The sequence below is a fragment of the Miscanthus floridulus genome, chromosome 1 (assembly GCF_019320115.1).
Source record: "Miscanthus floridulus cultivar M001 chromosome 1, ASM1932011v1, whole genome shotgun sequence".
NCBI classification, from domain to species: domain Eukaryota; kingdom Viridiplantae; phylum Streptophyta; class Magnoliopsida; order Poales; family Poaceae; genus Miscanthus; species Miscanthus floridulus.
Window position 1 is genome coordinate 194,821,651 of NC_089580.1, and position 143,761 is coordinate 194,965,411.

Below are 143,761 nucleotides of genomic sequence, written 5' to 3' on the forward strand. Positions count from 1 at the left end.
GCATGAGATTTTTTAATCTGTGATGACAGGAGGTTAGCAGAGGGAGCGGATAGAAACAAATAGGATAGATAGCCTTCTGGACGTTGGGTTCACCAACAGAGGCATCGTGCGTAGAGCCACGGATGGACTTCTAACTTCTACCATTATAGTATTTTTTTCTATATAAGTAGGAGTATATATATTTATATATTCCTACATGAGCAATTCCAAACGGAAAAAACAAGATTTGAAAAAGAAAAATACATGATTGTGTCCTAACCCTAAACCCAAATCCTTGAGCTCTTCCTTCAATACCCCAAAACCCGGCCAAAATCGTGATGGTGTCTAGATCGATTGGATCGAGCGACGCCAGCAATGTCTCCCCTTTGCCGGTGTCGATTCTCCTCACCGATGAGGTGCACGTCGCCTTCAGCAGGAACCACACCACGGCTAGAGCCAAAAGATTGTGGGGCAACTCTACCGTGGAGGTCACCTTCTGGATCGCTGATCCACCGGATGTGTCCTTTTACACCCTCCACTGCAAGCCCCCTAGGGCAATCCCTGACTTTGGGGACACCGACCTAGAAGTCCAGTCACACGTTGCCCCCATCTCTATCATCCCGGGCTAGGCGATGTGTGTGTTCACCCATGCGTGGTAGGTGCAGAGGGTAGATTTGTTCTTCTCAGCACCCTTTTCCACAGCGATCACCGATATGAATACTTCATGTACAAGGGCGACCCCAAGTCCCTGTCCCTCGAAAGCCTCTCGCTTCCAGATGATGATTGTAGCCTGCGTGGAGTGGAGTTCGCAATCGTGCCCCGTGGTGACGATGGCCATTATCTCCTAATTGCACTATGTCGCACGCTGAAGATGAATAATTACTGGCTTCACATCTAATCGTCTAAGGATGCAACATGGACAACTAAGGAACTGCCCAATCCATGTCCTAGGATCCTTATTATACCAAACAAGGTGTTCGTGATCCGAGATGGTTTGCTGTTATGGGTTGATTTGCTGCGAGGCATTCTAGTATGTGACGTCCTTCAAGAACCCCATCATGCTGAGTACATCTCGTTGCTCGAGCCCTTGCTTGGAAATAGAGAATGAGTGAAGACATTCCAACTAGGAGTTAGGCACTTTCGAGATCTCACTGGCATCGATGGTCTGATCAAGTTTATTGAGATGGAACACCGTGAGATCGAAATAGAGATCCCAGACGATGTTCCTCCTGAGAAGCCGATTGACCCCAGGACCAACGATGTACTCTACGATCCAGATTTGATCGCGCTGATCAATGGCAAACCTGTGAAACCCAAGACTAGGATAGAGGTCTCAGTGAATGGTTGGAGTACCATGACATGGACTAGGAACATAGGGTCCAACTGTTGGCGCAAGGGACGCATTATTGATGTTGATGACATTTTGGTCGATGACTCGGTGTTTTTAGCGTTGCTGTCCAGCGAGAAGAGTGAATCTGCTAGGAGCCTGACATTCAAGAACCTGTCATCGGCTTGGCCCACCCTGAGCACAGATGCGAGTGACCGCCCTGTTCGTTTGGGCTTGTTTGGCTGATAAGCCATGGCTGAAAGTACTGTTGGATGATTTGGTGTGAGAGAAAAATTCTATTCATTGGCTAAAAAAGTACGGCTTATAAGCCAAATAAGCCCAAACGAACAGGGCGGACATCCTTTACCTCAAGTTAGCCAGTACATCGGGTGGAGGGGCGCTGGTTGCTATCGACCTTGTGGAGAAGAAGGCACTGAAAGTGGAAGCACCTGGAGCACGTCCTTTTGGAAAATATTTTTATGCGTCTCCGTGGCAGATATTGCGTCCCTGTGCATTGGCAAACCATCTGAAAAAGACTCCAGGTAGTTGTTGACCTTCTCTCTATTTATCAATATGCTTGTGACTTGTGAGCACCTATGTTCTGTGAAGCTGTTGGCGAATTATCTTGTTTGCTGCTTAGACCCTTTTATGATCCACATCATACATATCTTTGTTATTTTACATTTCTTTGTTATTAGGGTGTGGGTGTTTAGAGCTACGTACGGTACTCAGTTGGCACAAAAATTCATCTCATGCTAGGCACACGAGCAAGCCGGAAGGGTCTGCTCAATGGAGCTGGAGATCCGTCTGGCTTCAACGCACGGATTATGGATCCTACGTACTCCTCCCGAGACATGCCAGTCAATTTAACCATGCAATTGACAAGGAGAGAAAGCTAATCAGTAATTTGAGGTGGAACATACCGGTGTTGCCAGACAGTCCCGAATATGCGGCTCTGAGAGCCGATGTGGAAGGAGATCGACTAAATAGCCGATTCCAGCATACTCATAAGAATAAATCAGTTAAAGCTCATGGGATTATAGAAGAGAAGTCGGTTATCATTTAGGATGAATATAGTTATTTAGACAAAAATTAGTCAATGGCGATAGGATGTCAACACTAATCAGCTTATGCTAAGCCAATGACTGCAAGTAACTGAATCCCTTTTTATATAAAAGAAACAACTCATCATCATTTAACTATTTAATAGAGATAAATCTAATGAACATAATAGATCTCATCTATCGCTATGACCAGTGGGGCATGAGGCAGAATTATGCAGGCCGTAGAAACAATAATAAATTCGACGACCCTAACTTATTACTAATATCAGTGGGGTAAGAGGCAGAATCATGCAGGCCATAATACAATAATAAGATCATGGGGCTAACATATCTTTCAACCTACCCCTACTTCAACGGTCTCGTGGCATGAACTGTATATGTGAAAACACTCGATATCGGGTAAAATAGCTGATTCAAGCATAACGCATAATTAAGGTCACGCTCTATCAGAAATAGATCTACCAAACAACGATCCCCGCTCCACGGTGCTAACAGTGGGGTGTGAGGTAGAATTACACAGGCCATAATAACGGGCCATAGAACGATTTTCGTTAGCCGACAGATCTATTCAGGACCAGACATGCCTTAACCGCACACTATGCACGATCAAGATTGACATAAAACAGTCGATAAAACGTAACTCATTGTTTAAGGTACAGATTAGATCAGTTTAGATTAATAAATGATGGGTTAAACATGATATAAAGCCGATCTAGATCAATCTAAATCGGGCAAAGTGATATTGTTGTAATTAAATAAATAATGAAAGCAATAAGTAATATCGGTAACTTAATGAATCTACCTGAAGAACGCCACCCTTAGATAGAGCCGATAACTTGACCCTAATCTAGTTCGAGCAGTGGAGGTCGACTGGATCGATGAAGCCGTACTTGAACTAGACAAGAGTCGATAACTAGCTTATACCAGAGTCGTAGTGGAGGTCGACCGGATCGATGCAGCCATACAAACGGAACTATAAGTCATGACGGTACTTATAGACAAACCAGAGGTCGGCCAGACCGATGCAGCCCTGCTCGCTGAAGAACTCGCCAAGATCTACTCTACTCCTACTCGTAAGGTGTGTCCGGAGCCGAAAAAAGTAAGTAACTTGTATTTGATTGATTGTGTGTTTTACAATAGCCGGGGTCCAATATTTATACCCAGAGACTAAACATGAATCATATTCAAGTACGACTCATTACAATCTTTGGTATAAAAGAGAACATTCCTAATCTTAAGATAACTTGGACCCTAATCTTTCCCTTTTTATAGAGTCCGATATGCATCTCCCGACGCCAACCATAGCCCATTATCGTTACTTGCTGACATCATTCAAAGAGATCCGATTCCAGTGTCTCCTCTGAACCATCTTATATCAATCTTCATGCAATCGAGTCCATGATCGACACAATTTTGGAAGCTTTGAGTTCCCGCGTTCTTCTCTCCAAATTTTGGTGTAAACAAATGCCCCCCAATTTTGGGATAAAAATGATTTTATTCCAAAATTTCTATTTATCTGTTTATCATGCCACAATCGTTTTGCTCCGAGATATATGCGTGACTCATGACTTCCTAGGCCGAGTCTTATATAATGTCCCAATAGTATCTTTTCTGACTCACTCGGCCTGTTTGTTTTCCCCTTCTTTCTCGAGCAAAGCTTCAACCCTAGCAAATCTTTCGCCCCATCAAGCTTTTATTCAAGCGGTCTTCCTTAGATTCAACTCTGTCTCAGCTATAATGGTGACCAGCGACCACGTCCCTGAGGTATGCTTTCCATTTGCCATTCTCAAAGTGTCGGTTGCTACCCTGTATTTCCTTTGTCCTTAAATTTATTTTATCCGATTTCTAGAAAATGAGGAACGAAATCTTAATTCCATCAGATGCTACTTCCAATGTTTATTTTCTTGGGCCTATGGGTGATCCTGATCCATCTGATTTCATTCATCAAGAAACCAACCAAATCCCCTTCAAACAGTCTATAGTGGATTTGTCCTTCTAGAGTATCAAAACTCCCTTCAGAAAGTGACCTAAAATGCCCAAGGGGTTGAGATATTGGTTTCGTAGGGTATCTAAGAAAAAGGCCAGAGATTGGGAGGTGTATGATTTGAATTAATGTTTGACACTCTCGTTGTCTAGGATGGAGAGGAATGATTCACTCTTGATTTTCGCATCTTATTTCTAGTCCAATGCCCTGAACGCTTTCATTTTTTATCATGGCCCAATGACCATTACCCTGGCCGATGTTTATATGTTGACCGGCCTTAGAATAACTAGACCAATGTAGCCTTATGAATACTTGAGTGACGGTTCAAAGAAATTAGCCAAAATATCATACTGCACAGGATGGGCAAGTTATATTCTGAACCATATTGGAGACGAATCAACTGTTAGTGAGAGGGAATATGTGGCCTTTCTAAATATGTGGTTGGAGAGATTCATCTTCTGTGGGTCATCTTGTGGTCTGACTTACAATCATAAGCTTATGGCAAAGCATCTGGCAGTAGGCAAAGATATCCCTCTTGAAAAGTATCTGGTCGGGGCTGCTTATCATCTGATGTACCAGGTAGCTGCCCAATTACTAAAGAACAAACTAGTGCATACTATCAGTGGCCCTTGGTGGTTGATACAACTGTGGCTCAACCTGTACATGCACAAGATTGTAAGGCCTAATCTTGGAAGTCTAAGTTTTCCTTCTTCCAACTTTGATAAGAAATATAGAGGCGAGGAAGGAAGAACCCGTCAGTGCATGAGCTATGGGGAGGCTGCATCGGCCATAACAATTGATATCGACATTGGCCATCTCTTCAAAAAGTTTTACAGAGAGTTTGATGCAGACACCCTAACTTGGCTACCTTATGATGAAGATGAGAATGATGAGCTGATCTTTCCATTCAAATTTCGATTTGAACCAGGCTGTTCGGACAAGACGGCGACTGCAATCTTTAACTCCTTCATCAAGCCCTGTGTTCGTCCAGCCGAATTTCGTCATGGTCATGGCAAAATGGCTACAGGCTCCTTCCTTCTAGGCAACCTTTCAACTTATGAGTTCTACAACCCATCCTTCGTAGCTCACCAGTTTGGTTTTGGTCAACTCCCCCCTCAATTGTTCTCCAAAAATACACTGAAGCGGAGAGAAGATATCAATGAGGTGATGGAAGCCTCCAGAGTCTTTCAATTAGGATCAGATCTTCCTTCACTTTACATGCACGACTGGATCAGAGTCATCTTCTCTTCCACTCCCTTTGACTCCTAGTGGCAAGAATGGCACTCCCATCTTTTCTGTGGATTGGTCCACCCTTTGTGCATAGCTCTGGATGGGGAATTTGCTTCCGACAGAGAGGTAACTTACCATCTCTTTCTTAGGAAATTATTCGATGAATTTTCTTGCTAACTGTTCCAGCTGATCCTTTTAGGACACTGAATTCAATCCTCCAAGCTTGGATAGGAAAGGATATCCTATAGATTATCAGCCACCATGCCTAGTTTTGAGAATAGGATTAACTGCACCTTCATTGAAGAAATTGATGAAAACTCATGCTGCACCTATCATCATAACATATCAATCTTTAAAGCGCAAGGCGGCTCAAGGGATGACCTAGAAAACCACTACTAGAAAAAGACTCCGTAGGACGAGACCATTAGCTGCTCAGGTAAACAATCCATATTCTTCTCGAACCGATATTCAACTTCTAATCTCGTTCCTTCACAGTTATCGAATATTGCGTCCCAATCTGCTCTGGGTGCGGCACTGCTATCCCAAGCGTTTGATTCAGCACCAGCTGAACCCTTATCGGCTGATCCTCAAAAGGAGCCGATTTCGGTTGAAATAATCAATGCTTCCACAATAGCAGAAAACGTGAGTTTTATCCTTGACGCTTGTCGGAGTATTTTCTTTAACTTCTTGATTTACTTAGTTTTTTCATCCTTCATCTGACTTCTTACCATGCCAGATACTTCCTGAGGAAACACCTATGCAAGAGCAGGAGCCTAACAACCCACTTAATGATCCTATTGGCATTGAGGGTGATCCTGTTGCCGTTGACACTCAGACTATTGATTCCCCAGTTTGGCATACAACTGATGGTAAGGAAATTATATGTTCCTTTTATTCTTCTACAATAATCATGAACTAAAACTTTTCCTTGATATTGCAGATACCAATGCTAAAAGCTCAGAGCTGATTCAACCAGATGTTATTGGTGCATCATCAACTGTTCCTTCTCTTCAGATAGAGGCTGCTGCAGAGAAGGTACTGTATCCTCTTCACCATCCATTATGAACTAATTTAAACCTCCTAATTAAGATTTTTTACACACAAGCACTCAATCTTCCAGCACTGAGCTACTCTCTTGATCTTGAGGAGTATCTTGATGAAGATGAAATCAGATCATCGACCACCTCCTCTAAGGAAGCTTTGTCAGAAGAGACCAGAAATCAGCTAAGAGATATATTATCAATGTTTAAGAAGAATATAGCCGATTTAGTCCAAGGCACTGATTCAATGCGGAGAGTCTTCTTGGCTATTAAGGGTAACTCATCCCTAGTTCTTTCCAGAGTCTTGCCATCTTTATCTATTTTCGAAGATTGGGCCCTGAAGATGAAAAAGGCTTAGAGCAATCTATCCGACCATGAAACTTTATTGGCTTAGGGGAACTCCAATAGGCAAGAGGCCAAAGAGCTGACACAGTTGATTGATCATCTAAAGAACTCCTCCCTCAGTATCAACCTAGAATTGTCTCAACTGGAAGCCAGGCGTGCAGAACTTGAGAAGGAGCTAGAAAATGTGAAGGCTGCCATTGATCATCATAAGTCCATCCTGGTTCAAATACCTGACGCCATCAAACAAAAGAAACAGGAACTATTGGCCAAAGTCAGAGAAGATAGGGCCATTTGGAGTAGCCTCGAGAACATTCCTAGATCAGCCGAAGAAGATAAACAACAGATCGCAGAAGTTGATGGTATTCAGCTAGAAGTGTTGAAAGCAATCCAGGATGTTCTAGACTTATAATTCGTGTATCAACATATGTCCTGTGTAGAACCAATGACAACCATACTTTTCATTGCCTCATTGTATTTCTCATTTCGGCTAAAGAGCCGATTTGAAAATAGTCGATTCCAGAATTCTAACCTTAATCCAATTAAGTCTAGAAACACGACCTTTATTATTAAGAGAACCCCTCGATCTTCTATCCTTAGTCGCCCGGCGCCGTATTCTCTTCGGTATTAGTGAGGTGGCACTTTACCTTCTATTAATTGTGGTTGCCTTTTGCACGTCCCAAGGCGTCCACCTCCTTGCTTCATGGCTTCAAATACCAGCCGAGGGCTCCGGCCTCGAACACATCTACACTTGCAACCACTCTTGTTCCTTTGTACCTCTCCTCCCTCGCAAACTCTGTAGCAGTTTTATCCCCTCTTCTTGTAGACCCGAACAAACCCTACGGCCAGCGAGGACAACCGCGATAAACGTGCGGCGAAGGAGATTCTAGAGGAAGCCATGCCGATGAACCAGCACCTACGACGCATGAGGTGAGATTGATATCTTATGTTGGTGACGATGAACTGTTCTAATTTGTCCATATATTCATTTTGAATGACAGTCTTCGTCCTCTCCCAAGGGCCAGCGAGCCCTCCGATGCTATATCTTTTGCGCCGACCTCATCGTCGGATTCTTCCGACTCCTACAATGGCGACGACGCTTAGCGTTTTCTCTGAGAGTGGAGTGCGACTCAGAACTGCTATTCCGAGGTGACTTAGAAAAATGGCTAGCTCAAGATTCGCCTTAGGGCCTCTCTGGCTGCCCTTCATGCGGCCAAAGAGGAGGCCAGTGCCATTCAAGGGCGGCTGGACGAGTTTGACGCCGCGATGGCGGGTAAAACGAACTTCAGGAACACCTCTATTTTGATTTCCACTATCTTTATCTTGATAGTTCTTCTATTTTCTATGATCGTCAGCCCTAATAGTGCAGTTGGAGTCCCTCTAACTGGCGGTGAATGTGGTTGTGGATGCCGTTAACGCTAGGGGCCCCCTCATCAATGCTCGCCTCCATGACATTCTAGCCCATGTTCAGGAGATCACCCTCCATGGTGTTCATCATGGCGCGTTGGTGGTGCTGACCATGGTGCAAGTCCAGACCAGGTACAAGCTCCATGCCATGGAGACTGGTTTCCCGATGGACGATGGACCCGAGGAGCATGAGGATCTGCTTGAAGAGTTTGTCGTTGTGGCTGAGGCCATTGTGGACATCATATTTGCTCAGGATGTGGTGAACAAGGTCTTTGATGAGTTTGTACTTAGGGCGAATTAATGAACAAAGTTTCTTGCTCTTCCATGAATGTGTCTCAGTGCAATGCCTTTGTATATGTCATGACTGTCTTTGTTTTTGTTTTTGCTCTATAGGCGATACATATCATATCGACTTTCACATCTTCAGGCTTATTTTTTGAACTAGAGGTGATACCCTTTTGGTACCGGCTATTAGAGCCGATGACTAAATGAGTCGGCTACTAGGGTAATACCCCTTCACATATTTTTCCATCAATCGCTATTGATAGGTTGCATCAGAACATTTCAGACCAAAGGTTGCACGATCGATCGATCCAGGTTAAGCATCTTATTAAGTGAAACAAAACTTCCTTTACTAGATCTATCAACTATGAATTGCACTTATGATTTGACTTAGCATTCACATACTTCGGCCTAAGCCTATCTTCAGAACCAATGCTTATTCTTCCTTAATCCAATGGCTGATGTGAAGCCATGACTGTTTACTAAAACAAACTCTCAAAGCCGATTGCTTGGATCAGCTATTGGCTTTCATTGTTGATTTTAATGAAGCCTCCTTCCTATAACTTACCAGAAAAACACTCAATGTCTTCTAGCTCTCAAAAGACTAGATCGGTTATTGCGATACTCATAGACTTATCAGTGCAAACCAGCTCGACATCATCTCCATGCCATTAAATCACACACTGATGCATGGTCAATGACACACAACAGTTCGCATGAATCCAATCACGACCAAGGAGTAAACTGTATGACCCTTTTCCATCTTTGATGAAGAACATGGTGAGCAGAGTCTTACTCACGATTGTCAGTTCGACGTTCATTGCGCCCCGGGTCTTAGACGCATTACCCCAAAGTCCTTAAGCATCATATCGATCTCAATCAGATCCCCTAGTCCCTTACCAAGTTTATGAAAAGTGGTGTAAGGCATAAGATTGACAGAAGCACCTCCATCCACCAACATCTTATTCATCGGCTTCCCATCAACAAAACCTTTTACATATAAAGCCTTTAAGTGCCGATGCTTGACTGATTTATCAAATATAGCCTGCTGTATAACTATCAACTTGGCAACTATCTCCTCATACTCTGATTCATCAAAATCTGAGTAAACTTCTTGATCTGCTGGAGCTCTAAACTCTGATGGCAACAGAAAAGCCATTTAAATATTAGCTGATGGTTGCCTTCTATCGGCTGTTTGCTTAGCACGCCATACTTGAGGTTTACCGGATGTCTGAGCCTGTTCCAACTCTCTATTCCTTAGGCGTTGCACCCTTCTCTTCTGGCTTCTTGTCAAGCCTCCTAGACACCATTGGCCTTCTTGCCAAACACATCCCTCTTCATTACTTTCTTCTTTATAATCAGCCCAATTTTGATCAACAACTCGTTTTCCAAGCCAATCATGAACATTTCTATTTTTAAGCATTGATCCATGTTATTATGATGATACGTATCTTGAGCATGGATAGACCGGCGGTTGGCTTGAGAACGCCTAAACTCCCAATATTGTTCACTACACTCTGGACAGTTATTTCTCGTAGGCAATTTCAAGCCTTTGTTCCAGCAATGTCTAAAGAAAGGACAATTCCAATATGATTCAACTTGCTTTCTTTTATACCTCTCTTTCTCCTATTGACGCTGGTATTCTTGCTCTTCTAACCAACGTTGATAATCCTTTTCCTTCTGTCGCTGCCATTTATTTAACAGAATTTGAGATGTAACGCGCGGCTTTATCGCCCCATCTTTTGACGTTTCTCCTTGCTCATATCTGCTCTTTTGCTTGTCACGACGTCTCTTAATCTTTTTGTATTTATTAGCTGATATTCGCATCTTGGGATCAACTATTTTAGTTTCTCTTGATTTGGTTGATGTCAGGACCTTAGTCTTTCCTTTGAGCAGCCTAGCATCGACCATGTTTTGATCTCCTAGGAAAGGATTATCATCAATTTTCATTTTCCGAGGCGTATCGAATTTGAGCCTCCCTTGCTGAATAGCCCTCTGTATATGCTGCTGGAAAACTCTGCATTCATTAGTAGAATGAGATATAGCGTTGTGAAACTTGTAGAAGTTCTTATTTTTCAATTGATTAGGGAGCAACATAACATGATTATCGGGCAACTTGATCTGTCCCTTCTCGAGCAAGAAATTAAAGAGCTTGTCTGATTTTGTGACGTCAAAGTCATAGCTCTCCTCGACCCCTCTTCACCAAGGATTCAGCACAATTACTGCCTTTTTGCCCCCAATTTCATTTAGCCGCGGCAACCTCTTCTTCCTCATCTTCATAGCTGTCATCGACTGAATATGGATTATAAGCTTCGGCCATTGTGGTACTTTTGTAGAATTAGGTATCTCTGCGCACACTCTAGAATTGGCTATTGAGCGCTATCACTCGTTGAGCCAATTGACCCAAGTTATCAAACTCTTGTCCCAGCAGCTTCTCTCTCCATGTCGGTAACATCCCTTGAACGGCCAAAGCAGCTAGCTGATCATCAACCAAGTTTAATGAGAAGTACAAATTTCTAGTCTCTCGAAACCTCTGAAGAAACTTAGCGCCTGATTCATTAGTTTTCTGCCTTATAGTTGTTAAATTGGTAATCTTCTTTTCTCCTATCTCAGTATAAAAATATATGTGAAACTTCTCTAGGTCAGCCTAATTGGCAATAGAGTTGACTGGTAGTGATGAAAACCAAGTGAAGGCTGGCCCTAACAGGGACAAGGAGAAGAAACGAACTCGATGGGCCTCTTCAAAGGATGATTCACCCAACTGTGTAAGATACCGACTGACATGTTCTATTGTGCTTGTGCTGTCTTGGCCAGTAAACTTAGCAAACTCTAGGAGCCTATAATTTGTAGGAAAAGCGACCAAATTATACCATTCTGGATATGGGCGTTTGTACAAAAAGATCGGCCCTTTTGGCTTTAGACAGAACTGATTCTTCATCATCTCGGTCACTCTTAGCAACAACTCATCAATATTTGAATTTGGATTTCTCTACACCTGCTGACCCATCTGTGGATTGAAATCCTATGTACCTTGATATCCTGGATTCGAAATCATGTGAAGGGTGTTATAATCTGTGCCATAATGAGACCCCTGTGGAATCTCTATCTACTGGGTTCTCTGCTAGTTTGTTGCTTGAAGTCTCTGGTTATAGATATTAGGATCTATATCTCTACGGATCATTTGAATTGATGGTGCTATTTTTTGAGCCGATGACGGTATGTGGCCTGATGTGCCAAAATTAATCATCTGGTTTTTATCTTGCCCTGCCGGCTGTTACACATGCCACACTGACGATCCAGGATTATACTTTATCTAATTTGTAGTAGCACCTTGAGCTTGCTCAGATGAACTCTGAACTGTCTGGACATCATCATTACCAGCTGGTGCTACTTCTTGATGGTTGGTACCGGTTTGATTAGTCTCTTGAGTCGACGGGTGTGGAATGTTGTAATAAGCCGGTCCAACCTGATCAACTGGAAACCCATGAAACACCTCTTTCATGGTGTAGTGAATATGTTCCAGAAAACTTCATTATGGTTTGATATGGCATCATGAACAGATTTATTTATAGCTTCCATGAAGAAACGCCTATTTTCAGTGAGTCTCATCTGCATCTATCTGCCCATGCAACAGAACTCTTGGTAGTGGATATTTATGAACAATTGTATTGTCACGTGTTTTGGTGTAGGACAACAAACACTTGTTCTAAAATTCTTCTATAGCTTTGTTGATGACATCTTTATCTCCATCAGGTAGGTCTTCATAAGGTACCATAATGGTATCGTTGTTGTTGTGAGCCGCTATGACGATTGTGGGGTCCCACCGGGAGTGCCAGAACGTGTGTCGGCATAAAAATTCGTCTCGTGCCGAGCACACGAGTAAGCCGAAAGGGTCTGCTCGATGGAGCTGGAGATCCGCCTGGCTTTAACGCAGGGATTATCGATCCTGCGTACTCCTCCCAAGATGTACTAGTCAATTTGATCCTGCAATTGATAAGAAAAGAAAGCTAATCAATAATTTAAGGTGGAACATACCGGTGTTGCTAGACAGTCCCGAATATGCGGCTTTGAGAGCCGATGTGGAAGGAGATCGACTAAATAGCCGATTCCAACATACTCATAAGAATAAATCAGTTAAAGCTCATGGGATTATAGAAGAGAAATCAGTTATCATTCAGGATGAATATCGTTATTTAGATAAAAATTAGTCAATGGCAATAGGATGTCAACACTAATTAGTTTATGCTAAGCCAATGACTGCAAGTAACCGAATCCTTTTTATATAAAAGAAACAGCTCACCATCATTTAACCATTTAATAGAGATAAATCTAATGAACATATTAGATCTCATCTATCGCTATGACCAGTGGGGCATGAGGCAGAATCATGCAGGCCGTAGAAACAACAATAAATTCGATGACCCTAACTTATTACTAATATCAGTGGGGCATGAGGCAGAATCATGCTGACCGTAATACAATAATAAGATCATGGGGCAAACATATCTTTCAACCTACCCCTACTTCAACGGTCTCGTGACGTGAACCGCCGATTCAGGCATAGCACATAATTAAGGTAATACCCTATCAGGAACAGATCTACCAAACAACGATCCCCGCTCCACGGTGCTAATAGTGGGGTGTGAGGCAGAATCACACAGGCCGTGATAACGGACCATGGAACGATTTTCGTTAGCCGATGGATCTATTCAAGACCAAATATGACTTAACCGCACACTATGCACGATCAAGTTTGACATAAAATAGCCGATAAAACATAACTCATCGTTTAAGGTGCAGATTAGATCAGTTTAAATTAATAAACGATGGGTTAAACAGGATATAAAGCCGATCTAGATCAATCTCAATCGGGCAAAGTGATATTGTTGTAATTAAATAAATAATGAAAGCAATAAGCAATATCGGTAACTTAATGAATCTACCCGAAGGACGCCACCCTTAGATAGAGCCGATAACTTGACCCTAATCTGGTTCGAGCAGTGGAGGTCGACCGGATCGATACAGCCGTACTTGAACTAGACAAGAGTTGATAACTAGCTTATACCAGAGTCGCAGTGAAGGTCGACCGGATCGATGTAGCCGTACGAACAGAAGTATAAGTCATTACGGTACTTACAGACAAACCGGAGGTCGGTCGGACCGATGCAGCCCTGCTTGCTGAAGAACTCGCCGAGATCTACTCTACTCCTACTCCTAAGGGGTGGCCGGAGCCGAAAAAAGTAAATAACTTGTATTTGATTGATTGTGTATTTTACAATAGTCGGGGTCCAATATTTATACCCGGAGCCTAAACATGAATCATATTCGAGTACGACTCATTACAATCTTTAGTATAAAAGAGAACATTCCTAATCTTAAGATAACTTGGACCATAATCTTTCTCTTTTTGTATAGTCCGATATGCATCTCCCGATGCCAACTATAGCCCATTATCGTTACTTGCTGACGTCATTCAAAGAGAGCCGATTCCAGTGTCTTCTCTTTTGAATCAGCCGATATCAATCTTCATGCAATCGAGTCCTTGATCGACACAATTTTAGAAGCTTCGAGTTTCCGCGTTCTTCTCTCCAAATTTTGGTGTAAACATACTCATTATGGTTTCTGCTGTGAGAAATAGGGATATCTAGTTTTTGTACCTTGCCTTTATGGCCATATCTTAATCTCGTGTAAACTGTTTTCTTTTAACGACAGATACAAGGAGTGTAAGAGTATATTCTCTGCTGATTCATATTTACACTGTGTAGAATCTAATCTTAATGTTTCGTAAACAAAGAAAAATCCAATCTTAATCTGTGCAGGGCAGCCAGATTTTTCAGCGCAGATAAAAATTAATACTGCATTAATGCTTATCAAAGAATTCAAATGATTCTATGCTTGGGTGAGAGCAGTGGCGGATCTACAGGGTATGCCGTATATGCCACGGCATACCCTGCGATTGAGCCATGCGTGGCATGCGTATTGCACCTCACGCGCTTGGAACGGGCCGTCGCTTGCACGAGTAGATTCACCTGCCTGCCTCACGGTCACACCTACGACTCGATAGAAGAGACACATCGGGTAAGCCCACAAACGAATACTCCCTATTGGAAGGACTCGTGGAGTACAGACTACAGTTACGGCGGTGTTATATTTGTATATATTGTAGCAAGATTGATCAACATCAATATCACGTGAGTGCGAGTTATATTCGTATTGTACTTCATGTAATTTTTCAACTTTGTACTCCTACATCAACGGCGTAGTTTCGCATGACACGGTCTCCTAAATTATATTGTAACCATTTATTTATTTTATATTATATTATTGATATTTATGAACTTATGATAATTGAATAGTACATTTAATTACAAATTTAACAGTATCAGAATTTTCCAATTTGCACTATAATAATTCAAATTTGTTAGTCAAATATTGGTCAAAGATATTAAAGTTCGATTCTTGATATACGTGTACGCCTTATAAAAAATAGAGGAACTAATCTATAAATTGAAGACTTATCATATTTTTTCTTGCTTATATGCCGAATTGAGTAGCAAATTTTTATCTGTTTACCGAGTTGGTAAATAGATTTTATCGAAATACATGTGAAATTTTGGTATGGCATACTCTTTAACAAAATCTTAGATCCGCCACTGGGTGAGAGGATATTTACAAACTACGTGCTATTTTCCACTCCATATGAGTCTGCACAAGTAAAATAACTTAAAGACTACTGAATCTCTGTTTATGACTATGGCATTGCTTATGAGTTTACCCGTATTTGTAGGCATTGAAGTCTCTGCAAGCCAGATCGCACGGACAGGCAGCTCTGCTTGTACTAAGAACGAAGAGAGTTTTACAAACAAGGAAACAGAGAAAGCCGGTCACCCGGCCGCTACAGGCAGCTCTGCCAATGAGCCAAACAATACAGCTGTAAGTATTTTCTATCATGTGCCTCCGCTCTTCATATTCCAAAGAATTCCCAGTTCACACCAGCTAAAGTTTCCTCCCTTGTGCCTGTAGGTCCGTGTGGGTAAGCCTGATTCCTACGAATCTGATAACAAACGTCCAAGGCAGGTTTCTTACTATGTTTTCTGAAGATCTGTGCAGTAATGATATGTATTAAATTATCAAACCATTGGATATTCTGAAAGCTATCGCTCATTAGTTTTTATCTGACATCGAAGTTTTTGTATATAATCTGATTTGTTATTCCTCAGGCTCTCGGCTGAGAAAGTCAACCATGCACAAGCTCCGAGTACTGTACAGAATGTTTTTTTTCACAGGGCCATCCTACTCAAATCAATATACAGAATGTTCCTATCTCACAGGGCCATCCTACTCAAATCAGCCCTTGTTTAGTTCGCGAAATTTGGATTTTGGGGCTAGTGTCGTTTTTATTTGGCAAATAGTGTCCAAACATTGACTAATTAGGCTTAAAACGTTCGTCTCGCAATTTCCCACCAAACTGTGCAATTAGTTTTTCTTTTCGTCTACATTTAATGCTCCATGCACGGGCCGAAAACATTCGATGTGACACTGTAGCAACTTTTTGGATTTTGGGGTCCAACTAAACAAGCTTAGTGATGCCTCCATGTGAGAGTCTGCCAGATAGGAAGGATATAGCATGACAGCTCACCCAGTGCTGCATGCCTCGCTTAGCATGCTTATAGAGTCTGCTGTTATGATGAAAGCATCAGCCCATGCAAGATGGCCCAAGTGTGGGTTAGGATCTGCAGTGACAAAAATCTGCTCAGCATAAACTTTTCACCTGCAGTGCTCGGTTCCAATGACATATACAGGCTTCCTGTAAGAAGTGAAATTGGAAAGCTTAGTGATGCCTCCATGTGAGAGTCTGCCAGATAGGAAGGATATAGCATGACAGGTCACCCAGTGCTGCATGCCTCGCTTAGCATGCTTATAGAGTCTGCTGTTATGATGAAAGCATCAGCCCATGCAAGATGGCCCAAGTGTGGGTTAGGATCTGCAGTGACAAAAATCTGCTCAGCATAAACTTTTCATATCACATAAAGCTAAAGATGTCTCACAAATCTCATGTGAATCGATGAATGTACCTTCACCGTCCCAAATATAAATCTTAGGATGTGTACTGAACTCTTTCAATACTACATCAGACATCTGCCAATATGTAGTTTAGAAATTAAGTAGAAACAGTTCATACAAAAAAAAATGAATGATCAGAGGCCCTGGTAGTCCTACCTGTGGAGGTGTTCTTCTAGAAAATGAGATTCTGACACTTCCGCAGGTCTTCAGAACATTGTGCAGTGAGTTCACCAGCTGCTTAGCAAGGTCTACATCATATTTACAGTTTCCTGAGTATTGAAAACACTATGGTATTCTGAATTCAGTATGTCCTGTTTCCTATGTGTCATACAACAAAATTAATTAGAATGTGCCAATTCCAGCCTCCGCAGGTACGGTTTAACAGGTGGGAGCAGCCCGGCTACATTGGGTACTCATCATGGCCCCATCAAAATAATCCGGTATGATGTATTTCATATGCATTGTTAACCATGTGTCTATTTTGAATAATCATCCTACAACAATATTCATTAGAATGTGCCACTCCAGCCACCACCGCTATGCTTCAACAAGTGGGCTGGACCCCGTAGCCCTGTGTAGACACCGATGCCCCCTGCCTCTAACATACATAGCTATGGAAATTATCAATCGCTGTGGCAGCAGCCACTACTGCTGGAGCAGCAGGCGGCACCTAGCAGGACATTTGGACCTCATGAGGTAAAAGAAAAATTGTGAAGCTTATGATTCGATCCCATGTCCTCATTTGACCTGCAGCTTTAGAAAAAAAAAGACAATCTCCTCTTATTAAAGTTTATATTAGAAAGTTCTTACCAATAATTGTTTAATGTGCTATAATGTCCTTGTGTTGTACGAATAGAAAGTTCAAGAAATAATGGGCACCATGCTTATAAATGTGCAAGAATTCCCAAAAGGAACTAATAAAACATTCAAATAGGTTCGATTTTAGTTCACTGTCATATATAATAGGCTGCAAAGATGGAATTATTATGTCTGCTATATTTTGTACCGCTTTTGCCCTACAAGTTAACTTAATTAGAACTTAGAAGTTACTTTTTTCAGGCACCCCACCAATTCTTCGAGATACTGGGGGGGGGGGGGGGGGGGGGGGGGGGGGGGGGGGCACACCCATGCAGCTTGAATGCTTGATAGGATGTCTAAGTTCTGATAAACTCTTCCGCTTAGTGAAGCAGTGTCTACTAGTAGGTGACATGCTCCTCAAATCATGATTATGCGCCTCTCCTTGCAGCTTATTCAGGTTCTTTTGCAGTAGTATGTCTATTTCCTCCTAACCAAACAAAATGAGAGGTGCTAAATACCATACTTATATGATGCACTAGGTGATTTTCTTTTCTTTTTGTCGTTAGAATTAAGGAGATTCAATACTTTAGTGCTATCATGTGACGAACATTTTATTCCATATAATCTATATCACAATTTTTCTGAACCTGCTACCTGATGTTTTCTTACCTCTCACAAGTTGAAACCGTGTTTCTCATATGTTTTCTTACCAATCACAAGTTGAAACCGTGTTTCTCTTATGATTTTTCGTTATGAATACTAACTATATATGTTAAAACATTGAAAAAAATTGGTAAGACATACACTTATGTATATATTTATTACACCTAGAGATGTCATCATATTTGTTCGGCCTCCCTTAATCAGAATTGTTGGTTCCCCCACTGCGTGCTGCCACCACGTTTTCAACATAGTACTCGACTAAGTAGAATGTTTCTATCTTTGACCATTGTTTTATAATATATATATATATATATATATATATATATAGATTAACGGCATAAGAATATGTTTTTAGTTTTATTATAAGAAATACTTTCATAATACTATATAAATGACCGTGCGTTGCACGGGGGTCAATTTTTTTTTTGAGTGAACCTTAGTAATTGCATGTGAACGTATGAGCTACGAGGACTTTGTGTTGGATGCGGACACGTAGATTTTGCCTTTTTATTTGAATCGGTTAGGACACGAACGTGTGAGCTTTGAAGACTTATATCAGACGCGGATACATAGATTTGGTCTTCGTATCATCAACGAGTAGAACACGAACGCATGTAGTACGAAGGATGAATACTGATCTTTACATGATCACTTGAAATCAATTAAATCCATTTTATAGTGCAACACATGTGGACACCACATCTATCTAAGGCGAATTTGAGGGAATTGTTATTTGCATATATGTTTACTTTAGATAAACTTCTTATATCTTATTAAAACTATTTTTATGATTTTTAGGATTTTTTTATATTTTTTGCACAGAGAGAGTTTATTGCATATATTTTTTCGGAAATGTTTTTTAGCCGTATTTGTTTTTTTCGGAAACGGGACGGTGGTTTTTTATGATGATTTTTTTGCCGTATATGTTTTTATCTCGGATTTTTTTTCCTGGGATGGTGGTTTTGTTTGGTTTTTGCGTATATAGGGCCGGGGGGTTTATCTTGGTTTTTTTTTGCGTACTAGATATATGCCCGTGTGTTGCATGCGGTAACGAATTTGTTTCCATGTATACAACGATGCACATGTCTTATGGTTTAGACAAACATATTAACAAATTTTTATCCATGTCTATGACGATGCACATGGCTTGCGATTTAGACGAACATATTAAGAAATATATAAATTTGATTACATAAAACATATTTATGATCTTTATGACCTATATTGTGTGGATTTGGTTTTTAGAAACCTAATACAATTGGTTTCATTTTTTAATTATATTGGTGTGTTTTATTATTTTATATTTTCAAAAATTAATAAAAATCTAATAAATACTTTTGCATTTGGAACCCTAAACTAAATTGTACAGGTTTTCCTTCTTACGTGGTAGACTAATGGGCCACATTGTTACGTGCGGGCACGAAACAAATCACCACGCAAGAGACTCGGTTGTTACGTGCGGCCAGGAGGTCTGTCCGTTCGTCCCATGGCACGTCGTTCCTTCATTCCTGATCTTGCAGGAGGGTGAGCGGGGTGCAGATGGCGGCCACACGCGCACGAGGCGAGCGGGGGCGCAAACGCGTGGGCACACGCGCACGGGCTTGCGCTAACGGGCGAGCGTTTGCAATTCCGCCGGCGGCGGCACATGCTGGAGCTAGAGCGCGCGTGCGGGCGAGCGATGCGAAGCACAAGGCCAGCACGCCGCAGAGCGTGGCGAGCACCACGGCCGCCGCCAGAACGTGCTGGCATCGCATCGCCCGAGTCCATGGCGAGACGCGTGCTCCCGCGTACTCTGGGACTACGCACGGCAGTTGCCCGCCGCTGACGGCGCAGGCTGGAGCTAGGGCGTGCGCGGATAGAATGATTGATGTTTTCTTTGTCGTATATATTTTTCTTTGGAAATGGTTTTTTACCGTATTTGTTTTTTTCGGAAACGTGAATATGGAAGAGTTTGTTTCTGAAACGGTTTTTTTTGCCACGTAAGAGACTCGTCTGTTACGTGCGGCCAGGGGTCCGTCCATCCGTCCCACGGCACATCATTCCTTCGTTCCTTCTCTTGTAGGAGGGCAAGCGGAATGCAGACGCGCGGGCACATGCGCACGGGCATGCGCTGACGCGGGGCGAGCGTTTACAGGTGCCCGCCGCTGCCGGCATAGGCTGGAGCTAGGGCGCGCGTGGGCAGGCGAAGCGGAGCACACGGCCAGCACGTTGCAGAGCGTGGCGAGCAACGCGGCGGTCTCCAGCACGTACTGGCTTCGCATCGCCCGCGTCCATGGCGAGACGCGCGCTCCCACGTACACCGGAACTACGCAGGGCAGCAGGTAGTAGTTGCCCGCCGCCGCCGGCGCATGCTGAAGCTAGGGCGCTCACAGATAGATTTGACTGATGTTTTTTTTGTCGTATATATTTTTTCAAAAACGTTTTTTTGTTGTATTTGTTTTTTCTTGAAAACAGGGATGTCAAAAAGTTTGTTTCTGAAATGATATTTTTGTTGTATATGTTTTTTTCAGAAAGTTTTTTTTGCCGTATTTAAACTTTTTAAGGAAACGGGGACGTTGGTTATTTTTCAGAAAGGTTTTTGTTTACGGTATTTTTTTTTGCCATGGGGTGGAGCGGAGGCGGGGGACGTTGGCTTTTTTGGGAAAAAAATTTTAACGGTATTTTTTTTTTGTTGTGGGGCGGAGCGATTTTTTTTTAATTTTAATATTTTTTGAAAACTAATTCTAAATCTAATACTATCGATTTTTTTTTAAACTAACACTTTTGACCACGCCTATTTCTCTGGAGCGGCCAAATACATGTACCGCGCCATGTATAGTGGCGCGGCAATGGGCTGATGTGGCAGCGACCGGAATCGCTGACCGCTGACGTGGCAGGACCTGCCGCGCCATCGATCTTGGCGCGGTAGTACCGCGCCCTGATCCGTGGCGCGGCAGAGCCCACGACGCCCACTATAAGACTGCAGGGCACCGTGCGGGCGATGGAGTGGGCACGCCTACTGCAGGAGCTGACACCTTTCCGCGGCGTACACAGTGCCGCCTCAGAGAGCATCGCGTCCAACGCCAGAGTGTGAGCAGTAGTGTATGGGCTGAGCCAGGGCATCGTCGGCACGTGTCTCCTACACCGCGTACGACGCGCTGACGCCTGCAAGACTGCAGAAAGGGTCACGTCGCATCACCGACGACCCCCGATTGTGTCTGTACATGCATCAGCAGTCACCATGTTCCCCAGTCAAAACAAACAGTGCATGTGACCGTCAGTTCCGCCTTCAGGTTTTGTTTTTAGAGTATATTTGTTTCAATTTCATTGATCGGCGTGCATGCACCGCCTGTCTCGAGTGCAAGCAACGCTAGCTAGCGAGTTAGTACAAACTAGGTCCCTTTAGCTAAAATTGGGTTGTTCGGCTAAGTTTTAGCTTGTTTCAGCTTATTCTCTCTCACGAAACACTATTGAATCAGCCAAAATCAGTCATAACTGGATCAGCCGAACATGGTTGCATGCTATTAGCCTCACCTATTTTGATAGCTAATGACTAATTTAAGCAAAAAAAAAACGAAAAAGAGCATACTACTAGTGTAATATATTGGACCATAAATTCATAACATAATGACCATAACAAGAATACAATGCAAAAAAACTTATTGCAGTGATTTACACTAGATTTCATTAATGAAGATATCAATTTGTTTTAAATTAAAGAAAACAAAATTCGAACCTAGAAGCCTAGAGTCTTGACCGGAGAATGGACATTGGAGAGGGAGACGCCGAGTTAGGGGGTGTTTTGTTGCCCCTCCTAAATTTTAGTCGCTGTCCCATAGAATATTTGGACACATGAATGAAGTCTTAAATATAGACTAATTACAAAACTAATTGCATAATTTGCGACTAATTTGTGAGACGAATCTTTTAAGCCTAATTAATCCATGTTTTGACAATGTGGTGCTACAGTAAACATGTGCTAATGATGGATTAGTTAGACTTAAAAAAATCGTCTCGTGGAATACTGACGGATTATGTAATTTGTTTTTTATTAGTATCCGAACATCTCATACAAAACTCTCTCGACACACCTCCTAAATTTTAGTCACTAAATCAAACACCCCCTAGTATAGCTAGGAGGGGAGGGGGTGAGCCATCGAGGGAGAAGACTACGCTTCAACGCCATCCGCTCCACCGCTGGACGTTGGTTGCCAACTACAGGAGCGAGAGGGAGTGAGGCCGAGGAGGGGTGCTTGCTGCGCCGTGGCCACCGGCTGCTGCTTCTGACTTCCGAGTTAGAAGTTAATAAAGAAACCTAAAAATCCGATTTTTCCGTTTAATTAAATGGAGCAAATTGGAATCACATAGTGTAACAGTTAAGGACGGTCACCTTTTTCTTGGGGGTTCAGAGTGCCTGTCCATGGCAGTCGGACACCTTTGGGCTTTGCGTGACGGAGGCCTGCCCTGCTCTGACTCGGGGCTTTCGGCTGCCTTCTGACGTGACCTTTTCTAGAGTCCTGTAGGCGTCAGCGTGCCGCACGCGGTGTAGGAGACACGTGCCGACGATGCCCTGACTCAGCCCATACGTTACTGCTCATCCTCTAGCGTTGGACCCGATGCTCTCTGAGGCTGCACTGTGCACACCGCGGAAAGGTATCAGCTCCTGCAGTAGGCGTGCCCACTCCATCGCCCGTGCGGTGCCCTGCAGTCTCACAGTGGGCGTCGTGGGCTCTGCCGCGCCAATATCGGTGGCGGGGCAAGCCTTGATACGTCAGCGGTCAGCGATTCCGGTCGCCGCCACGTCAGCCCGTTGTCGCGCCATCAGACATGGCGCGGCACAGGCATTTGGTCGCGCCAGGGCAATAGGCGCGGCAAAAAATGTTAGTTTTAAAAAAACCGACAGTGTTAGATTTAGAATTTGTTTTCAAAAAAATATTAAAATTAAAAAAAAAATCGGCGGAGCGGAGGCGGGGGCGCAGCGTAGTGATTTTTTAGGCGTAGAAGATACAGGGGCGGGGGAGCTTTTTTCAGGATGGTGTTTTTTTACGGTGTTTTTTTTTTTTGCTGTACATGTTTTTATCTCTGATTTTTTCCCGTATAAGGTGGGGGCGGGGCGACGCAGACCATAGTTGTAGAAATTTTTTAGGTTGGTTGTAGATATAATTCACGTTCTGTGGAACTATATATATGTTGGATTTAGGCCCATATTTGGTCTAATCTGAAAAATTTCAAAGCATGCATAACCTATAGTCCCATATTGTTAATTTAAGGAGAAGTTGTCTTGCTTAAATATGGGATTCTCCTCTCTATGCAAAATAGGTGAAAATGAGAGAGAAGGAGACTGTTGCTACACGCAAGCGTAGCTCGCGCGCATTTTTCGCGTGAAAAATCACGTGACTTGTTTGTGCAGTTTATGATTTGTGCAGTTTCTATTTTTTATGCTGAGCGTAATGGCGCTTCAATGTAATTGAAACTGCCGTTTTAAACAGTAATAAGGTGTGTCAGTTTCTGCTATTTGATTGCAGTATTTTCTGTCATTAAATTGGGCAGTTTTTACTGCTTGATGAGGGGAATTGATGCACTATGAAGGCCTATAAAATCAGGAGATGTCCTTGTTGAAGGGTACGGATTCACACGCCCACCTTCCCACTCGTTGTGCTGAGCTTCTCGCTGTTGCGCCTCGTCGACCTTTGAGTTCGGCGTGCACCGGACTTGAAGAGAGCGGGATCTCCGAAACCACTGCCGCGAGACTCCTGCACGGGGCGGCAATCAGGTTTTTGGGCAGCGTCTACACGCGACCGCTTGGTGATCTGCAACGTCTACTTCAACACGTTCGACTACGTTTTGCGCGAGATCATTGAGTAATTTCCTTGCGCAATCCTGTTCTAGTCAGTATATTACCTGTTTACTTGTGTTATATGCTTGCATCATTTTTTATCTATGAGTTTTTCCTCCAAACAAAATCTAGAATGTATTTTAGGCACATATTTCCAACAATATATTCTTTCAAATGTGGTCATAGTTGTAAATGTCTGACTTTCTAAATACGACAAAAAAATAGGGGAAATATTTGCTCCAATTAATTAAGCACAGGCAAGGTGTGCAGGTTTTGTAGGGTTAGTTTAATATTATTTTTATTTCGTTTCGAAAAACCTAACATGCAAGCATATATAATTTATCTGCTACAAAGATTGAATTTTTAATTAATCGAGTCCATAGCTACAAGCTACCGAGATTGTGTTTTCTATTCGATAACGATGGGGTCAGGACGTCCCGTCCATTCTGGACGCCTCCTTGCTGGCCTGCGGACGGACAGCCCAGACAACCGCAGCGGTCCATCCCACGACTCTCGTCCGGATATTTCAATGCGTGACCCTCCTATTTCGGATTATTCCGCCACCCCCACACGTCTCTCTCGTTCCCCTCCGCTCTCCAGGCCTCCACGGCTCTGCAACCACCCGGTCTCTACTCGTGATGGTGTGTCGCCTCCTCGCCACCCTCCTTGTGGCGTCGCCCTTGCTCCCGCTCTGTCGCCTGAACTCCACCTCATCACCGCCTGCCACAACCGTGTATGATGAGCTCCGTCTCCGGGGCTTCCCGCACGGCCTGTTCCCGGGCAACACGCGTGCCTACACGCTCGACGCTGGCTCCGGGGACTTCGCCGTCGATCTCCGCTCTAGTTGCCGCGTCGAGCTACCTCGCCGCCTTCAGCGACCGCCTCATGGGCTACCTCGATGACCGCCGCATCTCGGGCCACGACGGCATTCGTGTCAGGGCCTTCTTCCGCTGGTGGTCCATCATGGGCACCGGCGACCTCTTTCACTCTGTGGCATTGAGCTCCGCGTCAGCGTCGAGCTCTATTCGTCCAAGTAGTAAGGTGACATTGTGTTGAAAACAAGTGTTGCAAGCATATGTTTTAAGTGTTTCAGTTATTTCAAAGATATGTTTCAAGGGTTTTGTCTGGATGCCGCAAAAGTAGATCGGGATGTTGCATATGTTGCAATGGTTATACACTTATGTTGCAAACATTTTTCCCAATATTTCATCTGTTTTTCAGATGCAAGTGTGTTTATCTGGATGTTGCATATGTTTCACTCATATGTTGTAGGTGTTTTTATCTGGATGTTGCATATGTGTTGCAATGGTTTTCAAGTGTTTCATATGTTTTTTGCAAGTGTTTTAGACGCATGTTTTAAACGTTTCATCTTTGTTCATACGTATGTTGCAAGTGTTGAATCTAGATGTTGCATATGTTGCACTAGCTATACACATATATTATAAGTGTATATTGCAAATGTTTCGACTGTTTTAAATGTATGTTGCAAGTGTTTTTCTGGATGTTGCATATGTTGCAGTGCCATACACAAATGTTGCAAGCGTATGTTGTAAATGTTTCATCTATTTCGGACGTATATTGCAGCAAATGCTTTTTACGTTGCAAGTGTTTCATCAGCAGGTGCGGCTAGGGGCGCAGCCAGAGGTAGTCCCCTAGGGGCGTAGAGGTCCCCGCGTGCACGAAGCTAGGCGTGGAACATGAAGCTGGGCCTAGAGCACCAAGCTGCATGCATGCTCGGCTACTCTCACTCTCTCTCCTTATTCCAGCTGGATGTAGCCGGTCAGCAACAGCATCACGCGCCAGCAGCAGCATGCGAGTAGCAGGAGTGCATGGCCAGCCGTGCGCCCAACGCCGTTGCTCCTAATGGCAGCGGGTGCGATCATTTCCCCCACAAGTGGTCAAATCGGGACCTAGCGCCAGAGGCACGGGGAAGAAGCACGCGCGGGATACTACGTGGCAAAGCCGAACACAGGGTGGGCAGCAGTCGCGGGGACGTTAGACGTCCCGTTTTCTATTTCACCGAAAGGACGTGCTCCACACATCTCAACGAAGGAGGATTCCGCAACCTAGCCTATTTGATTTCCGGAATTTCACAGGAGACAAGGACGCTGACATGTATACCTGCCCACGAGAAGTTACACTGGATTCTCTGTCGACGCATGCCGTACTCACTCTACCTATTTGGAGTGGAAGGATTTTCTCTGTCGAAGCTGTATTCACTCTGCCTATTCGGACCCAGGATGATTTCAGATGCTCATGCCGCCGGATGATATTTCTGTTTCTCATTTCGCAGTCCAAGATTTCAGATGCTCATTTCTCATTTTGCCGCCCAACTTCAGGAATGCTCATTTTGCAGCCCATCTTCGCGGGATTTCGGATTCTCTCTTTTCGTAGCCTAGCTCCGGCGCTCGGCCCCTTCTGCTCTGCCGCCGCTGCGTGGGCGCGGGCGCGGGCGTACGGGCTCGCCCGTCCGCCTCTGGTCGCCTCCGCCGCTATGTTGGTTCATCAATGACATGTGGGTCCATTTTGTAAGTGACTGTTGCCATACTTTTCTGAGCTCTGGTTTGGACCTTCTGATGGAGCAATTGCAAAGTAAGAGCCAACAAAAGTACAGGGAGCGTCCAAATCAGAAATAGAGGCCCTGAATTAGATGCTCCTGCTGGAGATGCTCTTATGAGCTATAGAAATTTCCTCAACAACTAGTTGTTCGCTCGATGCAGTTGAGCGATTTGATCACGTCTTATTCCTTTATTTTTTACTTCCATGAAATTTTTTCTTCCAATCTTCATTTAGCTACAGCAGCGAAGGTCCGTATATTTGGGATAACAAGTGGTCTATCCCTCGTCCTTTTCGTTAAAAATATATACTCAGTCTGTTCCAAATTATAAGTCGTTTTAATATTTTTGTTACATCTATTTTGATATGCATCTAGATAAATAATATGTCTAGATACATAGTAAAATAAATGAACTAAAAGAAAAATCAAAGTAACTTATAATTTGAAATAAAAGGAGTATATATTTTCCATGCGATTCGAGACCAACCAACATCCGGGTCTTCAAACCTCGCACAAAACCACTGCAATAGTTGCATATGTGACATATGTGCAAACGATAAATATGCTGAATTATACTTGACGTTGATTGATTGTTTCTGGTATGTAAAGCACAGTTACCTTAGTGTTATTGTCCATCTCTGCAATCCTCTACCGAAGCCCAGGCCGGTTCCCTGTTTCCTGGTTTTTTGTTTCCACATGCTTGCTCGGCAGCTACGAGTTACTTCCTCCGTCTCAAAATAAATGACTTTTTGACTTTTAGATATCTTATTTGACCGTTTGTCTTATTCATATTTTTTTTGTATAAATATTATTTATTTTGTTATGATTTTTTTTATCATTAGAGATATTTTAATAATGATTTATTTATTTCATAATTTACACAAAAAATTTAATAAGACGAACGGTCAAACAAGATGTCTGAAAGTCAAAACGTCACTTATTTTTGGACGGAGGGAGTAGTTTTAAGCACGTATGGGCCCTGTTCGTTTCTCTTATAATTCGTCTTTTTCAGCTTGTTTTTTCAACCAGAATAATGTTTTCAGCTTGTTTTTTCAGCGAAGCGAACAGGGCCATGGTATAGTCAAAATTTTATTTTTGACTTAACTTAGATGTGTCCTTTTACTCCTTTCATAAGTTGCACGAAAAGCATACCTGTGTTCCGAAACCTGCACACCCTTTTCTGATTAATCAGACATATTTCATACTTCAGTTTTTATGTGCAGAAACTTGGCAACCTTGCGAAGGGCATTCCTGCAGGAACTTCAGGCCGCTCGTCACCTCAGCAGAGGCTCACTATTTTCATTTCAGCGCCATTTTGATCCACAAGCTTCATTATTTTGTTGATCCACTATGCGAACATCGCTAGCCATCGGCAGCAATTGGCTCTCACCTCACCCGCCATCATTTTTGGGCCCTCGGGTTCTCGAAAATCAAGGCCCGTGCAAGGGGTGTTCGGCTGGTACACTCAGCACTGTAGTACTGCTGATTTTGGATGATTTAATAATATTTTGTAAGAGCAACTCCAATAGTTTCTCATCCCTCCTCCTCATCCTTCATTTTTTGGCAAATTGAGAAAAAATAACCTCCAACAGTTTCCCATCCCTCCTCCCTATCTTTGGCAAGTTCGGAAAAACGCCTCCCCAGCGCGCATATATGCGCGCGGGATACGACTTCGCATCCGGGGCTCTTCGTTTCTTAGCGGGGCTCTTCGTTCGCTTAGCGGGGCTCTTCGTTCGCTTAGCGGGTCTCTTCGTTTTGTTAACGGGTTTTTTTTATTTTACCAAGTCAAAAATGTCAAACTCTTGGAGATGGATTATTTTTTTACTTGACATATAATTTTGGGAGTTGGCAAATCACAAGATTTGCCAAGTAAAATATGACAAACTCTTGGAGATGCTCTAAGAGAGAATAAACTTGAAGAAGCGGAAACAATCGAAAACAGATCAGCCCGAACATTTTTCAGCGAAGGCTCGCTAATGCGAAGGTAACCCTCTTTCCAATCCAGCCACTTGACATCTGGCTTTTCAAATACTCTCGTGGTGTCTACAAGCTGTTCCTTTTTTTTAATCTCACATACATTGCCCAGAATCCAGAAACCTCTTTATGATGCACCGTACCACGTACTGTCACACACAAATAAGTGGCCTGTTTTATATTAACAAATTTTTGTTGAATTTTATTTTCGTCTCAAGGGTTAGGGGCTTTCACTCAGTATGCACTTAACTTTTATTTTCATGCACCTAGCAGTCTATTGTCCAATGTCCACATTTAACTTTTTTTTCGAGCGAAATGTTAAATAATCCTAAATTTCACATGAAACAAGTCACCAAGGTGACTGAAAATACTTGCAACAAAATTAGTTGCACAGACAAAAATCACACCAAAGCAGCTCTCTCTTAGCATAAGGGGCTACTATGAAGTAATCATATCTTCCGTTCTTTATTTCTAACATGCAGGGAAACATCACTATTAGTATGTCCCACCCTCTAGCAAAATTGTTCTTCAAATGTAGGATTAATATAGGCTATCATCAGACATCGGTTTTCTCTATTGGCCTTAAGAAAATACTGGCTTTCACTGAAATGATGGATATCTTCTATTATTGGCAATCGCTACGTATTAGTCACATGCACATGGGCATTTGTAACTTATTTTCTTTCGTCAATTCATCGAATTTTATTGATTATCAACCTTCGCACTGCATCTTCCCTCTACAACACGTAAGCACAGGTATCGGCCACCACCTATACTCTCGTATTCATCGTATCTCACATCTAATTATTTTTTCCAAGATACGTATATCTCATGACTATTATCGCAGTCACCCATGACTACGACACCCCACACCGACGTTGCCTCACCACAGACACTGACGCCCCATACTGCCTAATGCCACCCCACTCGACTCCCGCGCCGCTGCCCGACGATTGTGACAGAACCGCCCAATTTATATAAGATCAAGTACGGTTGTCCCCGCTAACACGTTGACACACCCATACTTTCACTCATATAAACCCGGTAGTCCGCCGAGTGTCCCGAAAGATCTCGGTAAATCAACATCACAACCAAGATCGCGTGATTAAGCAAATACACATCACATACATCAGGTTGCAGCGGAAATAATATTACAAAGTGGTTAACAAATAATAGTACAAGTTTGGGCTTCAAAACCATTTAGTGAAAACAACATAGCTTTCAAATGAATACGTTAATATAAGTTCCAAATATATGGCTAGCATAAGTGACATCATCCGACAAAAGCATATAGATGAGAAGTAAGTATAGAATCACCGAGCCCACCGGCGGTTAGCCACCATCATCGACAGGTCGAGAACATCACCTGCAACAAGGTGGGATAAACCCTGAGTACTCGAATGTACTCAGCCAGACTTACCCGACTTAAACCAAAATAAAGCGACACCAAAGATTATGCAAGGCTTTCTTTAGTGGGCTAGCTGACTTGTTTGCGAAAAGCATAAGCTATCATGAAGAAACTATTTTAAGTACTTTGCATCATCTTTATTATGACCTATCCATCTAGGTAAGCACCTGTACTATAGCAATCACTTGATTAACCAATAACATCCAATTACCAATTTAGATTTAGCATATCCCATACCATCCAGATAACCATCATTGTTCCATAATAATTACTACGATGCCGTAACTCGAGTCAAGTGCTCACTATCCAGGAGCGATGGCGATTCAAATCGATTCCTAACCAGCTGGTGATTTATTCCTTACACAAACCTCACTCACCCGCTAAAGTGAGGTATCGGTCACCGAGTCAACTATCCAGGAATCTCGAGTTTGCCAGGAACCACATGTACCCAGGGGCCAACCGACTCCCCTTTGGTCTTATCATCACGCCCACATGTCCTACCACACCTGCTCCGGTACAGTGCGCTGCGGGCAATCTACTCGGCCCGAATAATCTCCCAGCTTCGCGGTCGAAAGGTACTTTATTCGGCCAGCTAAATGTAAGGCTTGCGTTCAACATGACTCGAGGCCCAACAACGGTCGATCCTTAATCGACACAGACGGAAACTAACAGCACCCCAGAACCCTGTCTGGTTGCCTCCAACTTTTCCGTCCAGTCTCCAATTATCCATCACACATGGTTAATTCTAGGATATCATTCTTTCCATAGCTAATTCTTCCAGTAACCACCTATAAATATAGGTGACCGGATATCACCGATCGCTACCGGTCTAAGCAAGCTAAGCAATTATTCGATACCGACCTAACAGTGTAAAAAGGTAATAAGGTAGGCAAGGATAGTAATAAATGCATCAACGGTTTCAATCAACTCCTACAACTTAATGCAACAATATATAACTCATATATAGAAAGAATTGCTTTCATAAAGTAGGAGACTTAGAATGCTCCGGGGCTTGCCTGGGATCCGTCACAAGTCAGTTCAGTTAGCTTGCACCGTCCTGGTGACGTCTCAGGTCCTAGCATTCGCTTAGTCCTTCCATCTTCGGGATAGAACCATCAAACACTGCCTTCGGGTTTGGCTCCAACATCTCATCCTTCACGTGGTGCATCTAGCGTACCTAGATGAGATGCAATATGCAAGTGCATAAATATGAAGAATAGTACCATGAGACGTATCACAAAATAGCAAGCAAGACAAGCATAGTTTACACTAACACACTTAAGTACTTTGCGATGCTTAACTTAAACATCACACAATCAATCATGCTAAGATGGCAAAGAAGACGACAACATCAAGCATGACATAAGTTTCTCAAGATCTCAGGTGCTCTAACTCAGTCATCATTCAAGGCATAAGTCACACTTAACAATATACAAGCAAACACTACTGCATAGATCTATTTTTTACAGCAAAATATTTAAACTAAACATGTAATATTATAGATGTACTGCATAGACAATTTCACAAGGATTCCAAAAAGTCCTCATTTGTTATTTTAGGATTTTTCTACTAATTAATACGAATTTTCAAAGTTCATCATTCAAATCTGTAAAAATCAAAAGAAAAGGAATGTAAACTTGCATCGGGGTCCCTACGGAAAATATAATTCAAACGTCAGCGAAGAGGTCCTCCTAAGCACTATTCACATGAGTCACAACTTCGCAGAAAGAACCTTCCCTTTTGTCGAATTGTTGCGTGAGGTCCTTGACGGGGTCTGGGAGCAGAGGAGGCACTGGACTTCGCCGAATCCGGCCGGAGAGGCGGCAGTCGATGGCGATGAGTGGCAGGGAGCAAGTACGGTCCCGTGCACACCCGATGGTGCCCTCAGCTCGGCCTGAGGAGGAGTGTGGAGGGCTGGCCACGTGTGCATGCGGCTCGGCTGCGCGTAGACTGACGGCGGCGACGCTGTGGGGCACGACGACGACGAGTGGCTTCAGGCAAGGGGTGCGGGAGTTGCGGCGCGAGGTGAGGGAGGTGGTGCTGCGGTCTATTTGGGCAGAGGGAGGCTGGAGATGAAGGCACAACGATGGCCATGGAGCTGGCACGATCGGCCATGGCGGCAGCGCCTGCACGGGAGCGAGGAGAGCGCGAGAGGGAGCGAGCAGGGAGTGGAGAGGGGGATGGAGAGTGCGTGCTGGTGCCCCTCCTCATCGGCAGCAGGGCGCAGGGCGTCCATGACGCGTGGAGCAGCGGCGGCAAGCATGGCATCCGCGTGTCCCCTATGGGACCCACCATCGAACACCTGGCGCGCGCGATGGAGCCCGAGTTCAGACGCGTTTTTCAGCATATTCTCGGTAGTTTCAGATCCGTGGGCCTGTACCAAAGTTGTTGCCCTCCTAATGGTCTACCAAACTCGTTAAGGGTGCCTAGTCATTAGGACAGAGGATCAGTGGTTAATTAAGCCCCAAACTGCTAGTGTCAGCGTATTGACAGCGACAAGCAAACGTTCAAATTGATGGTGAAAACGAGGTCAAACTGGTGCCATCTTTTTACATGCCCTTCTCCATGAACTTAGCTCCAACTTCCATTTTGGGGTCAAGTCAAGTTACTTAACGAAATTTGGAGAACGCGAGACGTCAATGCCGATGTCGATGAATTTTTGGACTTAGAATATTTCTAAGTGTTGAAATCAGCAGCAGGTTCCAACTTCAAGCCTCTGTTTGACTTATTTCCAAGTTGATCTAGCTCTTGGTCCAAAAACAAAGTTTGTTCTACATGATATGGACTACAACTTTCATTTAAGGTCCAACCTTAAAACTGGTATAGAACCTACTGTTCTACTTTGACCAAAGTAGGATCATGATGAAGCTTAAATTATCCTTTTTGATCCATTGGAGCGTTTTCTTGGCATTTGCCCAACATGAACCTTTCATGACTTTTGTTGTAGAGTTCATCTAGATTCATTTTGGCAAGGTTGCAAGGTTTGGTTGAGATCTCATGCTCTCATTCACTTAATAGTGCAATTCAAGCACTTAGTAAAATCATTCCAACAAGGATATAACTTATCATTTCATGTGACTTTTTGATTCCAAACTTCATGAAACTTTTCCATGGATCAATATAGATGGGTATTGATGTGAGACACATGAAGATATTCCAATAACACCAGCCAAGCATATATCTTGAAAAGGGCCTATATGTAAAGCAAGGGTGCAATGTCCAAGTTTAGGTTGGGGCTCATTTCTATAGGTTGGACCTTGGCATCTTCATCATCACTTAATATGCCATGTTTGAGCTCAAACCCATTGCTTAATTGGTGGCAAACACCTGGGGTGTTACAGCCCCCCCTAAAAGAATCGCGTTCCGAGATTTAGGACGAAAGACTTTTATGGAAGAGAGACATGCTACCAGTTTCCAATATCAGCGATAGCTTTAGGCTACATAGCTTCTAGCATAAGAGAGGCTAATTTGGTCAAGACACTTTCTGATACTTGTCCTTCGTAGTAAGTTTTGTCTGAAGAATTTCCTTCGTTGGCCTTCATGAAGTATTGTTACTTTGGGAGGAATCCAAGATAGCAATGTCCTACGTACTTCGTCCTCGATGTACGAAGAGCGATACAAACGTAGACTAAATACTTGTAGCATCTACTTCCCTAGTGGATACAACACATACCATATAGACTTTGCACTAGATCATAATCTTCTGAAGGATACTCGTTGCAATGGTTCCATGTGTGCAGTTCTCTTTCTCTAATAACAATATTGTATGGTCTGAGTCTGCCGAGTGAGTGGTAAACGTAATAGCTGACTCTGTTGGCTCAACATTCTCGATGATCATTCTTTAGGGAGCCTTCGTATCCAAGTTGCAACAGTGATCTAGGTTGAATCTGATGCAACCTCTTGGGTAAAAACACATATAAGGTACCAAAGGCATGTCAGCATTGGAGAACCATTGACGCAGAAGAATGTTAGCGAGGCTTGGAGGACAACACAAGTTGCAAGTAATTCACAAAACTAGGGACTAGTTCACTACCAAGCAGGTTGAGTACAATTTACCTTCGTGGTGCAGTTGCATAGCAAGTTGGGTTGACTTGCATCGTAGCAAAACCAGCTTTCTTACTACATTTGTCGTCGAGGCTTCCATTCTAAGGCCTATCAATATCTCAAAAACCATAATCCAAAAATCTGCGGTTTGACACCCTTCCAATCTATTTTTGACTTGCAACGGCACAAGTTGACTTGTAGAACATCTTGACTGCTCAACTATTATCGATACGAGAGGACAAAGGTACGGCACAAACATGGGTGCAAGGAGTCTTCTCTAGGGCATGGAGGGTTGTCTAACAGTGATACACCTACAAGTTGTAATTTCTTGGCATGAATTACAAACACAACCGTCTAACGCAAAGGATGATAGCAGTCACAGCGAAATTGCAGATTCTGTACCCTTTTGTTTTCTATTCATATCTCACAAACTACTGCTCCAATATGCACAAATTTTTGTGGACATGTAGATCCATGGGTCTTCTAACTACTCACCAAAATTCAACTCAAATGGACATCGTTTGACCATCCAAACAATTCATCTACCAAAACTGCTCTGTTCTGAAATGGCAGCAAACCGAGCCAACAAGACATCTCTCAAATCCGATGTTTTACTCAACCAATACTCAAACCAACTTAAGACATTGAAGGGTCCTAAGCGAGGAATGAGATCACCAAGTTTGGGGTCAATCCAACTTCGTTTGAGTCACTAATCACCGGCTTGAAGATAACCGGTTTAGTGCCACAAAATCTGGACATATTTCGTGTTCTCCCTTTTCTTTGCTTCACACATTGAGGTGTGTGTTTTGCACTCTCTAACCTCTCTCATAGTAGCAGCAGCCTTTTCCTAGCTGAGGATGGAGGCTATAGTCTTCCTGTCATGCTTCTTAGGTAACAATTTCCACCATTGATCTAGACACCAACTTGACGATGCACAAGCATTGGACTTGTGGACTGTTTTCACAGGGCACAAAACATTATTCCACATGTAGGGCATTTCTACATTGACAAGGAACCATTCCTATATATCCTTCGGCACTTCATCCAATAGAGTCCGGACACATGTGTTAGTGGCACTTGGGGCACAAAGATGCTGACTAAAAACTAGGGACGTGCTTTCGCTAGCTCCTACCTAGTCGATGCCACGTCTTGTACTATATACGTGATTGTCCAAGATGGAATTGACTTGATAGCACATTTGGAGAAGAAGTAGCACTTGCATTGCGGGGCCAGGTTTGTTGTTTCCTTGATCAACATTGTTCTGTGAGATCTGGCCTTCATAGTTAGCAAATAGTCGTTACCTAACTGAAGACTAACTTTCCTACTGGTAACAAATTAGTTGTCCCTCAACACTAAAAAGGTTCCAAATCTTCACTCTTGATAATAAAAATTTTGGTCGAAGCCTACAGATGGTCGCCATTGAAGTCAGCAGAAAGGGGGCACACCAAAGAAGGTCGGTTCGTCTACGTCATCCTTATGCACCTAAAGATTGAGAACTTGGACAGGAATCTCATATATACCAGGTGACCTATTACAGCACATAATCTCCTGGTCCATTTATCATCCGACTGATAACTTGTTCAACCTTAAGTGTGGTGCACCTTTCTAATCCAATGAGAATGACATAAGTTGCTCACTAGATGACTAACATCACTACAGGGACCGTTAAGTAGAGTCACTTGTCTACCATCTCTTGCAGTCTGTTAATGTTCCTGTTAGTGACCTGTTCTTCAAAGGTTAACCGTTGGATGACTCCAGAAGGAAGTCCTATTGCATCTGATTCAACATATAGATCTTCTACCATGATAAGGAGAGATAACCAAGGAAGAGCTTATGTGAAAATAACACATCGGTGCAGTTCGACAATGGATCATGACTAGGAACCTCGATACCAGCGCGTGCCGAGCAGCACAACCTTGCATGCGCGCCCACAGGAGGCTCTTGGTTTCGTCGCGGCACCATAGAATGTTAATCATAACACCATTACTGAACTGACAACCAAAGTGAAATTTCCAGTGGCACCAATTAGATTGTAAGAACAAGCATTGTGCAAAAGAGGGATAGCAAACAAGGATAGTCACAAGGTTAGGAATCAACAAGGAGGTGATCTGAAGATCAAAACACAGCGTAAGAGAACATAGCTTAATTGCCAAAGACAACTAAGTATGAGATTCTTGTTTAAATTCCACGCACGCCTCACGTCTACCAAGGTGATTACCAGAAGAAAGATTATCATAAGATCCGGTCATGTTGAGCAACAACATGAGACCAAGACTGATAGACATCCCGAGACGTGGGAAGGTTGGAGACAAAATAAACAAGATTCAAGGGATAGAGCCAAGGCACTGACTAAGGGTTCGGTTGATAAGGCAACGGCATGATCTACGAGGAAAAGGTTCCAAAGCAGGGTAGATAGCGATTAGCATTGCACCAGCTCATCAGTAGAAGAAGGAGCAATGAGATCTAACAAGGATTTTTGAGCAAGGTCCTCCCATACAAGAGTGGGACAACCACAAAACATGCGAGCAAAGAAGGGGCTAAGCTTGGGTCGAAGGTCAAGCAAAGGCAGGGATAAAGGTCTTCGTAGCGCAACGTTCAAGGGCTAGCAACCACATGTACAGGCTCAGGCTCCTAAGAGAGAACTTAATTGAAAATGACAACCAAGAGATTACCAAAACTTGGACGTGGTTCTAGGATAACGCTCTTCAACACTCGTATGCTTACCGAGGACAAAAGGGGTGATAACTATGGCACTAATTAGATAACAAGCATACATACCCACCACTTGGCTAAACTGGAGGACATTATAGGTTAAGCATGTAACCACAATTATTTCTAGCAAGGCTAAGCACACACTTTTCTCAAGCACTTCCTATTCAAACAACATGGAACAAGGCATTCTTGTTTAACTCCACACAAGGAAGATAGTGCAATACATCGACCACAAGTTACTTAGTACTTAGAACAAAGGAAGGGAAGCATATTTATGTACAAGCACAATCATGATGCATGCTCGTCCTATTCGTCCTCACGAAATTGCCAGCCTAAGGCGGCAATCATGTTCTATGTCGGTGGCATAACACGTACTCTCTCGATATATAGCTAGTCATCAGCTACATTCAATCTACGTATTCGTGGTTAGCGTACCTGCAGGTAAATTCATTGCAGCCCATTCCCATAAGAGATAAATAAGCACACAATGAAAGCAGTAAACTAAGATACTTTCCATATATACATCCCCAGATATATATACTTCGGTATCCATAGCTACCCGGTAGATATACCCACAATTAAGTACCTTCATATATACATGTGTGTAACATGTAAATATTCCAGTAACCACAACTAACTCTCTCCTAGACCGATAGTTGGACGGTCATGCTCTCACAACTCACACTTACCTGGGTGTAGAGGCAATTGATCCATACATTACCATTCAAGTGAATGACATCCATACAATAGCACGCCGTATGGACGACGAAAATAAAATTTGCAAGAAGTAAACCCCCACAGTTAGTACTTAGATAGCCACCTAATAGTCCTTAACTGGGCATAAAGGAGGATGTCACTAGCATAGTTTTGCAAATAAGTTTTGACAAATTTGCCTGTAGCTAAAGTTTTAGTCAAAATAGGAGTTTTAAAACCAAAACTTTGTTTTTAAAACTATGTACATGATAGTATTATGCTTAATCTTGCTCTGATACCAGCTGTGACAGAACCGCCTAATTTATACAAGATCAAGTACGGTTGTCCCCGCTAACACGTTGACACACCCATACTTTCACTCATATAAACCTGGTAGTTCGCCGAGTGTCCCGAAAGATCTCGGTAAATCAACATCACAACCAAGATCGCGTGATTAAGCAAATACACATCACATACACTAGGTTGCAGCGGAAATAATATTACAAAGTGGTTAACAAATAATAGTACAAGTTTAGGCTTCAAAACCATTTAGTGAAAACAACATAGCTTTCAAATGAATACGTTAATATAAGTTCCAAATATATGGCTAGCATAAGTGACATCATCCGACAAAAGCATATAGATGAGAAGTAAGTATAGAATCACCGAGCCCACCGGCGGTTAGCCACCATCATCGACAGGTCGAGAACATCACCTGCAACAAGGTGGGATAAACCCTGAGTACTCGAATGTACTCAGCCAGACTTACCCGTCTTAAACCAAAATAAAGCGACACCAAGGATTATGCAAGGCTTTCTTTAGTGGGCTAGCTGACTTGTTTGCGAAAAGCATAAGCTATCATGAAGAAACCATTTTAAGTACTTCGCATCATCTTTATTATGACCTATCCATCTAGGTAAGCACCTGTACTATAGCAATCACTTGATTAACCAATAACATCCAGTTACCAATTTAGATTTAGCATATCCCATACCATCCAGATAACCATCATTGTTCTATAATAATTACTATGATGCCGTAACTCGAGTCAAGTGCTCACTATCCAGGAGCGATGGTGATTCAAATCGATTCCTAACCAGCTGGTGATTTATTCCTTACACAAACCTCACTCACCCGCTAAAGTGAGGTATCGGTCACCGAGTCAACTATCCAGGAATCTCGAGTTTGCCAGGAACCACATGTACCCAGGGGCCGACCGACTGCCCTTTGGTCTTATCATCACGCCCACGTGTCCTACCACACCTGCTCCGGTACAGTGCGCTGCAGGCAATCTACTCGGCCCGAATAATCTCCTAGCTTCGCGGTCGAAAGGTACTTTATTCGGCCAGCTAAGTGTAAGGATTGCGTTCAACATGACTCGAGGCCCAACAATGGTCGATCCTTAATCGACACAGACGGAAACTAACAGTACCCCAGAACCCTGTCTGGTTGCCTCCAACTTTTCCGTCCGGTCTCCAATTATCCATCACACATGGTTAATTCTAGGATATCATTCTTTCTGTAGCTAATTCTTCCAGTAACCACCTATAAATGTAGGTGACCGGATATCACCGATCGCTACCGGTCTAAGCAAGCTAAGCAGTTATTCGATACCGACCTAACAGTGTAAAAAGGTAATAAGGTAGGCAATGATAGTAATAAATGCATCAACGGTTTCAATCAACTCCTACAACTTAATGCAACAATATATAACTCATATATAGAAAGAATTGCTTTCATAAAGTAGGAGACTTAGAATGCTCCGGGGCTTGCCTGGGATCCGTCACAAGTCAGTTCAGTTAGCTTGCACCGTCCTGGTGACGTCTCAGGTCCTAGCATTCGCTTAGTCCTTCCATCTTCGGGATAGATCCATCAAACACTGCCTTCGGGTTTGGCTCCAACATCTCATCCTTCACGTGGTGCATCTAGCATACCTAGATGAGATGCAATATGCAAGTGCATAAATATGAAGAATAGTACCATGAGACGCATCACAAAATAGCAAGCAAGACAAGCATAGTTTACACTAACACACTTAAGTACTTTGCAATGCTTAACTTAAACATCACACAATCAATCATGCTAAGATGGCAAAGAAGACGACAACACCAAGCATGACATAAGTTTCTCAAGATCTCAGGTGCTCTAACTCAGTCATCATTCAAGGCATAAGTCACACTTAACAATATACAAGCAAACACTATAATTGGAATCTGCCAATTTCTAGATATGCAAACAGCAGCTACAAGATTTAGCTATAACTGGAGTTACACAAATCCAAATGACATGCAAAAAGACAATCCGGAAAGATTATGGAATTTTCTACAATTCATCTTTAATCATCTTAGCATGATTCTTAAGTTAACTAAGTCAAATATACCCATTTACAGAAACTGGTCCACAATTGACAGAAAGCAGCCATTTCTGAAACCCAACTTTAAACAGGCATAACTCACAAACCACAAGGCCAAATACCACCAACTTTTAACAGAAGCTAGATACATGAATTATCTACAACTTTGTTATTCTCGTATTAAGATGATTTTACAGTTAGAAGGGTCAACTAATCCAATAATTGCATCTCTGTCCAAAACATAGACAGAAACTGACATGCCACTTTAAACAGCTATAAATGGAGTTATACATGTACTATAAATGTGATTCTAGACTTTTTAGAAATCTTAGCAAATTATGAACAACTTTGTTGTAAACACCTAAAGCTAATTATACTATTAAGAAGGCCCCACAGTAAGAACAAGGAAACCCTGTCTGGGTTTGGGCAGAAACAGCCACAGAGATTTAAGCAAGTATAACTCAAGATCTACTTAGCCAAGAATCCTGATATTTAACATTTTGGAAAGCTTAAGAAAAGTACCACAACTCATGTATTTTCACCAAGTCATGATTCATAACTTAACTGAGCCAATTAATTCAAACATGCAGAACTGTTCAGAGTAGAAGCAAAGCAATACAGGGCATTTGTTATTTTTATAACTCTTAAACTATAAATCCTAAACTCCTGAATTTTTTACCAGACAACAACAATCACCTTAGTAGCACTCCACAAAAATTTCGCATTTATTTGAGCACCACCACTTCAGTTATGAAAAAGACAAGACATAACTAGTATTAAGAACCTAACTGCATAGATCTATTTTTACAGCAAAATATTTAAACTAAACATGTAATATTATAGATGTACTACATAGACAATTTCACAAGGATTCCAAAAAGTCCTCATTTGTTATTTTAGGATTTTTCTACTAATTAATACGAATTTTCAAAGTTCATCATTCAAATCTGTAAAAATCAAAAGAAAAGGAATGTAAACTTGCATCGGGGTCCCTACGGAAAATATAATTCAAACGTCAGCGAAGAGGTCCTCTTGAGCACTATTCACATGAGTCACAACTTCGCAAAAAGAACCTTCCCTTTTGTCGAATTGTTGCGCGAGGTCCTTGACGGGGTCTGGGAGCAGAGGAGGCACTGGACTTCGCCGAATCCGGCCGGAGAGGCGGCAGTCGATGGCGACGAGTGGCGGGGAGCAAGTACGGCCCCGTGCGCACCCGATGGTGCCCTCAGCTCGGCCCGAGGAGGAGTGTGGAGGGCTGGCCACATGTGCATGCGGCTCGGCTGCGCGTAGACTGACGGCGGCGACGCTGTGGGGCGCGACGGTGACGAGTGGCTTCAGGCGAGGGGTGCGGGAGTTGCGGCGTGAGGTGAGGGAGGTGGTGCTGTGGTCTATTTGGGCAGAGGGAGGCTGGAGATGAAGGAACAACGGCGGCCATGGAGCTAGCACGACCGGCCATGGCGGCGGTGCCTGCACGGGAGCGAGGAGAGCGCGAGAGGGAGCGAGCAGGGAGTGGAGAGGGGGATGGAGAGTGCGTGTTGGTGCCCCTCCTCATCGGCAGTAGGGCGCAGGGCGTCCACGACGCATGGAGCAGCGGCGGCGAGCATGGCATCCGCGTGTCCCCTATGGGGCCCGCCATCGAACACCTGGCGCCCGCGATGGAGCCCGAGTTCAGACGCGTTTTTCAGCATATTCCCGGTAGTTTCGGATCCATGGGCCTGTACCAAAGTTGTTGCCCTCCTAATGGTCTACCAAACTCGTTAAGGGTGCCTAGTCATTAGGACAGAGGATCAGTGGTTAATTAAGCCCCAAACTGCTAGTGTCAGCGTATTGACAGCGACAAGCAAACGTTCAAATTGATGGTGAAAACGAGGTCAAACTGGTGCCATCTTTTTACATGCCCTTCTCCATGAACTTAGCTCCAACTTCCATTTTGGGGTCAAGTCAAGTTACTTAACGAAATTTGGAGAACGCGAGATGTCAATGCCGATGTCGATGAATTTCTAGACTTAGAATATTGTAAGTGCTGAAATCAGCAGCAGGTTCCAACTTCGAGCCTCTGTTTGACTTATTTCCAAGTTGATCTAGCTCTTGGTCCAAAAACAAAGTTTATTCTACATGATATGGACTACAACTTTCATTTAAGGTCCAACCTCAAAACTGGTATAGAACCTACTGTTCTACTTTGACCAAAGTAGGATCACAATGAAGCTTAAATTATCCTTTTTGATTCATTGGAGCGTTTTCTTGGCATTTGCCCAACATGAACCTTTCATAACTTTTGTTGTAGAGTTCATCTAGAGTCATTTTGGCAAGGTTGCAAGGTTTGGTTGACATCTCATGCTCTCATTCACTTAATAGTGCAATTCAAGCACTTAGTAAAATCATTCCAACAAGGATATAACTTATCATTTCATGTGACTTTTTTTATTCCAAACTTCATAAAACTTTTCCATGGATCAATATAGATGGGTATTGATGTGAGACACATGAAGATATTCCAATAACACCAGCCAAGCATATATCTTGAAAAGGGCCTATATGTAAAGCAAGGGTGCAATATCCAAGTTTAGGTTGGGGCTCATTTCTATAGGTTGGACCTTGGCATCTTCATCATCACTTAATATGCCATGTTTGAGCTCAAACCCATTGCTTAATTGGTGGCAAACACCTGGGGTGTTACAACGATAGCCCATGCCTGACGCCACCGTCAATGCACGCCAGACTCGCCGCTAGCTTAGGGCTCTTTTTGGTTCCTGTAGTGCCTCCTAAAATTTCTGTCACATTAAATGTTTGGATACATGTATGGAGTATTAAATATAGACTAATTATGAAACTAATTACACAACTTGCGACTAATTTGCGAGACGAATCTTTTAAGCCTAATTAGTCCATGATTTGACAACGTGGTGCTACAGTAAACATGTGCTAATGACAGATTAGTTAGGCTTAAAAAAAATTGTCTCGCAAATTAGCCTTCATCTATGTAATTGGTTTTGTAATTAATCTATATTTAATGCTCCTTATTAGTATTTAAACATTCGATGTGACATGAATTTTAGGAGCGACTAAAGAAACAAACACCCCCCCTATGTCGCCTCACCCGACTTTGGTACTCCAATCTGATGGCGCACATCACCGCACACTAGAATCGAGGTCCAGTGCGGCTCAGCACCACGCCCAACGCCATTGGTCCGCCTCGGCGCCCCACTCCCCCATGTTGTTTGACCGATGATGGCGCCACTGGCCTAGAGGAGAGAACGTCGATGATGGCCCGACTTGCTTCTAACTGCGTGTGTAGGGCATCCAAGCGCTGGCATTGGACGGGGAGAGATCTCGGCGTCGAAGGGGTGACTTTGGGCGAGGATGGACAATAGCATCACCCGACCTTAATCAACAAGCCGGGAGGAGAGAGATTGATGCTAGGGCTATTTTGGTCTTCTTAGATGCCTTCTAAAAGAAAAGAGGCTGGAGAAATAAAATGAAAAAGACATAAAAGAGAGAAAATCTCCTATTCAAAAGAACATGGAGGTCCAGGGTTACATTTCGAAAGGCACGTGAATTGAGTAAGGCTGGGTGCATTTAAGCTGAAGGAACAAAAATCAAGCCAAACCGAACAGAATCAAGCCAAAGTTTATTTTCTCGGTTTTCAATTTTAGTGTCATTTTTTATTTTGTGGAGGTTGGAACCGAGCAACCGAGAGACCTGGTGGATGTTATGGACACAACCGAGATCTCAGAGGCCTGAGCGGCTATTCAGCCCACCTTGTCCAAAAGAATGGGAACGCACCCCATAGACCATGCACCCACCCACCCACCCTCGCGAGTCAGAAGCCGCAGCCTCTATCCTATTCGCTCCTGTCTCTTTGGCTTCTGGGTTCCGCATCGGCAGGGGCGCCATGGCTGCGCAAGCGCGACGCGGCGGGACGATGGCAATGATGCTAGGCACCGTGATCTGCCTAAGCGAGTTGGAGGGTGGGGCTGCAACGGTTGGTGAATAGTGCTAAGTAAGGCCGTGCACGAGGCAGCGACGCACGAGCGTGAGCTAGTGATGTGGCAACGGATGACGAGGCGAGCTGACGAGGAGCGCTCCAGCGAGGCCGTGCGTTAGGCCAAGACGCAGCTGCGACGTCGAGCAACCGCAGGCGTGCACATGTGGCGAGCTCTAGCGAACTACTCGATTTCTCTGTCTCGTTTGCACTTATCGGTTCCCAATCACTACCAAACCGAAGTTTGCATGCAGTAAACGAAGGACCCTGTTTCATGCATGCAGCCAATGCCCACGGGCCACAAAGCATGAGCAGCTTAAATACTACATGCATACATGAAATCGAGTCGGCCAGTTTAATGTTGCATGCAAGCATGTATAAAATTAAGTGTATCCAGCCACGCATTCTCTCCTCTCCTTAGGGCATGTATAGCGCGTTTGTACACCCCGTCTGCGTGTTGCTTAGAGCAAGGCTAATAATACAGCCGGCTTGCTGGCTGTAAGGTTTCTTATAGTCTTCTCTCAGCCCACTCATATAGTAGTTAGTTTTTTTTACAGTTAATACATGGTCCACTTGTCTCTCTCACAGACTTTCTTGGTTCTTGTGCTCAAGCCGGCTGTAAGCTTACAGCTCGCTTCTCATCTCTCTCCTCTATCTCAGCATTTAGTTGGCTTACGGCCTGCTATTATTTTATTTTACAAAAAAAAAGAACCCTGTGAACGAGGAGACGAGCTCACCCCCCTCGTTTCGCGAGACGACGAGCGTGGCTCGTGGTCCAAGAAGGCCTCGTCTCTCTAGAGTCGCGTTGTACGGGGGAGTCGACGAGCGCGGGAAGGAAGTTGAGGGCGCGGGAGATGATTTTGCGCGCCAAATCCACAGCGGCGGCGGGGCGGAAGGGCAAGGTCCGCAGCGGGCCCTCTTCCCCAACAGCGGCGCAGCATCGGCTCCGCCCCACCAAGAGAGGACCACCAAGAGAGGTGCAACAGCGGCGCTGCTCGGGCGAGCTCTCCCGGCTACCGCGAGTTTTGGAGGTGTGCGACACATGTTCTGTGGATCTGAAATTTCAGAGTGTCAACTGCTAGACCGTTCTCCTTCAGATCTACAGTTGAGTTAGCTGTGGCATTGGGTTGGGAGTCTATCGAGCTGTTGTTGTGAAGTCTTGCAGTTCATTTGTTGGGTTCAAAAGAGTATGCAACTAAACTTTTATTTTTGTACCTACAGTTCTCTGAAACTCTGCTTTTGTGCTGCTTGTTTGCTCTGCTCTCGCTGTTCTTCTATAGAGAATCGTCTAGCAACTGCAGTCTTAATTCGGTGACGGCAGCATGTAATTCATATATTGATATTAGCAGCATGCTTTTTGTCTATGAGCCCTGTTGTCTTTCAGGTTCTATAGCTGCCTTGATGTGCCTTGTTTATTTGATCAGGTTGAGCTAATTGCCTTGATGAATATATAGCTGCCTTGTTTATTTGATCAGGTTGAGCTAATTGCCTTGATGAATATATAGCTGCCTTGTTTATTTCATCAGGTTTAGCTAATTGATTGCGGCAGCTTGCATGGAGCTTATTCTGTATAAGTTCTGAAAATCATGGGTCCAGGTTCAGGAAAAGTATGTTTTTTTTCTCTAAAGTTCTGATTTCAGTTAGTGCACAATGCGGTCATCAGGATGCTGCCTGTAAATATTCCTGAATAACGTACAATGAGCAATTGATGAACTAGTATGAGCGTTTTTTTTCTAGCGTGAGTTAAATACTGCTCTATGTGATTAGCTAGCCACAAAATGGTATATAGGAATGCTACCTGTTCGCTTATGCTGAAATTTGGCTAATGGTGATGCTTATGCTGAAATGTTGTGAGAGAAAACACTGTTTCATGACTGAAAAGTAGCTCAAGCGAATAGGGCGCATACTTATACTTGATCATAGATACATGGAAGCATTAAACAACTCGCATACAGTCAAATAGATAGCCCATTATACCATGTGTCTGCCATGTGTCTGTTTAGCTGTCTGTGTGTCGGATTCCAAGAACTTGCAGACATCCTCTGTTTGTGGGCTGTACATGCCCTTAGTAGCCGAGATTCATCTTGTCACGCCTAAGAAAGCTGTCCGGAGGGAGTATATAAATTTCTCTTAGGAAATGGTAGTGTCGGAGGGACACGCACACAGATGCCCCGCGTGTTTCGGCAATTCGGCGCCACGCCACGCCAGGACAAGCCGAAGCGCGAGCGAGGCTGCGCGGTGCTTCGCTCCGCTCCGACACCCCCACGCGCGCCATGTGGCCGTGACCCCTCGCCGCTGTCCGCCGCGCAGGCCGTCAACCGTAACCGAAAGGAGGAGTCCACCTGACGCCGCCCGCCTCCTCGCCACCCCGTTTCGCTTTCGCTTTCGCGTTTCGCTTCGCCTTCCCCCTCCCTCCTTCCTCGCTCCCTTTATTCCTATCGGCGCTCGGCCACCTTCCCGCACCAACCCACCCGCCCCCCGCATTCCCGGGTGCCTCGCTTCGCTTTGCGCGCGATTCGATCCAGGCTTTGGTCGGAGGCATGGCCTCGTCGCCCGCGAGCAGCTACGACTGCTCCTTCAAGGTCCTGCTCATCGGGGACTCGGCCGTCGGCAAGAGCAGCCTCCTCGTCAGCTTCGTCTCCGCGGCCCACATCGACGACGACATCGCGCCAACCATAGGTACGTGCGCATCCGCTCCTCCTATACCCCGGTGGATCTCGCCGCTGCGTGACTCCTGTGCGAACTGCCAAGCGTGGCGGCTTGTTTGTCTCGATTACGGAACACGACACGGCAGCAATAGATTTTTTTCTTTTTGTCCCAAGCGGAGAACTGGAGGTTACTACTGGGCCGCGTTGCTGTTACTGTTAGTAGAGTAGAGTAATAATACAGTAACGTAATTACGTTCGTTGTCAAATGCTCTTGCAATTTTTGGGACGGGGTGAAGGGATCACCACAACGTTCGTTTGTGGAAGTTGATTTTCTGTGCCCAGGCGTTGCCCATTAGCAGAAACTAAGGCTAAGATACTTCTCTGGTTGCATCTGCGTATGTGTTTCCAATGCTATCGTTGGAGGCAACTCTATCTGTCATAACCTGAAGCTCAAGGAACAAGCGCCGGAAGATGAATTGGACTGGAAGTATGGTCCGGGTGGAATCAGCGACCATGCACACAGCCTGCTCTTTTATTGGAGGCTTGCAATCAGGAAATTCGGGATAATTCTAAAATTGAAGTTTAGGGACGCAGGGGATTGTGCCATCTTCTCAATTTAGTGATTTGTGGTAGACAGGTGCTACCAATTTTTTCTGTGCACTCGCTATTGATCAAAGCCTGAAATGAGGCACTAAGCACTCACGTTACCGGCGGGCAGCAGACGAGAAAAATAAATCTGACTGTTTCTAAGTTTCCAAAAGCAAGCATTGTGGGCAGCACGAGAGTGCATGTTTGATGTCTTTTTTTTTTAACTATGGTAAAAACTTCGAAATGCTTTTGTAGTTGATAATGTGTAAACCTCCTATATCTTCACTCTGCATAGAGGTTTATCACTTGAGGTTTATGAATCTTATTTCTACCTTTGATTCTAACAGCTTTTAACCTTCCCCAAAAAAGATTATAAACTTTTAATCTACCTTTGATTGGTTGGCTTTCTTCTGTCCTAACTTTTTTTATCCTGCCAATACAAGTTGTGGCTGCACCTTAATTATCTAGTAAATAATGATAATTCTACATAGTTCAATAAATGCTCTTTATAATGTATAGCTCAAACAACCATGTTAGAAAAACCCCTTCGATTTGATATAACAGTACAATTTTAGCCATTAAGGGCATCCAGTCATAGCAGCCCTTGATCCTTTTCTTCTCGAAGAGGCATTTGAATTCTGACATTATTATTGTTATTGTATAAGTTGCTTATCAACCAAATACCTGCTTTTTTTAACTTAACTTTTTTTCTACTCCTTTTTGTAGGGGTGGATTTTAAAATCAAATTTCTCAGTGTGGGTGGGAAGAAACTGAAACTGACAATATGGGACACTGGTAAGGTTCTTTTTCCTGTTTCTGATAATGGCCTTAACACTTTTGTTAGTTGGGGCAACTGTTTCACTGTTCAAGTGCTCTATAAATTCTTTTTGCACTATTTTGCAGCCGGCCAGGAAAGGTTCAGAACAATTACCAGCTCTTATTACAGGGGTGCTCATGGGATTATTCTAGGTAACTTGATCTCTTTCAAGATACATATATGACAGTTCACTATGGATTAAGAAGCTTCAACCGTTTATCATTTTCTTACCTTAGAGTTTAAAGTATTTTTATGCCCATTTTCCAGCCAATGGTACTGTCTGTTGAGCTCAGGTCATGCCATAAAATGCTAGTCAGGTTTACCTTTTGAATTGTGTTCATGCTTCAATCCGGTGGAATTTTTATGGTCATTTGAGCTGTTTTTTTTATATATACATGTAACTGACGAGGCTATCAAATTTCAAGATGATCCCTCAAAGCATGTTGCTATCTAGGATCTTGCTGTGCCACATCTTAGTGGCTTTGTACCATAATTTTATTTGTTTTAAACACCTCAATTTACTTGATCCCTGTTGTCTCAACTTCTCAAGGTTACCCACCGTATGGGTGCATCCTTTCCAGTATAGTGATCTTTCCTATGTCTTCGCCAGATCATTAAATAATCTCACATCTTGCGTGGTGCCTCACTTCGATAATGTATCAGCTAAGCATTTTGTACGTTTTGTCACAAGTGGTAGTCTGGGGTTTACCATCGGTATCTGCAGGTCATCGCCTCTCACTTGAACCAAATAGATTAGCCTTGGCATATCTGGTCAAATTTATTACATATCTTCTGTCTGCCCCCTCACTTTATTTCTCTAGTGCTTGGTAAACTAAACTCATGTATTTCCATTATTAAGGATAATGGAGATGGGGTTGAGCTTCGTCTCAGGGAAAAAAACTAATCATTTGTGGTTGTATTTGGGAACTGAATATGTGGTTAACTTTTGAGATTAATGCTGAAGCACAATGTTATGAATAGTATCAACAAAATTTCAACGAAGCATTTTAGTGTGTATGATCCTTGTAATCATCATTCATTTCTGTGATTCAGAAAATGTTGCAGGGTGACTTAAAAGAATATTAACTTGGTAATGTCTTGTTCTGGTAGTTTATGACGTTACAAAAAGGGAGAGTTTCACAAATTTGGCTGATGTGTGGACCAAGGAAATAGAGTTACACTCAACAAATAAGGAATGCGTCAAAATGCTTGTTGGAAATAAAGTGGACAAGGTATATTATTTCTTTCCTAAGTCAAATTATTTTTTCACTTGAACATTGTTCCATTTCTGTATTTAATGCTTCCTTACCAAAGTGAAAGTAGTTCATTATTCTACTGATCGCATGTTTGATCTTTTTATGATCCGCTGCATGAATCACCTGAGCGTGATAGGTAATATTTGTTGACTGTTGTAACATATTGTTGGTATCTGTAGATTGGTTTTCAAGAATAAATATACCAGATGAAACAACTGCACATAGCTCTGTGGGTTTGATGATTTTTATCTTGTATAGGATGAGGACAGAATGGTGACAAAAGAAGAAGGTCTTGCATTTGCACAAGAATGTGGATGTCTCTTTGTCGAGAGTAGTGCTAAAACAAGAGAAAACGTGGAGAAATGTTTTGAAGAGCTTGCGTTAAAGGTATATCTGCACAAACCGCAACGATACTTAATATCAAAAGCTTATCTCTTTACCCTTCATACCATTCAAATCCCCCTTCCAATAGCTCTAGAAAATTAGATTGTAAAGTTATGAATCAATTATGTGCAATAGCACTGGTGAAGTTAAAGCTTACTATTTCTATGTTTTCAGTTAGCAGCCTTCTGGCTTAGTATGTTTTGAGTAGCAGCCTTCTGGCTTATCAGATACTGACATGTTACCTATTGATCCTATTGTTAAGTCAGGAAAATAAGCAAATACTCCTGTATTGAGTAGCACCTTCTGGCTTATCAGATACTCATGCTACCTACTGATCCTATTGTTAAGTCAGGAAAATAAACAAATACTCCTGTCGTGATTTAGCTGCATACGTTTCAGTTGTCAAATATTCTTCCCAAAGTTGTGCGATTTCTAAATTTTCCGTTGCTTGTTACATTTGTCGTATATGCTCATTGCATAATCACCGTATTTGCGGAGACTGGTTATCCATTCCTATGTTATTTTAAAAGCAGGGTGACCTTAGGTGCCCCAAGCTTGCACAGGATGTACAACCTCCATCCCAAAATAGCTGCACATCTCGCTTCTTGAGAAGTTAATTTTTTCTAAGTTTGACTATTTTTATAGAAAACAGTATCAGCATTCTTATCCCTAAATAAGTTTATTAAGAAAATATGTCATGAATAATCTATTGATACTTACTACACATAATACATATTAGTAGTTTAGTACTTTTGCTATATATTTGATCAAACTATAAAAAAAACTTGACTCCTCAAAGCAATGTGCAGTTATTTTGGGACGAAGGGAGTACGTCTGTTTTGAGTATTAAAGTCTTAACTCCTATGCATGATGAACTGTAACTTGATATCTCCAAGTCTGCATAATTAATGTAGGTCCATTTTAAATTAACAGTAAGTCCAGTCATCTGTATTGATCTATACAAATCAATATGTTTAAAACTTTTCCTTTTTCTTCTCCACCTTGTTTTTTAGGAAAATTTCCATTTCTCAGAATTTTAAAAAAATATCTCAGAGCTTGCTCATTTATTTATTAGTTATGTATCAAATGTTTCTCACCTGCTGAGGTTCTAGCAGTCAATTAATTGTGCATTACTTATGTCGGCACTGGGCAGCACTGTTGCACCAACAAGGACCATACTTAAGGAACCTGCCAGATGGTTTGACTAGATGTGCTATAATTGTTTCTTGTGGGTGCTAGTGCCAGTGTGCATACCTTCCACATGATTGCTGGTGCTTTGCTTATGTCTTCAGCTACACAGAGTACCATTTGCATATTAAAAATGTGGGTTATGCTGCATAGACACATGGGTGCATGAGCTATAGCTTTGAAGCATGGAGATGCACTGCTTTCTGCCCACAGCATTGTTTGAGAGAACCCACAGATTTGTTGCATTGGTCAACAAGGTTCTTCTGCAGACATACACACAGGAAAACAGCTCCAATACGTGAAAAGAGTTATGCTAGGAAACTCATTTAGCTCCTCAACATATCGTCTTCTCATCAGAAGCCATTAGTTTTATTCAATTTTATTTACAATTTTATTAGCAGCTTAAATGTCAGACTAGCATTTTCTCAAAACATATTTGCACATCATTTGCCTGGTGGTGGAAATAGTCTCTGTTACGTTTTCTTGTTATACAACAAATTTTCTTCCCTACTTTAGGCAAAATGTAAATTTCTTGTGCTGGTGTACAGATCCTTGAAGTTCCCAGTCTCTTGGAGGAAGGTTCTTCGGTTGTTAAGAGGAACACTCTGAAACAGAAGCAGGAGAATGCAAGCCAAAGTGGAGGATGCTGTCAGTAGATCGGCCAGTTCTTGTTGCGAGCCACTCGAGGTATCATAGGTTTAGGTGTCCATGTAAGTTGTATTGGGATGTAGATGAGTTGTATCTAAATGCTTAGCGTCACAGCCAATGCAGTGATGGGAGACCTAACCACTTGAGGTTTTGGTGTGAATTGGTCTGTACAGAAGAAAGGCCTTTTCTTTTTTTCTGTTTCCTGACGTGGCAGTTTGGTTTGCTGCTTGTAACGAGATACAGTCAGCTGATCACTTCATTGATTGTATGTGTGGAAGTGTATAGCTGGTAGATGAGTTGTATCTAAATGCTCAGAGGCACAGCCAATGCGAGTGCAGGGAGAATTAACCACTTGAGGTTTTGGTGTGAATTGATCTGTACAGAAGTCTTTTCTTTTTCTTTTTCTGCTTCCTGACGTGGCAATTTGGTTTGCTGCTTGTAACGAGATCCAGTCAGCTGATCACTTCATTGGTTGTATCATGTATGTGTGGAAGTGTATAGCTGTTACATAATTCAGGGCTTGTAGTTAGCTCTGGAAGCCCCAGTCATGTGAAGTAATGTCAATCTGGCTGATCCACATTCTGAATGTACAGTCGTTTCTTGTCTCAGCTAGACTGAGCTTGAGTTTAACATGTCCAATTCGTGCTAGCTGTACCATTGTCTCTGGTGATTGAAACTGGAGCATTGGTTTGAACAGTATGCCAGTATTTTTTTTAAAAAAAAACGTGCCTTAGCACGTAGACATTATAATTCGTACTTTTCAACTTGTTTTTTCAGCAAAGCGAACGGCCCTATATTTTTCTTTGAGAGGATTATCTTTAGGTTTGAATAGTATCTACTGTACGACGCGGTGGTGTGACAGAGCAGGCGAGCAGCATCACATGCTTTCTCAGGCTCTCCCTCCACTGGAAGATGATTCCTTTCCAGGATCACTTGGCTCCATGATTCAGGATAGAGATCCTCGACTCGAAGGTACAGCAGCTTTGTCTCTGCTATCGATCATTTGGATTTCATTTTCACGTCATTTCAACTGTGCGTATGCTCACAGCTAACATATGTTTCTGGCTTTCCGTCCACTACGTGCGTTGCTTGTTCTCGTAAGCAACCAACATGACAGGGCATGATGGGCACCCAAGGAAATGCACGTGACGCAACGATGCATGCATCGGCCATTGCTACTTCAATTTTTTCCTTTGCACGGACGCGCCCTGAAAAAGGACGGCCCGGTACCCTTCACCGGATCAAATTGATTCTCATCACCATCACAACAGTTATGAATGCACCAGTGGATGCGTGTGTGCGCCTTCGCTTCGCCTGAAAAAAATTCAACACCCTGAGATCATTCACTTATTTTTCAGGGTTCAGGCATGGAACCCATGGGGCGCGAAGTCACTGGCCACTGTGCAGGAAAAAGAAGACTCCGTGGCCTTCTTTCGTTCTGTGAAGAAGCAACTGGACCGTGCAAACATGGAAAAGTAACGACCCAATGAGTCAAGAGGAGTGATGCCGTGATGCGTGACCTGTTCTTGTTCATGTTGCTGAAATCACTTCAAGGCAAAAGGGACGTCGCCGCAAAACCGCTTTCTGTTCGCAAATGCGCTAGTCTGCACTTTAGCAAAAACTGAAGACACAGGAAAGCTCCAAGCAGAGATGCGCCCAAACAGCCGCCCCGTCCCGGCGTCCCCGTGCTGGCGCCCAAGTTGCCGCGCACACGAAAAAAGGTCGATAAGGAGTCATCCGCACACAGGCGGACAGGCCAGAACAACAGTGAGCTGGACGACGCATCAGCGCGCTGTCGCGTCCCCGTTCCACGAGACCACGACGAAGAGGTTCAGGTTCACCGAGGGGCGAGGGGAATGGCTGGCCCCGATCCGGCCTAATGGGCGCGCCACGCGCGGGTGTACCCGGATTAGTCGAGGCAGAGTTTATGGCGACGCTTGCTTCTGACACCGATCTGAAGCGTCGCGGCAGGGAATCATGCAGTGGGTGGGCCTGTAGCCACGCTGGCCCGCCCATAATTTCCGCGGCGGATGCCCTGGTCCAGCGGCGGCACGCGACGCTAGCGAGCACGGTCGTCTCAGAGTTCGGGCTAGAGGCGTAGAGCATGAGCATGCATGCTGCTTGCTGCATCGGCCATGTGGTGAAGACAGTGTGCAGTAGAGTACGTTGGGACAAGAACTAGTCCGTGAAAGAAAATAACTATGATATACGTACCAATTAAAGTGATTCACGTTTGACCATATTTCTAATAAATAGTATTCATATTTATAACTCTAAATTAATTTATTATAAAAATATATTTCATAATTAATCTAATGATGTTTATTTGATATTATAAATATTTATATTTTTTTAACTTTAATTGGTCAAACTTGAAGTACTAAATAATGACACTGTTATAGAATTATATTTTTTTACGGACGGAGAGAGTAGTTAGTAGTAGTAGGAACTAGCAAGATGCCAGTGGACAGATTAATTTGCAACAGTGGGGCTTGTCCAACATGGGAATTGAACATGTAGTGCTCCTGTAATAAGTTGTTGGCAGTAATGGATATACTCCCTCCATATTGCAATTAGAAGTCGTTTATGACAGGATTACGCTTACCAAGGTGTGCCAGGGAGTGATTAATTAGATGGTATTTTTCCATGTTTGCCCTTATTAAATAGGTTCGCGGTTGCATTCTTTACAAAAGCGATGCGTAGCTTGAGTGGCTTGTCCTGCGCGGCCCGATGCAGGAGATCGCCGGTTCGAGTCTTCGCACCCATGATAATATTTTTGCATGCAGGGCTCGTCCGCGCGCGCTGGTCGCATGCTGGGCTCGTCCTTGCGCCCGCGTGCACGCTTGCTGGCTCGCTGCTTGCGCTCGCGTGCTGCGCGAACGGCGGCGTGCACGAACGGCGTGCGGCGTGAGGTGGAGATGGTGTGCGGTGGCGGCAGCCGCGCTTGTTCTTAGCGGCGTGCGGCTTGACGACGCGATTAAATTAAAGGGCCGTCGCGTGCGGTGCCCATTAACACGGCGTCAGAAACGAAGAGATGGATTAACCCGCGCGGCGCGCTGGAGCCGAGGCGAGAGGGGCAGCGTCGTCCAAAGTTAACGTCGAGAGCCAGAACGACTTCTATTGCTTCGGATCGGTCCTTTCCCAGAACGACTCCTAATATCGATATGGAGGGAGTACTTGCATTGGCCACTATGATCTGGATCTGGGCCGTACTATTGCTCTCAGCCTTTCACACTAATTCATGGTTTTTTTTTCCGTAAAAGATTTACGTATCATTGTATTAAGTAAAAGAGCTTAAACAAACATACAACGCGCTTCTGTCGAGCATCGAAGGAGGTCGACCTAACACAACCGTAGCTGGACCATCCTAGCAAAATACCTCTTGTTTCGATATTACATAAAGGAAACAACCAAAACCGAGTAGCGGTGCGACCTAGGAGGTGACCTTGCGTCTTTGCAGCTGCTTGGATGAGCCCTTTCCAACGGCCGGGAAGAGCACGTCCATCGCCTCGGCCTTCGACGCAGTCATGTTGCCGTCGAAGAGCTTGTCAAAGGCCTCCACCTCCGACGTTGATAGCGCTGATGGACCTTTGATGTAGTACATACGCTGCATGATCAGCACCTCATCTCGCTTGGAAGCAGTAACTCGGGACAGGCTCTGAGTCGCCAACCGCCTGCTCCACCACAGCAACACCGACTTAGCAGGCGGCTGCTTGGGAGGCTCACGAATCAGCGGACAGTCCCTCTTACACACCACTGCCTTGTGAAGTTGTCGAGGCAGCGCTTGAAGGAGTCATCGTCGTCAACTGTCTGGTGGGTGTCCCCCGGCGGCGTACTTGGGTCTGTCTGCACCGGACCGAAGCCTGGTGGGTAGCCCTCTTCGCCCATCGTGGGCGCATCAACGCCCGAGGGGTCGTCGAACACCAACCGCTTTGGCGTGACCAGTGAGTGCCCCTGCTAAGGTGACACCGAGGGCGAGGCGGGGCGCGGGGGTCATGTCAGACGTGTCGAGTCGGCATGCTAGGACAACGTCCACGTGCAAACACAGGTGACCACCGCCGGGGCCTCGTCCTCCAGCTGGGTGACCGGGGGAGGCCACGTGACAACCCGACAGCTAGCGAGCAAAGCCGCGAGCTCTACCAGCATCGGATCCTGCATGATGTCGCGATCAACTGTGGCGTCCGTGCGCGGCATCAGCGTCAGCGGGTTGAGCTCAACGAGGCCCGTCGCGCCGGACAGCTCACCATGTCCGGCCTGGGCATCAGCAGCAACAGATGTGTCGTCTGGCGCTGCTGGAGCGGCCCTAGCCGAACGACGATGGCTCCTCCGTCGCCGCCGTCGGCGTCGCCGTCCTTCGCCGCAGCGCCCATCCGTGCTTGGACGATGCTGCGAGGTATGTCATTCCTTGTAAAACTCGGCCTCCGCGGCCGCTTGCAATCACGCGCGTGGTGGCGGAAGCCCCTGCAACGCAGGTAGCGCTGAGGCAGCCTACAGGTCACCACCATGTGCGAGGTGGAGAGGCAATTGAGGCATTTCCCTTGCAGCTCTGCTGGGAAACGGAGCATGGGACGCGACGGTCGCGGCGGTGGAGCCTCATCACGACCTCCCGATGGCCCTCGTGAAAGGACCTCGCGCCAGCCGTCGGCGTCAGGAGCGGAGAAGCGTTGCCGGGCACCGCAAGCAGGCTTAGGTCCTGGCCTCCGATGAATCGGACGATGCTGCGCACGAACACGAGCATCCTGATCGGTCCTGCTGTCGTTGTCCCGGCCTCGAACAGGAAGCCCATGGGACGAGCTGTGGGTGTGGCCCCGTCTCCCGGCCCGTGACCCGACGGCGGCCCCATCCCGCGTGCCCCTAGCGATGGCGGAGCGCGTCGGCGCACGCTCCGGCAACAGCGACGACCGTAGCCGCGGCTCTCGCCGAATGACATCGAGGTCCGATGGTGGCGGCTCCTCGATGATACAGGTGTGTGGCTGGGTACTAGTCCCTGCCTCCAGGCCTGCCTATACCGAAGTGCCCCAGCGTACGGCGTCGAGGTAGAACCCCCGGGATGGCGGCGCGGACTTGGCGTCGGCGTCGGCGTCGTTGTCGTAGTCGGAGAGGTCGGACTCCTCGGACCATCTCATGGCCTTGGAGCGCCCTGGGGTCCCAGTGGGGAAGAAAGGGGTGGCGTTGGGGGAGAGGGTGGCTGGGCCCGTACCTGTGGAGGAGGTCGAGGGCGGCTGGGTGGCCGCCGGAGTCGGGGCGGTGGCTGGCGGGCTGGGGGAGTCCGGTGGCGCCGTGGCTACCTGCGGCCGGCAGGACGACGACTTCAGCATTGGGCTCGATGGGTCGCCGTCTGACGCTAATCTAGCCCCCACGCACGGTAGCAGGCTGGCCGCGGTTGGCGAAGGTGCGCCGGTGGAGGAGGTGGCCACGGCGGCGGCAGCATTGTGCTGATGGCCTCCTCCGAGGTCCTCGATGGGCGGTGGCGGCGATTGAGCCGCACGCTCCGCGTTGGCTGTCCCATGAGTCATCGTTGGCTAGGGCACCGGGGAAAGCCGCGGAGGCGCGGGCGTGCCTCGCGTAGGCTGTCCTGCGCAAGATCCCGCGAACGGCGGCTTCGTGGGCGGGGAGGGCGGCGGCCGCGCCGGAGCTCTCCAGCTGAGGCTGCGGGGAGGTCGGCACCGGCGGCGTCAGGGCGGCCATCATGGCCGGTGCCTGCACGGAGAGCCCACCATGTCCAGCAGTGGCGCTCAAATGGCGAGGTTCGGGGTTGGAACAAGGAGGGGTGGCGGAGGGGGAGCGGGAGGGGGCCACCGGCATCGGAGAGGCTGCCGCCGCCGGCGGCGCCTCGGAGAGCACTAGGTCGGTGAAATCCTAACGACTGTTGGGCCTTCCACTGATTTATAATTTAGAACCGAGAGAATATATATTATTTTCACTAATTTATGGCTTGTCTAGATTGGAGAAATGAAGTTTTTCGTTTCTATGGAAAGCCTAGCTTTTCTATATGCAATGGAGGAAATAATAAAACATCCACTTCGTGCTTTTGTAAAAAATTTCAACGCATGAACGAAGAGATGGACAGGTCTTCAGACTGCACATATATAATAATATCCTTCATGCCTTGATAAACAGATCGGGGGAAATGTACTGAATGCAGGACAAGAACACTATCGACATCCATTGCAAGTCACTGCTTGACTGGCCCAACGTTGCGTAGGCTTGTCGCCAGCTAAATAAGGATGGCGTTGTACGTTCTCATCGCTCGGTCAATGCAATATACTCCTAAGCTCGATCGAGTGCCTGTGCTTCTTGGCCACTTGGTGTTTCCAGTGACAAATCGATCCAAGGCGGCACTCACGGGTGTGTGATACAAGGATGCACTATCGTTGGGTTCTATACTTTCATCAGTGGTAAGGTTGCGGTTCGGCCGGGCCGCCATGCCCATGCACGATACTGCTGTGCAGCAGCGAGACCGATCCCTTCTTTCGCAGCGAAACAGCAACAGGATCGAGTGATCGATGGGCCAGATGACCGCGACGGGGGCGGGCGGCCGGCCGGCCGGTGCATGCGAGCAAATCAGCCAGCGCCGCCCACACGAGAGTTGTTGATGTAATCCAGAAGTCAGTGAAGCTGGAGCTGAGCCGAAGTGGGGAGCTAAAGTTTGGCGCGTTTGAATTAGAAGGGACGCGGCGGGAATAGCGGTTGTTGTGGTGACCACGTCCACAGCATGTCTGTGTGGAGTCAGTTGCATTGTGGCAACTTGTATCGCGTGTGTTTGTCAGTTTCTGTGTGAGTCTTAGACAAACTAGCTACTGGGTTAAGTAGTGGAAGCATCAAGGTGTGTGTTAGCGCCTTTGCCACATTGTATCCGTCATTGTACTTGAGACTATCCATAGTGAAAAGGGGCACTGTCTCCCTTGATGGTTACCGTGGGTTCACGGGGTTTTCATCGTTTCTACTTCGCGTTTTCGCTTTGATCTTCGATTGCTTAGGTGAGTGTAGGGGACCGTGACGTCTAAGAAGGAGGTGAATTAGACAACTTAAAATTCTAACTCTAAACTATGACGTTTGTTTAATCCTAGCAAAACCTATGCAATAGATAAACTATCTAAAAGTGCAACTACAGTTTTACTAGTGTGTTGCTATCTCTACTGTAAAAGGAATAATACAATCAATGTAAATGTGGAAGCTAAAGAGCAAGGTAGAGATATGTAAATATCCGTCGACGACTCTAGTATTTTTATTGAGGTATCAAGAAGCACACAAGCTTCCCCCTAGTTCTCGTTGGAGCCCCTCGCAAGGGCCAAACTCCTGGTCGGGTAACTCCGTAGATAGCATCGGGCCTTCCCCACGCGTAAGTGGGTCTCCGATATACCTTCCGGCAAGCCTCTCCCGGATGCTCTCCGCCGTCTTCACTATCAAGCTTCTAGCCGAAACGCCGCGAGCCTTGTTCCCTCTGGTACACGGTGGCGGCCACACCACAAACGCGGTTGGTGTGATCTCGCAAGACTACAAGCCCCTCTGATGTACAACAATGGTGCGCGCAAGCATCGAGTGGTAAGAGGTATGCAAACCTCACTAAACACTAGGCCTAAACCTAGAGCAAACGCATAAGCGGTGGTCTAATCAACCTAAGCACTTCGTAAAGCACCTACGCTAATCACCTAATGAATCACTAAGCACTATACAAGTGGAGATCACTAAAATAGTGTATCAACACCCTTGATATGTTTTATTACCTTCACACACTTCAAATGGTCGGTTGAGGTGTCTATTTATAAGTCCCACTGAGAAAGTAGCCGTTGGGAATGAAATCCCGCTTTTCTGCTACTGACCGGACGCTGATCACGTCCTGATCGGACGTGTCTGGTCGTCCTGACCGTTAGAGCCATGATCAACTGATCGGACGCTGCCAGCGTCCGGTCACAAGCCACCGGACGCGTCCAGTCATAATTTTGCTGCTCTGGAACATTTCTGTACTTGATCGGACGCTGCAGTCCTGCGTCCAGTCGATTTGTCGTTCAGCGTCCGGTCGCTGCTGTTGTCGAACCTCTTGATCGGAGCGTCCGATCACCGTGCTACCAGCGTCCGGTCCAGCGTCCGGTCACCTCTGTGAGCTCGTTTCTTTGTGATCTTGCGTTCGGCTTGGTTCCTATCTTCGTGCTTGGATTTTGTTTGATATCTTGGATCTTCTCTTATGCTTCTAAGGTCTTGCTTACGGTGTTGATCATCGGATCATCACGTCGCCTTCGTCCAAGTCATGTCTTGCACCCTATTGAACTACAAAACAAACACTTGCAAATTCTTTAGTCCAATTTGGTTGTGTTGGTCATCAAACACAAAAAATTAAAGTAAATGGACCTAGGGTTCATTTTCCTTACAATCTCCCCTTTTTGGTGATTGATGACAACACGACCAAAGCAAGCAAATAATAGAATTTTGAAATTTGAAAACTACCTACTTGCTAGGATGCAATGCAAGGGGCAAGGTTATATGATGCTAAAAGATACTACTTGTAAAACTAAAAGATACCACATAAACACTTATCTTGCCCTTGCAAAATGTCCCCATGTGGTATTATGGATTTAAGCCTTGCTTCCTATAAATTCTCTCAATTACATAGACTAATCCATAATCCACTATCCTCCCTTTCTTGGACCATTACCACTTGTAGACCATTACCACTTGTAAATTATTATGATCTAGCTTTTGATCCTACAAATTAATGCTTGCTTTTGTTCCTCTAAACTCTTCCCCTTTGGAATCAAACACCGAAAAGGAAGACATTAGTAGCACAAGAGAGGGTCAAACTTTGTGATCCTCTGTGTGTAGAGTGAAATAGGTCATAAATTTGACTCTCACATTATATAGACTAAGCTTCCCCTAAATATATACATACATATGGTAGAAGACAAAGCATATGCATAATTGGCGATTTATTGCTTAAGGGAATTTAATCTATATAATGCATGATGAACATGATGATATCGGTTTAGAAATACCACATGCGGAAGCCAATTTGATTTCTACCACTTGTAATATGTGGTGTATACTTGAAGTATGATGCTTAACTCCAGGAACTCCATTTTCCTTGCAATAAGACTACTACACACATGATAAGCTTGAAAAAGGTGTTAGTCTCAAAGCATCTAACTTGTAGAGTAACATCTCCCTAAATTTGTGCACACAAGTATGGAATTCTTGTAGAAGACATGCACATTGATTTTAGAATCAATAATACCACTTGAAAGATGACATCACATGAATGTGAGAATCATTTTCGAAAGCGATATTCGGGAGAAATTATCTATAATTTGGACTTTGGCGCATATTAGATGAACAATCGAAAGACAAGCTATGTGACGTGCTCCTAAACAATTTTAAACCATGTAGGTTTGATCCAAGGGTTAAGAATGAAATCGAGCAAGCCTACCATAAGATATATCTAGTGTATGCATGACAAAAGATATAAGCATACAAATACAAACCTAGGCATGAACAATAACTAGATGCTTAAAGATGCCACTTGTAGGAGATTAAATCTAGTACCACTTGAAGCAAATTTAATCTAGTTACCTGACATGGGAAGGGGAATTTGGGTCCATAGTATTCACTAACCCACTTGGCAATGGTTTTGTCCATCATGATGCACCCCATGAAATGCATCCATACTTTGCCAAGTCTCCAAATTCCCCGAAGTCTATTAGACTTCTCACTTCCCTTTTAGGATCCAAACCTTCTTGGTGCTCTTCATGTTGGAAATAATTTCCTTTGGCACCCAAAAGTGTTTGACCCCATTGTTGGCTTGCTTGTTCACCTTGATGGCCACCACCTTGTCATTTTTCTTCTTCTTTAATAAGTATGGTGTGGAGGTCTTCTTGTCCATCTTGTTGGTGTAGGTGTTGGAGAGCTTGCTTGTTTGCTTCTTCTCTTTCTTCTTTGCTCCTCCCCCATTCTTCACCTTGCACTCATAGCCTCATAGGACTTGTGACCTTTCTTATGGCACACATAGTAAACCATAGTTTGTCCTTCATCAAGCTTCTTCACACCCTTGACGGTGTTATCTTGATGAAGTTGAGCTTGCTTTGTCTTGCCTTTCACTTGAGTCAAGTCTTTGGTGGGGCGAGCTACTTCTTGCTTGAGTTGCTCATTCTCCTTTGCAACCCCTTGTGTGCATATATCTATAGCAACTTTCTCAACACAAACTTGGCTACACAAATATGAGTCTAAACATAAATCATTACAAGAAGTAGAGGCATCCTTTTTAGATATGTTAAAGATAGAACTTTTCTTTTTAGATGCCTTGGTGAGGGTTGTACTAACAGCTTCAAGATTAGCAACTTTATTAGTTAGCTCATCATAATGTTTGCACATGGTTTCCATTTTAGCAAGCAAACTTTTATAAACATCTTGTGAGCTATCTAACTTTTCTTTCAATTTTTTATTTTTCTTTGCAAGTTGCTCATCATTGATTGTGCATCCATTTGTTGTTGCACTAGCCTAAAGTTGCTCAATTTTAGTAGCTAGTTCAACATTAAGATTAGCAAAGTTCTCATATTGTTCAAGCAAAGTTTTGTATGCTTCTTGTGAACTATCTATCTTTTCTTTTAATTTTTGAGCTTCTTTTGTTGACTAGTGCAAACTTTAGCATAATTAAGATTTTGTTGCGCAATTTCATCATAAGAAGGCATTTTATCATCAGTATCACTATCACTAGAGGATGACCTTCCGTTATCTCATGTCATAAGGCACATATGAGAAGAGCTTGATGATGAGTGCTTGCGCCCTCGCCTCTTGTGATGGTGTTCTTCTTCACTTGAAGAATCATCCCATGACCTTATTGATGTAAGGGTTTGGTTCTTGCATGCCTTCTTCTTTGTCTTAGGTGTGGGATTGTTTGGACAAACTTCCACAAAGTGCCCCAACTCGCCGCATCCATAGCATCCTCTCTTTCTTTGCTCATTTCTTTGATTGGTGAAAATGAGATCTTAAATTTGGATAGACACACCCTTGACATTAAGCATTTGGATCATCTTCTCTACCTTGTTGATTAGTTTGATTGATTCTTCATCAAGGTCGGAGGTGGAGGAGGAAGATTGATCATCATTACCTGAATCTTCTTCATCATCATCATCGTCCTCATCTTCTTCTTTATCTTCACTTGAGGAGCTTAAGCTTGAGCTTGTCTCAACTTGCTTACCCTTCATCTTCCTTTTCTCTCTACATGCAAGAGCTTTGTCTTTGCTTGATGAAGAGGCTTCTTCTTGACCCATCTTATGTGATATTTCAAATGCCACTATCTTGCCAATGACTATGCCCGGAGTCATGGTGCTCAAGTCCTCCATGTTGTGAAGGATGGTGATGATGCTTGCATATTTCTTTTGTGGTAGCACAGAGATGATCTTCCTCATGATGTCCACATCATCTTGCTTTGTTAATCCTATTGAATGGAGCTCATTGACAATTAGATTCAAACGAGAATACATATCACGAGCATGCTCATCATCATTCATTATAAAGGAATCAAAATGTTGTTTAGCTAGACAATGTTTTTGCTCACGAACATTAGATGTGCCATCATGGAGCTCTTGAAGTTTTAACCAAATTTCATACGTCGTATTTAAAGTGAACACTTGGTTAAACACATCCATGCTAACTGATTCAAACAAGTAATTCTTAGCTCTAGCATTGAAATGCATTTCCTTTTCTTCACACTTTATGGGTTTATTAGGATTCTTAATGGGTTTTATCTCGTCACGAATGAGTCTCCAAACACCCAAATTAACCGCCTCAAGGTGACAAGCCATTCTAGCTTTATAGTAAGGGAAGTTAGTGCCGTCAAAGTGCGGAGGCCTAGAGGTATCCATCCCAATCACTCTAAATAGCATCGCCTCAACGTCGGTTAAGCCAAAGGTCCAAATTAAGCCAACCGGCTCCGATACCACTTGTTGGGGACCATGACGCCTAAGAGGGGGGTGAATTAGGCAAATTAAAATTCTAACTCTAAACTATGGCCTCTTTTTCTAACTCTAGCAAAACCTATGCAATAGATAAACTATCTAAAAGTGCAACTATGGTTTTGCTAGTGTGTTGCTATCTCTACCGCAAAAGGAGTAATACAATCAATGTAAATGAAGAAGCTAAAGAGCAAGGTAGAGATATGTAAACTCTCATCGATGACTCTGGTATTTTTACCGAGGTATCGAGAAGCACGCAAGCTTCTCTCTAGTCCTCGTTGGAGCCCCTCACAAGGAATCCCTCGCAAGGGCCAAGCTCTTGGTCGGATAACTCCGTGGATAGCCTCGGGCCTTCCCCACACACAAGTGGGTCTCTGACGTGCCTTCCGGCAAGCCCCTTCTGGATGCTCCCCGCCGTCTTCACTATCAAGCTTCTAGCCGAAACGCCGCGGGCCTTATTCCCTCCGGTATACGATGGCGGCCACACTATAAATGCGGTTGGTGTGATCTTGCAAGACTACAAGCCCCTCTGATGTGCAACAATGGTGCGCGCAAGTACCGAGTGGTAAGAGGTATGCAAACCTCACTAAACACTAGGCCTAAACCTAGAGCAAGCGCATAAGCGGTGGTCTAATCAACCTAAACACTTCGCAAAGCACCTACGCTAATCACCTAATGAATCACTAAGCACTATGCAAGTGGAGATCACTAAAATGGTGTATCAACACCCTTGATATGTTTCCTTAGCTCCACACACTTCAAATGGCGGGTTGGGGGTTCTATTTCTAAGCCCCACTGAGAAAATAGTCGTTGAAGATGAAATCCCGCTTTTCTGCTACTGACCGGACGCTGATCACGTCCTAACCGGACGTGTCTGGTCGTCTCGACCATTAGAGCCACGATCAACTGATTGGATGCTACCAGCGTCCGGTCACATGCCACCGGATACGTCCGGTCGCAATTTCGTCGCTCTAGAACCTTTCTGTACTTGATCGGACGCTGCAGTCCTGCGTCTGGTCGATTTGCCGCTCAGCGTCCGGTCGCTGCTGCTGCTGAGCCTCTTGATCGAAGCATCCGGTCACTATGCTACCAGCGTCTGGTCACCTCTATGAGCTCGTTTCTTTGTGATCTTGCGGTCGGCTTGGTTCCTATCTTCGTGCTTGAACTTTGCTTGATATTTTGGATCTTCTCTTATGCTTCTAAGGTCTTGCTTATGGTGTTAATCATCGGATCATCACGTTGCCTTTGTCCAAGTCACTTCTTGCACCCCTATTGAACTATAAAACAAACACTTGCAAATTCTTTAGTCCAATTTGGTCGTGTTGGTCATCAAACACCAAAATTCAAAGTAAATGGGCCTAGGGTCCATTTTCCTTATAGTTAGCCACTCATATGGTTGTGATTGTGATCCTATTTTGCCAACATTTGGTATCGGAGCCACAATTAACACAGCCAATCCCACTTAGTATTCATCCATGTCGACGACGGGTGGTGGTGAAGGAGGTCGGGGAGGCAGCAGCGGGGGACATCATCAGGTCTTCCCGATGCTGACGGCGATGAATTTCACCAGCTGGAGTATTCAGGTGTAGGCGATCATAGAGGAGCAAGGGTGGTAGGAGGTGGTGGAGCCATTGGAGGGGACATCGATGGACAAGCAAATGGAGGCGGCAGCCAGCAAGGACAAGAAGGTGCGGGCATACCTATTCTAGTGCTTGTCGGATGACTTATTGATGCAAGTCGTGAAGAAGTCAGGGAAGGAGGTATGGGATTCCCTAAAGGCACAGATCGTGTGAGAGATGCACGATTGCAAACACTAAAGGCGGAGTTCGATGCGTTGAAGTTGAAGGAGGAGGAGACGATCGATCAGTTTGCTAGGAAGCTGACAACGATGTTGGTGAGGAACAACAACCTCGGCGGGACATTGGAGGATTCGACGTTGGTGAAGAAGTTGTTCGACACCGTGCCCAACCGATTCCTAAATGTTGTGGCTGGGATCGAGCAGTTCTATGATCTAAAGTCAGTGGCATTCGATGATGCCGTGGGCCGGTTAAAGGCCTATGAGGAGCGGACACGGTGGGTGATGAGAACATGACACCCATGCATATGACCATGTTTGGCACATGGTATGGAGGGGTAGGAGGCCAGCAACGGTGAAACTGTTCTTGACAGATTAATCTAAGCAAAACCCAAAATCTAATGACGGCGGCGACGTATGATTATAAAGGTCTTAGGGTCGTTGCCTACCCTGGACGCGCCCCTAATGGGCCCAAACACAATACACGGTCCAACAGACCAAAAGACGGTGTCACAGCACCCTAGTAGATTCTGGACGCTGACTTGTTTCGACGATTCCCGTTGATTATGAAGTCCTTTTGACGTGAGACCACTTGGATTGGCTTCCTTATCAAAAAAGCTTTCCAACCATATATGGATCGTCAAAAATAGAGTCTGGATGCGTCCTAGGTGATCAGTTTAAGGCAGACTGGTCCTGAAAGCTGAGGCAGATTCGAACTTGAGTTGCTTTGGGCCTCCACCTCAGGGACTCGAACCGAATTAGCCTTGGGCCTCCTTCTTGACTTGGACACCCTTGCTGGCCTCCTACCCCTCCATACCATGTGCCAAACATAGTCATATGCATGGGTGTCATGTCCTCATCAGCGGGGAGCTATGAACGTCGAGAGCGACGGGCGGCCAGCTGCTGCTTACCCAAGCAGAGTGGGAGGCACAGCAGAAGAAGTCTGGCGGAGATTCCTCAGGGAGAGGGAAGACACAGGATAGTGGTGGTTGTGGCAGAGGGAGAGGCCACGGTGGCAGAGGTCGTGGATGTGGAGGGTGTGGGGATGCATCGGGCAAGGAGGGCACTGGCTATGGCAAGGACAAGAGCCACATTCAGTGCTTTAAATGCCCCAAGTACGGACACTACGCCAATGAGTGTCCGGGAGAGCAGAAGGGAGATGAGGCACACCATGCGAGGGCGGAGGACGTGGAGTGTGATAGAACCACCTAATCTAATGCCTCCCAGGAGTACTCGTCTTCCATTAGACACTAAGTACCCAAGGGAGGGCACTAAATTACGTAGTTCCATCGAGCACACCATAAGAGAGAACCCAAAAATCCATATTTTCCATCAAGATCACAAATGAGAGAATTAAGCTTACAACATTCTTAAGTCATTTCTTACTACACTTTTAATACAACATCAGAGTTATGAACACTTTAATTTAACAGCAGAATATAAACATGTGATTAGAGTTACAGCAGATATAAATATCTATTCATGACATGATGAAGCATTGATATATAAGTTATGACAACAGATTATAGAACTTCTATTTATAAAAACATTTAGTGAGAGTTATCAATAAAAACTATGATTGTAGCATAAAGGAATCCTCTCTGAGCCCACCATGAGGAATCCACACACAAGAGTCTGCTCTAGCATCCGTCTTCACCTGCAACAGGGGAAAATAAAACCCTGAGTACTCAATTGTACTCAGCAAGACTTACCCATCAGGAGGAAAGAAAAGACTCCAAGGGTATGCAAGGCTATCTGGCTTATGGGTTATTGCATCTGCAGAAGTATTACTAATCGTGTGTCCTTATATTCAATTTCATTAGCAGTCACCATTAGTTCATTAACTAACCATTCTATGTAAGCACATGTGCTACTTTTAAGCAGGTGGTAAGCAATCAGAACCAGTTTTCTATCTTTCATATTCTAGTTCTTACTACAGTGGTAGACTATAGACAAGTCATACCAGATTACCTGACGATTCATGAATCAATATGCCCAGCTGGTACCTTGAAACACATGCCCTGCTTGTACCCTAGGCCCAAGCAGGACCAACCCACCACTCTCCTGTCAAGGGTTCTAGGTCCCCGTCCAAACTTGGACTCCAAGCCCCCACACCTGAGTCCCGGACTCAGTATGGTGCTTAGACCTCTACCATCCCCGTCTCCAATCAGTCGGTCCAAAAAGAGTCAGAACCCACGACAAGAGTGCAACGAGTCTTTCCTGTTCCCATAAACAAGTATATGCTCAAGATAATAAGTCTGTGACCTACCTAGAACCCAATGCAACGGTCGGTCCTTAACCGACACAGGCGGAACAAATGCAATCCGAGCCTCGCTCGAAAGCCAAACCAAGTCCAGATCCAAAGTACCATTCCGCCCGGTCCCCAATTATTATCCACATATATTCCATGCGATAGTAATATAATAACAACAATAATATCTTTCCTATCTCTCGCGAGTGACAGGCAATCACTCGACTTCTACCGGAGTCCTGTAGTATAGCAATCTACACGATTCTGTTATACTAGTAAGACTCATAGGATAAGGATATATATATGCAAGCGGGTTTCATTCAACTCCTTAAACTTAATGCATAAGTATAAAATAAAGTGCAGAATAATAGGGGTTATGCACCGGGGCCTGCCTAGTAAGATATAACCAAGTTAGCTTTCATCTCGGTGACATGATCATCAAGTCACCATCTGCTTCCATTACTTCGGTCATCTCCATGATCCATCGTTGTTCCTATTATGATATACGTGGATGCAACGCATAGATGTAAATAATCAACGACGGCCGAAACTCTAAGAAATTCGATTACGCCTCACAAGCTAATGAGATAGCTCTAACGTGCTAGTCTACGTATCAACGTCGTCAAGTAAGGCTCATTTTTTAAAAATGTTTTCGTTCTACAAACCCCTAATTATTTTTGACATTTGATTGATTAAATATATATTTTCGTACTAGGGCTCATTTAGTTACCTTAACAAACTAATTCCTATGGAGCTGCAAAAATTACAGTGAGCACCTAATATTGTTAGAAATCTACTGTAAAAATTTCAGAGCCAACACTATCACTAATTTATCACAACAATTCCTATAAATTTATATTTTGACAATATTAAGTATCTCAAATTAATTATATAGCTTCTAAGAATATTATAAAACTATGTGAACAAAATATACTAGCAAATAGATCATGATTTTAGGATCTAACAAAATTGGTTAGGCATTTTTGGGATTTTACTACACTTTTTGGCAGATTTAGAAGTTTTCCAATAGAAACATAAAAGAAAACAGTTTTCCTGTGGAAAACAAAAGAAGGCCCGCGGCCTTGGTGGCCTGGCGCGACGGCCCAGTGGAGACCGGCGGCCCATCGGGCGCGCCCGCGGCAGCGGCCCATTAGGGGCGCCCGCGGCAGCGGCCCATTAAGGCCCAAGCGACTGGGGCGCCGGCCAATGGCCCAAGTGGCCTATCAGACCCTCGCTCCCCACGCACTTTTGTGAAACCACCCTTGAACTTTCTCGAAACTAACCCATAGTACAATAACACTATTTATGTGAGTCACGCTTTTGCATTGGGAAGCCTAGAAAAGTTTCTATTCTCACCCCGAGGTCCTTCTCTTCACCTTGAAGCAGAGCCGAGGGCAGGGGAGCATCGGGGCGTGGCCGATTTGGCACGGTAGGCCACTAGCGACGGCGAGGGCGGTGCGCGGGGGCAGCAGCAGCCCTGGTAGCAGGCGCGGGCAGCGGCAACTCAGCCTGACGCGGCCGGTGGGGGCTTGACCACATGCAGTCCTGGCAAGGCGGCCAGCATCAGCGCGGCTATGGTGGGGACAGCGGCGCGACTCGGCAAGGACCGGTCGGAGGGGCGCAGGAGGGGCGGCACGAGCAGGGGAAGGCGGTGGCGGTGGTGGCTCAGTCAAGCGTAGTCGGTGGTGGCCCGGCCACGCGTGGTCACGGTAAGGCGGCTCTGGCCCCAGCGGGCTCAGCGAGCGTGCAAGCGGCAGAGCGTGACCGGAGGCGGAGTTGGTGGCGGTGAAGGTAGGAATAGGGAGAACGAGCAGCGGCAAGGAGCTTGGTGGTGGCCAACTTGCTCTGCTCAGTCATGGCGGGCGTGCTCATGACGAGCTGCAAAGTGAGAGGGAGAACGCGAGGGGGAGGTAAAGAGGGAAGTGGGCAGCAGCGGCTCGGTCCTCTCCTCATTAACGCGCGCGTCGGATAGGGACGAGGTAGGTGAGATGAGCGGTTGAGAGCGAGCGCTGCAGTGACCGAACGGCAACAGACAAGAACACCTCCCTGCATGCACGCACGGACGGCATTACAGTCGACAGCAACTCACACCCGGCGAAGAGCGGCTATGGCCACGCTAGACTCGGTGGCAGCGGCGGCCGAGGGGAGTGCCAAGGTCATCGGCCAGCAGCAGCGTCGTAGACAGGGCTAGCCAAGGCACGGCCACACCGTGGCCAGACCGAAGTCAGCCCCCGCTAACCTGTGGCCACACGCGCGCACACCAACGCGGTGACCACGCACTCTCGGCCAAACGGTCTGACAGGGAGCTACGCACGAGTTTTAAAGCGAACGAAAAACTATCAACGATCATGTTAGAGGCTTAATCAACTCCCCTATCCCTAAGCCCGTAGTATCAACATTCCAAAGAAATGATCGGCACATGAAGAGGACAACCAGAAGGGGGATAGAAGCATGCCAATCTGGGTTCGTCGCGCTGAACGCTGGTTCATGAATGAGCACCGGATTGTAATTCGCAGCGCGTTCTTAGCTAAGTTCGAACAATTTAACGCGATTATAACCTACACTATGCTCAAGTGCTCACCTTGGGGCAACCAAAAGTGCTCCATCATATAAAAATTGCTTAATCATTTTTGTTGGAATTTAAATATCGAAATGGCATTGTCGATTATCGTTACAGACTTAGAAAGGATGGGAGTCCCGCTTGAACTAAACAACCATTAACACCTTTGATTGAATTTTTAAAAGTTCAGAACTTCGTCAATTTCAACTAGACAACAAGTCATGACCTAGTCCATACTTCGTACTAACTCGTGGGAACAAAATATTAAAGCACTATTTAAGTATTTTGCACATTATAATTCTTCAAAAATGCCACTTTCTAATTATAAGCTATGTCACATTTTCATTTACAAAAATCATTTTTCATCCCGAACATCTAAAACAACTTATTCTATTTTTTTCTTATTAGAATTTCATAAGCACGTTTACACATTAATTGAACTAACTCGCAATATTCCGTTCACTTCTCTTCTCATAAAAATGAGACCTACAATTCAATTATCCTTTCTTGGGAGTTTTAGAATTTTTAACACCCAAAAATTTGTTTTGTTAATTTCTTTTAGGCCTTAATCTAAGTACTAAGTAAGATCGTAACACCAGAGGTGTTACATAGAGTAGCCGCAAGCGCTCATGCTCGCCATCTCAGAGGAGGTGAGGTCAGGCGGTGAGCGGCATGCAGTCAGCCTGACATAAGCCAAGGTGTTCCCTGAACTCCATTTGACCAGGGGTGGCGAGCTGACCAGCAACAACCGGTACCTTGATAATGGAGCCAGCGATCACATGACTGGTGATTTGCAGAAGTTCACTGAGTTGGATGAAGGGATCACGGGGAAAGTGAGATTTGGAGACGGTTCATCAGTGAAGATCAAGGGGAAGGGGGTCGATCTTGTTCAAATGCAAGACAGGCGATCATTGGGTGCTCCCGGGTGTCTATTACATTCCACGACTCCGGAGCAACCTTGTGAGCCTGGGTCAACGGATGGAGAGCGATCATCGGATCATAATGGATGATGACGTTCTAGAGGTGTACGACAAGACAACAGCAAAGCTGATCATGAAGGTGAAGAGGTCTCTAAATAGACTGTATCGGATTGATCTGAATCCAATAGAGCCAGTGTGTTTTCTGACAAGCATCAGCGACGAGGCGTGGCTGTGGCATGGGTGGCTAGGCCATGTCAATTTTTAGTCGCTCAAGCAAATCGTCAGCAAGTCCATGGTCGGTAGTGTGCCGGCAATCACACATCCGGAGGAGGTGTGTAACGCGTGTCTGGCGGGGAAGCAGACGTGTGCATCGTTTCCGCGGTCGGCGCAGTGGCAAGCGGAGAAGCCATTGGAGTTGCTGCATGTTGATCTGTGCGGGCCTATCACTCCATCAACTACAGCAGGTAATTGGTACTTCATGTTGATCGTTAATGATTGTACACGATGGATGGCTATGTATGTACTGAAGACAAAAGATCAGGCGTGTGATACTTTTGTAAAGTTCAAAGCCGAAGCTAAAAATCAGGTTGGGCTTTAGATCAAGACTATCAGGTCTGACAGAGGGGGTGAGTTCCTGTCAATGGCATTCAGAGATGTGTGTGAAAATGCTAGGATCAAGAGACAGTTCACTGCTCCATACTCTCCACAGCAGAATGGGGTTGTAGAGAGGAGGAATAGGACAATGATGGAGATGGGCAGGTCTTTGATGAAGAGTATGGGAGTTCTTGCAAGGCTGTGGGGAGAGGCTATCAGGCATTCGGTTTATCTGTTTAATCGGTTGCCGAGCAAGGCGATGAGTGATCGCACTCCTTATGAAGCTTGGAATGGGAGGAAGCCACATCTCAGGCACCTAAAGGTGTTTGGGTGCACTGCAAATGTAAGGGCAGCAGTGCCTCATCTGAAGAAGCTAGATGATAGAAGCCACCAAATGGTGTACCTCGGTGTAGAGGAAGGAAGCAAAGCCCACAGACTCTATGACCCCCAACACAACAAGATTGTTGTGAGTAGAGATGTGGTGGAAAATGTCAAGTGAAAGTGGTCTGCACAGTATGATGGAGATGAGTTGTTGGAGTTTCAGGTGTTGAATGAGAATGTGTCAGGAGTTGAGCAAGTTGGAGGGGGAATTGCAGTGGGGACTAATTCAGTGCCAGTGGTAACAGCAGGAGATGCTTGAATTCAGTCACAGTCAACTGCAAGTAGCAATGGTGGTGTGTCGGATTTGCTACAATCTCTAGGAGCTCAGTCTGGAATTGCTGCAGGTGAGCATAGTCCAGTGACACAGTCTGTCGAAAATCCGACAACAGGAATAACTCAAGGGAGTGTATCAACACCTGTCATGCAACCATAGTTTGATCTAGACAGTCCAGAGGGAGGAGTTAGTGCATCTACTGGGGAAAGCTCTAAAAACAGGTAGAGAGGCTTAGAAGCTTATCTGATATATATCAACACACTTCAGAGATTGAGTTGATGTATGACTCTGATGGTGAAGCGTTGTTGGTGGAGATGGAGGAACCAACAAGCTATAGAGAAGCAGCCGGATACACTGAGTGGACTGAAGCTATGAACAAAGAAATTCAGTCTATTGAGAAGAACAGAACCTGGAATCTATGTTAGCTACCAGTTGGACACAAACCCATTGGATTGAAATGGGTATATAAATTGAAGAAGAATTCAGATGGTGAAGTGGTGAAACACAAGGCAAGATTGGTAGCTAAGGGTTATGTTTAGAAGAAAGGGATTGACTTTGATGAAGTCTTTGCCCCTGTTGCCAGACTTGACGCAGTTAGACTGATTCTGGCAATGGTTGCCAATAGGGGTTGGCAGGTGCATCACCTTGATGTTAAATCAGCCATTTTGCATGGAGAACTTGAGGAAGAAGTATATGTCTCACAACCAGAAGGGTATGTGGTGAAGGGGAAAGAACATCATGTTCTGAAGCTAAGTAAGGCCTTGTATGGTCTTAGGCAGGCCCCTAGAGCATGGAATGTCAGATTGGATAGAAGTATGAAGAAACTCAAGTTCAGGAGATGTGCAAGTGAACAAGCTGTCTACATTAGAGGTGAGGGAAAGAATGCTATCATTCTTGGGGTATATGTAGATGATCTAATTGTCACTGGTGAGGACCCAGCAGAAATTAGTGAATTCAAGAAGCAGATGACAAAGGAATTTGAGATGTCTGATCTTGGCCTGTTGTCCTACTACTTGGGCATAGAAGTTGGGCAGTATAGGGATTTCACTACAGTGAAGCAAACTGGATATGCAAAGAAGGTGTTAGATCAGTTTGGCATGGGTCAGTGTAATGCAACTAAATTCCCAATGGGTCCTAGATCCAATTTGCACAGTGACAAAGGAGGTCAGATAGTGAATGCTACTGAATATAGAAGAGTGATTGGGTGTTTGAGGTATTTATTGCATAAAAGACCAGATTTGGCCTACTCAGTTGGTATTCCTAGTAGGTTCATGGAAAACCCCACAATAATGCATATGAATGCAGTTAAGTAGATCCTCAGGTATCTGAAGGGTACAGTTGATCTTGGGTTGGTTTACACCCAAGGGGGATTAGAAGAAGTGTTGGTGGGGTACACTGACAGTGATGTGGGTGGTGATCTGGTTGGAAGGAGTACAACTAGTATGGCTTTCTACCTTGGTGAAAGCCTGATCACTTGGTGTTCACAGAAGCAGAAGACCGTGGCATTGTCTTCCTGTGAAGCAGAATTCATGGCAGACACATTTGCAGCCATGCAGTCTCTGTGGTTGAGGAGTCTGATGGCTGAAATCACTGCAAAATAGTCCAAAGTGGTGACATTGTTTGTTGACAATAACTCTGCAATAGCCTGATGAAGAATCCAGTGTTCCACGGCAGGAGCAAACATATAGATATTAAATATCATTTTTATCAGGGAGTGTGTAGAGCGTGGGCAGAATGCAGTGAAGAGGGTTAACACTGAACAACAGAAGGCTGATGCCTTGACCAAGCCACTGCCAGCAGGCAAGCTTGCGGTCATGAGGCATTTACTTGGAGTTCGCGATCTCGGTGGACTTTAGGATTAGGGGGGGGGGGGGGGAGACTGTTGATGTAATCCAGAAGTCAGTGAAGCTGGAGCTGAGCCGAAGTGGGGAGCTGAAGTTTGGCGCGTTTGAATTAGGAGGGACGCGGCGGGAACAGCGGTTGCTGTGGTGACCACGTCCAGAGCATGTCTGTGTGGAGTCAGTTGCATTGTGGCAACTTGTATCGCGTGTGATTGTCAGTTTCGGTGTGAGTCTTAGACAAACTAGCTCCTGGGTTAAGTAGTGGGAGCGTCAAGGTGTGTGTTAGCGCCTTTGGCACATTGTATCCATCATTGTACTTGAGACTATCCATAGTGAAAAGGGGCACTGTCTCCCTGGCGGTTACCGTGGATTCACGGGGTGTTCATCGTTTCTACTTCGCGTTTTCGCTTTGATCTTCGATTGCTTAGGTTAGCCACTCATATGATTGTGTGATTGTGATCCTGTTTTGCCAACAAGAGCGACCCGTGGCCGAGGCCGCAGCCACTCGTTTCCTCTACTGCTCTCCTGGCGGCAGCATTTCTCGTTTCCTCTACTTGCGTGATGCGTGAATGCGTGATCGCTCATCCTAATCAACCTCATTTGTCCACAATCACATCATAATTCCCTACGGAAAGCAATACATATGGCCCCTAGAACGACTAGCACAGTTAAGTCAGGAAGAATCCAGAGATTAAGCAAAAAGGATGTACTCTGGTGTCCAGGTTTAAAGCTAGAATTGCAGGGCTTTTTTCTGGACGGAGAGAGTACCCAACACGCCAACCGATTGATTTGAGCGCGTCTCGATCGAGTGGTAAGGTAGCCCAGGCAAGGACGGCTTGAGACGAAGAGAGAGTGGCTAGGCTAAGCAGACAGCGACTTGTCTGGTCCCTGGGGTGGTCCAATCGCTTACAAAAATATCCCAAAGGGTATAGCCTCTGTTCCATCCATCAGTGGTTAGGACTCGAATAATTCGGTGACAAGCTAGAAAGGATCATTCTTCTCGAGATTCCAACAGGCACAGGCTGGCTTGATTTCGCGCGTCACAAATCTGAATTGTACAATGTGGACGCACAAGACATGCTTCGAGATAGACAAACAGCCTGTTCGGGAGGCCGTAAACGATCGTGGATTATTTACTGCTGGCTGGTTTAGTGTGAAAGAAAAATATTGTTTCTGGCTGGAAATTTACGATCATTTACGAGCAAGCGAACAGGCTGAAGAAAACAAGACAGAATTACTAGCTGTTTTTATCTACTCATCAACAGTGGTCCTTAACTATTACAGTATCTGGACATCAGCAGTTAAGAGTAGACTGTAGAATGTTTCAAGTTAAGGAAAATGAGGGTAATCTTGTCCAGGTACCACAAGAGGACGAGCAGGGTTGACTTGAATTTCTATTCACATGCTGACATGCTCATGTCATGTGCCACACGGCAGTCCTCTCTGCGTCCTTAGTTTTTTTTTCCAGGGAATAAACGCTGGTTAGGACTTCGGAGATTCGGATTATCGGATTAATAAAGGATAGAAGAAGATAAGAGAAGGTGTCCGGTCACCGATCGGCGATCGGCGACGTGCGGTGCGGTATCTGCGCTTGTCTGTCTCAGAGTTAGTGGTGGGCCTGCCCGCCGGGGAGCGTCAAGCTGGCAGAAGAGTCCGGAGTCCGGACGCATGCCCGGCGCCGCGCGCGCACAGCGCCCGTGTACCCTACGTACCTGCCTTTGTAGGAGCCCGCCCGAGAGGCATATTCCGCGGAGGACGACCCGAGACGAGAGCTGCGTCAAATCCACCGTCGTCATTCTGCTGATGGGAGTTGTTGCTTGGCTTGCTGCTGATTGAACTAGTTTCAGTAGCTTGCAACCACCAACACTGACCACAGCGTATACTCCATGTTACAGGATACACTAGGGAGTGCACGCTATTGCTACGTGTAGCATGAACATGGCTCTGTACTAGCTTGGTCATCGACCGTGAAGAGCATCTGTTACCGTTTCTTTCTGATTGATCGGATCATAGCAATGACATTGCCTTTGTCAAGTTGAAGTTGCCAACCACCCGTCCTGTAGCTTCTACTACTCGGGAGCAGATGCCATCCATGGAGGACCATCGGTGCCCACAACGCATTTATACCTACTGGCACCACCACTTGCCATCGATCGGTCGCCATTTCATGAGCACGGGGACACGGGTACGAGCGATCGAGCAGGTCCGGAGGACGTACTGCACGAGGCTCCGCATCGCGATGGATATGAATACTATGCTCTTATCTGGTTTTTCCGCCAAAATTTTACATCATGTCACATCAAATATTTAGACACATAGAGTATTAAATATAAACTAAAAAATAACTAATTATATAGATTACGACTACTTTACGAGACAAATCTTTAAACCTAATTAATCCATGATTCGATAATAAAGTGCTACTGACACGTATGCTAATGATAAATTAATTAGACTTCATAAATTCGTCTCACGTTTTAACAAATTTTATAATTTATTTTTTTATTAGTATCAAACATCTCACGCGACTTCTCGAGTGACACCCGAAACTTTCTAAACACCATGCGTGCAACACGAGCCGGTCCACGTCCAGCCGACAGCTACAGGTCAGCCTTATCGCTCTGCCACACCATTCCGACGTGGCGCGCGTACCATCCCGCTCGTCCGCACATGGCGCTGCATTATTGCGCTGCACACCCGCCCCGCGGGTCGACGACGAGACGGCGATTCCCGTCGAAATCATCGCGATCCGAGCACAAGCATCCCAGATTTTCAAGCACATGATATTATATAGAGAGCTACTACGTGGGACTCGGTGAATACTCAGGCAAATGCACAAATTTCACAGAAGCAAACGGGTCCGGAATTCACGGTTACAGACTGGTCCAAGAAAGCAAACGATGCGAGCGGCGCCGGCGCAGCATTAGCAGCTTGAGATGTTCGACGATGCATGCACGTGCACGAGAGAAACTAAACGGCGAGGGGAGAGAGAGAGAACTGATCGATGATCTGCTAGCTGCGCACGGAGACGGAGAACGGAACCCAAGCTTGGGGGGCTCGCCACCGGCCAGCTTAGTAGTCGGTGGTGGGGAGCTGCTCGTGGGTGTGGGAGATGAAGAGCAGCTCGTAGATGGCGCCAGCGATGCCGGCGCCGATGAGTGGGCCGACCCAGTACACCCACTGGTATCCCCACTCCCAGCTGACGAGCGCGGGGCCGAAGGACACGGCGGGGTTCATGGACGCGCCGGTGAAGGCGCCGCCGACCAGGATGTTGGCGCCCACGATGAAGCCGATGGCGATGGGGGCGATGGTGCCCAGGCTGCCCTTCTTGGGGTCCACGGCGGTGGCGTACACCGTGTACACCAGCCCGAACGTCATCACGATCTCCAGCACCAGCGCCTCCCACACGGAGACGCCCGTGAGGCCGAAGGTGCCCGTGGCCAGCCCGCCCGTGGAGAAGCGGAGCAGGAAGCACGCCACCGTGGAGCCCAGCAGCTGGGCCACCCAGTACAGGAGGCCGCGGAACAGGGTGATGTTGCCGCCCACGAACGCGCCGAAGGTCACGGCAGGGTTCACGTGCCCGCCGGAGATGTTCGCGCTCACGGACACCGCCACGAACAGCGCGAAGGCGTGCGCCACCGCCGCCGCGATCAGGCCCGAGGGGGTCGTCGCGCCGCCGCTGGTCAGTTTGCCTGCGCGAGGGGGAGCACCAGCAGGGAATCAGTAAAACTAACACAATCAAATCTCATCAGGTGTTTCGTCGTCCACACTCAGATACTGACAAGTACTGCTGTAGGTAAAAACATGTTCAGGATTTTTCCCCCCCGGCCTTCTGCTTTACAACTGTGATTTTTACTGCTACTGTTGAGTCTTTAACTACTCAACAGTATCTGAACATGTTTACTAGTCCTAGCCAGTAGCATTAGCATGTTGATAAAACAGATTTGTTCAACACCGCGCTACCTAATTAAAAGGAGATTCATCCAGGTATAAAGATGGGGGTTTATGCAGGTTTTTGTCAGTTAACCGGGTCAGTTTGAGCTAGTATTAAGCACTGTCTGATATTTACTGGCCTGTCTGTAATATTCTCCTTTTTCCTGATATCATTAAACAAAACTACTGCATGTTTCTTTTCCAGGATACAGGAGGCGTTCGTGTCAGTGGAGGTGGGCTGGTGGGGCATTTCGCTAGTTTTGGGGAGCTTACGCTGAAGTTTGACTTATACTAATACTGAAATGTTATGAGAGAAAAATATTATTCTATAGCTAAAAAGTAGCGCTGAATAAGTGGCATCACAGAAAGTAACTCGAATAGAAGGTACTACAGATGCTGCCAAGGATTCCTATCTTCTGCAGCTCTAAAATCATGACACGCCTAAATCTGTCATTTGCATTAGTCATTTCAGCTAAAAGACCTCGGTTTCTTCATTTTTGACTTTTTTAAAAAGACATTTCTCTGAGCTCCTAGTTAACACTGGCCTTGTATTAGAAAAATCTACCGAAAGCCTGATAGCTAGTACTTATGACGAAAAGGACTTTTCTTTTTTCCCTTCATTTCAGTGACGAACTCAAGGAGCCGACCATGACTTGTGCTAGAGCATGACAGATTAAGCTGAGCTTAATTAAGTACTCATGTACTGTACAGGCTTGCTACCTGCTCGTTTTATGTTCATCTAATAATACTCCATGTGTTTGTCAGTCAGTGGAAAGTGAAAAAAGTACAAACTACTGAAGGCCAGATGAGGGCCGATCGAGCTTGTGTTGCAAGAGTAGGAGCGGAGGACTCACTGAAGGCCATGCCGGAGCCCTGGCCGGCGAAGACGAAGATGAGGGTGGAGATGAACTCAGCGAACGCCGCCTTGAGGGCGCCCGGGTGGTACACCTCATGGTGGGTCCCCACGGCGATCCTGCTGACTGGCATTTTCACGGCCCTCTAGCTCTAACCACGACTGTGTGCTTGGAGCTGGAGTGGAGCTAAGCTAAGCTCAGGGGTGTGAGATGCGGTGGTGAGGAAGAGATGCCATGGAGGTGGTATATATACCCCCCGCGCAGGCCTGCGGCCTGCGGCCAGACCCGGCTGGGCGGGCCACCGGGAGCGGCCGGTCTCCCCGCGCCTATCGGGTTGGAACGCGAGGGCTATTTCTCTAGCGGCGAAAATGAGCTGTTTGAGTGTGACTCTGTCGTGAGTCGTGACACCTGCAGCCGGAGTTGGCGTATTTGCCGCACACCCAACTTGCTTTTCCTCGGTGAAGTTTCCAGAGAGATCAAGTCAATATTGTTTCTTTAAAATTATTGTATTAGCCCTACACAAACAGACAAACTAGAATTTTAAGCAACACAGACTTTATAAGTTGGTGTTTACTCATATCTACCACCAATAAAAATTAATCTTTGTAGTGTCTCTTTTTATCTAATTTTCACCACAATACATATATAAATATACTTTGTAATCTCTATCCGTTTATTATAAACTTATCGATGCTTTGTATGTTTTTTCATCAATATCTCTATTGTTTCTCCCTCTACATGTGTGTCTCTGGATGGCTTCACAACGACCTGTTTAGCACGACTCCGGATAATTACTACAGTATAAGAAAAAGCCAAAGCCGGTTTGTCAGAGTCAAGATACCCCGAGTATCTCAAGGCACCGAATGATTAGCCACTTGGGCGGTCCAGCTAGCCAAAGCCTAGCAACTACGACCCACTTAAACCACACAGGCCCCGGGCTGAACGCCAAGACACGTGGCCCATCACGTCCACTCCCTTCTCCTTCCGCTGCACGCTACGCAGCCACGCTCGACCTCTCCCCCGTCTTAACCCCTAGGAAAGGACGGGAAGAGGTCGGACTCCACCAAGTACACCTGCCCTAACAGAGACAGGCACGCTCCGTTTACTTCATCGGGACAGAGAGGACGGCTATCTCTTGAGACACGGGATCTCAGGGCAGATGCTATCCCTGAGCACCCCTGCGCAGACAAGACCACACCGCGGGGCGGTGATAGCTGGTACGGCACTGCACCGTCGAAATTCAGCCTGACAAGACGGGCGTACAACCCACCCGCTATGGTATGGGTCGCACGATTCCGCCCTTGACTTCACGAGACTAACCAAGCCACCGAGAGCCTCGACATTGCAACCCAGGGTCAAGGTCTACGGCGCCATGACTCGGAAGGGCGATCAGCAATCCGAGAGTAGCCACCTGCTCCCTCGCTGTCGCCACGATACCACCATGAGAACAGGAGACGATGACGAGGGGCACGGCAAGACCACGTCGCACAGGACAGTTGGTGAACCACCGCCATGCCAATAGTGATGTCACGACTGGCATTGTGGCACCACGCCATGCCACGCCATGGCATGGGGAGCAGGATCACGATGACCACGACGATGACCATGCCTGAACGTGCGATGACGCCAGGACAAGACAGGATGGATTGCTGGCCAAGTTTACTCGCTTCTTCCTCCCTCAGGCTCTCGACCACTCGGGTCGGGAGAACCCATCCCTCCACTGTAACCTAGCCCCCGAACTCTATATAAGGGCGGCCAGTCCTCCCTTCAAGGGGGACGAAATCTCGGAGACTCCATTCTGGCTTTCGTTCACCTGACTCCTCGTACCTCGAATCCCTTAGCTTACACACCCCCATTGTAAGACCTCAGAGCACTTGAACCGAGGAACACGAACTCGCTACCCTCTCTGAAACTGGACATAGGGCTCCGGCCTGAATCGGTATAATTTCTTTGTATCTTGAGTGCTACCATCTCTTCCTAGAGCAACACGACACACATAAATTCACTCGTTGGTTTACAAGACACGGTTAAACAAAAAAAATGTATTCACCGACTCTTGTACATTTGACAAAACCGATAAAAACATGTCCTTGCTACGGTCCACTAAGGAGCCGGAGCCGGCCGACGCTCCACCAAATAGGGTCTACACGCATTAGTTGAATACTTAGCTTAGCCCATGTCTCGTGACATTGTCAATCATATTTTAGTTTTGAAAATTTAATTTTATTATTTTGCTATATTTTTTATTCTTGAGTTAACTTGAAACTCTTTACAAATTGCACCCTTTATTCAAAACTCCACTTTGTATTCTATTAAAAAAAAGGGTTTTAGGCTGTAGAGTGCACTCTTGATTACTAAGATGACATAAACAGACACTTAATCATGTATCATGTTGTTCTAAATCAACAATAAAACTTGAGGTAAGATTGAAGATGGACAATGGTGCTGACATTGTATATGTTAATAGAATTTGTTTTTTTTTTAGAATTTTAGGGTCGAGCCCCCATCTATTAACCAAAGTCAACAGACAATGTACCTTATTACAGCGCAGCAGATGGTACTGCCATCTGAAAACAGTTTTAAGAGCTAGTTCCAACATCCAATGATAACAACACTACCTAAACTCCCAGAAAAGGAAACCTCTAAAAAAAAGCTACTTTGGCAGAACAGAAACTTGACGCCACATCAACAAACTTGACGTCTCAACTTTCTTCTGCTTAGACCTTCCGCCGGGATACTGAACATGTCAGGCCCGGACACCGTTGTCTCCCCACCATCGCCAATTAGCAGAATTTACTTAATAGAATTTGTTGGTAATTTAGATGTAGTTCTGAGGGGTTGTTTTGGTTTAGTTTGTATAATAACGTAAGTGGTAAGTTAGATGCAATTTTGTAGGAGATTATGTTTTTAAAATAGCATATGTCGGTAAATAGATGTAAATTTAGGGATGACTTTATATTGTTTTTTCGTAACGAGTCTGGTAATTCTTCTAGGAAATAAATATATCATCTAGCTAATTCTATCAACCATTCAATCGTCATTAGACCGTATTGGATCGATGGTTAGATCTTTAAAATGTTTTTTTATGAATTATATGATTTATCCCTTTTTAAATGCGTCTTGGGACAATAACATGACCTGCTTTGAGACAACGACCGGGAGCGGGTCGCTTGCGGCGCCAGCTCAGGCAAAGCGCCGGACGGGGAGCTGTCCGCGAGCCACGCGTGCACAGAGGCGGGTACTCGTGGCTCGTGTGGATTAGGAGGCGCCGGCGACGTGACCCCTCGCCGCTAATTGGGCCGCCGGGATTAGCTGACGGGCCCCCCGCTCCCGCCTGTGCGTGAGCGTGGCTGGACGCTGGAGTCGTCGTCGTCGTCGATCGCTGCTGGCCCTGTCCTTGGGTCCCGGTTACCATCACAACATGTGCTCCACGCCGCTGCAGTGCTGTTGCTGATCTTTTCTACGGTCGTCCAGAAAACCATCTATTATGATGAAGTTGTGTGACGGCTAACGTAGAACCATTTCGAGAGCTGAATTACACATACCCCTCAAAGTCTTTCTTTGGCAATTTTGCTATAGTAGCTATCTGTAAGGACGTTTCTTTGTATGATCTGTCATGTTCAGTCTCGTTAGCTGTCTCACTCAAAAATGAAAACCCACAGTGTCCAACGCCGATATATCTTCTGGCCTATAGATCAGTCAATCAATCTCCTTGGAACAAGAAACGCATTTGACCCTTCGAGATTCTTCCGATGGATGGATAACAACATGCACGGCACCACCACCAGTCCACCACGCATCATCAATCAATGAACCAAACGAAACCAGACCTCCTTCCTATCGACAATTCCTCAAAGGACGGCGACGCGAGATGGTTCGGCGCGCCACTCCGGCACCGGCCCTGGACAAAAACAGCCATCCCCTCCATGTTTTCCCGCTGCCCACCCCCGGCTCGTACGACGGGGACGGGGACGGGGACACGGCATCCGCCGACAACTGCTCCTATGCTCGTTTCGGCGCGCGACGGGTGACATCCGCTCATAATTGGCTGGAGCGCCGTGGCAAATTACCACCCCACCCTCGGGTTCTCGATGCCTCCGTGCTCCTCCATGCGCCGGCCGGGCGGGCGCACAGCACAAGTGCTGCACAACCACTAGCCCACTGATGTCTCATCAGCCATTACTGACCCGGTCTGCTACTGCTAGGAGGACTACTATATGCGAGCTCCATGATTAGGAGAAACTGATTTGTTTTTTTTTTGGGGGAGGATTAGGAGAACCTCTAGTTACATTACGATTATCACGAGGAGTATACAATATGCGGGAGATAACCACATCCACAATGTTTCTTTAATCTTCGGCTGCCGCTGGCTTGCTGCTCCACTATTCTTCGCCTTGCACTTTTGTTCCTTTCCTTCCTCCTGTTGCTGCCGTACGCTGCCCCTCGTCACATGCATAGCCACGGTGCAGAACCTTTCAGATCTGCACCGCACGCAATACAAGTGTCACCACAACTGACGGGAATGCAGGACGTTGTATGTACCTCATCCATGGCTTTCTACGATTAGAGCAGCCACATGTTTAAAATAAGGTAACACTTTGTTGCTAACCTGCTGGTTAACATGGCCTGCTCTGTCTTGCTTGTGGATCAGCGGACCAGGCAGTTTAGAGCCAAGACGATGCTTTTAAATTATCACCTGATCCAATCTCAAGCCCGATTGTAATAACATGCTTGAGCAGTAGCAATCGATCTCATTCTCATCCGATCGTCGCTTTGCCTTGCTGGAAGTGGAACCCATTTTGCCACCGCGAGAATAATCGATCTCGCTCTCTGTCAAGCCTGATCCGGTAGGGAATGATAACTGTATTTAATTTGATGAAAAAATGCGTGGATCGAGCTCCAAAACTCGCCAATTTCCACGGAACCATGAGCTGGCGATGTTGGTCAACAGCGTGTTCGTTTGACTGTGGCTTATCGTAAATGATCATAAATTTTTAGTGAGAATAATATTTTTCTCTCACACAAACCAGCCAGCAGTACTTCTTCACGAACCAGCAATGATACGAACTTTGGATGGGATTTGTGAGCTGGAGCACTTAGCTTGTGGGGACATACATAACAAATTCATGTGGCAATTTGTCCTCCAATCCTCAATAAAAGAAATGTGGCAATTCGGGGTGGTAGGTTGCGGACCTGCAGCACCGAAGTCCACCTGTAAACTATGCTATTCTTTTTCATAATGAAACTCTGCATTAGGTCCTTTGTTGCTCTCAAAGAATCCTGCAATGGGGTTTAAAATAAGAGTCACATGAATTGGCACGCCACGCCGCCACTTCTTTAACCTTTGATTTCGATGGAAAATAAAAAAAACGTCCGTGAAGCAGTGCTGCTGGTGCTGCAAAGGGGGGAAAAAGGAAGAAATGTCATCATTTGTCTGGTTGTTTACTTCACCTCACACTTGGCTGGATTGGCTTCGTCCCATGTTTTTCTTCACTGTTTTCTGATAGAGTCGCAGTCGTAGCAGCATTCGTTCGACTTGGCACTTTGTTTGCATCATAAAATGCAAAGTTTTTGCCACTTTTTTTCCTTCAGAAATTTAATCTTTCGGTCTTTCCGATTCCATTCCTTTCTTGAAGACGACGCTGTAGAAGTGTGCAGGTCACGCACAGGAGCGACTATAAACGGGCTCGGCCCAACTGAGTGTTTGGGCCCTGGGACAGGGAAGTTGGACACCACATCAAGCGCTGGCAGGCTTCAGTCCACTAACTCTGGTGGATTTGGGCCTGGAATCCGAACTGTTTTTGTTAAACAAATTTAAGGCCTTCCTGATCGAAGCCTGACGAATGTATTAGTGGGCAAAAACCTAAATGGAAAGGGGCCCGCGGGCCGTGACGCGGTGCATGCGACAGTTGGGTTGCTTCGTGTGGAAGATACACCGGATGAGTGATACGAGCAGCAAAGAATTTCACTCCCAGTTCAAATCTCAGAAATCGAAACAAATAAATATGAGACCCGTTTCATGTGAAATCGCTACGGGCAGTTAGACTCATTTCTACTACATGGGAACAAAATGGAAGCAGTGAATAAAAAATGAATCCATATTCGTGCTCGTCGAGTATCCAACAACAACGGGCAAATCGGCTCTAGCAATATTTTACTCGCGCCAAGCCACGTTCTCAAAATTCGAAACTCCCTCCCATCCATCCACGCTCTCGCTGCCCCTAATTTGAACGCAAACCCAGCCCACCGCACCCGTCGGCCGTGATCCCGCAACCGCAACGACTACTTCCCCTATCCGCCCCTGGCCATCTCGCCCGTCCATCTCCGCACCGACGGTCGGGTCCCTCCGTTTCCTCTTAATTTAAATACGTACCCATCCATTCCCACCCCCCGTCTCCTCCAACACGCTCCCCTCGCTGCGACTCGTGTCGGCCCTCATCCGCTCCAAGGTACGCGCGTCGCCTCCCCACCCCCCAAATCCTTCGATTTCTCGTCTTCTCCGCGAAATGTTCCTCTGTGAGTCGAGGCTTTGCTCTGGTTGCCGCTCGATTCGGTAGTTGGTCTGGGGATTCCGCTAAAAACTTGGGGATTCTTCTGTAGGGAAGTTGATCGAGAAGTGTTGGTGGACATGGGTCAGATCCAGTACTCCGAGAAGTACTTCGACGACACCTACGAGTACAGGTAGATGCGAAACCCTCGCCGTCATGATCTCCACCCTTCCCCATCTCTTTCGTCTGCGGTGGTTGGCAAAACCCTAACTGGACCCCCTTTTTCCGCGCAGGCACGTCGTCCTCCCGCCCGAGGTCGCCAAGCTCCTCCCCAAGAACCGCCTCCTCTCCGAGGTAAGACGCCTGCAGTTTCACCGACATTCCTGCAGATTGTGTGCTCGTCCTGTCGCTTTGGTTGTCTGATGTCTGGGTTTTTGTGGGTGGGTTTTCCCTTTTCTTCTGTGCAGAACGAGTGGCGCGCGATTGGCGTGCAGCAGAGCCGCGGGTGGGTGCACTACGCGATCCACCGGCCGGAGCCGCACATCATGCTCTTCCGCCGCCCGATCAACTACCAGCAGCAGCAGGAGGCGGCTGCCGCGCAGATGCTGCCCAAGTGAGCCCCTGCTGGCAAGGGTGGCGACCAGAAATGTTTAAAACCCTAGTCCCCTTTTCATCTCTTTGATTAATTCCTGTGTCTGTTGGTTGGAAACTTGGGATCTAGTTGGGTCGACTTGGTGGTGTCTGCCTTGTGTTCGTGGAAATGTCTGTGAAGGAACTGCTATGTGTTAGGCTGTGTTATCATGACCATTTTCTTGTGATCAGGATGACACTCTTGTTGCGATGTGATCTTTGCGATGGTTTGATTCTGTGACCAGGATGACCCCTCCTTTGCGATGTTATCTTTTGTGATGGCGTGATTCTGGTTAGTAGCGATGATATCATGTATAAATCTGTTGTATTCGACGATCAGGTTATTTATGGTTATTTTGGGTGCTTGTGATAACACATGACGAATAGATGATTCCTTGTGATTGTCGAGGTTAAAATTGTCACCTAATGAATGCAATTCAAACATGCCAAGGAAGAAATCAGCTAGTGAAATTAGTCTGGAATCTTGGCTGTCATTGTGGGCGCGAGAGGAGGCAAAATTAGCCATAGCCTTGATATGATACACTTGCATATGTGATGATGATGTGTAGTTTTTGTTAGCGCCTAGCCTGCTATATGGAAGGTCTTTTTTTTTTTGAGGAGGAACTTTTTTAAAAACTTGACCAAAGGAAAATTCTAATATCTATGATACATAATAAGTTTAATAAGATATACAAATGCTGATATTTCTTTTTAGGGTGGATGGAGTAGTATAGTTTTCGTGCAATTATGTGGCTAGTAGATTGTTTCATTTCATTAGAGGTGGATGTTTGGTTAGACATTTGAGAAACTATGGGGCTGTTTGGTTCTTGCAGCAACTCCTAAAATTCTTGTCACATCTAATGTTTGGACACATGCATGGAGTATTAAATATAGACTAATTATGAAACTAATTGCATAACTTGCGACTAATTTGCGAGATGAATCTTTTAAGCCTAATTAGTCCATAATTTGACAACGTGGTGCTACAGTAAACATACGCTAATGATAGATTAATTAGGCTTAAAAAAACCCGCCTCGGAAATTAGCCTCCATCTATGTAATTGATTTTGTAATTAATCTATATTTAATGCTCCTTATTAGTATCTAAATATTCGATGTGACATGAATTTTAGGAGCGACTAAAAAACCAAACACCCCCTATATTTGGTTGGACATTAAAGTTGCAACCGCTGAACTCAACTCTTGTCACCGTGCCATTTCACCTTCTGATTTACAACTACCCGGACAATTGTGTAAGTGTCCTGTGTCCCCGCCATCCCTGGATGCACATTTTAGCTCCACTGTGATGTACTCGTTCCGTCCCATTGAAAGTGTTGTTTTTTTACTTTTAGACTTTTATTCGACCGTTCGTCTTATTCAAAAAATTTATACAAATAATAAAATAAATATATCATTATTAAAGTATTTCTAATGATAAAATAAGTCATAAAAATAAACAATATTAATACAAAAATTTTGAATAAGACGAACAGTGAAATAAGAAGTCTAAAAGTCAAAAACAACACTTTCAATTGGACAGAGGGAGTATAAGGCAACAACGGGACGTCAGAACCAAAAGGCCGCTAGACAAGAAGCCAATCACAACTTCTTCGTTTTGGTTTGGTCTCGGTACTTGGTCTCCATGACATATTGCAAGACTACTTTTCAAGGGCTTTGGATTTTGCACGTCTGTGTCAGATGAGCGCTAGTCTCCTAGTGGACAGCACAGAGCAAGCTCTTCAGTCTGCACAATTAGTTTCTTAGTTAGTCGCAACAAAGTGCATTCCACTACCTTGCGGTGCTTTTTATTCATGTTCTACCCCATCACTAATGGCACATCACCGTGATGTGATGACGGGGGTGTATGTTTCCTAACTTCTTAATGAAATACATGTTAAGCATGTTCTCAAAAAAATATTTTGCACGTCTACCCACCAAAGCGTGTGTTTTAGCTCATGACCAAACATTGCCCCTTTGCAGATTAGATGCGTCCGTTTCTTACTTCGGCTGTCATTTGACTTTCTACCACAACTACCGAACTAAGTTTGTCACACTTATAGCCCACCAGTGATTGCTCCATTTCTTTGCCAAATCATGCCTAAGGACCTAAGGTGGAGCAAAAAAAATGGTAACAACACATTTAGTAAAGATTGGCAAAAATGTGGCAACACGTAGTCATTATCCAAACACACAAGTCACGATGCCACACCGAAGTCTACTTGGATTTTGCACGTCTGCGAAAATTAGGACCAAAAACATCACATAAACAGACAAGTGAGAAAAGGTAAAAGAAACTACCAACCATTGAATCAGTGCTAACAAGGCCCAGTGCAAAGATAAATCAAATGGATAGGATTAACCATTGGCAACCTAGTTCAACAAACCAATCGCAAGTACTTATAGTCTGCACCCGTAAAATATATAGGCATAACAACAACAATAGTTATTATTCATTGTATTATTCTGCTTGTATGATCTATTGATAGCCCCTTTATACAATCAAATCAGCATCCATATTCCTTTTTTCCCTTTATTTCTATGCTTAACATAGACATAATAGTCATATTTTCAAACCCAACTTTTAGAAAACAAATATTAAAATATTTGTGCAATAGAAAAGAACAAAATTAACACGGTTAGAAATTCAAGAAGAACAGTTCTAGCCTTCTAGGCATATGCCAGTTGGAATAGTATATTCATCTGGTTAGTACTTAGTATACTGGCTGCTCTGATCCAACAAGAAGCAGCTTCCACAGTCACAGTGCAAACATGTTTAGAATACAAATTTATCTCAATCAATAAACTGAAGCAAAGGAGTAAAAAACTATGCCCTTCAAATAGAGAAGGAAACATGGGGAAATTCATAGTATGGCATGATTTCTAGGCGAAAATCAGGATTAATCCAGAGAATCAGCCCCCTTATGAAAGATTGTTTACGGTTTGCAAGCGACAAGAGAAAAATACAAATGATTTGCATATGGATAATTAGTACTACTCTTTTCTCATGTATTATAGCGAGAATCAATATCTATGCATGCCGGCGCCGCTTTGCTTATAAATGTACATACACAGCATCGCATCAGATTAAGTTAAAAAGTCATCCCGGAAAATGCGTGTTCTCGTAGCCGCGTTGATAGTTTTCAGCATGGCAGCGTCTGGGCTGGCTCGCGCGTTGATAGTTTTCGCCCCCTGCTGCTCCATTGCCAGGGGTGGCGGCGTCTCTGCCTCCCCCACCTTATAACCCCGCCACCAAGGGGGCACCTGGTCGCGCCACATGTCCTGGAGCCTGGCGACACCCCCCGGCACTACAAAACTGAGTACACTGGACGTCTGCCTCCTTTGCACGGGTGGCTTCGTCGATACTTCGACAGTAATCGGGGCAGCCCTCAAGTTGGGCGCTATGGCCTTGCGATGGAGACCGCATTGATGCGCCAAAGGCGAAGAATACGCCATCGCTCGACGTCTAGTGTCATGCTCAAGGCGGGCACAACACTTGGCCGAGCCCGGGTGTGACCGGCGAGGGCGCGAAATGGGAGCGGAGAGGCGGGCGTCTTGATCTACTATTTTTTTTCTTTTCTGTGTAAGGCGTCTTGATCTACTATTTTTTTTCTTTTCTTTTATTCTTTTTGCTCTATGTAAGGCGTCTTGCTCTATGTAATTATATTATACATTTAAGGTCGGTAATGTCCCAAGAAAGATTAAATGGTTTGGCAACCTGAAGAGGAGACACCTTACACACAAAAAAAAAGAAAAAAAAGAAAATAGTAGATCAAGACGCCCGCCTTTCACACCCTTGCCGGTCACACCTAGCCCCGGTTGAGTGGTGTGCTCGCCTCGAGCACAACGCCAGACGCCCCCCCCCCCCCCCCCCCCCCCCCCCCCCCTGATTCGTCCCTGGGCGGAGCCACCCTTGGCAGTGGAGCAGGAGGGGACGGCGGAGATGCCGCCGAGGGTGCCGGCCAAGCCACACCAGACGCTGTCATGCTAAAAAACTATACGCGGATGTGAGAAAATGCATTTTCAGGGATGACTTTTTAACTTAATGTGATGTGATGCTGTGTATCTACATTTATAAGCAAGGAAGCGCCGGTCTGCATCCTGAGTTTGGCGCGGGCCCATCACGGCTCATGTGCAACCCGTGCGCCAGCATAGGGCCCCTCAAGATTAGTCTATATAATATTAATCAGCATTATTAATGTTAGTCTATAGTCCAGGAGAAAAGAGTAGTGCTAATTATCCATATGCAAATCATTTGTATTTTTTCTCTTGCCGCTTGCAAATCGTAAACTATCTTCCATAAGGGGATTGATTCTCTGAATCTCTGAATTAATCCAGATTTTCGTCTAAAAATCATGCTATACTATGAATTTCCCCAACGTTTCTTTCTCTCTTTGAAGGGCATAATTCCTTACTCCTATTGTGCTTCGATTGCGATAAATTTGTATTCTAAACATGTTTGCACTGTGACTGTGGAAGCTCCTTCTTGTTGGATCGGAGCAGCCAGTATAGTACTGGCCAGATAATATACTATTTCAACTGGCATATGCCTAGAAGGCTAGAACTGTCCTTCTTGAATTTCTAACCGTGTTAATTTTGTTCTTTTCTATTGCACAATATTTTAAGATTTGTTTTCTAAAAGTTGGGTTTGAAAATATGACTATGTCTATGTAAAGCATAGAAATAAAGGGGAAAAAGGATGCTGATTTGATTGTAGAAAGGGGCTATCAATAGATCATACAAGCAAAATAATACAATGAATAACAACTATTGTTGTTATTTATTTATTTAGTATTTGATATTTGGGGCCTAAACGAGAATTTTCACGGGGCCTATATATTTTACGGGACAACCTTGACTGGTCGGCACACTGCAGTGTGCCCAGTAGTTGAGGCGAAAGTACAATGGATTGCAACTTTGATTCTACTTTATTTATATAAACTAAAATTCAATCGGTTAGCCAATATAAAGAACTATGTTTTGATTGTGGCATGGGTTGGTGATAGAAAATAGATATAAGAGTATATCTTGGTCATTTTTTTTTTGTATAATAGCAGTGATGAGTAATTTAATTTATTCTATGATTAATGTGGTAATTTAATGTGGATACCTTTGTTCTGCTGGACAAATACTAAAATAATAGATAGAATTGCTCAACAAATTTGAATTTGATTTCTTCAGTTTTGTAGCAACCCTGCAAAGTGGAAGTGCAAACAGTGGGCGGGTGGATTCCGCCACGGCCCGCGGGTGGGTTCGTGTCGTTCTCCCCGCCGGTCAGGTCTACCCTTGGCGGGGCGCATTCGTCCCGGTCGGGGGCGGCTGGGTGGCCCAATGCAAGCTCCACCACACAAACGCCGCAAAACGCCTTGCGTGCTCCCGCACACTTGTTCTCCGTCCCCGCCTTTCCTCCCTTCCCCGCCGTCACGCAACCACACTGCGCCGCTCCCCGTGTGTACACTGCACAGTGTACTCTCTCTAGCCGTATCAGTAGTTCTTCCCTCGCGTTCACTCCCCAGCGTGGGAAAATCCCGGAATTTTCTTGGTCTGCCCACTTGTTTTTTTCCGCCAAAAACAGGTTTCTCCCCGTTGCCGTGCCAGAACTCTGTTCTTGCCCAGTCTAGAAGCTCTCTGCACTGCTTCCAATTCCAACCACCGACTGAGGCCGCGAACGAAGCATATAATCGGCGCGGCGAAGATCTCCAGCGCGAAAGCCAAAACCTTTGCGCTTCACTTCGACACGTGCGGCGACAAAATGCGCGCGACGACCCCAGCCCTCTCGCTCCTGGTGGCGCCGCGGCTTCCCTCGCTCGCCGCGCCGGCGGCTGGAGGCCGCGTCCGCGTGGGCTGTCGTCCTCGGACCCGCCTACGCGTGGCGGCGCCGACGTCCGTCCCAGGGGAGGCGGCGGAGCAGGCGGAGCCGAGCACGTCGGCGCCCGAGTCCGGCGAGAAGTTCTCGTGGAGGGACCACTGGTACCCGGTCTCCCTCGTCGAGGACCTCGACCCCAGCCGCCCCACTCCGTTCCAGCTCCTCAACCGCGACCTCGTCATCTGGAAGGAACCCAAGTCCGGCGAGTGGGTCGCGCTCGACGACCGCTGCCCCCACCGCCTTGCCCCGCTCTCGGTACGGTGGCCCGCATCCCTTCCTCGCCCCTCAACGTGTCCTACCTACCGGATCTCTTCCTCGTTTCGGCTAATTTTGGTCTGAGCCTGTGCAGGAGGGCAGGATCGATGAGACGGGGTGCTTGCAGTGCTCGTACCACGGCTGGTCATTCGACGGCTCCGGCGCCTGCACCAGGATCCCCCAGGCCATGCCCGAGGGTCTTGAGGCCCGGGCGGTGCGTTCGCCGAAGGCGTGCGCGATCAAGTTCCCCACCCTCGTCTCCCAGGGGTTGCTGTTCGTGTGGCCCGATGAGAATGGGTGGGAGAAAGCGGCTGCCACCAAGCCTCCAATGTGCGTAGAGTTAGGGTTTGGACTGCGGCTAATTGGTTGAATTCGGTTGTGCATTCAGGTGACTGAATTCGATCTTGTTTGGTTTCAGGTTGCCGAAAGAGTTTGACGACCCGGCCTTCTCCACGGTGACAATCCAGAGGGACTTGTTCTATGGTTATGATACGTTGATGGAGAACGTCTCTGATCCGTCCCATATAGAATTTGCTCACCACAAGGTAACTACTTAGTAAAGGGAGAAAGCTTAGTTGCTTGCCACACTGGAACACCATGATAGTATTTTGCAGTTGAAAGTTTGTGATTCGAGGAAAGATGTTTTGTTGTAATCAATTTTGGTTAGTTTGCCCAAAAATCACCGCCTCAATGCTGTTTATAAGTATATATACATTGAAATTCCTCAGAAATGACTTATAATGATAAAAAGAGCAGAATGGTCTGAGTCCGGCCTCGTATCTTTCTGATTGCCAGTGTGCAAATTTAACTAACTGTTACACCTTAACTGTGGATTTACCCAATATATTTTATTGCATCATAGTTTTATTCTCGTATGCTACTTGCTTATTCTGAATGGACAATAAATAACTGGCTGACTTAATTGTGCTATCAATGTGGCTTGAACTTGTGCCAGTGGCATAGACAAACAAAATGCTTTGTTCTCTTGAGATACATGGTTTCAGCAAATCCGCTCATGTTTCAGAGCTTTACTCCTCTCGCAGGTTACTGGACGAAGAGATAGAGCCAAGCCTTTGACATTCAAGATGGAGTCAAGTGGTGCCTGGGGTTACTCAGGGGCAAATTCTGGTAATCCTCGCATTACTGCAACTTTTGAGGCCCCTTGTTATGCATTAAACAAGTAAGTTTCACAAAAGTACCTGGTCATCTTTCCTCTTGTTTTATTGTATTACTTGTCTTTCAGTGTGGTGGAGTGGTTCTTATTTATCGCTTCAGCAATTTAGTCGTTATACGGCTCTGAACTTTTGTTAACTGGTTTGTACAGAATAGAGATAGACACAAAGTTACCCATTTTTGGAGACCAGAAATGGGTCATATGGATTTGCTCTTTCAACATTCCAATGGCCCCAGGGAAGACTCGTTCTATTGTCTGTAGCGCTCGAAACTTTTTCCAGTTTACAATGCCAGGAAAAGCATGGTGGCAGGTACATGCTTGTTTAGTGATTCCTTTACTTAACCTTTGTTTTCCTATTTGTTTTGTCAATATAATCTTGTAACTGCTAAAATGAACTTGTTCTCATATTTTTGTGGGGAAACAAGGCGAAGGTCCCTAGTCCCTACTGTGTGCATATATTATTGGCGGAGTTTATTACTTGATCATATTTGAATTTATATGTGTACAGTCAAATGCTGATACCTTCTTTCTCTCTTTGTGGTGTAGCTTGTCCCTCGATGGTATGAACATTGGACTTCAAATTTGGTCTATGATGGTGATATGATTGTTCTTCAAGGCCAGGAAAAGATTTTCCTAGCTGCAACCAAGGAGTCTTCTACAGATGTTAATCAGCAGTACACAAAGATCACATTCACACCCACACAGGCTGATCGATTTGTTTTAGCATTCCGGGCATGGCTAAGGAAATTTGGCAATAGCCAGCCTGAGTGGTTTGGAAATCCTAGCCAGGAAGCATTGCCTTCCACCGTCCTTTCAAAGCGCGAGGTAAAAGCTATCTGGGTCACCAAAGAATCTCAGTATAATTTTTGCTTCAGACTTAAAATGTTTGAATATCGCAATAATTTTTTGGTGGTCAAGGATCTGTTTTGCCTACATCCTTAATGCTCTATGCATTGATAACTGATTGCAGTCATCTTTTTTACTCGTTTTCCCCCTTTCTGTGTAGAATGTATGGCACACTTTGTTTCTATGACACACAAATTTATATTGTACATTATCGGTTGTCATATGAACTAACTTATTTACAGCAACCTGCTTAAGTGCTTAGTATCACAAAGGTCCAAATTCAGTGAAACATTTGGAAAGATAGTAGCGTTGAACCACTCTTACCATTTGAGAATAGTTGCTTAACTGACAGCAAAAGTTCACCTTCTACTGACTGAATCTGGAAACAGTATAATCTACTTGAAGTAGAAACTTTCGTCAGCTGTGTTTCTGCGTTCCAGTAACTCTTATATTCTTATGATTGACTTTGTGTTATGCAGATGCTAGACAGATACGAGCAACACACATTGAAATGCTCGTCTTGCAAAGGAGCATATCATGCATTCCAGACTTTGCAGAAGGTATTCATGGGAGCGACAGTAGTGGGCTGTGCTACCGCTGGGATTCCTGCAGATGTTCAGCTCAGACTATTGATCGGTGCAGCTGCTTTGATTAGTGCCGCTGTAGCATATGCATTCCATGAGCTCCAGAAGAATTTTGTATTCGTAGATTACGTGCATGCTGACATTGATTGAAAACTTTGTGAGGATCTGTTGTGTCGACATCGCACGCTCGTGTCTGCAGTCTAGGGCGGGGAAAGTAACTTTTTTGCGGATATATAGCTCACATATGTGTATATAATAGTAGGCACTCAACTGTATCCCATGTAACGCGGAAATATAATTTTGTATGTTATTGTATTATATATTAGATTAAAAATGTCTCCAAATCCTTTAGCATGTAAAAATTACGTGGGAGCATACTTTTTTTCCTCAAACATACAACGAATTTCACATCATTGTGTTAAAGGTTAAAAAAACGTCGGGTTATATGCCGATTTCATAGCTAGGTTTAGTATCACACTACCAGCAACAGTGATAAGGATTAGCTCGTGGAATGGTACGTGGTGGTGGGTAGGATAAAACTAGAATACTCAGAGGTCACTCAACGAGATCAACTCAATTCTCACATCGTACCAATATCAACTCTCCTTCAAATAATAGATGTATCAATTCTCACATCGTACCAATATCAACTCTCATGCAAATAATAGATTACATGGTTTATTTATACTAGGAACATCCTTCTAGTTAGGTGTGAACATAAGCACAAAAAATACAAGTGGAAGATCATCTTGGTGGAGAAATTAAAGAGTTCTCGGTTTCTCCCGCAGCAATAAAACTGCATGCGTAGCTTCCACTAAAATGGTCATAACTCCTAGCTCGTAAGTCCAAAAGATGCACCGTTTGTTGCGTTGGTAACTATACTAGTGGCGGTATGCCGGTAGGTCCACTACATACCTGGGATCCGGCTGTAAGTATACGCATGTTTACGGGGAAAAAAAAAACTTACCTATCCAATCCCGCGAGTGACCTGCCGCCGAGAATGTTTCACCTGGACACATATACACACAGTTGATAGCAGGCCACAAGGGCAGACCAATAGGGCAAGTCGAGGCCTGGATCTACACCATGCTCGCTAATCATAGATTCCCACGGCAATCCCAGTCAAAGCAGTCACCGGTTCGAGTACTCGACTCGCCGTATCGCTATAGGGCGCAGCAGGCCGAGTCATGGGCGAGTGGCGGCGGCTTGACGCCTAAGACACCGATCTCGCAAGACTGAGGAGGAGAGGCCAGACGTCAAGTACGGTTGCGCGATGCCCGATGGTCGCTGGAGCCAAGCGCCATGGAGGCCGAAAACTGGCAAGCGGCAAGAGGTTTGCACTTTGGCACAATCCTCTATTGCTTATTTCTTCCTTTTGCTACACTGAAAGGTTGGAGAATTTATCCCAACTCACCTATCCGGTGATCCGTTTCTTCATGTGCTCCTTATTGATCGCTTTTGTTACAATGAAAATATATATTTGGTCCTTTTTAGTTAGTTACCTGCAAGCTACCACATGGATGTGAGACTTAAAAATTGGATCTGCAAGCTAACGCATGGAGTGCTAAAACTATTTCTATTAGAATATTGATCACCGGTGAAACATGGAGACAAGAGTTTGAGGCTCAGAGGCTCTGCTCATCACATATAATCAGCCTGTTCGGGAGGCCGTATCGTATCGTGGATTATTTACTGCTGGCTGGTTTGGTGTGAGAGAAAAACACTGTTCCCGGCTGGAAATTTACGATCGTTTACGAGCAAGCGAACAGGCTGATTAGTTCCTCGTCGTTTGTTGGGGGTAGGGGTGGTTGTGCCTACCCCCTCCATATAAAAAGGTCTGGTGCCTATAGTAGATCTGAGGACTTTCATGTAAATTTGTGACCTATAAGGGATGAGGAGAAATATACATCTCCCACGTCCCCTATAAATAGAACCCAAAGGCAAGGGAAAAGGCTCTCTCTTCCTGTTCTGAGACTAGCACCCTAGCTACCCCTTCAACCTGGTGAAGGCAACCCAACAACGTTCAAAATTTTTTGTTTGAGAATGCGGAAGTCTGCTGGATGATTGGATATTTATTTGGCACACACTAGCAAATTCATTTGAAGTTCCGCTTAAAAATATATTAGATGCCGCAAATATTATTAGAATGTTAACTAAATTATAATATGGATTATACCAAATTGTATGAAAAAATTATAGTGACATACCCTCAGCAAAAATCCTAAGTCTACCACTGACAGCAACTGACCTAACCATGACGGCTTTTCGCATGCTATGGAAGATGCTTGGATAGAGGGGAGAGAACAAAACCACACTATGGAAGATGCTTGGATAGAGGGGAGAGAACAAAACCACATACACTCGCCTATCCACACTATGAGAAAAAGAAAACCCTAAAATCCAACGGCAGCGGTGATGCAACCCCGAGCGCAAGAGCAACTAACCTCGAACTCACCTCGATCTCAACGGCAAGGACCTTGCCGTGACCTGCCCCGACCCTCCGGCTGGCGAGCAAGACCGCACCGTGGCTAGGGAGAGCTGCTAGAGACAGCCTCTCCGAGCTGAGGCCCAGGGAGAGCCGCCAGAGTCAGTGTCTCCGAGCCGAGGAAGCGAGCACGCCCGGATGGGAAGGCAGCGGAACCCCCACGCGATAATTTTTTTTAACACACCCCCTACTTTCTGGACATGTACATGGCTAATTTCTGAAAACAACATCCTTTTGTACTTGTGTTATACGTACTGGGCAGCGAGCAGCAGAACCCCTGCGCGAAGTCCTGCCAGCCTCGTCAGTGGAGACGGACGCACCCGCCCAATTCCTCGCGGGCTGCGCGTGCGGGCCCTCGCCGACCGCCCGCAGGGTGGTCTAGAGGAGCTCGCCGGCGCATCCAAGCCATGGCAAGGTAGTTGAGCGGCGCGACCGAGCTCCATCCGCGAGCTCCTCGCTAGACAGAGCTCAAGTTCCTCAACGTGGGACTCATGGCGTCGCGTCCATACGGCGGTGGTGGCCGCGGCTCACAAGCGCTCAGGGAGCAGGGGCAGGGAGAGGGTGCGGGGGACTGAGAGGGACCCTGACGCCGCACGGCCAACCGGGAGGTGAGGGGCGTCGAGGAGGTGAGGGGAACGAGCTCAGGGCTGGCTCGGGCCTGGCTCCGGAAGAACAACCGATTTGGTGCTCGATCTTGGCCAGGCTAAAGGGGTTGCTCGATCTTGGCCAGGCTAAAGGGGTACGTACCAGTCCTAGCTAGGCCCCAATCCATTTCCAGGCAACCAAATACGCCAAAATTGCCTCCAGGGAGTCCGGCTAGGAGCTAGCCACCCAACCAAACACATCCTATATTAATAGTTGGCTTTGTATTCGTAGTATTTTAATTTATAAGCACATTGATTTGATTATCTTAGTAGCAAGATGAGAAGGAAGCATCACTGCAAAAGATGTTAGGTTATTTGTTCATTCATTGGTCTCTGTCCACGTAAAGTATGTAAAACAACACGGTGAAAGTTGAAAACTCTACAGAAATCACAATGTTGGCAAGGAGAGGTTCAGCTGCTGTTTCTTTTCTCCCTTATCCAGCGTTGGGTACGTGCACAAAGCACAGCCAACCGGGCACGACGTCACGACTGATTCGTGAGCCTGCATGCAGCAGGGATCACTGGATCAGGCCAGCTGCTGCCTCCCTCTGCGGATTGCTTTTTGACCGACCGGGCCGGAAACTAGAGCACGTTGATGAGCCGTTGCGCGCGGCTGCCGTCGTGCGCACCAAATCGCGTTTGGCTGTTTCCGTCCGTGAAGCGGCCACAATGCTCATGTGGGTCAGGTCAGGTGCAAGACAAATATGGGGTTGGCAGGTGGCTAATTCCGCCCTTTTTTTAGGGCACACAACCAACTCGATCAATTCATTCAGGCTACCACAAGTCCACAACCGTACGCACTCCAGAGTCAACAGTGGATTTTTAATTCTCATATTGCAAATGTCATTCAAATGTATGTTCTGATAGCATTTTTAATTTGCAACTTTACTCTTGTCCCTTTCAATTTTTGCAAAAAATGCCATTCAAATGTACTTGCTGGATGGTGACTGCGCGGTTAGCGCACTTCAGGTCGAAATCAGAACAACAGCATGCAGCCATGTAGGATCCCTTCATTTCTGGGTTCCACCGTTTCAGGTGCACGTTTCATCCTCCCCGTGGGTTCCAGGTGCACGCCTGCCTTGGCGCTTGGCGGGTTGCTGGTGCATCATGGGGATTAAGGATGAAAACGGTCGGAAACGGTCGAAAAACTCTTTAACCGTTTTCTACTTTTACATTTGAATACGAAAACGAGAAAACGGTCAAGCTGGACACGAAAACGAACGCGAACTTACGAAATATCGAAAACGAACCAAATCGAGCGGAATTATGTCGAACACGGTCGGTATACGAAAAATCAATACGGAATACTGATCCGTAGGACCAAGTGCATAACAAATATAGGATACTCGATAAAAATTAGATAATGCCCCGCCTTGCTATAGGGATTTTTTAGTATTGCACATGTGATTAGACGGAGGGAGAAATATTCCTTTGTATATTCAAGATTTTTTGCTCGAAATAAATTAGTGGCAAAAGCGAAAGCTTTTTTTTGTGAAACGAGAAAAGAGGAAACCAATACTTCCAACGAGCAGCCAAACTAGCAACCCAGGCCGAGAGCAGTAGGAGCAGCACGAGAGCCCACTGCAGGCATGCAGCCCAACGAGCAGTGGCCCACTGCATAGCGCCAGCCCAACCAGCAGCGCAGCAGCAAGAGAGCCAGCTAGCAAGCTGCAGCCAGGCACACTTCTTTAGTCCCACCTCGATAACACAGCTGGGAGTCAGGGAGGCAATGATCTATATAATGAGATGCACTATAGACATTCCATTGTGTTCCATGCCTGAATGGGGATTGCCGCGTGGCCCCCCATCGAATCAGCCTCGGGCAAATGAGTTGCACCCTGAACCCGAGAGGCTTGCATGATTGCGGCCATCAATGTTTTGTCATCTCCTCGTGCATGGGGTCTTCGGGCCTGTTTAGTTGTTATTGCCCGTCTCGTGGATTTTGTTATTTTTTATTTATATTTAATACTTCATACGTTAAAGATTTGATGTGAAAGTGCAAAGGACGACCACCCACTGACCCTGGACGCGCCTCCCCTTTGGGCCGACAACGTGCAGTCTTGTCAGTACCATAAAACGGGGTACCCCGGGCGGGGCACTTAAATCCCATCAGAGGGTAAGCCATGGACTCATCACCAGCCCCGTCCGAGCCTACCCGACTCTCCGCATCGCCTCAGGCCTCTCGTGGGAGGACTCGGCGTCCTGACGCAATTTCCGCCTCGCGCGAGGCCTCTCAGGGAAGGCCTCGGCAAGGAGCCCAATCTCCGTCTCGCGCGGGGTCTTATTCTCCGTATCGCTCGAGCCGGCTTGTCCATAGCCCGTTGCCCCCGCCTCGACCGGTCTTTCCGACAGCACGTCATGTCCCATTAATACGTCAACCACTCCCGCAATCTCAGCCGGACGACGGCTCGACACCGCGGAATGGCCGACGGGACATGAGGTCGCATCAGCGCCATACCGGCTAACACAGGGCACGACGGGGATTACCGGCCACTGTATTCTGACGCTGTGCCCACGATCAGCGCCCGCACTACACTGTGCCCCGCGATCCCCGCCTCGAAAACAACACAACATGGGCAGCCTGGCCCGGGTCATCATCGCCTCCGAACCAGCACACCAGATCAACCGCTCTCTCCGGGCCTCGGCACTCTACACCAGGGTCTCAGCTATCTCGGGATTCGTGTCTGCCGAGACCCCCCGCCGCGGTGCGGCCTCGGCACCGACCGAGCCTCGGCCTCGCGCACAGTCAATCCACAGCGACCCGCACGCTGACCGCCGCACCCGCTCCGAGGCAGCCCTGGAGCTCCCATGACGCACAGGATCGGATGTGACCAGCACGTCGCCCCAGTGCTCCAATGACGGACCACTTCGACGACTACGCCGCCTCAGGAACAGGCTACAGGGCTCGGACACGCCGCCTCTGTTCGTACGACGCCGTATAGTTAGCACATGTACTGCCCTTGTCCTCCCTTCAAACTATAAAAGGAAAGGACTTGGGCTATTTCTAGAGGGGGAGAGACAGGTTCTCACGAAGAACAACACTCTGTAACACGTGCACTACCTTGCCGCTTGAGAGCAACGTCTCAAGCAGCCCGCATCACTCCCCGCCGAGACCTGGGACTAGCTCCCTCTCTCACCTAGCTTGTAACCCCCTACTACAAGCACTTTGGTGCAAGGAATACAAGATCAATCTCCCAGACTGGACGTAGGGCTCGAATTGCCCGAACCAGTATAAACCTTGTGTCTCTTTGCATCACCATCTGGGATCGGGAACACACAGGATAAATTCACTAGTTGGTTGAGGACCCCCCGGTCCAAAACACCGACAGTTGGCGCGCCAGGTAGGGGCCTCTGCGTGTCGATTTCGTCATCCCAACAAGTTTCGGATGGCAGACCCCGTACGACCGCTGCATCTCGGCACGGTGGTCTGGTTTGGGAGCCTGGAGTTCATGTCTCTAGGGCACGAGTATGACATGGTACTTCTCACACCCCGAGCCCCGCCTGCCGACGACGACGTCACGCACCAGTGGCCCAGGCGCAGGCGGCGCCCGGGCGGCCGTTCTCGCCGCGCTCACCAGGCACGACACGAGCAGGGTCACCCCGATGCCACACAAACCCAGGGTGACTCGCCGCTCTCTGCCGGCATCCCACGACCAGCTATTGGCGCAGGGTCCCTGGTTGGGGATCTGTCTAGCCTGAGCCTGGACAAGGGAAAAACGCCGGTGGCACCCGGCGACGCCCCGACATCAAGCTCCGCTCCACCACTCCCTAAGGAGCCAACTCCGGCAGAACAGAGCCCGACGACGGCACTATCTCCATACCCCTTCGGGTTGAGAAATGCCGCCGCATCTTATGCTTACGCCTACGCATCCGCTCACGAGGATCTCTCAGGGCGCCGCCAGCGCTTCGCTCTCAACTTCGATACCACCGCGTTGACCCACCCACGCCGACTCCTCGGAGGAGGACGAGGCATGGACTGGAGCGGATTTCTTTGACCTCCACGACCGCGAGACCATGCACCGCTTCCTGGCCGCTAGCGACTATTGCTTTGGCTACTCCGATTCCGACGGTGAAAGTACTTACGATCCCACTCGTGAGTGCTTCCACGTTGGACTTGGGATGCTAAGCACGGGCGACGAGGACGAGGGGGCAGACAACCGCACTCCGCTTCATCAGGGAACGGGCGATGCTACGCCTTCACGTATTGTCCCACCGGCGGCACAGAACGAGAACCTTGCCCTCGGACAATTCCGACGCCCGGACCTGGAACAACTCCGCGAGCTTTAGGCCAAGGTCGAGCAAGACCGACTCCTTCTGCAACAGCTTCGAAGCACTCTCGAGCAGGAGCAGCAAGGCCGCGGTGATGGCGGAGGAGCCCAGCGACGGGCTCGTGACATGCACCATCGCATCAACGACGACGAAGGGGACGATCGTCCCCCAATCTTCAATCGCGCTAGCCAGAATGTCGCGGCTGCGGCGATGCTAGTGCGCGCGATGCCCGAGCCCTCCACTACGGAAGGACGACGGATTTGCGGTGAGCTCCGGGATCTCCTTGAGACCGCCGCGGTGCAACAGACCGAGAGTTCCGCCTCCAGGCGGCGCGGTGCCGTCTCGGACCTCCCCTCAACACCGCATCGGTAGGATAGGGAGGCCTCGGTTCGTCCTGAGCCTGCTCGGGCGCCGACCATCAACAGGGTCCCCCGGTCCATGACCGCCTCGACAACCGACGCGAGGCCCAGGGCGACCATGAGGTGATCGGTCGGTGACGGCGCCACGACGGTGAGGGGCCTGCTCGAGGCTACCATCCGCATCGAGGCGGCCGATATGACAGTGAGGAAGACCGCAGTCCTTCTCCTGAACCACCTGGCCCTCGAGTCTTCAGCAGAGCCATCTGCAATGCTCAGTTTCTAGCCTGGTTTCGCCAGCCAGCCAACCTCACCAAGTATAGTGGCGAGACCAACCCTGAGCTCTGGCTTGCCGATTACTGCCTGGCTTGTCAGCTAGGCGGCGCAGACGATGACCAGCTCATCATCTGCAACCTCCCCTTGCTCTTATCAGACTCAGCGTGAGCCTGGCTCGAGCACCTTCCTCCCTCTCAGATCCACAACTGGCGCGACTTGGTTCGAATCTTCGTCGGGAATTTCCAGGGCACATACATGCACCCTGGAAACTCCTAGGACCTTAAGAGTTGTCGCCAGAAACCAGACGAGTCTCTCCGAGACTTCATCCGGCGCTTCTCGAAACAATGCACCGAGTTGTCCAGCGTCGACGACTCAGAGATCGTCCATGCTTTTCTCTCTGGCACCACCCGTCGAGACTTGGTCCGAGAATTAGGCTGGAACGTACCGTGCTCGGCCGCCGCGCTCCTCGACATCGCCACCAACTTCGCCTCAGGCGAGGAGGCTGTAGGGGCCATCTTCCCCACGGACGACGCCAAGGGGAAACGGAGGGATGAGGCCCCCGAGGCCTCGGTTCCCCGCCTCCCCAAAAGGAAGAAGAAGGATCGCCAGGGAAAGTGGGCCGTCCTCGAGGCCGATATGGTCACGGCCGTAGAACGCAAGAATCCCCGAGGCCCCAGGGGCCCCAGACCTTTCGACGACATGCTTAAGAAACCCTACCCTTACCACCAAGGCCCGGTCAAGCACGCCCTCGAGGATTGCTCCATGCTACGGCGTTACTACGCTAGGCTTGGGCTCCCCGACGACGACACCAAGCAGAAGGGCGCCAGCGACCGAGATGATGACAAGGACGACGGGTTCCCTGAGGTACACAACGCCTTCATGATCTTTGGCGGACCCTCGGCGTGCCTTACGGCGCGGCAGCGAAAGAGGGAACGCCGAGAGGTCTTCTCGGTCAAGGTGGCCACTCCTCGGTACCTCGACTGGTCTCGGGAGGCGATCACCTTTGATCGAGATGACCACCCCGACCATGTTTCGAATCCCGGGCAGTACCCACTTATTGTCGACCCGATCATCGGCAACACTCGACTCTCCAAGGTGTTGATGGACTAAGGCAGCGGCCTCAATATCCTATACGCCAACACCCTAGAGCTCTTGGAGATCGACTGATCGAGGCTCCGAGGTGACACCGCACCCTTCCACGGCATCGTGCCAGGGAAACACACGTGACCCCTCGGGCGCATCGACCTTCCCATCTGTTTCGGCACCCCCTCCAACTACCGCAAGGAAGTCCTTACCTTCGAGGTGGTCGGGTTTGGGGGAACCTACCACGCCATCCTGGGGCGGCCGTGCTATGCCAAGTTCATGGCAGTCCCCAACTATACCTATCTCAAGCTCAAGATGCCAGGCCCCAACGGTATCATCACAATTGAGTCCACGTACGAACATGCATACGACTGTGACGTCGAGTGCATCGAGTACGCCGAGGCTCTCGGCGAGGCCGAGACCCTCATCGCCAACCTCGACCAACTCAGTGGCGAGGCGCCTAACTCCAAGCGTCGCGCAGGGGCGTTCAAGCCCGCAGAGGCCATCAAGCTCGTCCCGGTCGACCCCGCCTGCCCCAACGACCGGGCGCTGAGGATCAGCGCCACCCTCGACATCAAATAGGAGGCCATGCTCGTCGACTTCCTCCATGCGAATGCCGACATATTCGCATGGAGTCCCTCGGACATGCCGGGCATACCGAGGGAGGTCGCCGAGCACGCCTTGGACATCCGAGTCGGCTCTAGACCGGTGAAGCAACGCCTGCGCCGCTTCGACGAGGAAAAGCGTAGGGCCATCGGTGAGGAGGTGTAGAAACTCTTGGCGGCCGGGTTCGTCAAGGAAGTGTCCCACCCAGAGTGGTTGGCTAACCCCGTGTTAGTTAGGAAGAAAAACGGGAAATGGAGGATGTGTGTAGATTACACCGGTTTGAACAAAGCCTATCTGAAAGTCCCCTTCCCATTACCCCGAATCGATCAGATTGTTGACTCCACTGCGGGGTGCGAGACCCTGTCTTTCCTTGATGCGTATTCTGGTTACCATCAAATCAAGATGAAAGAGTCCGACCAGCTTGCGACTTCTTTCATCACCCCGTTCGGCATGTACTGCTATGTGACTATGCCTTTCGGACTCAGAAATGCAGGGGCCACGTACCAGCGGTTAATGACCCAGGTCTTTGGCGACCACATTGGGCGGACCGTCGAGGCCTATGTGGACGACATTGTGGTCAAGACTAGAAAGGCCGAGGATCTCGTCGACGACTTGAGGATAGGCTTCAAATGCCTTAGGGAGAAGGGCATCAAGCTCAATCCCGAGAAGTGTGTGTTCGGGGTCCCCCGAGGCATGCTCTTGGGATTCATAGTCTCGGAACGCGGCATTGAAGCCAACCCAGAGAAGGTCTTGGCCATAACCAGCATAGGACCCATCAGAGACCTCAAGGGAGTATAGAGGGTCATGGGATGCCTTGTGGCCCTGAGCCGCTTCATCTCACGCCTCGGCGAAAAAGGCTTGCCTCTGTACCGACTCTTGAGAAAATCTGAGCGTTTTTCTTGGACCCCCGAGGCCGAAGAAGCCCTCGACAGACTCAAAGCGCTGCTCACGAATCCTCCCGTCCTGGTCCCCCCGGCCAGGGACGAGGCCCTCTTACTCTACGTCGCCGCAACGACCCAAGTGGTCAGCGCTGCCATAGTAGTAGAAAGGCAGGAAGAGGGGCATGCTCTACCCACCCAACGACCTATTTACTTCATCAGTGAGGTGCTCTCCGAGACCAAAACACGCTACCCCCACATCCAGAAGCTGGTCTACGCCGTAGTCCTAGCCCGGCGCAAGCTACGTCACTACTTCGAGTCTCACCCAGTGATTGTGGTATCGTCTTTCCCCTTGGGAGAGATAGTCCATAACCGGGAGGCCTCAGGCAGGATAGCCAAGTGGGCCATCGAGCTTATGGGGGAAACCTTGACTTTCGCGCCTCGGAAAGCAATTAAGTCTCAGGTCTTGGCCGATTTTGTGGCTGAGTGGACCGACACCCAATTACCACCTGCCCAAGTCCAGACAGAATGCTGGACCATGTACTTCGACAGGTCTCTGATGAAGACTGGGGCAGGCGCGGGACTCCTCTTCGACTCGCCCCTCAGAGTACACATGCGCTACATGGTGCGGCTCCACTTCGCCGCCTCCAACAATGTGGCCGAGTACGAGGCCCTCATCAACGGCTTGCAAGTCGCCATCGAACTTGGGGTACGGCGTCTCGATGTCTGGGGTGACTCGCAACTCGTCGTCGATCAGGTCATGAAGGAGTCAAATTGCCTCGACCCCAAAATGGAGGCTTACTGCAAGTTGGTGCGTCGCCTAGAAGACAAGTTCGACGGTCTCGAACTAAACCACATCGCGCGGAAGTACAATGAGACCGCCAACGAACTAGCAAAGATGGCCTCGGCACGGGCTCCGGTCCCCCCGAACGTCTTTGCCAGGGACCTCCACAAACCTTCCATTGACTACACCTTGGTAATAGAGGAGGGCCCACCTGTGGAATCCGCGGCGGGGCTCGACGCCCCCTCTACTGCCGAGACCCCCCCCCCGACCAAGCCCGAGGTCCTGGAAGTCAACACCGAGCCTCCGTAGACCGACCAGGACGCGGATTGGCAAATCCTGTTCCTCGATTGGCTTGATGGGGGGGAGCTTCCAAGTGATAGGACCGAAGCCCGATGGCTTGCGCGCCGAGCCAAGACTTACGTCCTCTGCAATGACGAATTGTATAGGTGAAGTCCCTTCGGTGTCCTCCAACGATGTATCACTGCTGAGGCGGGCCGAGCCCTGCTTTGGGACTTGCACACAGGGGCCTGCGGGCACCATGCGGCGCCTCAGACGCTCGTAGGAAATGCTTTCCGCCAAGGGTTTTACTGGCTGACGGCGGTCGCCGACGCCACCAAGCTAGTACGCTCCTACGAAGGATGTTAGTACTATGCTCGACAAACACATCTCCTGGCCCTGACCCTCCAAACCATCCCCATCACATGGCCGTTCGCCGTATGGGGGCTCGACATGGGCGGGCCTCTACAAAAGGCCCCCGGAGGCTACACCCATCTACTGGTATCAATCGACAAGTTCTCCAAATGGATCGAGGCTCATCCGATCAATCGAATCAAATCCGAGCAAGCAGTGCTGTTCTTCACTGACATTATCCACAGGTTTGGGGTTCCTAACACCATCATCACCGACAACGGGACACAGTTCACCGGCAAAAAGTTCTTGACGTTTTGCAACGACCACCACATCCACGTGGCCTAGTCGGCTGTAGGACACCCAAGGACCAACGGCCAAGTAGAACGTGCCAACGGCATGATCCTATAAGGCCTCAAGCCAAGAATTTACAACCGATTAAAGAAGTTTGGCAATAAATGGCTCACCGAACTCCCATCGGTCATCTAGAGCCTAAGGAACACTCCAAGCCAAGCCATGGGGTTCACGCCTTTCTTCCTGGTCTATGGGGCCGAGGCCATCCTCCCCACTGACTTAGAATATGGTTCCCCAAGGCTACAAGCCTATAGCAAACAAAGTAACCGCACCACCCGAGAGGACGCCCTCGACCAATTGGAGGAAGCCCGAGACGTCGCGCTGCTACACTCGGCTAAATACCAGCAGACCCTACGGTGCTATCAGGCCCAGCACGTCTGAGGCCAAGACTTGAAGGTAGGCGACTTGGTGTTGAGGCTAGCACAGAGCAACAAGGGCCGCCACAAGCTGACCCCGCCATGGGAAGGACCGTACATCATTGCCCAAGTACTGAAGCCCGAGACCTACAAGCTAGCCAATGAGAAGGGTGAAATCTTCACCAACGCTTGGAACATAGAACAACTACGTCGCTTTTATCCTTAAAATTCTAAGCATTGTATATACTGTTTCTCGGAATACAATTGAAACCCATTTTTAGTTGTTCTAATTTCTCGAGAAGTTCCCCGAGCCTATCGTTGGTCTCGGCAATACGATGACACTGTAAGGGAGACTCAGCTCTGCCTCCGTAGAACCAAATCTCCCTCGGGGGCTAGATGGGGGATTCCCCCTAAAGTCCCATGCACCATTTTTTAGTCGTCTTTCGAAAAAATTCCTACGCCAAACCCTCTAGCACGCTCTGACGAATCGGTTGCGGAAAACCTAAGGACCAAAAGCCCAACTCAGGGCCAGAAGGCTGGTTGAGTCGCGAGACAGCCTAAGCCTCCGGGCTACAGCGCTCCCTCACCACCTTTCGCCCAGGGGACGGCTTAGGCTCCAAAGAGGTTTTTTGCAAATAAATCAGATCATAGACAACTAGAGGGCAGAGGCTCGGAAATACAAGACAAACAATTAATGAAACACGAGTACTTTAAAAAGAAAGGCCTCGATGGCCACAAGCGTTACGATACAAATCTAATTCCTACTCTATTTACATGGCCACCTGGGCCCAGGTCAAGGCTCAGCACCTCCGACATCGGCAGATGGCGGGGGAGGGACCACCTCCTCTTCAAACAACGTTGCCAGCACGGTGCCAGGGCCTTCCGCCACCTCCAACAGCTTCGTCACCACCTCGTCGGCCTTGTTGTCATCATCGGGCAAGACGTAGCCATCGCTGATGGCTTGAAGGTCGACACCAACATAGTGCGAGGCGATGACGGCCAGTGCGCGCTTGACGCCCGTGTGCAGCGCTCCTCGGAGCCGCTCATGCACTTGACCGCTCAGTGCAGTCAGACGGCTCCCAAGGGAGCTGCCTAACTGAACCCCCTCGACCGCCAGGGCGTTGTAGGCGGCACGGGCAGCACTCTCCAGCGCCTCATGCTCCCCGATCTCGGTCTCGAGCACCGTCTCAACCGCGCTGGAAGCCTCGACTACCCGGGTAACCTCCGCCTCTGACTCTGCACCACGGAAAACGGAATGAGGTTGAGCGAGGGAAAAAATAGCCTAAATTAGGGGCGGAAGCCTACGGAACTCACCCTTGGCCTTCTGCTCCCACCGTCGAGTCTCGACCTGACAGGCCTTGGCTTTCTCCTTCCAGCGCAGGGCCTCGGCCCGGGAAGCCTCGGCCTTCTCCTTCAGGCGCTGGGCCAAGACCTGAGAAGCCTCGGCCGCCCTAGAAGCTTCACTCCCTAGCTCTGCGTCACACAAGGAAGTTAGGGAACAAACATAAGGAAAAGAAAATAAAATGAGGGAACCAGGACTCACCCTCGGCCGTCCCCCTCCAAACCATAGCCTCGGTTCATGAGGCCTCAGCTGCTGCAAGGGCCTCATCCAAAGCACCTTTTGCCAGCCGGTGCACGTTCTGTTCCGCCCCTAGCTGCCCAGCAAGAGTCGTGGCCGAGGCCGTAGCTTCTACGGCTCGAGCCCTGAAGGCGTCCCGATCATTGGCCGCGCGGGTGAGCTCCTCCTCCAATTCCTTGACCCGCGCCACCAGAGGGGCGAGCTGCTCCTGGGCCGTGGCCGCCTTGACCTTCGCGTCGGCACAACGAAGGTGGAGGTCCTCCACCTCTGCGCTCCACGCCGACAAGAGCTCGTTGGCGCCGGCAAGAAGGCCCTTCTGCTGCTGAAGCTGGTCCCAGACATCCCTCTCCTGGTGGAGGAAGACCGACTTCCCAAGAGATCGGGTCTCGAGCTCCTGGGGGAAACAGAATAGGGGTCAATCCCTACAAAGAAAGCTCGGAAAAAGACCACCGCATGGGAAAAGAAAGCACGAACCTAGGCGACTCCGGGCAAATCGTTGGCCACCACGGACAGCGCCGTCCATAGAGATCGCTCCGCCAGCTGGCGGTACTGCTCGAACGTGTCCCAGCGACCACCCTTAGCCGCGTCCTAGAGGGCAAACAGAGGCTCTACCTCAGGATCATCCCAGCTTTGCCACAGGACGCGCGGGTGGTTCCACCCGCGGGGTTCGGGTCACACCCGCGCGAGGGCTGAGCTTCCCTCGCCCGGAGTTGGAACTGGCTGTTCCACGACACCGGCCGCCTCGGCGCCGGCCATCTCTTGTGCCCGGGAAGTATCGTCGGAGGAGATCAGAAGAATCTCCACCTCCCGGGCGCTCTCTCGCAACGGCGGCAGGCCCTGAACCAAGGGTGCCACCAAGGCCTTCGCTGCCTTCATCTCCATTTCCTGGGCTGGCAGCCCCGCCATGATCGCGTCAGCATCGGTGGTCCCGGGGGCTGCGGCCTCTGCCATCGTGGCCTCGGTGGTCCCGGGGGCTCCGGCCTCCGCCATCGAGGCCTCGGCGGTCTCGGGGGCTCCGGCCTCCACCATCGTGGCCTCAGCGGTCGCGAGGGCCCCGGTGCCCGCCGCAGCGGCCTCGATGGTCCCGGGCGCCACAGTCTCCGTCGCCCCGGCCTACGAAACCCCGGGGACCTCGGTCCTGGTGGTCTCGGCGGCCAAGGGAACCTCGGCCGCATCCAACCCACGAGCCTCGCCATCGCGGGGCGGAGGCGCTACCTCCCCTTCCTGTGTTAGGGCCGCCTCAGCAGCCCCTCCTAGAGGGGCTGGCTCCTTCGGGTCGGCCCTCGCCGATGCTGCGCCGCGATGCAGGGCGGATTGCGCCTCCACCACCCAGTGGGCGGTGGACAAGGAGTTAACCTTGAGCGCTTTGAGGGGCGCCAAGGTAGGCACCTCCGCAGGCCGCTTTCGGTTAAGGACAAGACGATCACAGGGTCAGTACAAGACAAAAGAACGAACGGAAGGCACTGCGACCCCACCAAAAATACACCTACCTCGAGCAGGGTGGCAACCGCTTCGCCATGGCGACCCTTGTCCGCAAAGGTGGCGGCGGCGGCAGAGGCATCGCCTCCGTGTCCATCGGCGCTGATTGGTCCTCAACGGACCCCGGCGCCCCCTCGGTCCTCTGTGGGGGCGGTTGCGTCGCCTCCATCGCCACTTGTTCCACCGCCGCCGCTGAGCCCACCGGGCTGACAGCGCATTTGCCCAACGCCCGCGCCTCAGGCATGTCTGCCTCGGCCCCGGAGCGGGCAATTGCCGACCCTGGGTCCGCTCCTCCTCCTCCCAGGAGTGCCGGGCTGCTTGCCAACACCCCGAGCACCACCTCCACTATGTCAGGGAGATGGTCCAGGGGACCTCGCCCCACCTCACCCTCATCATCCCCGTCTGAGGCCTCCGTCGATAGCGATGGCGACGGGGATTACTCCAACGGGCGACCATCCTTCCTTTGTTGACGGCGGCGCTTGTCCAGCTCCTCACATGCGAGGATCTTCTTTGTGCGCTTCATCGCCTTGGCGTCTTTCCGTTTTTTCTGCGCGTCGGCATGTGCCCGGTTGATCGCCCACCGCCTCGCGTCCTCGGGAACAGGCGGCGGAGAGGAGCGCACGTCCCTCATCCCCTGCAGGAACAATGAACGCGCATAAGGGAACAAGGAGTAAGAAGAAGCGGAGGAGGCTCAGAGGCTACAGCGGCACACGACTTACCAGCGAGAGGAACCCCCGCGACGGTCGCATCGTGATGGGGGTCAAGTTGCCGCCCCTCAGCTTCGCCTCTACCATCTCCCCCACCCGACGAAGGATTTCCTCATCGGAAAGGGCAGAGGAGGACATCTGGATGCCCTCAATGGGCTCACCCGGCTTCATCTCGAACAGCCACCGCCGCCGAGCCATTAGCGGCAGCACCCTCCGACGGTGGAAGGCAACCACGACCACAGCCATGGTAAGGCCACGGCCCCGTAGCCTCTCCAGCCCCTCCAGAAGCGGGCTGCAGCTTGGGCTGGTCGTCCTTCGGGACGTCGTACTTCCACCTCTCCGGGCAGCTCCCCACAATCCGCCCAGTGTAGGGGGAAGTCCTCCGTCGTCGTTACGAAGGTAGAACCAGCTCGTGTACCATCGGCGATTGGATGACGTGAGCTAGGCTGGGATGTAGAGGTGCTGGCGGTCCTGGCGCACTTGGAGAGTGTAGCCACCGGCCCTCGTCGCTTTCCTTGTGCCCGACGTGCCCGTCGGCTTAGTGGTGTGCCCCGCCCGGAATAGATGGAGCCATAACTCCCAATGGGGAGCAATCCCCAAGTACCCCTCGCAGATGGCAACGAAGATGGCCGCCTGTGCGATGGAGTTGGGGTTGAAGTTGTGGAGCTCCACGCCGTAGTAGTGTGGGAGCGCCCACATGAACCGATCCGCCGGGACGCCGAGGCCGCGCTCGTGAAAGGAGACGAAGCTCACAACGTAGCCATCATGAGGCCTCGGCTCTGGCTCGCCGTACGAAGCGATCCACTCCGGCCTATTGGGGTCCATCACCGGACAAAGGAGTCCGCCGTCGACAAGCGACTAGAGTGTCTCCACGGTAACGTTGGAAGGATCCCAGGGGTCTGCCTTGACAACAACGATGTCGTCGGCCATGAGTGCGGTGGAGGGATCGGATGCGGCGGTGAGTTTTTCTCTCTCTCTCTCTCACTCTCTCGCTTTTTCTCGCTTTCTCCCTGGCTCGCTCTTCTCCCTTCTTCTTCCTAGCACCCGCTGCTCTAGCAATGACTCGATGGAGGCAGAGATAACGCAGGCAAGGTAAGGTGAGGAGGGGCGAGACTCTTCGAGTATTTATGCAGGGGGAAGGCGAAACGAACGGGCGATGAAATCGAGGAAGTTTCCCCTCGATCCGGCGCGGTTAACCACGATCCGATTTTGCCGCCCATGCGCCCACTTCTTTCTCATTAATTGCGGGAATAGTTATGTCCCATCCACCACATCACGATCAGCCACTACGGTAGCAGGCGTCATTTTGCCTCCCCAGGAAACCGCCTCAAAAGGCGCGCCACCCGTTGCCGAGCCGATGGGGAAGATATTCCCCCTGCCCTATTCCTTTCAGATGAAGGAACCAGGCTCTGAGCCTATTACGGTCCAGGGGTTCGAAGGCTGGGCCCCTAGGGGTTTCGATAGCTGCCCCAGGGCAACAGAGTCAGGGACAACCGCGGGCAAGCCTATACGGGGCTGAGGCCTAAGCAAGCGAAACGCTTGGGACACCCTAAGTCGTGTCCGAGACCGGCAGAGAGGTCTCTGAATGGGATCCCACCGTAGGGAGGCACTGAGCCACCGAGGCCCAGCGAAAGGCCTCGGCACCCACTAGAGAAGCCCTCTGGTACTCTTGGAGTGTGTTTCTAGACCGCTAGCCATCCCCTAGCGAATGGGGCACGGGCCTCCACTCGGACTTACCCGATAATAGCTCACTGGAAGTGCCAATGCTCGTGCCCACTGAGGGTAGCATGGCACATTCCACCCCTCCTTTCGAGCGAAAAGGAAGCGCGAGGGTCGTACAAAAAAGCCAGGGGAACCACCGACAGACCTCTTGCCCCATGCAGAGGCTAGGGGGCTCTTCCTGCAACCTTGCCGAGACCCCGCGACCCAGGCTCACGCCCAAAGGGGGCCTCAGCAAACAAACCCTCACGCGCAAGGGGCGTATAAAAAGCCAGGGGAGCTCCTGACGGCCCTCTCGCTCCGTGCAGAGGCTAGGGGGCTCTTACTGCAACCTTGTAGAGACCCAGCGGCTCCGGCTCGCACCCGAATGGGCTTGGCAAACAAACCCTCTGTCCGAACGAAAAGGATATGTGAGGGTCGAACAAAAAAGCCAGGGGACCCCTGACCGCCCTCTTGCTCCAGGCGGAGGCTCGAGGGCTCCTCCTACACCCAAGACGAAGACAAACGATCTAAGCCCGCGCTAGAAGCTTCGTTACAAATACGATAAAGGGCACCGAGCCTGTTACGGTCCAGGGGTTCTAAGGCTAGGCCCCCTGAGGTTTCGATAGCCACCCCAGGGCAACAGAGTCAGGACGACTATGGGCGAGCCCACGAATGGCCGAGGCCCGAGCAAGCGAAACGCTTGGGACGCCCTAAGTCATGTTCGAGACCGGCAGGGAGGTCTCCGAATGGGATCCCACTGTAGGGAGGCACCGAGCCACCGAGGCCCAGTGAACGGCCTCGGCACCCACTAGAGAAACCCTCTGGTACTCTTGGAGTGTATCTCTGGACCACTAGTCGTCCCCTAGCGAACAGGGCATGGGCCTCCACTCGGACCTACCCAATAACAGCTCACCGGAAGTGCCAACGCTCGTGCCCACCGAGGGTAGCCTGGCACATTCTACCCCTCCTTCCGAGCGAAAAGGAAGCGTGAGGGTCGTACAAAAAGCCAGGGGAACCCTTGATGGACCTCTTGCTCTGTGCAGAGGCTAGGGGGCTCTTCCTACGACATTGCCGAGACCCCCATGACCCGAACTCGCACTTGTGGGCTCAGCAAACACGATAAAAACTCCTCACTCAAACACGAAAACGAAAAAAGCCCCTAGAGGAGTAACTCCACTCCTCCAGGGCCTCGGGGGCTACACCCGGTGGGTGTGCTCGCGCGCACCCACTGAAACCTCAAGAAGCAAAACACAATCCCTTCGGGAGCGACTGCATGCCAAGTCTCGATAAACCCTCATGGAGAGTGCACTCACTCCCCCTGAGGCTCGGGGGCTACTGTCGGGTGCCATAAAACGGGGTACCCTAGGCGTACACCAAAAGGGGCACTTAAATCCCATCAACGACAAAGTTAGAGGGTAAGCCATGGGCTCATCACCAGCCCCGTCCGAGCCTACCCGGCTCTCCGCATCGCCTTAGGCCTCTCGCGGGAGGACTCGGCGTCCTGACGCAATTTCCGCCTCGCGCGAGGCCTCTCACGGAAGGCCTCGGCAAGGAGCCCAATCTCCGTTTCGTGCGATCCCTTATTCTCCGTATCGCTCGAGGCCGGCTTGTCCATAGCCCGTTGCCCCCGCCTCGACCGGTCCTCCCGACAGCACGTCGTGTCCCATTAATACGTCAACCACTCCCGCAATCTCAGCCGGACGACGGCTCGACACCGCGGAATGGCTGACGGTACATGAGGTCGCATCAGCGCCATACCAGCTGAGATAGGGCACGACGGGGATTACCGGCCACTGTATTCTGACGCTGTGCCCATGATCAGCGCCCGCACTACACTGTGCCCCACAATCCATGCCTCGAAAACAACACGACATGGGCAGCCTGGCCCGGGTCATCATTGCCTCCGAACCAACACACCAGATCAACCACTCTCTCTGGGCCTCAGCACTCTACACCAGGGTCTCGGCTATCTCAGGATTCGTGTCTATCGAGACCCCCCACCGCGGTGCGGCCTCAGCACCGACCGAGCCTCGGCCTCGCGCACAGTCAATCCACAGTGACCCGCACGCTAACCGCCGCACCCACTCCGAGGCAGCCCTAGAGCTCCCATGACACATAGGATCGGATGTGACCAGCACGCCACCCCAGTGCTCCAAGGACAGACCACTCCGATGACTACGCCGCCTCAGGAACAGGCTACAGGGCTCGGACACGCCGCCTCTGTTCACACGACGCCGTATAGTTAGCACATGTACTGCCCTTGTCCTCCCTTCAAACTATAAAAGGAAAGGACTTGGGCTATTTCTAGAGGGGGAGAGATAGGTTCTCACGAAGAACAACACTCTGTAACATGCGCACTACCTTGCCGCTTGAGAGCAACATCTCAAGCAGCCCGCATCACTCCCCGCCGAGACCTGGGACTAGCTCCCTCTCTCACCTAGCTTGTAACCCCCTACTACAAGCACTTTGGTGCAAGGAATACAAGATCAATCTCCCAGACTGGACGTAGGGCTCGAATTGCCCAAACCAGTATAAACCTTGTGTCTCTTTGCATCACCATCTGGGATCGGCAACACACAGGATAAATTCACTAGTTGGTTGAGGACCCCCGGTCCAAAACACCGACAAGTCCCAACTTTACTTTTTTCAGAAAAGGGGTCCGGGGCCATGTTTAGTTCAACCCCAAATCCAAACTTTGGCACTATGTAAAAAGAAGATTCCCCGTCACATCAAACTTGCGGTACATGCATGGAGTACTAAATGTTGACGAAATCAAAAACTAATTGCACAGTTTGGTTGTATTTTGCGAGACAAACATTTTGAGCCTAATTAGTCAACGATTGGACAATTATTACCAAATACAAATGAAATGCTACAGTGCGCTGCAGTGTCTGGGAAATCCGGCGGCGCCAATTCCGTGGGCAACTAAACATGGCCCGGCTTTCTAACGGCGAATCTTCGTCCCCCGGCGACTGTGAGCTGCACAGGCTCGGCGCCGGAGATGCGGAGACGGCCACCGCGGTGTGTCGGTGAGTCGGTCGATGTGCTAGCCGCTGTTGGTATTCAGCTCGCAGTTCTTGCCGTGCCGGTCGGCGGCGCCCAAGCGAGACGGTGCATGGCTTTACGCGCGCAACCGGATCCACAAGTGAGCGTGACGGGCACGCGGTAAGCAAAGCATGCGGACGTTAGTACCGTGCATCGCCGCGGCCGCTTGGAATAGGATGAGGCCGGCCGGGGACCAGGTCGATTAGTACAAGCAGAAGCAGTCAAGCACCGCTAGGCGTCAGCTAGCCACACCACTAGCATCCTGAGAAATCTCGCTCTCGGCTCTCTCTGGCACTGGCTGGCACATGTGCCCGCTGCGTTCTCCACTTCAGGTTGCAAGCATCTCATGGAGCAACCGGGCAACAGGGATTACATGCAGCAGTATGCATCAAGTTTCACACCCAAATCACACTACTACAATATTTTTAACCGAGGGCAAAAAGGCTTTACGGAGGCGTTTTTGGCAACCGCCTCGGATCAAAGGTCATGGTTAATGTGACCTTTTCCAGGCAGTTTGCTGCCCGCCTCGGTAAATCGAGTAAAAAATTTTTAAAAAAGGAAAATCCGCAGCCCAAACTGGGCCCGGGACGGGGCCAGGATCCACCATGTCGGGGCCGTGCTCACTGCCGTGGTGGTCGACGAAGAGCTCCTCCCTGCCACCGGAGAGGTCCTCCCCGCCGGATCCACCATCGGCTTCCTTGTCCCCGTAGGATCCGTCGCCAACGGGCTCGTGCTCGCCGGTTCCACCACTAGCTAGCTCGTCTCCGCCGGATCCGCCACCAGTGGACTCGTCCTCGCGTAGCCACCGCTAGCAGCCACCGTGTAGCACCGAGAGAGGTCGATCCCACGAGGAAGGAGCCCGCCAGCACAACCGCTTCAGCCAGGCCCGCGCCTGCTGAAAGGTCCTAATATGGCTAGAGGGGGGTGAATAGCCTATTTAAAAATCTACAAATCAACTAGAGCAATTTGATTAGTATGACAAATGGCGTAATGCAAACTTGCTCTAGCTCTACAAGGGTTGCAAGCCACCTATCCAACAATTCTAGTTGTAATGATTACTTAGGCACCCAAACTTGCTATGTAACTACTCACTAAGAGCTCTCAATCTTGCTACTCTAAAGAGCTCAACTAGATGAAAGTAAATAGTAAAGCAAGCTCTCAATTCTAATTACACTAAAGAGCTTGTATCAACTAGTTTGCAAGAATGTAAATAAGTGAGTAGGGTGATTATACCGACGTGTAGGGGATGAACCATTCACAAGATTAATATATAGCCAATCACCGGGAGAATGCCAAAGACAAGAGACAATCGATTTTCTCCCGAGGTTCACGTGCTTGCCAACACGCTACGTCCCCGTTGTGTCGACCAACACTTAGTGGTTCGGCGGCTAAGAGGTGTTTCACAAACCTCGTCCACACGATAGGACACCGCAAGAACCGACCCACAAGTGAGGTAACTCAATGACACGAGCAATTTACTAGAGTTACCTTTCGGTGCTCTGCTGGGGAAGGTACAACTCCCCTCACAAACACCGGAGATGGCCACGAACAATCACCAACTCGTGCCAATCCTCCACCGCTGCTCCAACCGTATAGGTGGTGGCAACCACCAAGAGTAACAAGCGAAATCCACAGCGCAACACGAATACCAAGTGTCTCTAGATGCAATCACTCAAGCAATGCACTTGGATTCTCTTCCAATCTCACAAAGATGATGAATCAATGATGGAGATGAGTGGGAGGACTTTGGCTAAGCTCACAAGGTTGCTATGTCAATGAAAATGTGCAAGAGAGTGAGCTTGAGCTGGCCATGGGGCTTTAAATAGAAGCCCCAACAATTAGAGCTGTTGTGCCCCTTCACTGGGCACAACACGGGCTGACCGGACGCTCCGGTCAGACTGACCGGACGCTAGCCCTCAGCGTCCGGTCACCCGATGAACGCCACGCGTCACTTGCTTCAAATGCTGTTCATCAGATTCTAATGGCTATGAAACTGACCAGATGCACCGGCAAAACTGACCGGACGCTGAAGCCCCAGCGTCCGGTCATTTCCAGTAAGCTCCCCGAGGCGTATTTCTTCGACCGGATGCGTCCGGTCCACCTTGACTGGACCCGGACCAGCGTCTGGTGCAATACCCTAGGTACTGTGCTGACCGACTAGTTCGACCAGACGCACGCTGCCAGCGTCCGGTGATTTCAGACCCAGCGTCCGGTCAGTTGACCGACGCCAGCGTCTTCGCGATCAACTCGTTTTCACTTCTAACTTCTTCACCCTTGCTCCAATGTGCCAACCACCAAGTGTATCACCTTGTGCACATGTGTTAGCATATTTTCACAAATGTTTTTAAGGGTGTTAGCACTCCACTAGATCCTAAATGCATATGCAATGAGTTAGAGCGTCTAGTGGCACTTTGATAACCGCATTCCGATATGAGTTTCACTCCTCTTAATAGTACGGCTATCTATCCTAAATGTGATCACACTCACTAAGTGTCTTGATCACTAAAATAAAATGGCTCCTACATTTTATACCTTTGCCTTGAGCCTTTTGTTTTTCTCTTTCTTCTTTTCCAAGTTCAAGCACTTTATCATCACCAATGTCATGATCTTCATCATAGCTTCATCACTTGGAGTAGTGCTACCTATCTCATGATCATCTTGATAAACTAGGTTAGCACTTAGGGTTTCATCAATTAACCAAAACCAAACTAGAGCTTTCAATCTCCCCCTTTTTGGTAATTGATGACAACCCTTATACAAAGATATGAATTAAAGTTCATTTAAATCCATGTTGCTTGCCCAAGCATATTTACCATGTGTAAAGGATATGGATAAGTTTCATGAACTCCATATGATAGTAATTGCTTCCCCTATATATGTGCTAAGAGTTTGGATTGTAGCTTGCACATATGCTTAGATAGGAAATATAGGAGACAATTTCTACCAAATGATGCTAAGGTATAAGAGATGGACCTTTGAAGCGTGATACCAATCGGAGTGCACCAATATACCATCCTTAGCACCATTAGTAACTAGACATATACAAGAACTAGAATCCCCCGTGAGATCAACATTACATGCAAGGGTCTAGTTTCCATAGAATGAATATAAGTCTAGTTACTTAGCCTATGCATGCTAGTTTTTCATTTCAACATTCAAACCTACAACTAGCATACACCACACAAGCATGGATTTTTGAAATTAAAAACTTATGCCATGCAAGCAAACATATGTAATGCTCATTCAAATGCACCATACAAGTTTATGAGCTTGCTCCCCCTATTTGTATGCTCAAAATTTGAATTAATCCCCTTCTTTTATCATATATCATCTCTCCCCCTTTGTTTCACTATCTTTGTACACTATTTCTCCCCCTTTGTCATCAATGACCACAAAGGCTTAAAGTATAGATAGGGGTGACCTCAAATTATAGATATGTTGGGGTGAAGCCATATGAAATGAGGATCATTTTCCCAATTTGGTTCAATCTAGATTACTTGCAAAAGATATTTAACTCGGGTTGATCCAAGGACAAGCATCTTCACACCTCCAAATAAGGGTTATCTTGTACCATGTTGAGTTAAACACTTATAGCTCATTTTCTAAATTAAACACTAGGTTTACAAGCCCACAAATATGTCATATGCTACCACTAGATCATTTCAAACATACAAGCAATAGTGGTACCATACAAGCATTAAATTCATTTGATTTTCATGAATGAGCCTAGAATATGATAGGAATGACTAGATGCACTAAACAAGCCCTTAGCAATGGATGGATGACATGTCAATTAACTTTACCTTGCTTTGCTCGAAGGAGAGGCATGTCATATAGTGGGGGTGCATCAACACATATTGGAGAAGTCAAGTATGTTTAATTCATTCCTTAGCTTGCAAAACCTCTTCTCATCAAGTGGCTTGGTGAATATGTCGGCAAGTTGATCTTCGGTGCCCACACTCTCTATGCGAATGTCCCCTTTTTGTTGGTGATCTCTTATGAAATGATGGCGGACATCAATATGCTTTGTTCTTGAGTGTTGAATCGGGTTGTTGGTGAGTTTTACGGCACTTTCATTGTCACATAGCAATGGCACTTGCTTGAACTTGATTCCAAAATCACTCAAAGTGGCCTTCATCCAAAGTAATTGTGCACAACAACTACCGGCCGAAATGTACTCTGCTTTGGCGGTTGAAAGTGCTACACTATTTTGCTTCTTTGATGACCAAGATACAAGTGATCTTCCTAATAGTTGACATGTGCTCGATGTGCTCTTTCTCTTAACTTTGCATCCCGCATAATCGGAATCCGAATATCCAATCAACTCAAATCTTGCTCCTTTGGGATACCATAATCCAACATGTTGTGTATGCTTCAAGTACCTCAATATTCTCTTAGTTGCCTTCAAATGACTTTCTCTTGGTGAGGCTTGAAATCTAGCACACATGCATACACTAAACATCACATCCGGCCTTGATGCGGTCACATAGAGTAGGCTTCCAATCATAGACCGATATATCTTTTAATCCACCATGTTGCCACTAGCATCACTATCCAAGCTTCCACTTGTCCCCATTGGTGTACTAATAGCTTTACTCTCATCCATTTCAAACTTTTTGAGCATGTCCTTGATATACTTGCCTTGACTCACAAATGTACCATTCTTCATTTGCTTGATTTGAAGACCAAGGAAGTAACTAAGCTCTCCAATCATAGACATCTCAAACTCACTTGCCATCATCTTGCCAAACTCCTCACAAAATTCTTGATTTGTTGACCCAAAGATGATATCATCAACATAGATTTGCATTACAAACAAGTCATTCCTAAGCTTCTTGGTGAAGAGAGTGGTGTCAACCTTTCCCATCTTGAATTCCTTAGAGAGTAGGAAATCCCTCAATCTCTCATACCATGCTCTAGGTGCTTGTTTCAATCCATACAAAGCCTTTCTCAACTTGTAAATATGGTTGGGTTTCTTTTCATCTTCAAAACCGGGAGGTTGCTCGACATATACAAGCTCATTGATGTACCCATTGAGAAATGCACTTTTCACATCCATTTGGTATAACTTGATGTTGTTGGCACAAGCATAAGCTAGCAAGATCCTAATTGCTTCCAATCTTGCAATCGGGGCATATGTTTTTCCAAAGTCAAGACCTTCAACTTGAGTGTAACCTTGAGCCACTAATCTTGCTTTGTTTCTTATTACTATCCCATCTTGATCTTGCTTGTTCCGAAAGACCCACTTGGTTCCAATCACATTATGATCCTTAGGCCTCTCAACTAAATCCTATACTTAGTTTCTTGTGAAGTTGTTTAGCTCTTCATGCATAGCATTGATCCAATCAACATCCCTCAAAGCTTCATCTATCTTCTTAGGTTCAATGGATGACACAAATGAGAAATGCTCACAAAATGAGGCCAATCTTGATCTTATTTGCACACCTCTTGAAATATCACCAATGATAGTGTCCAATGGATGATCTCTTACAACATTGGTTGGTTGAAGCACTTGCACTTGATTGCTAGCATTTGATTGATCACTTAGTTGAGATGATGAACTAGCCATTTGTTGATCTTGCACATTGCCATCACTAGTGCTTGCTTGGATTTGATCATGAGAACTACTAGATTGTATATTTGAGTTAGAGAGTACTTGATTCTTGTCATCTTCAACATCAATCACCTCTCTAGGCCTTAACTCACCAATGTCCATGTTCTTCATTGCATTGACCAATTGAGTGCCTTTTACATCATCTAGGTTCTCATCTTCCTCTTAGGAACCATTTGTTTCATCAAACTCCACATCATGAACCTCCTCAAGAGTACCACTAGCCAAATTCCAAACTCTATAAGCCTTGCTAGTAGTGGAGTAACCAAGCAAGAAACCTTCATCACATTTTCTTTTCAAACTTGCTCAATCTAGTGCCTTTCTTCAATATATAGCATTTGCAACCAAAAACCCGAAAGTATGCTATGTTGGGCTTTCTTCCATTCAATAGCTCATAAGGTGTCTTTTCCATCATAGGGTGACAATAGAGTCGGTTGCTATAGTAGCAAGCCGTGTTGATTGCTTCGGCCCAAAATGAATGACTCACATTGTACTCACTCAACATTGATCTTGCCATATCAATCAAGGTTCTATTCTTTCTTTCAACTAGCCCATTTGATTGAGGAGTATACTTGGCCGAGAATTGATATCTAATTCCAAATTCATCACACAACTCATCAACTCTAGTGTTCTTGAATTCACTACCATTGTCACTTCTAACTTTCTTGATTGTGGTTTCAAACTCATTGTGAATGCCTTTAACAAATGATTTGAATGTTGCAAGCACATCACTCTTATCAACAAGAAAGAACACCCATGTATATCTAGTGAAATCATCCACAATCACAAATCCATATTTGTTTCCACTAATGCTAGTGTATGTGGTTGGTCCAAACAAGTCCATGTGCATCAACTTAAATGCCTTAGATGTGCTCATTATGCTCTTCTTAGGATGTACATTACCAACTTGCTTTCCGACTTGACATGCACTACATAGCTTATCCTTCTCAAATGTGACATCTTTCAAGCCTCTAACTAGGTCATGCTTAATCAATTTGTTCAATTGTTTCATTCCAACATGACCAAGCCTTCTATGCCATAACCAACCCATGCTAGACTTAGTGATCAAACATGTTGACAATTGAGCTTCTCTAGCATTGAAATCAACTAAGTATAGATTCTCATATCTAAATCCTTTGAATATCAAGTTAGAGCCATCTACACTTATGATCTCTACATCATCCACACCAAATATGCACTTGAAACCAAGATCACACAATTGAGCTACCGACAATAGGTTGAAGTTCAAGCTCTCTACTAGTAGCACATTGGAAATGCTCAAATCATTGGATATTGCAATCTTACCAAGCCCTTTGACCTTGCCTTTGCCATTGTCACCAAATGTGATACTATCAATCCCATTGCTCTTGCTTTCATTGATTGAATTGAACATTCTTGAATTACCGGTCATGTGTTGTGTGCACCTACTATCAAGCACCCAATGCCTTCCTCTGGCTTTATAATTTACCTACAAAAGAAGATCAATTCCTTTTAAGTACCCAAACTTGCTTGGGTCCTTGTAGGTTAGTCACCAAGGTCTTTGGTACCCAAATGGCCTTCTTCTTTGGGCCCATAATTGGTGTACCAATGAACATAGCCTTCACACCATTGGCACCCTTATAAAGCATGTAACAAGAATCAAATTTGATTGATGATACATTAGGTAGCTTGTTCTTGTTAGTCTTGCAATTTTGCTCTATATGCCCAACTTGTTTGCATCTATTGCAAAATCGACCATTGCCCTTCACAAAGCTAGCTTTAGGAGTGACAAAGGCCGCCTTGCCTTTCTTGGGGGTATAGCCTAATCCCTCTTTGTTGAGAGAAAACCTTTGGCTACCCAAGCACTTTAGCAACCGGGCATCTCCACCATAGGCATTGCCTAAGGCACGAGTGAGCTCATTCACCTCCTTCTTGAGGGTTTCATTTTCCATCATTAGTGATGTATCATTCATAGGTGGAGTGGTAATGGTTGTGCTACAAGAAGTGTTAGTAGGAGCAACAATAATGGGTTCACGAAAAGATTCATCAATAAGATCACATGTTAGTCCCACATCACATGTTACTATCACTTGCTCCTTCTTGGCTTCCTCCTTTTTGACTTGCTCAATGAGAGAGGAGTGAGCATTTTCAAGCTTAGAGTGAGCTTTGCCAAGCTTCTCATGGGCATCCACTAGCCCCTCATGAGTGGCATTGAGCTCATCAAAGGATTGCTCAAGAAATTTTACTTTCTTGCGCAATTCTTTGCACTCCTTTCTCTTCATCTCATTGCAAGCATGCACTTGCTCACACATGTCCAAGAGCTCCTCCTTGGAGTACTCCTCCTCCTCATCATCATCATCCCTACAAGAATCACTTTCACATTCATCATCACTCTCATCATATTTTACCTTGGTAGGCTTTGCCATGAGGCATGTCGATGGAGTGTCAAAGATGGATAGCTTCTTGTTGATGGCGATGCTTGCTAATGCTCTCTTGAGATGTTTCTTGTCATCATCACTAGAGCTATTGTCATTCGAAGAGTCATCACTATCCCATGTGACCACATAGCCTCCACCTTTCTTCTTCTTTTGGAAGGTCATCTTCTTTTCCTTCTTTTCTTTCTTTTCTTTCTTATCCTTGTTGTGCTTCTTCTTCTCATCCTCATCATTGTCACTATTGTAAGGGCAATTTGCTACAACATGATCGGGGCTCTTGCAATTATAGCATCTTCTCACATATTCTTTGCTCTTAGTGTGATCTCTTCTCTTTCTTGCACCATAGCCCTTCTTCTTCATGAACTTACCCATCTTGCGAACAAAGAGAGCCATAGCTTCATCATCAATATCACTAAGATCATCATCATCACTTGATTCTTTCTTGGACTTGCCCTTGTTCTTGTATGATGAGGAGCTAGCCTTAAATGCTATGCTTTTCTTCTTCTTGTCTTCTTCTTCCTTCTTGTCTTCCTTGTCATCCCCCTCCCTTTTCACACGGTATGTCTCTTGTGTTATGACATCACCTAGTACTTGGTTAGGGGTGATCTCCTTCAATCCTCCTCTAATGATGAGCAATCTCAACATTTCAAACCTTGGAGGTAGGCACATCAAGAACTGGTGAGAGATATCATCATTCTTGATCTTTTCTCCCAAAGCCTTCAAGTCATTGACAATTACTTGTAACCGATGGAACATCTCCGGAATGCTCTCATCATCTTTCATCTTGAAGCTTGTCAACTTGTCCTTGAGAATATACAACTTGGCACTCTTCACCTCCGGTGTGCCCTCATAAGTTTCTTCCAATCTTGTCCACACCTCATTAGCTCTTTCACAATCCTTGATTTGCTCAAACACCTTGGAATCAATGGCATTGTATATGGTGTTGAGAGCCATTGTGTTGCATTGCTTGTTGGTCTTGTCTTGGTTGGTGGGATTGTCAGGATCGATGATAGCATAATCATTCTCAGTCACTTCCCATACTTGATCATTGATTGAACCAAGATACATCCTCATCTTTCTCTTCCAATAATCATAGCATGTGCTATCAAAGAACGGTGGTTTGCCCCCCACATGGTTGAACACAACTTGAGCCATAATTTGACACCGAGGTTGTTAAGCCTTCAATCAAACGGTGACCACGGCTCCGATACCACTTGAAAAGTCCTAATATGGCTAGAGGGGGGTGAATAGCCTATTTAAAAATCTACAAATCAACTAGAGCAATTTGATTAGTATGACAAATGGCGTAATACAAACTTGCTCTAGCTCTACAAGGGTTGCAAGCCACCTATCCAACAATTCTAGTTATAATAATTACTTAGGCACCCAAACTTGCTATGTAACTACTCACTAAGAGCTCTCAATCTTGCTACTCTAAAGAGCTCAACTAGATGAAAGTAAATAGTAAAGCAAGCTCTCAATTCTAATTACACTAAAGAGCTTGTATCAACTAGTTTGTAAGAATGTAAATAAGTGAGTAGGGTGATTATACTGACATGTAGGGGATGAACCATTCACAAGATGAATATATAGCCAATCACCGGGAGAATGCCAAAGACAAGAGACAATCGATTTTCTCCCGAGGTTCACGTGCTTGCCAACACGCTACGTCCCCGTTGTGTCGACCAACACTTGGTGGTTCGGTGGCTAAGAGGTGTTTCACAAACCTCGTCCACACAATAGGACATCGCAAGAACCGACCCACAAGTGAGGTAACTCAATGACACGAGCAATTTACTAGAGTTACCTTTCGGCGCTCTGCCGGGGAAGGTACAACTCCCCTCACAAACACCGGAGATGGCCACGAATAATCACCAACTCATGCCAATCCTCCACCGCTGCTCCAACCGTATAGGTGGTGGCAACCACCAAGAGTAACAAGCAAAATCCACAGCGCAACACAAATACCAAGTGCCTCTAGATGCAATCACTCAAGCAATGCACTTGGATTCTCTTCCAATCTCACAAAGATGATGAATCAATGATGGAGATGAGTGGGAGGACTTTGGCTAAGCTCACAAGGTTGCTATGTCAATGAAAATGTGCAAGAGAGTGAGCTTGAGCCGGCCATGGGGCTTTAAATAGAAGCCCCAACAATTAGAGCCGTTGTGCCCCTTCACTGGGCACAACACGGGCTGACCAGACGCTCCGGTCAGACTGACCGGACGCTGGCCCTCAGCGTCCGGTCGCCCGATGAACGCCACGCGTCACTTGCTTCAAACGATGTTTGTCAGATTCCAACGGCTACGAAACTGACCGGACGCACCGGCAAAACTGACCGGACGCTGAAGCCCCAGCGTTCGGTCGTTTCCAGTAAGCTCCCCGAGGCGTATTTCTTCGATCGGACGCATCTGGTCCACCTTGACCGGACCCAAACCAGCGTTCGGTGCAATACCCTAGGTACTGTGCCGACCGACCAGTTCGACCGGACGCACGCTACTAGCGTCCAATGATTTCAGACCCAGCGTCCGGTCAGTTGACCGACGCCAGCGTCTTCGCGATCAACTCGTTTTCACTTCTAACTTCTTCACCCTTGCTCCAATGTGCTAACCACCAAGTGTATCACCTTGTGCACATGTGTTAGCATATTTTCACAAATGTTTTTAAGGGTGTTAGCACTCCACTAGATCCTAAATGCATATGCAATGAGTTAGAGCGTCTAGTGGCACTTTGATAACCGCATTCCGATATGAGTTTCACTCCTCTTAATAGTACGGCTATCTATCCTAAATGTGATCACACTCACTAAGTGTCTTGATCACTAAAACAAAATGGCTCCTACATTTTATACCTTTGCCTTGAGCCTTTTGTTTTTCTCTTTCTTCTTTTCCAAGTTCAAGCACTTTATCATCACCAATGTCATGATCTTCATCATAGCTTCATCACTTGGAGTAGTGCTACCTATCTCATGATCATCTTGATAAACTAGGTTAGCACTTAGGGTTTTATCAATTAACCAAAACCAAACTAGAGCTTTCACCCGCGCTACCCGCCGCTAGGCTGCCGGAGAGGAGAGGGGAGGGGTGTGGTGGGAGGGAGAGGGCGCTTGGGAGGCCGCCGCGTTGGGGAGAGGAGAGGGAAGGGGGTGTCTGGGAGATGGCCACGTTTGGGAGAGAGAGTGCGCCGGCGGAGAGAGTGAGGCGGTGCGACTTCGCGACGTAGCGAGGGGGGCATGACATCGCGAGAGAGGGATTACGACTGCGGTGGGAGAGGGTGTGAGCGTTAGGAGTGAGTGAAAACCCTAGCTCTCCTATTTATATAAGCCCAGGAGGAGGGGTTGTTATGGGCTTTGAAATAGTGGCGGGCTAGGCCAGATTTTAGGAGGCGGGCTTTATAAAATAACCGACTCGGTTAACGATTTACCGAGGCGGTTGCATTATAATGCCCGCCTCGGTTAATGGATTTTAGGACTGCCTCGGTTAATAAAAAATAACCGCCTCGGTTAATCCGAGGCATTAACCGAGACGATTCAAAATCATGCCCGCCTCCGAAGGGCTTTTGAAAAGGTCGCGATTAAGTTTTTTTGTAGTAGTGATGTTCTAGGGTAAGAGCATCTCCAAGAGTTCCTGTCGGTACATAGTACCCCGGGTACCCCGTAAGGAAGGGGGAAGATCTAGTTCAACTAGGATTCCTCCCATGTAATCCTAATAACATTGCTATATTGTAATCCTACTAGGACTTCTACGTTGTAACCGATTAGAACTCTTGCCTCCTGGACTATATAAAGGAGGGCAAGGCTCCTTAGATCGGCAATAGGAACAGACCTCATGGTCTAAACACTAAAGCGCAGGGCGCAATATACTATCTACCCCACACTGGACGTAGGACGCCATCCCGGCGGGCCGAACCAGTATAAATTGTTGCCTCCGCGTTTACCGTCAAGTTCTGCATACGCCGAAGCCCACCAATCATCGTCCCGGGAAACCCCATGACGAGTTGCCGGTCACCAAACATCGACAGCTGACGCACCAGGGAGGGGCTTTCGGTGTGATTGTGTTCGAGAGCTCGATGGACCTCAACATCAATGTTTGTCGCGGTACTCGTCGGCCCTCGTCGACAACTCGCTGCGGCTCTCGTCGGCCCTGGTCGACAACTCGCCATTCTCACGGTCATCATCAGCGTTGTTCGTGGTAATTCGGATTATCACAACAACGATAATCTCCTTGGGAACGCGATGTCTCGTTGCATCTCTCGACTAGCAACAGGACACCAGTAGTCATGCGGGATGACGACGACCCTATCCTGCTTGAGTTCCAGGCCTCAGCGGTAGTACCGAACGGTACCTGTGCAACCGTCGCCTCCGCGGGTCCAGAGTCTCTACACAGCACGCCGCAGTCCATCCGAGTCCAATGCATCTCTTAGAAAGCCAGATTTGGATCGGCCAGCGTCAACTACGGCAAGAAGTCCTAGCGCTATCCACTTGGATACGAACTCTACTCGGATACGACATGCAAGATAATTCCAAAAATCAACGTATTCATGAAGCTCGAGTGCATGCATATGGGCATCAGGCATACACGTACCATTAAGGCATGTTAGATGACGCAAACAAGCTAGCAATCGAAGCTATTTGCATGCACATATGCACCGGATCGTACAAGCAACTGTCGCACACCGCCGAGTTCAACTATTGGATGGTGCCAACTCTAATAACCGACTAGTTGGCTGCGGTGACCGACTACTCCGCTACTCCGACTACTCTGCTGCGCCGACTACCCCTTCCACTACGGCTCCGTGTACCCGTTCGATTGCATCAAGCCGTCCAAGCTGTCCGTCTGCTGTTCAGGCTGTCCGGCTACTTTAAGATTGTCTGACTACATCGGCGACTACATCAACTCCGTCTGAGTGCACGAGGTTTCGGGTACTCGACGATGGCTTCTGGGTACTTGACGATGGCTTTCCGGGTACTCGGCGATACGTTTCGGATGCTCAATGAGCCAATCGGCTGGCTGATTTACTTCACCAACATCGGCTACTACGACTCACCGATCACTTTGCTCGGTCGTCAATTAAGCTAAGTCGTGCTTTAATTTTTAGTTTTTATATATCTTCGGATATTATTTGTGTGCCTCTGCGGCCATACTATCCTCGACTACTTTCACAGCTCCGAGCTTGTAGTCGGAACGACACCCATTGGGTGTATAACATGTGCTCCGCGTGCATTCTCTTTCTTTCACGCAGCACGACTGCTCCAGTCTTCTCTTAACGGCTGTACAATTGCTTGAGTAGCACGAACTCACATTTGTGACGCATCGTTTCCTCGCACGACTCATATGGTTGTCATCAACCATACGCCGGAGATAGAAGTGCTTACAAATATGTATGAGATGCACTACTCGGAGAAATTACACAGCCTAGCAAGAGCAAGACGCGAAAAAATTTATATGCATTTCATAGTACCAGGATTCGCTCACATGGGACCTGCTCCCGACTTGATATCCGGAATGTCAATTACAACATATTTTTATGTTTATCTTGCTGGGAACCAGAACTGGACCATGCTGCCGGGTGGGGTACGCTCCCGAGAGCTGCCTTACTCGGCCATCACGCCGCTGGGTGGGGTATGCTCCTAAGAGTTGCCTTACTCGGCTAACACGACGGCTATTTCCATTACTCGGATCGGGCTTCTTCGCCTCCTTGACTTAGTCGACACTAAGCTCAGGGGCTCGGTCATTGCCTCAGATTGGTCGGTGTCGCTCCAACTACGCCTAGGGGCTCAGATTCAAGGACGAAAGACCCAATTTATAAGCATTCAACCACTCAGCTGCACCCTTGAGGACATCTAAAAGATCCTATAAGCGACTATCGTGTAGTCGGATTGTAGGCTCGGGGGCTGTGGGACATATATCCTCAGCGGATGCATTTAAATTTCTTCGACAAGGAATTGAAGACAAGACTCTCCAACTCTTTATTCCAAACAGCAAGAGGCTCGGGGGCTACACTCAGTGAGTGCACCACTCGAAGGTCTCAGGAAGCGCTACATGGTTTCTCTCAAAAGAGCACTCGGATGAAGCTTGTTTCTACTCGGCAAGACCTGGAGGAACAAGAGAAGGCTTCCAAGATCAACCATACGGTGCTTGGGGGCTTGTCGGTACATAGTACCTCGGTTACCCCGTAAGGAAGGGAGAAGATCTAGTCCGACTAGAATTCCTCCCATGTAATCCTAGTAACATTGCTATCTTGTAATCCTATTAGGACTTCTATGTTGTAACCGACTAGGACTTTTGCCTCTTGGACTATATAAAGGAGCCCCCTAGATCGGCAATAGGAACAGACCTCACGGTCTAAACACTAAAGTGCAGGGCGCAATATACTATATACCCCATACTGGGCGTAGGACGCCATCCCGGTGGGCCAAACCAGTATAAATCGTTGTCTCTGCGTTTACCATCGAGTTCATACGCCGAAGCCCACCAATCATCGTCCCGAGTAACCCCATGACGAGTTGTCGGTCACCAAACACCGACATTTCCCTAAATATTCCTCCTAAAGTCCATATTTTCCAACTCCTAAAAAGATATTGGGAGAGAAAAAAAGTCCATCTCTCATAGTTTCTAATATTTTCACTTTTAAAAAATTAAATTGTGGTCTCACTTGGGTTTTTTCTTTTTGCGGCTTTTTTTTAGGCAGAACTCTTCATGCTCACATACATACACCGCCGCCGCCTCCGTTCCTTTGCGTCGCGCCCTAGCCCTGCACCTCGTAGCAGGTGTTGGCCTCCTCCCAGCCGGCCTTTGCGTTTCTCATATGCTACAGTACATGGACTTTGTGTACATAGGCCCTGTTTAGTTTTCACCCAAAAACTTTTCACTTCGTCACATCGAATGTTTGGACATATGCATGGAGCATTAAATGTAGATTAAAAAACTAATTGCACAGTTTGTCTGAAAATCGCGAGACGAATCTTTTAAGCCTAATTAGTCTATGATTAGCCAGAATTGCTACAGTACCCACATGCATGTGCTAATGACAGATTAATTAGGCTTAAAAAATTCGTCTCGCGGTTTCCATAAAAGTTATGTAATTAGTTTTTTTTATTAATATCCGAACACCCCTTTCGACATTCCATAAAACATTCCATGCGACTTAAAAACTTTTCACCCATGAACTGAACAGAGCCATATTGCCCAGCAAGCAGTAGTAGTAGCAATCATCACCAGACAGCTTGTCCAGTAGCATTAGTTGCCGCTAGTGCTGCAGCAGCAGGTAGCCATCACCAAGGGGCACAGTCATGCACGACAGTGCTATGCAGCCGGCCACGTATAAAGAGGTTCATTGAATATAAATAATACAAATTAAAAAGCACATGACTATATATGGTAAAACAAAGGTTCACTGAATCACGATGTAATGCAAAGGTTCACTGAATCACTGAATCACAATGTAAAACAAAGAAATTAAATCAATACATCAGCCAGCGAAGAGGAGGTGTTGGTTCCGGCTGGTGGCATAACAGGTGCAGGCGGACAGGTGGATGAGGAAGATGAGGACGTACGCCAACAGCATGGCTGGCTATACTAGCTGCTGCTGCACGGTACCTGCAACTATGCTCTATCTCGATCGGTCTCCCGGCCATCAGCAGGTACCGCAGGCACCAGGCGATCAAACATAGCGGTCAGGATAGCACCGCGCGACACCATCAGCAGCTACCGCAAGCACCAAGATAGCACCGCGCGACCGCGCGCCGGCAACCATCCGCGGCAAACAAAGCGGCCAAACCTAGACACGGCAAAACCTAGCGACGAGCAAAACCTAGCTGCGGCAGAGGCCGGCACGAAGCCATGGCGGCGGCAGCGCAGAAACCCATGGCAAAACGATTTGATCGGCGTCGATCGAGGAGCTGGAGGAGCGCTATCTCTGCTGCGGCGATGGAGGAGCGATCTTGATGTAGGACCGATCTCGGCGATGGACAAGACGCGACGGAGGAGAGCGCGCGAAGGGAGACAAGGCGGCAAAAGAAGGCGGGCGATGGGAGAGACAACGCGAAAGGAGAGAAGGCGTGGCAAATCACGGCGCGAAGGAAAATTTGGCGCCGACGGAAGGATACGCGGAGGCGGAGGTGCGCGTAAAGTTACGTGGATTGGCTCCGTTTTCCGAAGTGAAGTGCGTAAATTAGGAGTTAATATAAGAAGTTGTTGGAGGGTGGTTTTTCCTCGTCTTTCTAAAACCAAGGATTAGGAGAGAGTTTAGAAAACTCTTGGAGATGCTCTAACTCAAATCGTATGCCAAATATAAATTTCAACGAGGGCATGGCAACTGAACAGCAAACATATAAAAAATGGTGTACACGGACAAGAAGCCGGGATGTCATGGGAACCACTATTATATGTATCCGTTCCTAATTCGCTGGAGCCTGGAGTGCTATCATAATCAACAGCTCAAGTTTCATTGATCCATTATATTCGGCCAATAGAGCGCCCACAGGCCACAAATTAAGCGACACGCCACCACGTCTTTTCCATCTTCGTCTCTAAACTGAAGTTCCAGATATGTATGTAAGATCGTAAGACGTGGGTGTTAATTTTATCTAGTACTCTCTCCGTCCATAAACTTCGTGCCAGTTTGCAGAGTTACCTAAGTACCGTGTTCGAATTAAGCTGCTCCATCTTGTTTTTTTTGGTTGAGTTTGTGATTGCTTCTCATTAGGACAAGGGGAGACACAGAGGGCCCTTGCCGAATCTCCACAGCTTCACTGAGCGGCCCGGGATCGAGATCGAGATACGTGCGATCATCCCATAAGTTTGGGGAAGATTACTTGCGATTTTTAAAAGGGGCTGGTGGGTAACACAGGAGAAGGCATGGACGGGACCGAAAATGCAGTGTGAGAGCATCTTCAAGAGTATCCTATTTTTTTCTCATAAAAACATATAGTTTTATAACTCCTAAAAAAATATTAGCAGGAAAAAAGAAGGTCATCTCCAAAAGTTTCTAATAATCCACTCTTAAAACATAAAAGACAATTTTACATCAGGAATACTATATTATTTCTAAATTATCGTAACCACTTTTATATATTCTTTCTCTCTCGTAAATTTGAATCAGGAACCATTTCCTACTTCTTATTCTTTCCCATACCCTTCCGCCTTTAGATTGACTGATACGCACGGGATCCGCGCGACCGCTACTGCGCGCAAAGTTACGCGCAACGGGGGATGATTTACTAAGTGCGTAAATTTTAGGAGCATAGATTATGAGTTGTTGGAGATGTGTTTTTTCTCATCTTGCTAAAAACCAAGAATTAAGAAGGGAAATAGAGTACTCTTAGAGATGCTCCGACAAGGAAAAATCGAAGGCCGATGAGGCCAATGCGACGTCGTCCCTAGTCGTAGCGTCGTGGCTCAAACCAGGAACTTGCGGCTCCTACAAATTTTGCGGCTTTTACGACATGGCTCTGTCGACCGGTCAGTAAACCAGAGGACGAGGAAGAGGAACCAAACCAAATTGACAACAAGGTGAAATTAAACGAAGGCGAGTGAGGCCAAGCACATGACCGGTGCTGCTGAGGTGAGACGCCAAACGTACTCATCGAATGTGACACGCAGGCATGCGTATGCATCTCATCTGTGGTCGCGGAAGGCTCTCCACCTCAGGTTGCAAACATCTCGTGGAGATATCGGGCAACAGAATGCAACAAAATTTCACAGTCAACATTCTAAGGTAACTCATCTTTCAACGACAAACATTTATATATATAAAAGTACACGGGCAAGGGAAGCGGAATCTTTCATGGGAACGGCTACCTGTACGAAGTAGGTACAGGAGTAGATCTCAACAGCTCAAGTTACTCCTTCCATTCAGCCAATAGAGGAGTGCCGACAAAGCAGATTCAGCGATGAGCTTCTCATTTCACCTTTTCTTTTCATTGAATCGATATAACTTCAAAAACAAAAGAGTACAAGAACTCAACAGAGAGTCCAAGAGCAAGGCCTATTAGCTAGTGTCAATACTGCAACAATTTTAACAAAATCTGATAGAATCCATTTGGGTGCTGATATACCATGCTACAAGTTTCAGGATGACCTTAGCAGCTGCTAAGAAAAGTCTCGGATCAATTCACAGTAGAGCAAATATGTAGATAAGGAACAACTTAACTCTTCTAGATCTCTACAAATTAAATCAAGTTTCAATTCTAGACACTAGCACATACTGAAAGCAAGGAATCCACGTTACTAAAAAAAAGGATGAAGAATCTACGGATTACATCGAAACTGAAGCAGCATATTCAAGCAGCAAGTGACCATGACATTCAAAATTGGTCCAATAGTAGAGTACTAAAGAGAATACTAAACAAGTATACCATCTTTGTATTTGTCGTTGTATCAGTAATGTTTTGTTGGATGAGGTTGAGCATCACAATTTGTTCACAATTTTGGTTTAAACCAGAAAAGGAATAAACCAAACTAATTTTTCGGTTATTTAGGTTAGGCTTTTTACTTGTTGGTAAATTATATTTTGGCTTCTATTTTCAGAAACCCAAAATTTTTAGAAACCTTTAAACTCATTGCCTAGCTATAGATCGCACGATGATTGGCACCCCTGGCCCCACCCAGGTACTTGGGAGTCGCGAGGTCCACTCCATGATGCCAGATTCCCTTTCCACTCCATGTTATCCGTCCAACGAGGGGAAAAAAGAAAAATCACGAGCTCGATCGAGAAATTCCCCTCCATTTTCCTGGCTCAGCCCAGTTCCCTCCCTCCCCCGTCTCCTCTCGTGGGGGACAGCACGCAACCGCCCGCAGCCACTCACCGGCGACGCGGCCGCGCACGGCACAGTTACGCACGCAGGCGCCCAATGGCTGCGTCACTCCGCTCCCCGCCGCCTTCCGCCGCTCCCGCGCCGTCGTCCGCGCCTCCTCCTCCTCCTCCTCTTCGTCATCATCCGCCGTCTTGTCGTCATCGTCCGCCCCCAAGGCACGGTTCGTCGCCCGCCGCTCCGAGTCCGTCCCCGTCCAGCAGCTGGCCCGCCCGCTCGATACCTGGAGCCTTTCCCCCTCCCGAGCTCTCCCCAGACTTCATGGTCTCTACTTGCTCGCTGGTTGAGGGGTCGCTTGAGATGCATGTCTGTTTGCCTCCTGCAGCGGAGTACATGAGCTTGCCGGCCAGCCAGTACTCGGTGCTGGACGCCGAGCGCATCGAGCGCGTCGACGACTCCACCTTCCGGTGCTACGTGTACCGCTTCCGCTTCTTCGCGCTTGAGGTCTGCCCCGTCCTCCTCGTCCGCGTCGATGAGGAACCCGACGGCTGTTGCATTCGCCTCCTCTCCTGCAAGGTACCTTTCGCCATACCAACTTCACGCTTCAATAATGGCGGCAGCTGTTTATTTCTGCGAGCAGCGATTAGTGTCTCGCTGATATGGTTATTTGGTTTCGCTTGCAGCTGGAGGGGTCACCGCTCGTGGAGGCCCAGAATGATAAATTCTTCAAGGCAAAGTGTGTTTGTCGCACTTGCTCATCAGCCAGTCAGCTACCACCACAACCAATGGACATCCAGAACATTCACAAGCTTTCTGAGTTGAGTAGCAGCTCATCTATTGCGTCAGAAGGATTGCCGCTACCATTCGACCAAGATGTGCTTATCCACATCAATTCCAATATCGCCACTAAAAGAACTCAGTTGTCATCTCTACTTGTTGCCTTCTAGTGCCTTGATGTCAGCCTGTTTGAGCTCAACAAACTTCCCGATTCTGAAAAGTATAGAATAAACTAATACTCAAATTTTCATTAGCAATCTTCTCTTTGTTAACGTGAAGTTGATTAACCAAAAATAATAAGCAGTGTACTGAATATCTACTGATTGTCTAACTTTGCTTCTTGACTACAATGATGATATGCTGATATAATTCACCCATATGACTGGTATTTGCGTATCAACTCCTAAAGACATATATGAACATCGCATCATATCTGTGCCTGGCTGCCAGATTGACACAAATGATACTTTTGTGATAAGTACATCAAAGATTGATCTTTCTGAAATAGATTGCTCAATTTTCCATAAGATAGTCCAAAAGGCAGAAAAAGTTAGCCTAAAAGGGCAATTTGAAAAGCAGCTAAATTGAGAGTAGAATTGTATCAATCCATGCAAAAAGTTATAGCATCAGTCAAGCACACTGATAGTCACCATTCGAGGAACAAAACACCGTTACAGAAAGTACATTACCCAAGATCTGCCGGAAGCCTGAACCTGCCTATCCGAACACGTTTCAATGCATAAACCAATCATCAAGGAACATAAAGCATCAATTACTTACCAAGGGAAAAACAATAGAACAAAATGTTATTTGACTCACAAATTTGCATTCTATCGTGTCCAGGCATACAGTGCCAGACAAACCATGTGAAGAACACATAAAGAGCAGTTCTATCGTGTCCACGTGGCTTATTTGTACTCCCTCCGTACCCGAAATTCTTGACGTCCTGGGCTCCCGTCGTGTTTTCGCAAAACCTGACGTTCTACGCTCGCTCGGCCGCGCTCGGACGGGTTTACCCCTGGTGCTCGCGTCCGTTCCGCTCGCCACCGGACTCGGCATTAATTGCTCGATGCCTCGTTTCTCTTGGTCGCCGCCCGTTCTCGGCTCTCGCGTACGAGTAAAGGCCGCTGCACGCGCCTCCCTTCCTCTCCGCAGCACCCGCCTCCCTTCCTGCTCGCTTCCTCGCTCGAGGCCATGGAGTCCGTCAAGGCACAGCACTCCGTCGGCGCGCTGGACTTGGAGGCCATGAAGTCCGTCGATGCGCTCGTCTCCGTCAACGCGCTGGACTCTGATGTGGCCATGGAGTCCATCGATGTTGTGCCGGACTCCGTCGACGTCGTCGTGCCGGACTCCGTCGAGCTCGTGCCGGACTCCGTCGAGGACGTCTCAGACGACGACGAGGTCATGCACTATCCTCGCTGCGGCACGTTGCATGCCGGCGGCGTCTTCGGAGATGCTTGCTTCCAAGCTCACCGGAACGCTCGCAGATGTGCACGTTGTGGCCTTCTACATGAAGACTACGACATCTCAACAAAGTGGCTCCATCTAATGGACAGGTTCGATTGCGAGTTCTACATTCCTGATGTGGCTAAACTTGAGATGGATGGTGTCGGTGTTTCGTACAAGCACCGGCAAGTAAATTTATAGTAATGCGCGTTAGGCTCGGATGGTGCGCTAAAGGACACAAGATTTATACTGGTTCGGGCCGAATGTCCCTACGTCCAGTTTGTTGCTGCTCGTGTTATTAGCACCGTGAACGGTTCGTAGTAGGGGGTACAAACGATCGAGAAAGGGACTGGTCCCAAGTCTCTGATGGAAAGGTTGAAAGGAGGTCAAGAGCTTGGTCGCAGCTTGACTGTGTGTGTGTGTGTCTTGTATTGTTCGGTCAAAAGTCGGTCCCTTTGATGGAGGAAGCGCATCCCCTTTTATAGAGGAAGGGGCTGGCTTTTACAAGGGTGAGGGCTTTAGGATGCGTACTCTTCTTAGTCTTGTGGCTCACGTCTACCTGGCCTGGTTCTTCATTCTGATGAGTGCGAAGGAAGATAAGCGCCTACAATACTGTTGATGTCTCTGTAGAATGTCAGGTTCATTACAGAATGCTGCCCTGCGCAGGGTATGGGCTGTAGTACAGTGGTTTTGACTTATTAGTCTCTCCCAGCCTTGCTCCGCACGCCTTCTGGTTCCTGTGAGTCTTCATCGGAGGGACGAGGGGTCGGGGTCCGGAGTAAACGCCGTGGTCAAGGTTTTCTGACTTGGTGGACCTGAGGGGTCGGGAAGCGGGCACCGCTCCCTCGGGTCCATAGCGTGGTGACGGAATATCCGTTGTTCGTAGAGATAGCAAATCCTTTTATGAAGCATAGCGGTTGTCGTATATCTTCATCGGGTTCTGTGTCCTAGGGCTTAAGGCGGCGCCTACAACTCTACAGGGCGAGGAGTACGCACCTATAATACCTTTCGGGCTCTGCGGCGCCCGGAAGGGTCTAAAGCACTTGTCCCATCGTTTCCTGGTAGTACTTTTCCTACCAGGGCACAGGGTATGGTCCTTGGAGCCATGGTTGACCCGAACGTCTTGTCCTGCCCTGTACCCATCATCATGAGGAAGTGGGGAGAAGTTATCAGGTAAGATGAAACCAATCTTTAGATGTCGAGCAGGGCAAGGCTCGTTCCTGGCCGTCGGGTGAAGCAGAGACCAGTCCTTATCTCTTGAGTGAGAATGAGCCCGCCCCTCCGGGGTCGGGCGAGGCGGAGTTTCAGCCCTCGGGCGAGACCGAGCCCACCCCAAAGGTGTCGGGCGAGACCGAGCCCGCCCCAAAGGCGTCGGGCGAGACGGAGACTAGCCCTGAGCCCTTGGGCGAGGCAGAGCTATCTCAAAGGCGTCGGGCGAGGCGGAGTCTATCCCTCGGCCCTCGGGCGAGACCGAGCCCGCCCCAAAGGCATCGGGCGAGACGGAGACTAGCCCTGAGCCCTCGGGCGAGGCAGAGCTATCTCAAAGGCGTCGGGCGAGGAGGAACCAAACTCCTGTCATTCGAACAAGGGACGTAACGGCGCTCTTATGCGTCCAGAAGTTTTTAACGTTCAATGGTTATTGGTTCCACCTTCCGGGGTACCCCGGTATTAGGTCCCCGACAGTAGCCCCCGAGCCTCTAGTTGATTCAAGTAGAACCGCCTGGAGGGTGTTTTTTGATTTTGTCGAAGTTACTTTGCCAGGGGGTGCGCGCGAGCGCACCCGATGGGTGTAGCGCCCGAGCCCCCGGGTGATTCGAGTGGAGTCGCCCGGGGGTTTGTATCGGACCCTTCGCGGGTAAGGCTAAAGGACTTAGTTTTTCGTCAGCTGGATATTTTTTGAGGGGGTCGTGGTATCCCGTTCGCGGGGATCTCGTTCAGGGCTGACCTAGCCGAGGCTCGACCATGGATCGAGACCTCAGTAATGCTTGCGCCCTTGATTTTGGATCGTTCGTGGACCCGTCCCTAGTTGGGCCGGTCGCCGAGCTTCTGGGCCTTAGGTGGGCCAAAGAGAGAAAAAATCTTCATGACCTGTGTTTCCCAGATGGGTAGAGAGTCCATATTCGCCTAGGGAAGGCGAACCGTCCACCGTGATTTTTTGGTGCGAGAGGATAGGGACTGCGAGCGCGTGTCCCACGCCATGACGCGGCGGGGTGCATGGTAGGCCTGGAGATCGAGGCGGACGGTTGCCCTTCTTGCGTCCGTCGCCCCTATAAAACCACGGGGTTCACCCCCATGGTTCCGTATTTCGCTCCCTTGCCTTTGCGTCTCGAAACACCCGTCGCCAATCGCCCCAGCCTCCTGTGCCCGCGCCACCACCGTCAGCCGGCTTGCATCCGTGTTGCAGCCGCCGTCGAGCTCGCGCCCACCTTTCTCCCCAATCGCTTTAATGGAGTTGTGGGGTAGATCTAGCATCACCCCACGGCGTTTGGAGGGCCTCATCCACCATGGCCTTCTCCGCCCACTGTCCGCCGTCTAGGAGTGGCTGCTACCTGGCGATGAGGGTGAGCCGGTGCCGTCGGAAGGGTATGTCGTTTCTTTCGCCATCTTCCATGAGCGGGGATTTGCGGTACCCGCGCATAGATTCCTTTGAGGGCTGCTGGATTATTATGAGGTGGAGCTGTAGCATCTAACTCCTAGCGAGGTTCAACATATGGCGGCGTTTGTTGCCCTGTGCGAGGGTTTCCTGGGGATCGATCCCCATTTTGATCTGTGGCGGTATTTCTTTACCATTAGTCTGTCGAAGAGGAAGATTGGGGGGAAAGATGTGAACGCGCCAATGGGATGTGCCAGCATTCATCTGCGCCATACCCGGTCGAGGGGTTACCCATACATGTGTCTGGCGACATCTAACAAGGGATGGCACTCGCAGTGGTTTTATGTTAGGGATGATGTGAGTGCCACCCTACCGAGGTACACTGGACGCCTTATTGAAGAGGCTCCGGAGTCGTGGAGCTAGGGCGTCCAGTCCAAAGACAAGAAACACCTCTCCGACCTTCTTTTCGCCCTCCAAGCCCTGAAGGATCGGGGCATAAAGGGGATAGGGATTATCGGCGCCTATCATATGAGGAGGGTGGCGCCACTGATGGCGCGCGTGCTTCCCCTGCATCGGATGATGCTCGGAATGTCGTTCGAGGGGACTGTGCTTGTTGACGAGGCGCTCCCTTTTTCAGAAGTGGCGCAGCGCATTAAGGAGGCAACGGAGCCGACGAAGGATTCCAAAGGCAGCGTCCTCGACATTGTGTATCCGGTGCCCGGACATCCCCCAATGCGGCCAGAACCTGGGTTCTTCGAATTCGTAAGCCCTCTTCTCCCGTGCTCTTTTCTTTTTCCTGAATCTCCATTTTTTAATACTTGCTTTTGTGATGTTGGGACCAGTCGAGGGGGCTAGTCTTCAAAGATAGTCCGGTTCCGCTGCCGAAGGACAAGGCCGTGGCGGCAGCGAATCGACTCGTGGCTGAGTGGGACAAGAAAGCAAGGGAGCAGATGAAGAAGGCGAAACGACTGAAGCAGGAGGCACGGGATCAGGGAGAGGACGTGAACAGTGAGGATGACGACGACGACGATGACGATGACGACGAGGTAGCCGTCGATGTGGATTGGGACGTCCTAGAGGACGAGGACACACTGACAAGTGGCCACCCGTCCTTGCAGGGACCCTTCCCGTTCCACGCGGAGGGAAGTGAATCGGTGAGGTCAGTGGAGGCCGGCGAGTCCGCCGCTTCGCACGGCGTGCCGGCCGAGGACCGGTGGATTGAGGAAAGCGGGCCTGCCGCTGCCGACCCTGAGGTGATGGTGGAGGGGAGTGGCTCTAGTGCCACGCCCCACGAGACGGGGGAGGGGAGTGGCTCTGGTGCCGTGCCCCATCAAACGATGAAGGGGAGCGGCTCTAGTGCCGCGCCCCACGAGACGATAGAGGGGAGCGGCTCTGGTGCCGTGCCCCACGAGGTGAGCCCCCCCTGCCTCGGAACAGGAGGCAGGCTCGAAACGGTCCTGCCTAGATGAGTCAAGGCAGGGATCTTGGGATCCATCCCCAAAACGCTTCCGCCGGCCGAGGACGTCAACGTAAGCTGTTGATTCCCCTGTTTTCATCCTTTTTTCCATTTCTATTTTGATCTAATGGCTATTACCTTCGTGTAGGTTCTTGCGGATGGGTCACCCCCTGGGGCTAGCGCCTAAGAAGAGTCTCGCCATTCAAGTGGGACAGATGGCGTCACCTGGCGTCACCCTTGTTTCGGGCAGGAGTGGTGCCGACGTTGGATCTGCATTGGCCAACCCAACGGCGTCTATGGTAGCGCCCACGCCCACGGAGGTTACCGAGCAGGCGGCTTCCTCCATGGCGGACGTGGTATAGCCGGCCGAGGGCCGCATACCGCTGATGGAGGTGGTCGTGACCACGCCAAGCCAGGATTAGCCGGGCGCGGCCGTGGTGGCGCTCGAGGGCGTAGTGCAATCTGCGCCACCGGGAGCCCAGGTGGATCTGCCCGTGGCGCTCGAAGCGGCCCAGATGGAGGAGGGTCCAGTCGGAGGGTCCTCAAGCATAGCGGTGGTGCCGCATAGGGTCAGGAGGGAGCCGCCCTCAGCCCTTTTGTCAGGAGGAAGCCGCTCCCCCGCGCGGGGGGAGCCGCCGCTCCAGTGGATGGCCGCTCAGGACCCGACGTCAGCTCTTTTCTCGCTCGATGATCATTCCGAGAGCATGGAGCGGGAGGGTATTGACATCGGAATTTCGACCATGCTGGAGGCCCTAGACCAGGCTAGAGGAGCCCTGCATGAAATCGTTGTTCCTACTACCCAGGTATCCGCTTGGTTTTCTTCTTTCTTCGCATGTTTTTGTGTTTTCGCATTTCTGATACCAGTCTTCTTCCTCTTCAGGTTCTTGTTACTCGTAGCCAGAATAAATCCCGATTCCTCTACGAGCAGAAGGCGGAGTGGGATCGCCTCTCCGAGGAGGCCCGGCTGCGAGCAGACATGGCCGCACAGCTTGCTGCCGCCCAGGAGCGGGAGGCCCAGGCGCGTCAGGATGCGGAGGAGGCCCACGGGATGTTCGAGGATTTGTCAGCGAGGTCCAAGCTAGACGGGGAGGAGATCGCCTGGCTCCAAAAGGAGCGAGACAAGCTGCTGCAGAGGAATGCCGTGGCTAATGAGAAGGCCGACGAGGTCCTGAAGCAGCTAGAGATGGAGCGGAACCTCCGGCGGAAGGCCGAGAGTAGGGCCACGGCCCTTTGGCAGAAGGTGGACGAGGATGTCGAGGTGGTCCGCTCTCTCTGGGTAGATCTCGGTGACGCGGTGAGCCCAAGGTTGAGCACCGAAAACATCTCCGTCAAGCTGGAAAAGAGCTTGCCCATGCACGAAGGGCCCTTTAGGTTGAGAGCGATGAGCACGATCTTCTGCAAGCTGCGGTCGGGGTGGTCCTTGATGCCCTGAAGGTGGTGGAGCCGGTGGAGACTAGCCCGCTCGCGGCTCGTGCCGCAGGTATCACAGCTCAGGTGGGCCAGCTTGAGGAGAGTGCTTTTCACGCCGGGATCACCCAGGCCTTCACCATCGCCCATGCCCATTATGAGAAGGAAATCAACCTGAAGGTGATGAGCGAAGGTTTCCCATCCACCTATGAGGATGATGAGCTGGAGGCAATGGAGAAGATGGTTGCTCCCCTTGCAAAAAACCTAGCGGATAATCTAAAAGAGATGGTTCTCCCTTCGTGGGAGTAGTTAGTCGAATAATTTTGAGAACTTATATGTAATATGTGGACAAGTGTCGGTATTTTCGAGTCTGGACGCGGTTTCGTGATTTTGCTTCGTAATTTCGTTTTGTTTGATTTTTTGCGATCTTACCAATCTGTTCGCCCGAATCTTGCCGCTGATCTTGATGCGAGGAGATTGTTTTGAAAGAAAGAAGGGAGGTAGCCGTACCTTAACCAGCCCCCGAGTAAGGTCCGACCCCCTGCATTTGCTGGGGTCAGGGGTTACTGGAGACCGGAACCGTGGTTTTGGTGACAGGGTCGACGAAGTCCTTGGATGGCATTGCAATTTTCCCCGCCCTGTCTTCCAACAGAAATCCCCAACTGGGGACTCTATGGGCTCGGCAAGGTAGGGCCTTCGAACCTGTGTCCCTATATTGATTGGCTCGAGCCCCCAGGCCTTATTAGGGTCTGATAGGGGTCGGCCGTAATTTGCGTGTTACCCCGTCCTCGATCTTCGCAATCGGAGGGGCTGAGTAAACGACACTTGCCTCGACGGCTCGAGTATCGCGCTCAACGAGCTCACTAACGGGTAAGTTCGTGTGGAATCCGGGTCCATCATTTGCTGATGGGGTCGGCAGAGCCCTCTGGTGGCACTCCACAACTTCTTAACCCGCCTCCCGGCAGATGCCCGAGCCGTTCGATAGGCTCAGGCGGCCCGATGGTCTCTCCTCGATGGAGATTCTGTGGGTTTGGCTCGGGGTTAGAATCGAACGAGAAAAGGTTAAGACGTCCCTGTCTACTTCTCAGCGAGGTCGGGCAGGGGCACTGGGGCTTGTCTCAGTTATTTCTCCCTGGCTCTGTTCGGCACGAGGTGGCCTCGAGCCCTTCGTGGGCCGGCCTTCGAACCTTGGCCTGCAGCCGCCTATATCGAATAAGGCGATGGCCGTTTCGTGATGCAACACGAAGCGTTGGGATGTTTTGCGTATGTATAATATAATCGAAATGAAGGCGGGGTTGGTAACGTTACCTTGGCAGTATGAGTGACAAAAACCTCCTACCAGATGTGTCCGTGCCGGGTTCGGGCCCTAATGTTTACGATGAGGTTGGAGTAACCTGCATAAGAATCGCTATTCTTTGTTTTTCGTATCTCGGTGGCGGTCCAAGCCGTTTAATTAACTTGGGCAACCTGATAGCTTCTCCTTTGGGGGAGATTCTGTAGGCGGACCCCTCTGAACCCTTCTCGAGAAGGCAGACGTCGAAGCTGGAGACGCGAGGGGCATTGAGCATGATTTTTCTGGCGAACAGAAACACCGTAGCTACCGAGGCGCAGGGTCTGCTAATTCGTCCAGTTTTACT

The 143,761-nt window shown here is 47.5% G+C and overlaps 7 protein-coding genes and 1 pseudogene across 8 annotated transcripts; 5 read left to right on the plus strand and 3 right to left on the minus strand.

The window, feature by feature from the left end:
- Positions 1-317: 317 nt before the first annotated feature.
- LOC136469360 (uncharacterized) lies at positions 318-17,653 on the plus strand (annotated as a pseudogene).
- On the minus strand, positions 16,416-16,992 carry LOC136510885 (mitochondrial fission protein ELM1-like; the record flags this gene model as incomplete). The annotated part of the gene is made up of 4 exons (XM_066505189.1): positions 16,416-16,462; positions 16,546-16,639; positions 16,731-16,794; positions 16,876-16,992. Coding segments are annotated over 4 exons (315 nt in total), but the record flags the coding sequence as incomplete, so codon positions are not given.
- Positions 17,654-46,142: 28,489 nt separating the features above from the next.
- LOC136552952 (ras-related protein RABC2a-like) lies at positions 46,143-51,831 on the plus strand. Its single transcript, XM_066544532.1, has 6 exons — positions 46,143-46,400; positions 47,684-47,752; positions 47,861-47,926; positions 48,885-49,006; positions 49,289-49,417; positions 51,151-51,831. The coding sequence occupies exons 1-6, from the start codon at positions 46,262-46,264 to the stop codon at positions 51,256-51,258; spliced, it is 633 nt and encodes a 210-aa protein (XP_066400629.1). The 5' UTR covers positions 46,143-46,261; the 3' UTR covers positions 51,259-51,831.
- Positions 51,832-76,631: 24,800 nt separating this feature from the next.
- LOC136552961 (aquaporin TIP1-1-like) lies at positions 76,632-78,828 on the minus strand. Its single transcript, XM_066544539.1, has 2 exons — positions 78,599-78,828; positions 76,632-77,503 (listed from the first exon to the last, which is right to left on the minus strand). The coding sequence occupies exons 1-2, from the start codon at positions 78,729-78,731 to the stop codon at positions 76,884-76,886; spliced, it is 753 nt and encodes a 250-aa protein (XP_066400636.1). The 5' UTR covers positions 78,732-78,828; the 3' UTR covers positions 76,632-76,883.
- Positions 78,829-85,001: 6,173 nt separating this feature from the next.
- Positions 85,002-85,957, plus strand: LOC136507876 (cyclin-dependent kinases regulatory subunit 1). The gene is made up of 4 exons (XM_066502475.1): positions 85,002-85,047; positions 85,199-85,279; positions 85,380-85,440; positions 85,554-85,957. Exons 2-4 carry the CDS (start codon positions 85,227-85,229, stop codon positions 85,701-85,703), a joined length of 264 nt encoding a protein of 87 aa, XP_066358572.1. The 5' UTR covers positions 85,002-85,047; positions 85,199-85,226; the 3' UTR covers positions 85,704-85,957.
- A 5,140-nt stretch (positions 85,958-91,097) lies between these two features.
- LOC136507886 (pheophorbide a oxygenase, chloroplastic) lies at positions 91,098-94,772 on the plus strand. The gene is made up of 7 exons (XM_066502484.1): positions 91,098-91,834; positions 91,929-92,164; positions 92,253-92,379; positions 92,878-93,014; positions 93,159-93,318; positions 93,555-93,833; positions 94,334-94,772. The coding sequence occupies exons 1-7, from the start codon at positions 91,466-91,468 to the stop codon at positions 94,586-94,588; spliced, it is 1,563 nt and encodes a 520-aa protein (XP_066358581.1). The 5' UTR covers positions 91,098-91,465; the 3' UTR covers positions 94,589-94,772.
- Positions 94,773-107,949: 13,177 nt separating this feature from the next.
- LOC136469368 (uncharacterized) lies at positions 107,950-109,764 on the minus strand. The gene is made up of 3 exons (XM_066467586.1): positions 109,414-109,764; positions 108,775-109,084; positions 107,950-108,392 (listed from the first exon to the last, which is right to left on the minus strand). Exons 1-3 carry the CDS (start codon positions 109,762-109,764, stop codon positions 107,950-107,952), a joined length of 1,104 nt encoding a protein of 367 aa, XP_066323683.1.
- Positions 109,765-134,389: 24,625 nt separating this feature from the next.
- LOC136507898 (uncharacterized) lies at positions 134,390-135,557 on the plus strand. 2 transcript variants are annotated; one of them, XM_066502502.1, is made up of 3 exons: positions 134,390-134,668; positions 134,831-135,021; positions 135,129-135,557. In XM_066502502.1, the coding sequence occupies exons 1-3, from the start codon at positions 134,545-134,547 to the stop codon at positions 135,390-135,392; spliced, it is 579 nt and encodes a 192-aa protein (XP_066358599.1). In that variant the 5' UTR covers positions 134,390-134,544; the 3' UTR covers positions 135,393-135,557. The 2 variants fall into 2 exon arrangements, with proteins under 2 accessions (XP_066358599.1, XP_066358591.1); XM_066502494.1 differs by having other exon boundaries at positions 134,390-135,021.
- Positions 135,558-143,761: the final 8,204 nt, after the last annotated feature.

Bases quoted from the DNA above. Each gene is read 5' to 3' on its own strand.
- LOC136552952 (XM_066544532.1), top strand. From the start codon at position 46,262: ATGGCCTCGTCGCCCGCGAGCAGCTACGACTGCTCCTTCAAGGTCCTG. The intron at 46,401-47,683 runs GTACGTGCGCAT...TCCTTTTTGTAG, and splicing joins CGACATCGCGCCAACCATAG to GGGTGGATTTTAAAATCAAA. The intron at 47,753-47,860 runs GTAAGGTTCTTT...ACTATTTTGCAG, and splicing joins ACTGACAATATGGGACACTG to CCGGCCAGGAAAGGTTCAGA.
- LOC136552961 (XM_066544539.1), bottom strand. From the start codon at position 78,731: ATGCCAGTCAGCAGGATCGCCGTGGGGACCCACCATGAGGTGTACCAC. The intron at 77,504-78,598 runs GTGAGTCCTCCG...CCCCTCGCGCAG, and splicing joins GGGCTCCGGCATGGCCTTCA to GCAAACTGACCAGCGGCGGC.
- LOC136507876 (XM_066502475.1), top strand. From the start codon at position 85,227: ATGGGTCAGATCCAGTACTCCGAGAAGTACTTCGACGACACCTACGAG. The intron at 85,280-85,379 runs GTAGATGCGAAA...TTTTCCGCGCAG, and splicing joins GACGACACCTACGAGTACAG to GCACGTCGTCCTCCCGCCCG. The intron at 85,441-85,553 runs GTAAGACGCCTG...TCTTCTGTGCAG, and splicing joins AGAACCGCCTCCTCTCCGAG to AACGAGTGGCGCGCGATTGG.
- LOC136507886 (XM_066502484.1), top strand. From the start codon at position 91,466: ATGCGCGCGACGACCCCAGCCCTCTCGCTCCTGGTGGCGCCGCGGCTT. The intron at 93,015-93,158 runs GTAAGTTTCACA...TGGTTTGTACAG, and splicing joins CCTTGTTATGCATTAAACAA to AATAGAGATAGACACAAAGT. The intron at 93,834-94,333 runs GTAAAAGCTATC...TGTGTTATGCAG, and splicing joins CCGTCCTTTCAAAGCGCGAG to ATGCTAGACAGATACGAGCA.
- LOC136469368 (XM_066467586.1), bottom strand. From the start codon at position 109,764: ATGGTGGAGGCCGGAGCCCCCGAGACCGCCGAGGCCTCGATGGCGGAG. The intron at 109,085-109,413 runs GTGTGACCCGAA...TTCCTCCACCAG, and splicing joins GAAGCTCAGCCCTCGCGCGG to GAGAGGGATGTCTGGGACCA. The intron at 108,393-108,774 runs GTGCTTTGGATG...TCCGTGGTGCAG, and splicing joins CGTGCACCGGCTGGCAAAAG to AGTCAGAGGCGGAGGTTACC.
- LOC136507898 (XM_066502494.1), top strand. From the start codon at position 134,545: ATGGCTGCGTCACTCCGCTCCCCGCCGCCTTCCGCCGCTCCCGCGCCG. The intron at 135,022-135,128 runs GTACCTTTCGCC...TTTCGCTTGCAG, and splicing joins TTCGCCTCCTCTCCTGCAAG to CTGGAGGGGTCACCGCTCGT.